Source organism: Amia ocellicauda, chromosome 9 (genome assembly GCF_036373705.1).
Source record: "Amia ocellicauda isolate fAmiCal2 chromosome 9, fAmiCal2.hap1, whole genome shotgun sequence".
Classification (NCBI taxonomy): domain Eukaryota; kingdom Metazoa; phylum Chordata; class Actinopteri; order Amiiformes; family Amiidae; genus Amia; species Amia ocellicauda.
Window position 1 is genome coordinate 19,270,410 of NC_089858.1, and position 112,822 is coordinate 19,383,231.

Genomic DNA, 112,822 nt, shown 5'->3' on the forward strand with positions numbered 1-112,822 from the left:
TGCCCCGCTTTACTGAATATGAAAAGCTTATTGGGGCTGCAGATAATAACATAAAATAAAGTAAAATAAATAAATAATACAAACCTGCCAGGCAAGACATTTTGGTCAATGGATGAGTCCATTCAGATAAAACAAGAATAAACTAAAAAAATTACAAAGAGGAAGGGACTGGGGGGTGGGGGACCATTTCTGTGCCGAAACTTTTTTGTTTCTCAGGTCAGTTGTATTTATCTGCTGCTAAGCTGAGATGTATTAAGACCACCCAAACTTTTTTTTTTTGTCAGGCTGTAATATCTCTCAAGCTTTCATGTTTCGTACCTTTGAAGATTTCAGAGCTACCTTCCATTGTACAAAGTATCTCTCCCTCAAATCTGCAGTTTTCTTCTTCCAACTTTCCCTAATACTTTTTATGCACTGCCTTTTTAGTTTTTAGTTTGTTTGTTCTGTTTGTTTGTTTAGGGAATACAAAAAATACATACTTTTTTTCTGTTAATGGTGAGCTTGAAATCATTTTATCCTTTCCCCTCCCAGCATTGGAAACTCAAAAAGAGAGTTGATTACTTTAGTCTGCAGGAGGAAGGGGAAGACTTAACAACCACTGGACATCCTTTGTACCCCCCCCCCCCCCCCGAACCCTCTTGACTTTTCCCTGTCTTTTCACAGAGCCTAATAAGTGAAAGTAGTCCAGTATTAGACTAAGGCAGACCAAGCTAAGCTTGACTGGTTTGACTTGCTATGCTGACCACTTGGTATGGGGGATTTGCAGTGGTCTGGAGAGATAAATCTGCTCCTACTGTTTTGTTCTTTTTCTTTTCACTTTCTAGCTCATGAGGAGACAATAGTGAGTACCACAGTCAACACAGAAGTCTGGCCATATTGAGAATCCTCATGTGAACAAGATTGAAATCAACCCTCCCCCCAAAACTTTCCACACATGCAGGGTGCCTTTAAATCACTCCCTGCTTCAAAAATCAATGCTTAATCCGTTATATATTTAACAATAAACTGGGTCAATTAATTCATCCAGAGCCCAAGAAGAATACAATTTGAAAAATAATCTACAGCTATCCAGGACCAGGGTTACCTGCCACTTGACTCACAACATATCTAAAAAAGGTTAGACTCAAATTCTTGAACACTTTCTGCTCGCTATCGTTTTCTTTCACTGAGTTTTTTTTCTTTAATTTTCACTTAATCAGTTACATAATACAATATTTCTCTGTGGCTCTAATCTAAATCACTGCCTAGATATTCAAATATAATTTACAGTATGAGTAAATATTGGAAGAGATAATACAGGAGTACGTTTTCTCAGCATTGAAAGTGGAACCTTGCGAGACCCTGAATGTCTAATTTTTATGTGAACTTAATTGGCACTGCAAATTTAAATTGTCTTTATTTTCCTAATTTTTTCCCAAGATGCAAAGAACAGCATGGTGTTTATTCATTCATTGTCTTCCGACCCTTCGAGGTAGCAGCGATGTAGATCTGTTAGAAGTTGTGCATTACTTCCAACAGCCAGGGATAAAGTATCTATAAGACAGGCTCATTAATAAGCATTATGATGCCATGGTTCTGAGCTTCCAGAACAGGCATTTCAGCCAGATGCTTCTAATTATGTTCTGCAACTTGTGTTTTCGAGAGTAATAAGCCAAGATTTCTGCATATGCAAATATGACAGATTTGATTATGAGGTTTTGTATTTCAAAATACATAATTAACATTTTCTTAGCATTTTTGCCTGATTCTGGAGAAGAATTCACTAAACATTCTCACATTGGATTATTATCTCTGTTAGTGCTTATTAACTCCTATATATCACGCTAATATCTTATTCTAAGGTATGCCATTGTAATGTGCTTATTCAAAACAGTCGCCTATCTGTTCTTCATCTGCCTTCTACTATTTCTACTTTTATTCATAATATTTCAGTCTTGGAAACTATAGTCACTGTCTATACATGCCTGGGTATTATGTACTTGTTACAGATGCATCTATTTCAACTAGACTAAGACAAAAGAGTGAGTTTAGGGAAGTGGTATTTTCTCTATGGTCTTGTGCAATCACATGCGAAGAAATAGATTATCATTTCACAACTTTGAAAAAGAAACTGTGAACAAGATTATTTCCATCAATTGTGTCTTCTCTATTTTAGCACTCCAGGTGCTAATCTCAAATCTATCAACACTTTTTTTTATTACCCTTTATTGTTTTTCCATGACTGATACAAAGTTGAAATGTGAGCTTATTATTATTATTATTATTATTATTATTATTATTATTATTATTATTATTATTATTATTATTATAGTTCTTGTTTGTATATGTCTATAGTTTATGTTTCCATTTTTTATTTAGAAGCAAAGCATATCTATTGACCCTTGTTTTCTATATGTAAATTAGAACACTCAGCTCTGATTTACTTCAATTACAGTCTTGGCTGTAAATGTCTTCCCTGGGGCGCCTAGTAATAATTTATTTTTGTTGCATGGCACTGGACAGTCTTACTTAAAAATACCACTCATTAACATGTGTGGAAGTGAGACCATTATTATGTCATTAATACATACTATGTTTCAGCACATATCTTCCTTGGACATATTGGTAACACACACTGCCTGAAAATCATGTAACACACAATAAGGAACAGACAATTATTTGCAACATGAAATATCACTCCTAATTCTACACAGTATGTTTCTGTAAATCATGTGAAATTAGGAGTGATATTGTGTATGCCCAATTAACCATGATCTCTGAAGTATTTGTTTCAATGTCAGTGAATGCTAAGAAACTTGTCAGAAGCTATTTGCCAAACATGTTTTCATCTGTTCCACAGAATGTTTTAAATTAGTTTTTAAGTATCTTTACAATTGTTGATATATATATATATATATATATATATATATATATATATATATATATATATATATATATATATAATTCAAAATGGAGTAAAAGGAATTTAACCTAAATTAAATATTTTTGAACACTGTTCAAGAGAAATGTTTTGGGCTTTTCACTTTTTTGTTGTTGCAGCAAATATGTATGTATCAAGAAAAGCCATCTTATTAAGACTTTTCTATATTGAAAACTGAAATATGTATAATATATGTTTCAATATCTATATTACATTATTTCAATATATCTAGTGTACATATATGAAGTTTCCATATGAGTCATCACAATTAGAACCTTTAACAAATGAAGCACGTGGAGAAGATAGGTTACAACACTGATCAGCATAGTTGAAGACTGGTTTGCCCTCTAACCTGAGGAGCTGACGTTTGCATGGTCAACCTTCTCAGTGAATAGGACAAATGAACTCTTCTCAATGGAAAAACTTTTTAGATGCATGAAAAATGGAACAGAAAGACATACAAAATGTCTACAAAATAACTATTTTCATCTGGATTGTATCCAGTGTTCTACTGAAGCATAAAAATCTGTATATTGAGAATGAAAAGTTGAAGATTTGGTGGTCATTCTGCCAAGACCTCTTGAACAACATTAAATCTAGGCATCTGACTCTTGTGGTGTTCAGTGCATGCTCCACTTAGCAAAATAATAAAAACCATTTGGATTGCCTCCAAACCACATTCTCACAAATGTTATACATTATGTTTATTTCACCCCCTTGGGAAGCTAAAAATCAAGATTGTGTTCTTAATTTATTTCTTTTTTTTGTTTGTTGCTAAGAATGATCAGTTTTAAATAGCCATCATCCATTTAATACACATTGATTGCTTAATGGAAGTATTTCAGGGCTGTCATTATTAGTCATGTGATGTCTAGCGGCATACCTCTGCGGCTGTTAAAAGCTTGAATCTTAGTTTCCTATAATACACTATATAGGGAAACAAACGGATACTTGGATATGTTCTATTTAAGATCAGTTTCTTCTTGTAAGCCTAATGCATACTGGTCCAATAAGTATTTGTCGATTTGGTTTAAGAGGTAGTATTGGAACACCTGCTTAAAATGTTTCATATGCTCTATATATATCATAGGGTCCCAGGATAATAATTTCCATATGTGCGTTGTAATGTTTTACGTTATTTGGATTTTATATTGTATTGGAGTCATTTACAACTGATTTAAGTATTTATTGATCAAATTCAGCTTTTCTTAGATTTCAAATCTGGACAAACCCTGAATCTGAAAAACCCTGAATATATAAAAATGGTAGGAAAATTATAAATTTGAGTCACTTGCACAGTGGACAGGCAAGCTTGCAACCACACGGTGGCAGTCACGTGGGGCGGGGTTCCCCCGGGGATTCCCTCTCCTGCATGTAGGCCACGCCCCCTCGAGTGTGGCGCTGTCCAGCACTGCGCGGTGCTGTTAGAAATACCAACACACTGAGCGCAGCGCACTCGGGCTGCAAGGCAAAGAGACTGAACTCCGTTAGACTGCAGGGTAGACATCGTGGCGTACAGGACCTATGCCAACTAAAACAACCAACTTTCTGAGGAACTCTCTGCACTCGGACACCGCTGTAAATGCCTCCACGGCCCACACGAACTTTACAGCGATTGTTTTGATGCACTACTGTCACAGCAGAAGCCCTTAACGCCACTCGCGGTGGGAAACTCTTACCCGAGCCATGATCTGGACTATGTTAATGTCGTACTTTGTCTGCTCCGTCTGGGGGAATAAAACGGACCTGAGGAGACCGTTCTTTCACGGGCACGTGTTTGAGAACTCGCCACCCGGGTCCAGACTGAACGGGCTGAGCATCCCCCTGAAGAGACTGGACCCTCAGCGGTGGTGCATGAAGCCAGCTCTGCACCTCACCCTGCTGGGGCACGGGAGCAACGATTTCTACGTCTTTTACCACCATAAACACGGACACGTCTTGATGAAAACCTCCAAGGTCCTGGACAGGGAAGTGAAGTCTGAATATCTCCTGCGCCTGGGATTGTGTTGCCGAGGCTGCACTTCGGCGGACCCAGCGTTTGCAGAAGTTGCGTCTGTGAAAGTGGACGTGCTGGACACCAACGACCACGAACCCACCTTTACCGATGCGGGTGTCCAAATCACGCTGGACGACGCCACGGCGCTCAGGTCCGTGGTTTACAAAGTGACAGCTCAGGACACGGACAGTGGGAAGAATGCAGATGTGATTTACTTTGGGCTGCCTAAAAATGCTAGTTTGTACGTGGTCCCCAAAACTGGAGAAGTGCTGCTGGTGGATTCAATTCTAGGCAAGGAGGCACCTATTAAGTTCAGCGTGTTCGCCAGGGATCACGGCTGGCCGGCCCTTACGAGTCAAACTATGGAAATAGAGCTCCATCCCCGCCAGTGTCCACCGGTCTCCACAGACGAGCTTGGCGGCCCTGTGTCCGGGGTCCTGAGAAAGCGCAGGTCGCTGCTGCAGTCGCAGAGCCCGGTTCTTCTCACCGTGTCCGAGGACGCCAGGATCGGCTCGGTGGTGAAGAGTCTGAACCCTGTCCGGTTCCAGTCGGCCAGTTTCGAGTTGGTGTATCCGACACCAGATAGCACCCCCATCACCGTGAGCAGAGACAGCGGGGATATTGTCATCGCCAAGCGCCTGGACAGGGAGACGGAGCCTGTAGTGGAAATTACTGTTAAAATACAGGACAAGAGAGGTAAATACCGCTTTTTCGAAACTTGTGTGTGTATATTTCTGTGCCTATACGGGGAGTTGTAATGTCTACTTTTTTTGTATTGTATGTATGTATGCATGTAAGATTTATTTAACGAAGTGGAAAACAGAATCGCATACTTCAAAAACTTTGTGTGAAAAAAATATCTTATAGTAACATTTCTGAAGGTTTTCCGCATAGCTGATATTAGTGAAGTAGTACTATGCACACACACACACATATGTACACAATGAAGAAAATACTGTTGAAAACAAGTGTTATTCAAACAGGGGCAACACAAATATGCTACTGGCTAACAAGAATATAATCTGTTTCCCTAACATTATTTTCATAACAACGACTAACAACATACATAGTTGCGTTATTTGTTGATTTGACCATATCATTGCTTTCATAATTGTTGGGTGTATTTGTGTGTTTAATGGTGTGTGTGTGTACACACGTGCATATATTAAGTATAGACATCTGTGCAGCTTTCTGTTGATAGTTATTGCTTTCAACAGTTAAAGTGATAATAGACTTTTTGGATTTGGCATCAAGAGTATTGCGTGTTTGGTTTGCCTTGTTTGTTTGATAAATTCAATAATTGTGAGTAATTTGTGTTAAATACACTTTACAGATCGCGTTAAATATACGTGAGCTTTCTGTTGTTAAAGCGTTGATTGCGCTGGTTTGGATTATGGAGACGCCAACCTTTAGATTTGTAATCAAAGACAGAAAAATCAGTTTGCTTATAAACAATTACGCACGAAATTGTTAAACATTTAAATGCACTTATCAACCAGTTGTAATTCTGACAAGAGCATTGATATTTACATTCACTATTCCAGGTGGTATATCACAGGCTACAGTTTAGTGTGATCTTTGTATTTTTAACAACTGATGTCTTTATTACAGATGTTCATTGTTCATATATTAGATCGGCGACTAAGCGCACCTAGGCTAATATTAGGATAATTACCCCCAGCGGGAAAATATTGCCCAACATCTGGTTCTCACTGAGGGTAATCAGTAAGTGAAAAGTGTGATAATGCTTAATGTGATACTACTGCGAAAAGACTGAATCATTACAAACCTCCCCAACAGTACCTATTGCAGTTTTTATAATTGACTAGATACATTATAATTATCTGTGTATGTATGTGTGTGTGTGTGTGTATGTGTATATATATATATATATATATATATATATATATATATATATATATATATATATATATATATATACACACACACAAACACACACACGTAATTATTTCTTCACATATGAACCGATAGGGTGGATAAACCTCTCCATCCTTAATTTCTCTCGATACTCATGCTGACCTAAAAACAAAAGCATTGGAAAGCCAAAATAATAGGTTACAACTTTCAAAATACATTACAAAAAATCTCAAACTTGGGTCCTCATTCTCAGAAATACGAAGCACAGCCTCTCGTTCATATTGTCATCAAAACTAATCATATTGTAACAGCCTGTCGACGTTTTATGTAATGAATTATTTATGTGATCGCTTAAAATCTTGGCTGAAAGCATCTTTTTATGGACAAGCAATTTCACAAAAGGTTTCACGATAAGTGAAACGTTTTTCTGCCTATTTGTACTTTGTTACTTGCTTTGAACTAGCATGTTATGAAAGGTGTCTTCTCAAGCAGGTGTTGGGGGAAATAACAACAAATACTTCAAAACACTGGATTGCATAGCTGTCATTTACCAGACACTGGGATGGGAAGAGCTGTATTTGTGCGTCAAAGACACTTGCTGTGCCATACATTTCCTAGTTCTGGACCAATTTTGTGCTGAGATTCCCTTATATAAGGACACTATTGGTTTATGTTTTTGATTATAGGCCATTGTTATTTATTATGAACCCTGTATTAGGAAACTAAGTTCACCCTGAAATCAAACTATATTAGGTTAGTGTCATGTGATGCAAGTGTATATGACAGAGTTATTTATTTTTTAATAACTCCAATAATATGATAACTGCAGTATCCCTGATAACGACATGCTAACGTCAGATACCGATGGCTATAGGCTCATATTGATTTTTATGCTTCAAAATCCTAGATGACTGTAAATCCATTCCAGAGACTTAAAGTTTAATTTCAGTCTTGGTTTTCTGCCATGCCTATATGGGAGGCATGCTCTAAAGATCTGGTCTGTTTAATCCCTTTTGAGTCAAGATCCTCTGCGACCTCTCTTCCTCTCAAAGCATTAGCCATGTAATCCTCCCTCATTCACTTTCTCGTTTTGGGGATTTGGAATGGCAGTGTGGTATTCAGAGAAATTCTGACATTTTTAGAGGGAAAAATAAGTTGTTAAATTCAATAGTTATTGGGGTCATATTTCTCTGGGATCTACAAAGGTGGCTTATTTACTTTTGTGGCAGCATGGTCTGATTTCTAGTCTCCATTAATGATTTAATTTGCATTGCCTCCGGTGTTTAATTAAGGAGTGGTGATTGTCTTTTAACCCCATTTCCTTGGTTATAAACACATCCTAAATCTGCACATCTGCATTGGTATCAAAGAACAGCTGTTTTTTTTCTTTTAATCAAGTAGGGAAAATGCTTCTTTTGACCTTTTAACACTCTGGCCGTCTTTCCGTCAACTTCATCTCCTACAGAAAACAAGAGCTCATCATTTTTTTTTCCTTTCAACGTTTTCTTGCTGGTGAATTTTTCCTACCCTATGGCCATGTTAAAGTGTGCATACCTTTGAACATTGAGTGTGTTGGCACAGACCACCACCCCACAAGGTTCTCTATCAAGGAATGCAGAACTCTGCTGATCCCAAGAGGTCCAAGCACAACTCTGATGCCCAGTCTTACAGATGAAAACTGGCTGCAGGACCTGACTTTGAGTGGGGCTTGTAATTTGGAGTAGCAGCTTTTGCCAGGGGCTAAACTGCAACAACTGTCTCTCTGGTAACCTGACCTGGATCTGTACGGAGTCTTCCCAGAGGTAAAAAAAACTAAAAAACAGTTAAGAAACCTAGTTCTTTCCTGTCTCTGTCTTGGCTGCTGAGCTCCTTGTGCTCAAACTGCTTTTACATCTTAATTACATGGTGTAAAATTGAAAAATGGAAATAAAGAGTTACTTTTATCCTTTTTTCTTATAGATTGTTGGCTGTCTTTTGATGCACACGGTTCTGTGTTATTGCTGCATCGGGATCAATTAATTTGTGAGCAGAGAAGGGGAGAGCTGACATAAAGATCAAAAACTGTCCAGGGCGGGGTATAGTGTGTGTGTGTGTGTGTGTGTGTGTGTGTGTGTGGCGGGGGGGGGGTGTCTGTACTCTGAGTCTGTAGGTACTAACTGCTGTAGGTACTAACTTTCCCAGTGTGCATTCATTAACCCTTTACCTTGTTCTTGTCTCTCTGTAGCCACTTACTTTGCACTCTTCATGTCAAGTAGCCTATTCAGTGCTGTCTTACCTTTCACTACCAGTAGCGGAAGAGAGAGAGAGAGAGAGAGAGAGAGAGAGAGAGTAAGATCAAGAGCAAGCAAGCACTGGGGATGTATGTAACTCAGTTCAGCACAACATGCTTTTCATTCCATTGCGCTTGTCTGGTGGAGGGTGGAAGCTATGTTTCTATGATTTCTGGCAATGTTATTACCCCTGAGTATCCATCAATAGGGTTTAATTTGAACAGAAGTTACAGTTCACAGAACTTGTTTTCAGACTCTCAGACAAAATCTGTTAATCTGATTGAAAGAGAGAGGAAATTACACAACATATGGGCTGCATCTTTATTTGAACGAATCAGGACGTTTTTCTTTTTTTTTTTGCTGGTAGAATTCTTGATGCAGGGCTCTTGCTATTACAGGGTCAGATGGATTCACTGAGTAAATGTAAATATAGTTTAGCAGTCTCGCAATCTGATGGCAGGGAATCAGATTAGCTCCCAGGTGTGTCAGTAAACCTGTCTGAAAGATGGTTCCCCTTTTGGCCAGGTTTATCAACTGTGATTGCCATGCATGGCAGAAGTCTTTTAAATAATTTAAAAATGTTTTTCATTCATTTAATATTATGTTACACTTATTGCTCAACATCATTGGACTTTTTCTTTTGATGATGATGGTGCTGCAGAGATACTGTCTTCACTTGTCTCAGGAAGTCACAACAATCACTGTTCAATGTATGCCACATTTAAAAGTTTCAAAGGTCACTTGGGCAACACGAGCACCAGCTTTGCCTTTCCCTATAAGAATATAAGATTTGTATTTAGTACATCCACCTCTAATAATTCAGAAAATGTAGAAGAACCACCCAGATTACACCCCTGTCCTGCCAGGCTTGAAACTTATTGAATGCCTTTGGGAAAGTTAAAGGCAAAGAGGGTTGAACTGTGCATTATTAAAAATATTTTAAATGTGCAGCAGTAGTTGTTGGAAATGATAACCCGTGGGTAGAGAATTGTTTGACAGTAATCCCCCAGTGGATTAATTATCAAAAGGACCACAGTCATGTTCAAAAAGAAATGTGTAAGAGCACAGGGGACTCGCAGTATGTTGTGCTCTAAGCTCCTGTGCGTTGTGCTGCCAAATAGTATTGGCTGCTTCACGATCAGCCATTGTACAGTTTTCTTCTTCACGGCCACAAAAACATGCTCTGCTTCGCTGTCTCCCGTGTCAGTGTTCATAGCCGAACAATTGAAATCACTTATCCAGTTGTTATGCAATCAATTAGAACATCAGTGCATTTCATGTAAAACTTTAATGTATTCCTGTATGTTTGGCAAGAGCTTGTAGTGTTCTCCCGTAATACAATCGGTGCATTTATTTAATTGTTTCAAAATAGTTTACTGTCCCACAAATCCTACACAGGTGGTCATCTTTTTGAAAGATGAAGTTCAGTATGTGAAACAGTTGGATGATGTGTCTGCACAATTTATCTAAAAGATGTGGTATAATGTAGGGTTCAGACCAAGAGAAACAGGTTAAGGTGACATTTTTCTTACTTATTTTAGATTTTCTACAAATACTACATTTATTTTTCATCTTCTACATGTCTGAAAGCTTTACTTAATACAACCATTACTAATTTATTTGTTAGGCAACATAAATTAAAGAGGATAAAAAACAGAAGAATCCAATGCATTAGTGCATTACCTTTCATATCAGTAACATCGACTAATGATTATCATTCATCTTAAAAATAAATAAATAAAGAAAACAGAAAAATATTAACAACTGTGTCCAGAAGAAGGACCAGAAAGCGTTTAATTAAACCATCTGTTTCAGACGCAGACTCTCATTAGCACTGGTCTTGGACTACCCAATGTCATTTTAGGTTGGATAGTCCAAGACTAGTGCTAATCAAGGTCTGTGAAACTAGCTGACAGTGAGTAATAAGATGTTTTTCATAAGCATGTACATAAATTATTCGTATTTGTAGGTTGGGCCGGGAAAATATTTTTGAAAAATAAATGTGCTTATAGCTTGGGCCCTTTTTAAAAATTGATCAGAAACAGAATCTCCCAAACATGTAACACATATCATTTATTAAACCATAACACGGTGGCAGGGGCTGCTGATGTTCAGATAAGCAGGCAGGCATTCTGGCTTCTTTAGTGAGTACACTTTTTCAAGATGAAAGGATTTCAGAGTGCTGTTGTTTCTGTTATTTCCAGCGATTAACAAAACCGCATGGTTGTCATGATCCTGCATGATGTTTCAGGAATGTAACTTATTATTGTGCAATCTATTATATATTCTTACATAATCCCTGGCAGAGCTAGCCCATTTACTGAATGTATGATACTAAGTGCAGCCTGAACTTTTATTAATAATACAAAAAAAAATGCACTGCTTTAAATTGCCATAACAAAGGCATTCCTATTTTTTTGTTAAGGTACAATTTCTTAACAGAAGACACCTTTGTCGCACAAGCACAGCACTTCCTATCAGCACTCTGTACTTTCACACAGCCTAGGGTGGTTTCCACACATTCAAAGCACATTTCTACATAACCTCATCCATAAAACCTTTTTAGTATGATGTTTCTTTAGGCAGAGTTTAAATGTAATGTAGCTAAAAGAGACAAAAAACTAAACTGAGCAATTAAACTGTAACTAAAGAGAGGCTCAGCAGGTGGTAGATATTTCTTAGCAACAACTTCCAGTTAGTTAATTCAACTCTCCCATTTACCACTCAGAGATTGTATTTTTATATTTCTAGATTTCTTCTCTGAGTGATCATGAGGGAGTAAAGATTCCTAATATAGCCAAGAGTGGGGGAAAGGAAGGTCCTAGATTGGAATTGATGTTTACAGCAATTGATGATATTGGCGGTATGAAATGATAACAGAGGAACATAACAGGTTTTTTTTTTTAATAATGTATTTTTTTAATTTAGAACAATGAAAATGATTCATTAACTTCCTTAGCTTTGATTGTTTCCAGAGCAAATGCATTTCTATTAGACGCTTGTAATATGTACGAAGCAGGAGTTAGTATGGTCCCTCTGAGAAAGGTAGTTGCATTATCTCTGCTGTTTCAGACTGTTTGTGCGCAGTGGTGGTATCCATGGTTTGAGCACCACAGGGTCCTATCTTGCACTGTTTGGGAAGGGGACCAGATTATAGGGGACTTGATTATAAGCCCTTTATATCCTTTGTCTTAATTTGCAGGGTTCTGCCGTGATTGATTGCATAGAGACCTGTGCGTATTCAGTTATTTTAGAAATCCTGTCACCGTCGATAAGTAAGCCAGACAAATAGTCTTCTTTCCAAGGTAGTCAACATGACTGGGCGGTGGGGGGTGGGAAGCAAATGAGAGAAGCCTGTTATTCATTTGGGTGTTCCATCAGGTTGCCCTTTGTGAGCCTTGCTCCTTTTTAATAAAGTTTTTGATAAGGTCATCTGTATTATTTCATGTCATATTGATTTGTCATATTGTGTGTAAGAAAGAACTTAAGCAGCTAAAGCAAAGCTGGCACCATAAGGTATTAAGCCCCCGTGTGTTGTGATTGGAGTTACCAGACACAGTTGGAATCAGTTGATATGATGGCAGAGCATGAAATGAAATCTCAATGCTAGTCTTTTACCAGGGATGAGGTAAAATACCTGGGGATGAGGTATATTAATTGGTGCGCACTGTGTGCAAATACACTATCTCTATTGAAGAGTATTGTAATCCTGCTCCTCATTTTGCTCTCACTTTTCTTCAGTGTATACCTGATTGCCTTGTTGTGTGCTAGATTTAAAAACATCTGTGTAGCCTTTATAATGTTTTACAGTTTGTTATGCTGTTAATACTTTTTTAATGGATAAAAGCAGCAACCAGATTAAATAAATAATAGCATACAATGCCTTAGTTCACAGCCTCACATTTACAGGACTAGTGTGAATATTTATAGGTGTCCTGCTATCATAATATAGCATTGGTGTTAAATAATGGAAATAGAGCACGCTTCTCAATGTCTTTTTAACTGCTGTTGTATCCGTGGGTTGTTACTCAAAGCTCATCAGGGCCCAGTGAAAGTATATTTTTAAAGTTGGGCTTTTCTAGGACTGGGATGTATGAAGTTAGTGAAAATAGTGTAGCTATTGAATAATTTACATGTTTCCCTGGCATCACTGTTTGAGTTTCACTTGCGTAAATTAAAGGGGAAGAGTTCATCCTTCGAATACTGCAGGGAATAAAAAGGATGTGAGTTTTCACCCTTAGGAGGAAACAATCACTCCAGAGCCTCTCTGCCTGTGGATATCAACCCCATCGGTCTTCCTTATAAATTAAGTTTTCTCCTCATCTGTCATTAATTCTGGTCAAAATTACAACAGAATTAAATGGTCACTCTCTAGGTGTCTGTGGAGTAACTGCCATATATATATATACCGTAAAACTTCGAGTACTCGCCAGGTTTCAAATAGCAGCCGGTCTCCAAATAGTCGCCAGGTTGATTTGCATAATCATGTAAGCAAAAGCCGGTCTAATAAACGCTGGGTTACAAAACAGACTTGACAATGTTTTATAAATAAAGAAAAGGGAAATCAATACAGTTTCTAAAGACATTAACACATTTGAAAGAACGTTACACAACATATTTACATTAACTTTTATTTTAAGTTTTTTTCAATACATATGTAAAACGTATATTAATTTAAAAAAACACCATCACGTGTTTTTATTATTTCTCACTTTAAGTATATATATATATATATATATATATATTGCTGTATATTTGTATTGCTGTTAATTATAGTGAATGAACTAACTGTCAACTGCGACATAAACAATGCATTAATTAAGTATAATGTTGATGGTTTGGTTTAAAGCGTATTTCCACAGTTTTGTTGGAGTGCTTTTTGTTTATTTAGCGATAGTTCAATGTACAGTACTGTGCAAAAGTTTTAGGCAGGTGTGAAGAAATGATGTAAAGTAAGAATGCTTTAAAAATAGACATGTTAATAGATTATATTTATCAATTAACAAAATGCAAAGTGAGAGAACAGAAGAAAAATCTACATCAAATCCATATTTGGTGTGGCCACCCTTTGCCTTCAAAACAGCATCAATTCTTCTAGGTCCACTTGCACACAGTCAGGGATTTTGTAGGCATATAGTCAGGTGTATGATTAAACAATTATACCAAACTGGTGCTAATGATCATCAATTCAATATGTCAGTTGAAACACAATCATTAACTGAAACAGAAACAGCTGTGTAGGAGGAATAAAACTGGGTGAGAAACAGCCAAACACAGCTAACAAGGTGAGGTTGCTGAAGACAGTTTACTATCAAAAGTCATACACCATGGCAAGACTGAGCACAGCAACAAGACACAAGGTAGTTATACTGCATCAGCAAGGTCTCTGCCAGGCAGACATTTCAAGGCAGACAGGGGTTTCCAAGGCTGTCCAAGCTCTTTTGAAGAAGCAAAAAGAAACAGGCAACGTTGAGGACCGTAGATGCAGTGGTCGGCAAAGGAAACTTACTGGAGCAGATGAAAGACACATCATGCTTACTTCCCTTCACAATCGGAAGATGTCCAGCTGTGCCATCAGCTCAGAATTGGCAGAAAACAGTGGGACCCTGGTACACCCATCTACTGTCCAGAGAAGTCTGGTCAGAAGTGGCCTTCACGGAAGACTTGCGGCCAAAAAGCCATACCTCTGACGTGGAAACAAGGCCAAGCCACTCAACTATGCAAGAAAACACAGGAACTGGGGTGCAGAAAAATGGCAGCAGGTGCTCTGGACTGATGAGTCAAAATTTGAAATATCTGGCTGTAGCAGAAGGCAGTTTGTTCGCCGAAGGGCTGGAGAGCGGTACACGAATGAATGTCTGCAGGCAACAGTGAAGCGTGGTGGAGGTTCCTTGCAAGTTTGGGGCTGCATTTCTGCAAATGGAGGTGGGGATTTGGTCAGAATTAATGGTCTCCTCAATGCTGAGAAGTACAGGCAGATACTTATCCATCATGCAATACCATCAGGGAGGCATCTGATTGGCCCCAAATGTATTCTGCAGCATGACAATGACCCCAAACATACAGTGACAGTCATTAAGAACTATCTTCAGCGTAAAGAAGAACAAGCAGTCCTGGAAGTGATGGTATGGCCCCCACAGAGCCCTGATCTCATATCATCGAGTCTGTCTGGGATTACATGGAGAGAGAGAAGCAACTGAGGCTGCCTAATTCCACAGAAGAGCTGTGGTTAGTTCTCCAAGATGTTTGGGCCAACCTACCTGCCAAGTTCCTTCAAAAACTGTGTGCAAGTGTACCTAGAAGAATTGATGCTGTTTTGAAGGCAAAGGGTGGTCACACAAATATTGATTTGATGTAGATTTTTCTTCTGTTCACTCACTTTGCATTTTGTTAATTGAGAAATATCATCTATTAACATGTCTATTTTTGAAAGCATTCTTACTTTACAGCATTTTTTCACACCTGCCTAAAACTTTTGCATAGTACTGTATATCGAATCTTATGCTGGGGTCACACTACATGATTTCTACAATCCGACCGATTTTATGAACAGTGCGCAGCTCACACTTAACGATTATTTTGCACCGAATTCATGTCTTTTGCGTCGTGAAGGAGCGCACACAACCGAGCGCGTATAGGGGAACACACATTTCTCGACTGATCTGAAGTCCTTGTCGTGGCGATCTGCGTAACAGCCTCCAGACTCCCCACATTTCGCAGAAACACGCGTGATCTGCACAGCGAAAAGGTCACGTTCGTGAAGTGACGATGTCCGCAGTAATGCGCAGATCTGTGCTGCTGCACCAGTGGGATCAGTGGATTTCTGCAGATCTGTGCAAAACTGTGGAAATTTGCGCAACAAACAAACTGCTGTTGCTGTTCGTGTTCGCGTGTCGGACAAACACAAAAAGCGGAGAGAAAAGAGGATGTGTGTGAAGACATGGCCGTGAGAGCTTCACTGTGAGAGCTGCACAACAGGCTCTATCCATCATCGTATGATCATCGCATTGGGGTCGATATTTAGCGCAGACCTGGGTCAATTACAGATACTAATTGGTACTTGAAAATATTATTTCCCCTGTATTAGAGTGTTTTTTAAATAACCTGCACCGAAACAATCATTGGTATTTGAAGTATTTTAATAAATACGTATGAAAATCTTATTCTCCTGTCATGTTTATTCTTCCTGTTTCTTCTCTCTTCTTCAGTCAGCTCGGCTCTCATTGGCTGCTGATGACGTCACTCTCCACGATCGGCGCTGATCGAGTCGTAAATATGAAACGTTTAATAAACTCGTAGCGGCTCCGACTCGCTTACGACACTTCAGCCCGTCTCTCTACACGAGCAGCGGCGGCGGGACGCGCCAAATCGGGCTCAAATCGGGCTTAACGTCCCCAGCATTAGACTGCTAACAGAATTACCATTATCTTGTTTTCAATCCAGTGTATAGTTCACCATACATTGAAAGTGATTTGTTTACATCTCTGGAAAAAAATAATAATTAAAAGAATAAATAAATAAAAGCATGGCCTATTAGCCTACTTAAATTGATGCCGGGGCTTCTTGCAGTTATTTGGAATAAACGCCGGGGGTGCTTGATTGAAGTTTTATGGTATATATATATATTAGAGCCCAACCGATAAAGTTTTTTTGCGTCCGATAAGGATACCGATAATTCAGAAGTTCAATTTCCCGATTACTGATATATCTGGCGATATATATATATATATAGTTAGCATGCAAAACAGACAAGTTCTAGCATGGATCCCTCAAATCAGAGAGAGTCAGAGAGAAATTGTCAAATATGCACTGAAGGCAGGATTTTTATATTTTGCATAATAAACTTAACATTAATTTTCATCATAAATAATATCTACAAATCAAACATTGTAAAAATATATTTAATAAATTAGAATAAGGGAGAATAAAGGAAATATATAAATATTTGCATGTTCTATACAGAACAAAGACCAAGGTATTTGAGCAATTTCACACACAAATAGAACTTTGTGCATGTTCTATACATTAGAGCAAATAATAAGATAGTGGTAAGTGTTGGTCTAGCTTATATTAGCATTTTACACACGTGAGGTTTACAATTCCTCCTCAGTGCTCAATACTGCTGATCACACAGGGGCAGGTAATAGTGCAGACAGCACAACACAGCACAGCTGCATTTGTTTTTTAAAAATGTATTTAAAAATGCTGTAGAAAGTGTAACTTATTTAATACGTTCTATATGTTAAACATATTGCAATTTGAATCATAGCCATAACACTATGTAGGATTTGTATGTAAGATTTGAAATAGTTTTATAAATATAATGTTTCAGTGTGGTGTCAGAAGCTTCCACCGCAAACTGAAGTAACTATGTTAAAAAACAGTGGTGAATAATTATAATAATGACTGTAAAACTAAATAAACAGGTAATTATTTATTGCCTAAAGTCTGATGAAGGATTTTTGGACAATCGGTGGAATATGTGCTGATACAGATATTTCTGTAAAAGGCCAATATCGGTCGATAATATCAGTGCTCCGAAATTTCTGTTGGGCCCTAATATATATATATATATATATACACACACACAGACGGGCAACAAATTAAAGGAAAAACCTGAATAAATGAGTGGAGGAACATGACAAATGCAGATGCCTCCAAACAGGTGTACTGCATGATACAAATAAGCAGTTAACATCCTGTCATGCCCAGGCCCAGCTGACCTCGATTTTGAATGGCCTGGTTTGGGTCCACTTGTCCCCTTAGAGGGAAGGGTCACTGCAAATTATTACAAAGTTATTCTGAGTGATCACCTTTATCCTATGGTGAAACATGTCTATCCTGATGGGAGTGGTCTCTTCCAGGATGACAATGCCCCCATCCACAGGGCACGAGGGGTCACTAAATGGTTTGATGAGTATGAAAATTATGTGAATCGTATGCTATGGCCTTTGCAGTCACCAGATCTCAACCCAGTTGAACACCTATGTGAGATTTTGGACCGATGTGTTAGACAGCGCTCTCCACCACCATCAACAAAACAGCAAATGAGGGAATACAATGAGGGATAAAAGTATTTGATCCCCTGCTGATTTTGTACGTTTGCCCACTGACAAAGAAATGATCAGTCTATAATTTTAATGGTAGGTGTATTTTAACAGTGAGAGACAGAATAACAACAGCTCGTTACCTGTATAAAAGACACCTGTCCACAGAAGCAATCAATCAATCAGATTCCAAACTCTCCACCATGGCCAAGACCAAAGAGCTGTCCAAGGATGTCAGGGACAAGATTGTAGACCTACACAAGGCTGGAATGGGCTACAAGACCATCGCCAAGCGGCTTGGTGAGAAGGTGACAACAGTTGGTGCGATTATTCGCAAATGGAAGAAAAACAAAATAACTGTCAGTCTCCCTCGGTCTGGGGCTCCATGCAAGATCTCACCTTGTGGAGTTTCAATGATCATGAGAACGGTGAGGAATCAGCCCAGAACTACACGGGAGGATCTTGTTAATGATCTCAAGGCAGCTGGGACCATCGTCACCAAGAAAACAATTGGTAACACACTACGCCGTGAAGGACTGAAATCCAGCAGCGCCCGCAAGGTCCCCCTGCTCAAGAAAGCACATGTACAGGCCCATCTGAAGTTTGCCAGTGAACATCTGAATGATTCAGAGGAGAACTGGGTGAAAGTGTTGTGGTCAGATGAGACCAAAATCGAGCTCTTTGGCATTAACTCAACTCGCCGTGTTTGGAGGAGGAGGAATGACCCCAAGAACACCATCCCCACTGTCAAACATGGAGGTGGAAACATTATGCTTTGGGGGTGTTTTTCTGCTAAGGGGACAGGACAACTGCACCGCATCAAAGGGACGATGGACGGGGCCATGTACCATCAAATCTTGAGTGAGAACCTCCTTTCCTCAGCCAGGGCATTGAAAATGGGTCGTGGATGGGTATTCCAGCATGACAATGACCCAAAACACACAGCCAAGGCAACAAAGGAGTGCACATTAAGGTCCTGGAGTGGCCTAGCCAGTCTCCAGACCTTAATCCCATAGAAAATCTGTGGAGGGAGCTGAAGGTTCGAGTTGCCAAACGTCAGCCTCGAAACCTTAATGACTTGGAGAGGATCTGCAAAGAGGAGTGGGACAAAATCCCTCCTGAGATGTGTGCAAACCTGGTGGCCAACTACAAGAAACGTCTGACCTCTGTGATTGCCAACAAGGGTTTTGCCACCAAGTACTAAGTCGAAGGGGTCAAATACTTATTTCCCTCGTTAACATGCAAATCAATTTATAACTTTTTTGAAATGCGTTTTTCTGGATTTTTTTTTTGTTATTCTGTCTCTCACTGTTAAAATACACCTACCATTAAAATTATAGACTGATCATTTCTTTGTGAGTGGGCAAACGTACAAAATTTGAGCTACAGTAGCTCGTCTGTTGGATCGGACCACACGGGCCAGCCTTCACTCCCCACGTACATCAATGAGCCTTGGCCGCCCATGACCCTGTCGCCGGTTCACCGCTTTTCCTTCCTTGGACCACTTTTGATAGGTACTGACCACTGCAGACCTGGAACACCTCACAAGAGCTGCAGTTTTGGAGGTGCTTTGACCCAGTCGTCTAGCCATCACAATTTGGCCCTTGTCAAAGTCGCTCAGATCCTTACGCTTGCCAATTTTTCCTGCTTCTAACACTTCAACTTTGAGGACAAAATGTTCACTTGCTGCCTAATATATCCCACCCACTGACAGGTGCCATGATAATGAGATTATCAGTGTTATTCACTTCACCTGTCAGTGGTCATAATGTTATGGCTGATTGTTTTTTATATAGTGACACTGTGTGGGGTATGGCATCTAGGTTTAGGAAACACAAAGGCAGCTTACTATGAATTAAGTGCAGGTTTATTAACAGTGCTCAAACCAAAATAAACAGACATACAAAAACTACATTTACATGGGTCCCTCTCTGAACACAGAACTAATCATAAACACAAACACGACAAACACTGGCAATCAGTCAAGTCCATATTCCAAAAGCAAGTTCATTATCCATAAACAAAGTCTGTTACTGCGATCAAAATCCTCTTCTCTCCATGTGAGCGTGTGTCTGGCCCTCTCAACTCACTCTCTCTCTCTCACACTCACTCACTCTCTGGCTCTCCTGCCTGCCTCTCCTCAGCGGGAAGTCTGTTGCTTCCTGTTTCATCGAGGAGGGGAGCCAGTCACGGAGGGAACAGCTGATCAGGTGCTCCCTCAGGTAATTCACCGCCCCCAGGATCCAGGGAATAATTCAGCGGGAGGTGCAAAGCAGTTCAGGGTGGTCTTTTTCATTCATTATATACATATACACTCACCTAAATGATTATTAGGAACACCTGTTCAATTTCTCATTAATGCAATTATCTAACCAACCAATCACATGGCAGTTGCTTCAATGCATTTAGGGGTGTGGTCCTGGTCAAGACAATCTCCTGAACTCCAAACTGAATGTCTGAATGGGAAAGAAAGGTGATTTAAGCAATTTTGAGCGTGGCATGGTTGTTGGTGCCAGACGGGCCGGTCTGAGTATTTCACAATCTGCTCAGTTACTGGGATTTTCACGCACAACCATTTCTAGGGTTTACAAAGAATGGTGTGAAAAGGGAAAAACATCCAGTATGCGGCAGTCCTGTGGGCGAAAATGCTAGATAGAATGATAGAAGAGCAACTTTGACTGAAATAACCACTTGTTACAACCGAGGTATGCAGCAAAGCATTTGTGAAGCCACAACACGTACAACCTTGAGGCGGATGGGCTACAACAGCAGAAGACCCCACCGGGTACCACTCATCTCCACTACAAATAGGAAAAAGAGGCTACAATTTGCACAAGCTCACCAAAATTGGACAGTTGAAGACTGGAAAAATGTTGCCTGGTCTGATGAGTCTCAATTTCTGTTGAGACATTCAGATGGTAGAGTCAGAATTTGGCGTAAACAGAATGAGAACATGGATCCATCATGCCTTGTTACCACTGTGCAGGCTGGTGGTGGTGGTGTAATAGTGTGGGGGATGTTTTCTTGGCACACTTTAGGCCCCTTAGTGCCAATTGGGCATCGTTTAAATGCCACAGCCTACCTGAGCATTGTTTCTGACCATGTCCATCCCTTTATGACCACCATGTACCCATCCTCTGATGGCTACTTCCAGCAGGATAATGCACCATGTCACAAAGGTCGAATCATTTCAAATTGGTTTCTTGAACATGACAATGAGTTCACTGTACTAAACTGGCCCCCACAGTCACCAGATCTCAACCCAATAGAGCATCTTTGGGATGTGGTGGAACGGGAGCTTCGTGCCCTGGATGTGCATCCCACGAATCTCCATCAACTGCAAGATGCTATCCTATCAATATGGGCCAACATTTCTAAAGAATGCTTTCAGCACCTTGTTGAATCAATGCCACGTAGAATTAAGGCAGTTCTGAAGGCGAAAGGGGGTCAAACACAGTATTAGTATGGTGTTCCTAATAATCCTTTAGGTGAGTGTATATTGAACAAGTTAAATGCTTTTGCTATTGTAGTTATTATTTTAGTTTTTCCCACTGAAAACAGTGATCAATTCCTACAAACCTGTCAACATAGTAAAACAGGGTTACAGCTGCAGTTGGACCTCTGTCTCATCTTTTGCCCCTTGCACTTCCTGCTTATTTCTCCCAGTTTGGCTAATAAGATTGTGAAATGTGCCCACCAAGATGCACAAGGTGATTTATGCTCTGGTTTACGTTATAGCCTAGCAGGTCAAAGCAAACGTCTGTTATCCTCCAGAGATAGGGGGAAGAAAGTTATTCCAGAAGATGATCACAACAGATGAAGAAAGGATAAATTGAGAGAATTTTTTCTTGTGAAGATTGACCCGAGTTTTCTTCACTTTTCCCCATGTCTTATCATTGCAATTTGTTGTTCATGGGAATTAGTAATGTTAATAAAGTATCATTTATATTTTATACAGGTCATATAGCACCACAGATTTTCTCTCCAGTTTGCGTTTGATTAAGTTAGTGTTCATATATATATATATATATATATATATATATATATATATATATATATATAGTGACAAACCAAGGGGCAGGGTCATACATGGCAGATATGTCAGGCCAGGTCTGCTGTAAGGTCTGTACTCTAGGGTAGAATACCGACCCTAGACAACTAAACTTCCCAGAAACCCTCAGGCAGCCATTCTACCACCTAATGTGGTCACCTGGTGCTACTTCCTCGATTATTCACCAGGTATATAAGGCGGGCCTGAGCGAGAGAGAAGAGAGAGACAATAGGGTGAGTGATCTGGAAAACAGAGGTAGCTCGTAAGGAGAAAGCCAAGACATATTTATTCCAGACTTTGTTTAAAATAGAAAGATTATGTAAGATTAGTTACAACTCCAGTGTGAGTTAGGTTTTGTTTTCTGATTTGTTTTGTTTGAAGTAAACATACAGGCACAGCCCTGTTTTTGCAACCTCCTCCCTGGGTCATGACTTGTTTTTACTAAGAAGATCACAGAGACGACCCGCACACGTGTACAGCCAAGGCGGTTTGTCACAATATATATATATAAAGATACACAAAGGAATCTACCAAATGGATCCAAAGCCACATAAAATATGGGAATATGAAATAATACATTTTGCAGATGTAATGTTAGGGGAAGATCGATGCAGGTGGAAGCAGGGAGGCCTATTGAAAGTCTACCAGCCCCAGAACTTTTTTCACATTGTGTTTTGTCGGTGCCTCACAGTTTCATGCATTTAAATTAGGATTTCTTCCACTTATCTGCACATCATACTCCAGACAGAGAAGCCGAATAGTTTTATTGTGAAAATAATGATATATAAAAAATACAGAACTGAAATATCATAATTGAATACGTTTCCACCTCCCTGAGTTAATACTTGGTGGAAGTACCTTTGGCAGCGGTTACTGCTGTGAGTCTGTTGGGATAGGTCTCTGCCAACTTTGCACACCTAGATTTTGCAATATTTGACCATTCTGCTTTACAACACTGATCAAGCTCTGTCCGGTTTCTTGGGGAGCGTTGTCAGGTATCGGAGCTGGCTAGCGGGACGTGGTCCACTGCTGTATGCGCTCTTCCTATTTGCATCGCTGTCCAAACTCCTGGATGAGGGTCTGCACAGGTGTGCACCACGGCATGCACCTGGGCACCAGGTTTGCACAGGAGGGCAGTGCTGTTCTTTCGTGTGGAGCAGCATACCACTCAGCTGCACCAGTCTGCAATATTAGCCGTAGCCACGGGCTATTGCAAAAGTCACACCGCTAGAGCAGCTCATTTAGGCTGATGGATCTGGGCGGCAGACCGGGGATGCTGCCGGGCCTAATGGATTTAGTGCCACTGCTCTCTGCTATAAGCAAGCTGTGAAAGAAATCCTGCAAAGGAAAACAGTCATGGAAAGCTCAAGTATATTATATATATATAGCAATATATACAATTAGGGTCATAAATATTTGGACAGTGACAGAATTGTCATCATTTTGGCTGTGTACGCCACCACAATTAATTTGAAAGGAAACAATACCCCAAGAACAAGCAGGAACTGAAGACAGCTGCAGTAAAGGCCTGGCAGAGCATCACCAGGGAAGAAACCCAGCATCTGGTGATGTCTATGGGTTCCAGACTTCAGGCAGTCATTGACTGAAAAGGATTTGCAACCAAGTATTGAAACTCACAATTTAATTAATGATTATGTTAGTTTGTCCAATTGCTTTTGAGCCCCTAAAATTGGGGGGACCACATATAAAAATGGGTGTAATTCCTACACTGGTCAACCAATTTTGATGTAACTACCCTCAAATTAAAGATGAAAGTCTACACTTAAAGCACATCGTTTTCTTTCAAATCCATTGTGGTGGTGCAATAAGAGCTATATACCACATGGATCCCCTTGGGTATAATATTATGTTATCACCTGTTTCAGGAAATCAACTGTGCAGTTATTAACTGTATTGATATGAATATTAAACAGTTTTGGAATGGCTTCTGTGCTCACAGGCCTGAAGAGAGGATTTCCCAGGAAGAATAACAAATAGAGGATGGTTCACTGTGTGTCATAGTCTTTATACAAGCAGGGGAGGGATGCTTGAGTGGCAGCGCACAGTGGCCAATAGGCCACTTTGTTATACAAAAATACTTCACTGAGGTCCCATGTTAATGGCATTGGCCCCTCCCCCTTTGGGTAGTATCCTTGACTTGAAAGATAACTGATAATCTTCATATCTACTTGATAACAACATTTCTACTGTTCATTCAGATTTATTGAACGTGTAAATTGTTATTTTTTCACAAGAATCATTGTCATTGCCTTTTGAAGTGGATGTATATTAATCTTACCATGACATATGATAAAAAGATTAATCACGCTATGTTTAGACAGCATACAATACAATTTTAATACAGCAACAGATTCTGCTAGATTTTTTTTAATTGTCCATCTCGTCTAAACTGAAATGTGAGAGTATAAAGGGAGAATGATTGTATGTAATTCTCAATACATTCTAACAGGTTCAATTAAAACCAGACTAGCACTACAATTATAAAATCCAATAGACCACTAATGGATTTTTTTTTTTTTATAAAATACTCTCTGCCGTATATAAAGGCTGCTAGTACAATATAAACAGACTTGTATCCTGCTACTGAAAGAGAAACAGAGCAGAGAATGACTCATTTTCTTCAGTTTTCTTTAGTAAATGTGTTAATTAACCTCACATGACCCCCAGGCATTTGAATCAATACATTTTTTTATTTATTTTCTTAAAACACTTTTATTTTTTATTTTTGTGCATTGTTTTAGTTTATATAACAGAGGGCAGCGAACCTCTCTTGTTCTGGCTTTATTTCATTCCATGTGCGATTCTTTCCATGAACCTGGGAAAAAGGAGAGTTCACTCTTCACTCTTAGTGGTGCGATGGGTTTGTAAAATATACTATCTTTGATATAGTGCTGGTGGGTGGCACACTTCAGTTAAACTGTTGGTGAGGTTTCATTGGCTTCAGAGGACATTAAAGCTTATGGTAGCCCTCTAATGTCTAAGGGGTCTCACTGTGGTTTTAATTAAACAGAGATTAGGAAATGCTGATTGCATTTCTTATCCTTTTACTATGTTTTAAATTTTGTATTCCTGTTTTTATAGTAGAATGACTTCAACAATAAAGTCCACCCCTGGTATTCTCCATATTTATGTAGGCCCTAGTTCATAGGATACAACTGGTGATATTGTCATTATCATACAGCTAGATTTGGCATAATGCTCACATCATACGTGATGTCAGAGCTGTGTTTAGACAGTCCCCTTGCAGCCTTCCCTGATATTCTTGTTGTATAGTGTGCCCTGTCAATTGTAGACCCTCGGGTTGATTACAGAGATCCAGTGCTGTCCTTCAGCAACATTAAGTGACTTTCTGAATCGGCAGATGTCCATCTACTCAGTTGTTCTGTTTGGGTACCAAACATTTTGCTTTTTGAAACCAAAAACAGTGGATATGTGAAACCCAGACATAAAACAAACTAATAATAATAATCTGTATTGGATTTCAAAAGTTTAGAAAATATGGTTTTCAAATGCAATTCACTGGACTAGACCATATTCATCTGTCACTTCAGGCAATCGGGATTACGATTAACATCATTCTGTTGTTGTCAGTAATGGTCACATTACTACTACATAGCTTGGCAAAGGTGGCAAAATTAGAAATATTAATTTATGTCCTAACCTTCCTTGTACTGGATGAAGCACTTATTGAAAATGTAGGGGTGGATATTATAATAATGTAATATATTTTTACTATAGTAATAGTATAGTAATGGCTGTATGAGGTGTTTTAATGTCTGCTTGTACTATGGCTTTCAGTTATTACATTAAAAAAGAAGAACATAAAAATTGACAGTTTCTATATTTTTTTGTGGTTTGGTTTGGTGCTGTTGTCTGGAATCCTGACTGTTCACGAGCCTTCAATTTATTCCACCTCCTTGATTTCAGAGAATGCGCAGCAATTAAAATTTGTGTAACCATCACATGAGCCATTGTACTGGTCCAATGCAGTGGTTAAAGACTTGAGCTAATTAGGAGAGCACGGGCTTATGGAGCAGGCTGTTGCCTTTAAGCTGCCCGTCTCAAGGTGTAGCAGAGGCAGGGGGCTCTTCTGCAGTGCCAGTTGGGAATTATAAGGGATCACTGAAGCCCAGCATGTAGCCTTTATGTTCCCCACAGATACTTAGACTCTGCTTGTGAAAGACATTCCAGTGTGCATATGAAGAAAGATAGCATGCTCAATGAAGGTTAAAGTAATGTTTAGATAGTGCTGACAAAAAGGAATCCTTTGATTATATTGTTGCATCAAAGGGCCACTTCATGTGATTTCATTATTTCTACTTTTGTCCGTGCATTACCAATCTTTTGTTGCCCCATTAAGTATTTAAAGCTGAAGGAAGAAAGTGACTATTTTCTGTGACTTGAATGTTTCTGGACATTGAATGAAATTTGTTCTCTTAAAACCAGTGAGAATAGAGGATGACTGTGGTCATTTTGGTTTGATGGCAAGGCTTTCCAATTTAAGTTGCTTTCCTTGCACAATTCAGTTAACCAGGGTCCTGAAAATGAAATAAAAAGAGATAGGAAAACACTAAGAATGGAAATATTAGTTCACAAATGCGCTGCCATAAGAAAAATCTAAAAGTCAATGCAACAAAACCTATGATCTGACTGTAATCTGCACATAATGCAGGACTCTGATATGAAACACCCCAAAGAGAGGAGAAAGAGTATATAATTGGAGAGCACTGTCTTGATGCGGAGACAGCACAGTTCAAGGGTCACAAGTGTTATTCCAAAGTGAAAGCTTGTACTCTGCATCCTCCGAGTTTTCATTATTCAGACAATAAAGACAAAAAATCAATCGACCTCAGGAAAACCTTTTTCTTATGGACTTCTGTGTTATTGCACACTTTTCTCTTGGTGAAACACACTTGTCTGATTAGATAATGCTTTTGGAGGTGAAAAACATTTTTAATTGACATACTAAAAAGCAGGGACAAATATAAATTCTCGCAAGCTTCACAAGACAACTGTGGTAATCCTAGTTGACAATTGTTTGTAGGTGGCAAAACAGAGCGATGGATCATAGACTCAACAGGTGTTGCCTGATTAGCTTTGAGGAAGTTCTGGGAGATGGTGAGAGGTTTTTGCAGTCTTGATCGTCCTGTCAGGTTGGTCAAATGAGGAGTATGGGTAGGCATGGAGCATGTGAATTTGAGAGGAAGGCACAATCAATCAGACAACAGATGAGCATGAAGGATGAGGATTTTCCACTTACGCAATGTGTATATTAGTGAATTGACTCCTCGATAAGGTATAATGAATGTTCCTGTCTTTGCTTTAGTTTTTTTCACTGACAAAACTAAAGTGGTGGCTTGCTTTCTGTGTACTTGTAAGGAATCTTGCAGGTGATAGTTACATCAAAGACCCTTTTGCCTCCTGGTTGGACTGCTTTATTTTTTATATGAGAACAGCATTGCTAACCTAAGGACATAGTGCTCAAGCAGCACATCAGGGAGAGCAAACTGTGTAAGAGCCAGTTGATATTCACACAGCATAAAAAAAGCTTTGGTGCCGAAACACTGCTCAGTTCTTTGTTCCATAAAGGAATGAAGACGTGTTCTTTGAATTTTTTATAAGCAAGCTTGCATGGTTTAGTCTTCTCTTCCATTTGTCTTGTTAACTCTGTAACACAAATATTTTTTGGTTGTCGATATACACAGACAGGGCAGAAAGAGCTTTTCTCACAAGATTACAAGATAGCATAATGAACCAACAGTACTATAATGGACTCAGAGGCCACGGTTGATCTTTGTTAGTGTCAGCAGTCTGCGTATATTTATGCATGGCTGCACAGCTGTTGTAGTTTTGTTTGATTTGATTGATTTCCGCAGAATTAATAAAATGCAAATGTTGTGATGTGCTTTGTTTTAAAAAGTAACAGGAGAAGACATATGTCATTCTTTGGCTTTGTAAATTTTCCCTAATCGAGAACAAGCAGCAAATAAGTGTTAAGGACAGGTCACCCATTTGCCACAGAAATTAATAATGCCAGTGACAGAAATGGGACACTGTTGATGTGATCCTGGTCCTTTGACACATAACAAATGCAGATTTCTTTTAAACTAAGTCCTGCAAATTGGGTGTAAAGCAGAGGAAAACAATGAAATGACCACTTAATGCTAATCCCATCATCCATTTCTATAACTAGCAACAGTATTGTTTTACAGACAAATGCTACACATTGATGACTAGCTTGAAGGGTTTATAGATGCACATTTGCCCAATTACAGCTCCTCCTGTAGTCATTATCATCTTCTGTATATATTTCTATTTATGTCAGTGCTGTGACCTGCCTGAAAATCTTATGTTTTGTGCACACTTCAGTAAATACCTTTGTTCTAGTTCAGTGATGACCCATACTAGAGTTTCCATTTGTGGCAAGTTCACTTGCTATCAGGTAGTTTGAGTGAGTGGAAGAAGAAAAAACTAACAGTAGCTCAAAACAGGTGAATCGAAATTGCATTAATTTCAAGTGTGAAAAACAATAAAGAAAAAAGAAAGGTTGTGTTAGCTTTAGTGAGATTAATTATATCATCCATTAGGAGAGCACTTGGCCAGTTGATCTATGAATTGGTTTACTGTGTGGTTGTTTCCAAGGTATTTCCTGGCTATGAGGTTTGATTGAAGAAAATAAGTAAGAGCAAAGCATTGAAGTTTTGTATCGATTAGAATTTAAAGGACGTATGATCTTTGAGAACTGTTAGACTGGGCAAGGTTTATCAGTGTTGAACTCAGCTGAAGTTCTAAAATATAAAGACATAATATTACTGGACAATTTATAGACAGTCTTCTGCACTTATATGTAGTCAGCTATAGAAAGTATTATAATATCCCCTATTTTTAAGTGTCAGGTGATTTAATCATTGTTCTAGTAATCCTGGGACTGAAATGAAACTCCATGCTAGTATAAATCACATGCATCTAATAGGTAGATCAAGGAGGATTTGCAGATTAACGGAAGCGTATTGGCGCTAGGTTATCTTCTATCAAGACTAAATAGCATGAAATCTGCCTGCTTATTGCCATTTTCCTGTAGATCTCTCAGTTTAGTGACAGCAGGCGAGATTCATCTTAACACCCTGTTCACTTTCAAGGCCAGTGAATTTGCTTCACAGCTAGATTGATTTTTCAATTGACTAAATCCACAATGTTTGTCCATCTAAGATGGGGGGGGGTGGTGGAGGGGCTTGGTAAACACAATCTGTTTCAGTTGCTTACTTAGATTAAGTTGCTGATTTATGCCTTTATTTTACATATCATGTACACAAGTAAAAAAAATAAAAAAATCCTTTATAATAATAATAATAATAATAATAATAATAATAATAATAATAATAATAATAATAATTCCTGGCAACTCAGCTTCCCATTTAACTAATACTAGATGCACCTTAATCAGTTTCCAATGTCTGTACTGTGTTTACACCATTAAAGTTTGTTTAATGGTGTATTTTAACTACCTATGTTGTGTAGGCCTATATTATAAAAAAGCATCAAAACAGAATTTAAGTTAAAGAGAATGATAGAAAGAAAAATATAGAAAGGAGAATGAAATAGGAAGGAAAAAAACACATGAAAGTGTAATCCATGACCATTTTCCTTTCATGCTTTTCCCATGTTGAAGGGCGAAGGTATATTGGTATGGTGCAGTATGTACTTGCGCAGAATAACTCTCACATTAAAACCCCTGAGGTGGTTTATCAAGTCTTTGATTTTTGGTTTGACTTGGTTATATATTGTGAAGTATTTTGTGCTGCTTAACAGCAATGAAAAGCACTTTTCATGGATCGTGTTTCAAAGAAAAACACGATGTTTGGGAGAAATACCCTAAAGATATATATATTTATTTCTCTCTCTCTCTCTCTCTCTCTCTCTCTCTCTCTCTCTCTCTCTCTCTCTGTTGGCTTAATATCTGTATAACTTCCCCTTATAATTTAATTAAAATAAAAAATTTCCACTATGAAATGTATGTTATTACTTCATTAAATAATCACAATTACTTGCACCAGTCTGTACCTTTACAAAAACTCAATGCCATATCTGTGTACAGTACAGGCCTACAGTATTTTATTTAGCAAAATAAACATCCCTGTTGAAAGATAGGCCTACTCTAAAAACAAGTTATGAAAATACCAACAATCAACTTTTTTTATTATTATTAATATTGAAAAACTATAAGGAAGAATTTATTTTCATTCCAGGGGATTCAATCTGGGGATTTTTTTTTTTTTTTTTTTTTAAGAAACAAATATTTTATATTCAGTTTGTTTGTTGCAATATTATACTGGAACAATGTGCATTCAATAAAACAAAATATATGATCATGCAGATATTGTCATCTTCTAATTATAATCTAACTCTAATGTTCATCATTATACACCGTCAGCTGGCACCCAGGAGACAGAACCAGAATTAAAATACTTTTATTTAAATAAATACCAAACGAAAACACCAGAACATGGGCCTGAAACAACAAAACTCAAAATAAACTGAAATGTCTCTGCATTCTCTACAATCTCTCTGTTGGGTGCAGGGGCTCCTTAAAGGGTGTGGTGCCGGCACAAGGGGATAATTGACTGATTGGTCAATTATATATATATATATATATAATACTACATTCTCATTCTGGACAATCAATCAATTAAGCCTCCCAGACCAGACCACCTAAAGAGTCTGTCACACTATGTATACAGTTTGTATACATTTTCTGCTGTATTTACAATTGAAATTATAACATACTCTGCTGCTGTATGTTATGCAGGTAAAATTGGCTTGTAACACTTCATAAAATGGTGCAGCTCTTGTCTGTGTTTATTGTGGGTTGTTTACATTGTGTGAGGAGGGTATTAGAACACTCCTTAACTGCCTGATGCAATCAGGCATAATATGCACAATGCTCTCATTATCCATGGCTGTTGCATTTGTAAGCAAGGAAGGCTTAAAGTTAAGATGGCAAAAGGGTTACCATATGGCTTGAGGTTTGTAAATAAGGGTCAGTGCAATTTCGATTTTTTCTTATTTAATACATATACAGTGGGGGAAAAAAGTATTTGATCCCCTGCTGATTTTGTACGTTTGCCCACTGACAAAGAAATTATCAGTCTATAATTTTAATGGTAGGTGTATTTTAACAGTGAGAGACAGAATAACAACAAAAAATCCAGAAAAACACATTTCAAAAAAGTTATAAATTGATTTGCATGTTAATGAGGGAAATAAGTATTTGATCCCCTATCAATCTGCAAGATTTCTGTCTCCCAGGTGTCTTTTATACAGGTAACGAGCTGAGATTAGGAGCACTCTTAAAGGGAGTGCTATTAATCTCAGCTCGTTACCTGTATAAAAGACACCTGTCCACAGAAGCAATCAATCAATCAGATTCCAAACTCTCCACCATGGCCAAGACCAAAGAGCTGTCCAAGGATGTCAGGGACAAGATTGTAGACCTACACAAGGCTGGAATGGGCTACAAGACCATCGCCAAGCAGCTTGGTGAGAAGGTGACAACAGTTGGTGTGATTATTCGCAAATGGAAAAAACGCAAAAGAACTGTCAGTCTCCCTCGGTCTGGGGCTCCATGCAAGATCTCACCTCGTGGAGTTTCAATGATCATGAGAACGGTGAGGAATCAGCCCAGAACTACACGGGAGGATCTTGTTAATGATCTCAAGGCAGCTGGGACCATAGTCACCAAGAAAACAATTGGTAACACACTACGCCGTGAAGGACTGAAATCCTGCAGCGCCCGCAAGGTCCCCCTGCTCAAGAAAGCACATGTACAGGCCCGTCTGAAGTTTGCCAATGAACATCTGAATGATTCAGAGGAGAACTGGGTGAAAGTGTTGTGGTCAGATGAGACCAAAATCGAGCTCTTTGGCATCAACTCAACTCGCCGTGTTTGGAGGAGGAGGAATGACCCCAAGAACACCATCCCCACCATCAAACATGGAGGTGGAAACATTATGCTTTGGGGGTGTTTTTCTGCTAAGGGGACAGGACAACTGCACCGCATCAAAGGGACGATGGACGGGGCCATGTACCGTCAAATCTTGGGTGAGAACCTCTTTCCCTCAGCCAGGACATTGAAAATGGGTCGTGGATGGGTATTCCAGCATGACAATGACCCAAAACACACAGCCAAGGCAACAAAGGAGTGGCTCAAGAAGAAGCACATTAAGGTCCTGGAGTGGCCTAGCCAGTCTCCAGACCTTAATCCCATAGAAAATCTGTGGAGGGAGCTGAAGGTTCGAGTTGCCAAACGTCAGCCGCGAAACCTTAATGACTTGGAGAGGATCTGCAAAGAGGAGTGGGACAAAATCCCTCCTGAGATGTGTGCAAACCTGGTGGCCAACTACAAGAAACGTCTGACCTCTGTGATTGCCAACAAGGGTTTTGCCACCAAGTACTAAGTCGAAGGGGTCAAATACTTATTTCCCTCATTAACATGCAAATCAATTTATAACTTTTTTGAAATGCGTTTTTCTGGATTTTCTTGTTGTTATTCTGTCTCTCACTGTTAAAATACACCTACCATTAAAATTATAGACTGATCATTTCTTTGTCAGTGGGCAAACGTACAAAATCAGCAGGGGATCAATTACTTTTTTCCCTCACTGTATCAAGAGTGTTTTCTATAAAGAATGTAAGGCGGATAAGTTATTATTCAAATAAAACTGGAAGGGAGCAGAGATTCATTTCACATTCAAAGCACTGTTTCCCATCCTATCAGATCATTTCAGAACACAATTTGTTTCTTTGAGGAAAATCTTGTCAGTTTCCCCCCCAAAAAAAAAGTTGTATAAGTGATGTAGGATAATGTCTCAGCTCCTTTTCCTAGAATTGCCAATCCACATCTGGCTCCAGGTTGCTTAGCCCAATTACAAGTCTAAGCTATCAACCCTCTCTTAGTAAATAAGCCTCACTCTTGAATCCTCCAAGGATCTAGTCCAAGGTGTGGTGGTTTCTGGCTGTCTGATTGAGCCTAGACTCCCTGATACAATTATCTGTAATTTCTTCATCTGTCCACACTGCTCTACAAAGAGTTGAATCCACCCTTTTGCTTAGAGGGCTCTGATTCCAAAGACAATTAGGACCACATGGCCTAATGTGGTGTTCTATGTCTCAAAGGCTATGTATGTTTATTTTCTGCTATGACCTAAACAATAGTTATAATAATAATAATAATAATAATAATAATAATAATAATAATTTTATAAAGCACCTTTCATAAATAAATATCACAAATTGTAAGCAAATAACAACAAATCAACCATGCCTTATACAAAGAAAACATAACAATATTCTAACACAATTAGAATGTAGCCTAGTCACCACAAAATAAGTTTTCAGGTGAGATTTAAGTCACTTCCACAGCCTAGATGCCTAGGAGGAATAAGCCCTGTCACCCTTGTGAATGTAGCCTTTAGCGACATTACTAAAGAAATGTGACTGTGATTGCAAGAGTGGATGTGTACCCTCCTCACCTCACAATAATAACCCAGTCCAAAGTAGCCTCTTCAAAGCAAAACAAAACAAAAACATATCTGTCTATCTACATATACCAGCGAGTAATGAAGCATGTTCTTCAGATCTTCCTGTCAGTCCTCTAAGCTGGTGGTGGCTGTCATGCCACACATCAATGATTAATTGTGTAGAACGACTCTTCAATGCACATGCGTACTGGGTGCCGGAGAGGGGAGCTGTGTAAATCCAGCAGGAGTCGCTCTGTGGTATTTTTACAGGTGCGCTTAATCTGCACTGGCTTCCCTTAATTCGTGTGCCTTCAGAGTGTGCCTGTGTGTACATCAGGCAGGAAATTGGCCAAGCTACTGATTTCAAACAAAAAGAGGAGAAGGCTAATTCATGCATACTGAAACACCATTCATTGTGTAGGAAATAATTGCTGACAGATTTCAAATGAAAATATTCAGTTGATCTTTGGCAAAAAAAGAAAGTTAAGCAAAATCATTTTTCAATCACTTAATTTCACTCAATGATATACGTCAAAGTAGAGATGAGTTAACTACCCCAAAGTCACACATCTATGGTATTTAGCTCATAGAACTGGACACATGTTTTAGGTTATTCTATCGAACCAGAGAACAGTAACAGTAATGTGGTCATAATTAGAAACAGGATATAGTATGATGTCAACATTTGAAATATAGTTCAATCCAATTTAATTTTATTGCGAGGTAAAACGTAGTAAGCAGAACAAAACAATATAAAATCCACACTTATCAAACTAAAGGTAATCTCCACTAACCACTAATACATTGCAGCTGTTGCCAAAACAAATAATGAGTGTAATCAGTCATATTGCAAGGCTTTGCTTCAAGATCAACATTGCTAACTTATGTAATAACTTTTGTATTTATTTATCATCCAACTACAGTCCTTTTTATAGCTCTCCCAAGAAGCCCTTAATTAAATAAAGCAGTAAACACAAGAAGGTTCAAAGCTACTGACACATAAGCACAAACCCATTGTTCCCTAGAGTACCTTGTTCCCACACACTTGATCTCTGCTGCCTGGACATTATGCACAGCACACTGCACAAGAGATACTGAGATCCATTGAAATTCTCCAGGCACATGGTTACACGAGGCGAGCTCTCATGTGTCCTTAAGGGTGGTTTACTTTATTAAAACCAACTGCATATTTATTTAATCTAGAGGATTTTTGAAGATTGTTTCTTTTTCCTTCTTCTAATGCCCGAGAACTGCAGACAGCTTCCATAATGCCGCCTCATAATGCGATTTTTCGATCTCTCACCAAAAGAAAAACAATATAATGGATTGGACAGATTTTATGCACTGATTGTTTCTACCTATTAGTTACCAGGTTATGGAAATTACCTGATGAAGTGAGAATCCTTGTTTTAATTAAAAAGCATTTTGTGGTTAATTAGCCCCAGCAAATACATCCCTGGAAGCATGTGAAGTGTGTTAGAGGAATTCTTGTTCTGTCTCACCAGGTGAAGCCATTTCTTCAGATTTAAATGGTAATCACCTCAAGTTAGTTGAGTCTCACCCAATCTCAGACAAAACTATAATCTCTTATAAGCGTGTAAGAGTTTCATGCAGTTCTGTTCTGCAGGTTTAAATAAATAATGCCCAGTGACTCTTTATCTCATTCCTGTACACTTCTTATACTTTTGGCTGTGACTAATTTACTTGTATAATCTTTTTCTGAATGCATTAGTTGTGTCTGTGGAGGTTTTCAGTATACAAGCATCTACAGGAACACAGGAGTTGTGTATGGATCCCGGCGAAACATGTTTCACATGATTTCAGGGTTTTCCATTAAGCCAGGCTAACAAAAAAACTATTACTGATAATCGTTGTCAGGGTTTCCATAGTAAATACACAGTCTTTTCTTTCTGGGTGGCCTTCTTGATGTGTGGAGTTCTGTCAGACTTTTAAACCACAAGCCCTGTATTAGCCTGATTTGAATGTTTGCATTAATTGATGATAATTGAGCATTAGCCTACCTTTTGACAATTTATTTGCTGTAAGTGTTACTTATTGGAAATGACCCACATCATATTTCAAGAAAGAGAAGCCATTATTATCAGTTTTCAACAATTTATCCCTGTATAAAACACACAGGTATGACCGACCAGACATTTGTTCACCACCTTAACATTGCAGGCAATGCTGTAGTAGGGTAATGTATTTAGCTAAAACAGTAGAAGTGTTATTCAATTATATTTTCTGCAGATTTGAGAAAGCTCATGCTGCAGAGTAAAGGAGAAATGTACTGGTCACATACAGAGGCAAAAGTAACCTGAAAGCATGGAAGCACTGGCTTCATTGAGTTGGTGCTCTAAGGTTAGATATTTCATCAGCAGACCTGAAGTTACCTTGTTATACAGGGTCATTGCTCTGAGGCTGGCTGCGGTCACACACAAAACATTTGATCAGTAGTGGTGAATTGGCAGCTGGAACTCATAGCTGGTGCATCGGCTATTTGTTTATAAACTGGCAAAGTGCAATACAGGCTGTACTCCTATTTCGAGTACAAGTTGAATGGATAGTAAAGCTGTATAATTCTCCTGCAAAATTATATAAATTTTTAAGCTGGATTTACTTAGTATTTAAAGAAACACCACCCAAATGTTGTGAAGATAATCTGTGCTTTTAGTGCACGCAGGGAGCTGTTCTATCCGGATCTTCTGATCTGGAAGACTTTAGAAATAATCTTCAGATGTCTGTTTGTTTTGTGTTTCCGGGGCTGGTGGGGGGGATTATGTTTTCATCAGTTTGTTGATTTCTTGATTTTTCACTTTACTCTAGTGGAATTAATTGGTGATTATTAAACCTACCTTTCCACAGACTAAAGATAGAATGACCCGCGAAGTTAACCCAAGTTTCTCCTGTAATGGAGCTAAACCTTAAAAGGCTTTGCTATTGATTGGCACACATTTTTATTGATATATCGTAGCATATGAAAATGTATAAATGCTATTTTAATGTACAGTTCACTCCAAATAAGCTTTAAGGAAGATGTTTTATACATCCAGAATTAACGCAGGGTATTTGTTTTCATCTTTCTTGATTTTTATGTTTTTTTGTTTTTTTTTACTCTTTCATGGATGTCACGTACCTTCTATTGAATTCAATAGGACTACACAGCCGATGCCATATTGATAAGTTCTATCGCACTCCTCCTCTATCACATATAGCCTTAAAACCTGGATGTTATGGGGTCAGACCCTGCTACGATTCTCAGGTGCAGCTTTGAGAGCCAGATCTACACAGCCCCAAAGGAGTGACACACTTTCTAGGCAAAAATACCAAAATCCTTTCACACAGGTGGACTCCACCAAATTTAGGGGAGTGATGTCATCTACACAATGGGCCCTGTAACCCACACAAAGATCAAATTGTACTCTGCAGGTTCTGCCTGGTTCAGATCTGAATTCCAGCTAAGCTTCAATGTGCATTAAAAACATCTTGCCAACACAGCTTAAATGATTAAGTATTTGTTGTTGTGAATTTATTATCTAGTATACACACTCATCACTGACATATGGAAGCATGCTGTGGCATGGGAGCAGGGGAAGAGAAAAAATACAGAATGTCGACACCTTCAATTATTCATTGCAAATTCATCTTCCAGCTCCCTGCTCGCAGACTACCTTTTGGCTTTGCTCCTGCTCTTCCTTCACAAGTGCATCTATCACTGATCACAACCCTCTCCTTTATGAGCCTCCCACGTGTGTTCCAGTATCAGAAAATAAAATAGAATAAAGTCACCACCTATCGGCTGTTGTAACACTCAACCATAATGTGGTAATACAGCTTAAGCACATTGTGTTTTCAGTTGCCTTAAATATGCCACATTTGAAGATTTGCCCTTTGTCTCTCTCTCTGTTATTGACGAAAATAAAATGCACTGATTTCTTAAAGAGATCACTATAACATAGTGTCAGTTGTACTGCAGCTATTGTGCCCCTGAGTTAAATCCAGAGCCTGCTTCTGGAGAGGAGGGTTCTAGATCTGAGAACTAGTTGCTGGGATGATGCTTGGGGGTGCTGAAGGGTTCCCCTCATGTTGGATATTACAGAAACATAGTTAACATTATAAAAAGTGTTATTGCTTATTCCTTTAAAGATCAATAGCTCAATCTGAACTAAACTATGTTGCACTTGTGTGATTCTGATGACAAACTATTTGAAATCAAGATGTAAAATGAGCTACTAGTTTGAGTTTATGCTATTTTATTCAGGACAGAAAGGTCCACAGATGAGCATCAGACTACTGCATTGATGCACAATGTATGGCCACAGCTGTAAAGTGTTCACTATGTGTTTTACTGCATGTCTGGCTTTGTGTGCCTTGATGCTGTCCTAATGGAATTGCAGAAAAAGAAAAGAAAAGAATGCTTTTGTGACACCATTTTGCGTTTTCTTTGTGAGTGGAGATTGCCCTCCACTTGCTTTGCTGCCATGTTTGTATGGTGTTTATGGAAGGCGCTTTGTCCTCTGGTGCCTCTCAATGTATTAGTGACGCGTAATGGGAGGCTGTAATCACTGTACGCTTGAGAGGGGGGTGGATAAAATACCAGCAAAAGCCACTTACCTGCTTTTTATAGCCTCTCTAAAAAAAGATTAGTGGTGGGAAAGAGCCGAGCTTCCTGCTGTGGGGCAGAGATGGCAGAGAAGGCTATCTGTGAGAGGAGAGGAGAGGAGAAGGTGCGGCATGTAGCTACACTGATCTCTGCCAAAGCGTGAGAGAACACAGTTAGGCATTTTATTCATTTATTTATTTTTAATGCAAGCTCTGCCTTTCTCCCCACCCCTTTTGAATGTGATCCTTACTCTGTGCAATTATCCAGAAGAGGCATTGCCCAGTGGTACACTGAGGACTCTTTAAAGAGAGAAGACCAGGCCACGTTCTGCTCAAAGTGTTTTATGCTTGATGCATGATTAAAGTCTTAATGAAATTTCCCTTTATTACACAGGCAATAGCAAGGAGGACCCTGTAATAAGGTGTGGAAATTAACCTAACTGATCCACAAGTTAATTAATATTCAAGTAACTGATGTTGTGTTCTCTTCTGTGCAGAGCTTTGATTAGGCTTCCTTTAGCTAGCTAATTAGTTTTATTCTTTTTTCTTTTTTTTCTTCTTTTAATTTTATATTTTTATATTTTTTGATATTAACTTATTAAAAAGTTACCACTTTATTGTCCTGGTAAATCCCTTTTTGCATAATGTTGCAGGGGTTGTAAAATCTTTAATCATTCACACAACAGACTTGTTTCAAAAGCAATTTTGCAGGTAGCATGCCATGCACAAAATTACTTATCTAAATGACAGGAAATAAAATGGACTAATTGACTAAGTTATATAGTTACGTTATTATTGATGTCTATATCCACCAGAATAGCAAACCTTTGTATATGAGAACTTATTTAATAGAAAAATCCAGTAGTTGATTCGTACATTTACATAGAATTAGACCGTTATTTGTTTGTTGTATTGTGGGTAACGGTAATGTTTGATTTTGATAGATTCAATTATTGATTCTTTTCATGAGGATATTTTCATCTTAAGGAGCAATCAGCTATTTCAGTACCTTTTTAATTAATTTTTAAGCAGCAACTGCAATCCCCAAATACTCTGTCCTTATGCTTAATTAATCTTTTAAATAATCCTTTTATAAGCTTTTGTCAATTCTGTTTATTCGTTCTGCATTTCCAATTTTTTAAGAGAACTCTGAATTACTAAATATGTATTAATGATCTGGACACTGACACTCTATACATCTGTTGTTTTTACAAATGTTCTCAGAGTTTTGCTTAAAGCAAAAATTCCAACAGAGAACTGCATTAAAAACAGGAACATGATATTACTCCTGAAGTGTGGCTAATATCATAGCTTCAGAGAAGGCACATTTTGTATTTCTTTATTTGTTAAGTATCTAGTAAAGCTCATTCTTTCACTCTGGAGTCACATAAATGACTGTCAAATCAATGCTGTATGTTTAGCTAAAGCATGACTGAAGAAAAACTGATTGTGACAGCTGAGGTTTCTGATTTGTATTATACTAACTAATGTTTTCAATCAAATTAGGATTACATGCCAGCCTTTGAAAATGTGTGTGAACGATGGACTTAAACAGTCTTAATAGTGTTGTCCTGTTTCAGCATTACTTGAGATAGAAGGCTTTCTCTTTCTATCCATCTCTCACTGTATATATCTATCTGTCTATCTCTCTGCCTATCTGTCTATATGGTCTTTTTTAAATGTCTTTCTATTTCTCTCCCTGCCTGTCTGTCTGTCTGTCCGTCTGTCTATACCTTGTATGAAGTCCGTTGTCCAAGGTCTTTCTTGGTTTATAGCTGTTGTTATGGATAGATAGCAAGTGCCAATAGATCTTTGCTGGCTGATGATAGTGCTCTAAAAATTATACCCATAATGTTGATGTTCCACATAACAAGATTAGCTATTATAATCTATTGGGATAAGTCAGGCTCACTTTATATAATATTCTCTGTCGATATGGGACAGAAAGCCGATGTGATGAACTGTGCGGATTTTGGTTCACTGATCCTGTGAGGGATAACTATCCCAAAGTGTTGAATTGTTGAAATAAATCCACAGTACCATCAGGCAGGAGAATGCTGGATTATTGTGAACCTCTTCTTTAATACAGCCCAGAGATTGGGAAATTTGCGTGGTTTGGTCTTTTTACATGCTCTGCTTAATTTTAAGGACTGTAAGCTGTGCATTATTCAAGTGTCTAGGATTCTTTTTGCTGCGCTTAAAATGTATGCTTATAGAATGAATCTTCTGTCTTTACCCCCAGGCCACTCTTATCTAATTTCACATTCCAGCAAGTCGTTGGAAGCAGGCATGTAACGGATTGTATGCAACAACACATGTATGTGTTCAGGAGCTAGTGAGTACAGCATATCAAATCACTTGGTATCTGAAAACATTCTCAGTAGTGAGTTTGTATCTCTAATTTGGCCTCTTCTAATCATATTTGTCTGTTCAAAACAAATTGGATTTTGTTCTCTCTCTCATATTCTCTTTTTTATATAAAAATTCTTGAGGGACTCTGACCTTCAAAATCTCTTCACCCCATTATCAGAGGAGACCAACAGAGATGAAAGATAAACAGTCACACAGATTCTGAAATGAAATGAAAGCTTGGAAATAAAGTAAAAAAAAATAAACGAACATGGCTGTAGATTGGAGTGACTTAGATTCTTTTCGTAATGGTTCAAAAACAAAAGTCTATTTTAAAAGTGCAGCAGGGAAATCAGAAGATAAGTTTCATACTTTCAAGAATATGATTATTTGTATTTATTTGCTTAATTTAAACATCTCATATGTGTGTATATATAATTTCCAATGTAATGCTTCATTCTAACATACAATTGATCTTTAACCTGTTCCAGAGCAGCGTACTGGCTTATAATAAAATACAGGTACTAGTAGTGAGCATTGTCATTAATGGTCGCTACAAGACAGCAGTGGTGAGAATTCTGGGACAGGGCTGTAGGGGTGGAGTTTGTTGCCTAGTGTGACCTCATGTTGACATGTCTGGACCTGATCTGATAGAAAACTGTGAAGATAAGGAACTCTTTCATATAAAGCAGTAGGGTAGAGGGGTGGATGCAGGTGATAGATTAGCTTGAGAGGAATCATAGGAGGGGATGTGGAGTGATTACGGAACAGGCCACGGACAGTTAAGAGTCTTTAAAAGGCATTATGGAAATCCTCTTCACTCACTCTATATGCCCGGAACAAGGAACGTGCATTGCTTGCATTCACGTGACCGTTTTGGCGGATACAGTGAGGTTATCTCCACCCCAGCCTGCTAATAAAGAAATTTTATATTTGATGGATATTCTGTCAATGTTTATGTAATATTAGTGAGAGGAAAGGTGGTCGGAAGTCAGAATATCAACTCTCAGGGGCACGGCAGAGGAAACGGTTCATTGTTTCAATTATGAATTGAACTAAATTCATGCAGTGTTTTGTAGAACAACGTGCGTCATCTCTGAACCCACACACAATTGGCATTTAGTTATTAATGTCTGAAAGTAATTGCTGCCCCCCGTTGTATTGCATTTGCAAAATTAACAATTCTGAATCCTTGTCATTTGGTTGTCAAGATGTTTTTGTTTTTTTTAATTTGCTAAATAGGTTCCTGTGGTGCCCCTAGCTTATCAGTATTCATGTCAGGTATGAACACATACCATATTTTATTGTCGCTTCATTTACTAAACAGTATAATGTTTTTCATTGTTCCTTCTGTTTCTCTTTAAGACATCATACCTTGTTAATTAATCTATTAATTTAACTGCCACACAAGAATAACATCAGGTGATACAAGTTTAGGATTGCATTAATTCCTAATGGCATATACTGTTGCCGTATGTTTGTAGGGTAGTTGGTGGAAGCAATGTGCTGCTTGGGGGCTATTCAATTACATCTGCTGCATTATTTATTATTGGCATTGTCATCGAAATCAATCATATTCAGGTTTTTCTAATGCTTTTTTATTTTATTTTTTCAAATCGACTATATGGATGCCCCTGGTCAGTCCCTATAATGTCAGTCCGCACTGCACTTAAATGATGAAATTGATTGGAGTGGAAAGCTGTGAGTGTGTTGCCTAGGCCCTGCATAGAGGTTTATGTGGGGAAATAAATAAACAGTTGGAGAGTGTGCCAGTGCACCTGGGGGGCAGCTGGGGGGGAGCGTCTGCAGGGCCAGCACGCTGGGGCTAGCTCGCTGTCCAGACCAGCAGAAAGTCGAGCCTTTTGCTTAATGAACCCTCCATTAGTCCTCTGAAACGCCAAATGTAATCCTAAGCACGCAAGGTCTTAGAGGTATGATAAAGATGATGATGAAAAGTCAGCTTCTTATTATAATTGTTGTGTATGTAGGAATTGTCGTTGTTTCATGTGGGTTTTATAATTGTACAGTATTTGTTTTATTGGCATATTATTTTCACTAATGGAACATTCCGGTTTGTTCTTCAGTTTCTTTCTACAGATTGCTAAGCAACTTTAACTCTTTTGTTTTCCATGACAGAACATTCCAGAACTCATTACATGTTTAGTATGTGGCTTTTGTGATTGACTATTGAATGTTATCAGTTTTCATGAGAGTGAGGCAGAACTCCATTATGTTGACGTATGGGCGAAACTGAACTGAAGGCCTATTCCAGGGGCAGGCTCAGGTGTTATAACTAGGGTGAAACAGGCTCTTGTGAGTAGTTGTAGTACAGGACAGTGCAGCTTAATTTAGCTTTATATGCATTTCATTTTAGGCTTAATAAACCAGATTTGATTTATTTTCTAATATTCAATTAAAGTCCCTCATATTATTTCTTGTTCTCTCTGTATTTCACTCAAGAGTTCCTTTGATTCTTTTGTCGGTTCCTCTCACTTTGAGCCCTAAAAATGTGCCCTTTTTGTTTTGTTGATAAGTTGTTTTCAAGTTTTGTCATTGTTCTTCTGTTTCCAAGAAGGTTCTAAAAAACAAATACAAACTGTTTTTAGTTGAATGTGACACATCGTTTGTTTAATGATCTATAACAAACTGAAGTTTAAATTCAGAGCTTCGGCCGCACTTATGCTTTGATTCCTAAAACGACAATCAATGAACTGGAAAAAGCAGTTGGTGATTTTTGGAATAGGCAGTTTGCTGATGCAGGCAATACTTTTGTATGGCACAGTAAGAGTTAGTGCTTAAGTCCTGTTTCTGAGGGCAATAAAGAATAAGCCCAATATCTTAATAATGAGGTGCAGACAGACACAGTCCAGATTAGAATGGCAGAAGTTTTAGTTTTTCTGGGTTCTCCTTGAAGAAGATGTTCCACAGAGTCTATGTTGATGGGCACGGACACTGGCATACTCCCCTGCTGAATATGCTTCACCTTGGGCAGCCTTCAGGCAAGGGAACAGGCTTTGTGAAAAAGCTCAATTTTCCACTGCTCTCTCTCTCGCTGGTCTGGGCATAATTATCTAAGGCATTGGTCCCCAGTGCTTCCAGTCTTTCATCTTTGCTGAATACCAATGTATCAAATACGCCTGTGCAAACAATACTGAGCCCCTATCACAACTCCAGTGACTCATTTAATTTGGTAGTGTTTCTATACGTGCACATAACTGAGACAGCTGATTCTATTGCTCTTAAAACAGCCTGAAGACATTAAGCAATGATTAAATGTTCTAGCAGACACCCATCGTAGAGGCAGTTTGGTTCATGCAGTGGCCTTCTCAGGCTGATTCATTTTTTTGAAAAAACAAACAAAACAAACTAATTCTAATATTACTGTCATGTTCAACAGAGCTTGAGATTGTTTAAATGCATTGTGCACAGCATACATATCTCACTTTCTGGGTCACATTTGAATCTTACATCGATGTTGTTCTAGCTGCAGTTTTTACTTAGACCTTGTTTGACTGATATTTGACTGCTCTGTCTTTTACCGTCTATATCCTAATTGCTGGGAAGACATTCTTCCTTTAATCTTTTTGTGGAATTTATTAAACATCTGAAACATTAAGAACGTGACTTGCATTTCCTACTGGGATTCTGCGCTTAACCTAGAGTCCAATTAAATTAAACAACCTATTTGTTTAGGATAAATTAGTACCTTAAGGAGGAAATCATGCTTTGGAATGAACATCTCTCTATGCCTTTTGTCCTGCATTGAGGGTTTTGAATATACAAGTGTCTTCCAGAGAGTGACTAAATTATATCACTTAGTAAGCAATCTGATTCCTGGTACACAAAAACATGCAAATGGGTTCATCAAATATGCTTAAGACATTTGTATCTTCTATGCTTGATAATTATTTTGAATATTTCGTTCCCTTAACAGGTCTGGATTGGTACCTGACTCGAGTGGAGCTCATTGTGACTGATGTCAATGACAATGCTCCAGAATGGGCCATGGTGCCTGTCCCTTACTTGGCGGTTGTGTCTCTGGAGGCCCTTCCTGCTACAGTTGTCTATAAGCTCCTTGCTCGCGATGGCGATGAGGGCCTGAATGGAGAGGTGGAATACTTCCTGTCAGATGGTAAGACTCTCAGATGTGGAGAGAACGTGTTTGATCTAACCACAACAAGAAACATGCTGTGTTGAGCTGCCTTTTGCCTGTATGTAAAGATCAAACAATACATTGATAGATTTTACACCCCCCTTATGAGGGGATTGTGTTTTATGAGGCCCAGTGGTTTGCCCCAAATTTGAGCATGTGAATTATCAAAACTTGGAGCAGATACGTTTTCATTATTTTTGTATCAGGCTGCATTTCTTCCATATTTCCAATCACCCTTTTTAATAATGCAGCAGTAGTTTGATAAGCCTGCAGGGTTAGAAGTTCAGGCTGGGGAATTTGACCTGACTGTGTTAGAAGCAATTCCCAAGGACAGGAGGGAGATAGCTTGCTCAGTGAATGCTATGTCTTAATATGAAGGGTGAACTATTTACAGCTTCTTGGTTTCAGGCGGTGATGGGCGTTTTGATGTGGATAGGAAGAGCGGCCTGATTAAAACAACGGGGCTGCCCCTACAGAAGGACAAGGAGTATCTTCTGAATGTGTTTGCAGCTGACAAGCTGGGAAGCAGGAGTCTGCCGGCCGTGGTGTCCATTGTAGCAGGACCCAGGGCCCCGCAGTTTACCAGTGCCTCTTACTCCATCTCCATCCCAGAGAATACTCCTGAGGGACAGACGTGAGTATACCCCAACACACACACACACACACACACACACACAAGCGTACTCGCTTTATTTGATTCAGTGTACAAGTGACGGAGGCTGAGGCATGGCTTTGTGCTTCTCGAGGCAAAGCAGTGCTCGTTTGGCTGAGTGAAGCGGGATGTCACAATATCTAAAAGTTTGCCTTGTTCGTCCACTGCTTTTCAAACATGCTTTCAGGCATGGCTGAATGTCCTTCAGTGCAGCTTTTTGAGCCTCTAATGCCCTTACACTGCGAACTATAAGAGAAGTTAATTAGGTCCTATTCAAAGGCAGTGGTGTTTGCTATGTGGGCATCGAGTTCTTTCCTTGGTTTTACATGTAGCCTTTCAACACGTGTTTCATGTTTTATTTATTTTAGATTTGATGGGTTCAGGAAATAGATCAATCGGCTTACAGTGGTTTAATCCAAGATTTCCCAAAATATCTGTGCATATCCTTTCATGCTGTGCTCTCCATTGCTGGGAACTTGAATTTAAATGAATTCCAGATATTAATGTGTGGGTGATATCATTATAATAATAATAATATCATTATTATTAACAACATCATCCTCATCATTTTTTATTCTCCAAGTTCCAGTTTTAGATTGCAACATTGCAATAAAAGAGACCATACATTATACCACATAAACAGCAGGAAGGAGTTTTGAGTTGATTCTGAAAGACGTGTTGCTACTCAATTTCATCTAAGTTGCTTCTACAGTTGCCCCCCCCCACAGGCGATGGGCAGTCAGAGGTCTGGAGAGCAGCCAGTTGGTGGAGGGCTGCGCGTAGAGGACAGACTCATGATCTTGACAGACGCCTGGGTGCCTGTAGATTACTAGCCCCTGCTTGTTTTGCCTCTGATCACTTCTGTGCGTTCTGTTTGTGAACCTAATTGATTTAACAGGTCTCAACGAATGTCATTGACAGGCCTTTCAGAGTTCTGGCTCCAATTAAAATCAAGCAGCAGCACAAACAACAAAAGAAAGTGGGAATGGTAATCTATTTTAGGAACTGGCAGCCGTGGAGTGGCTTGAAGAAGATATTGCTATTGTTTCAAATGTAAATGAACAGTACATAAGTTCCCTGTGTTCCCAAGCAAAAACTGCAAGTTTCTTTGAGGTTGTGGCAATGAGGTTATATAACCCCTTTTCCTGTCACAGTTAAGCTTTAATAGATGTTTTGCTGTGTTGGTAAACTTCACCGTGCTCCCTTCCACTGAAAGGCTGTGATGTTGTGATCATTACAACAATGACATAAATTGGAAATGCTCAATTCAAATGTACCAAGAATTAATTAACCATTTTTGGCCTCTTTTGTACGTCATTAGAAACGTGTTCAACAGTATCCTTGAGATTATGAGGATTGTTATTATTACTATTGGACAGTAACTGCCAGCCTGAGTCTTTGTGTTGTGCATCCTGTGCAGATTCCTGGCTGCCACGGCCGTGTCCTTCCAGAAACAAGTCCTCAGCTACAGCCTCCTCATCAACCCCAGCAGCCTGTTCAGCATCCAGCAGGACACAGGGGAGATCAGCTTGACTCGCACCATCGACTTTGAGAGTGACCAGCACCGGTACCTCCTGCTCGTGAGAGCCAGCGAGAACCAGGACTCTCTCAGCAGTGCTGCCGAGGTGAGATGACAATGAGCCGGGTTTTCCCTGAAGGTAGGGCTAACTGTATCATCCTGAAACAAATAGTGTCAACGTTCCCAACTGCTTTTATTTAATAGAACCTGTCTTTACAGTAAGCTGCCTCAATATAAAGATACTTAATAGGATACTTAAACATAAGAAACGACACCCAAATACAAGCCAGTCTTTTGTGTGGAGCAGAGCCTACTGAAAACACACTCCTGCTAAAAGTATAAAAAGGAGAACAGTTTTCATTTTTTAATATGGAAGAGCGCAGAGATTAGCAGGGCTCTCCACTGAACTGGGTCCAATTTCACAACTTCCTCAGGCTTGTATATAAGGAGAAGGTTCATATCCGGTGTGTTCAGTGTTGCAGTTCTTCATTGGTCTTTAAACATGTTCAGAGTTTTCTGCTTGCTGTTGCAACATATCATGTCTGCCCTGGCTTTTAAGGAATCCCACTTTCTCAACTGGATTGTATTCAGTGTCAGGGTTCTGTTTATTAACAGTTTCAGGACTTTCCACAGGCGCTTTTAGAATGAAGTTAGATATTGACTGCTCTCAGAGCTAGAGGGAGATGGAAAAGGAATAGAAAAATACAAAAATGCTACAATGAACCTTGTTCAAAACATTGTTTGCTTAAAAGCAAACTGGCAGCTGTCCCCAAAATCTGTCTCATCCTATAAGCAAAACTCCATACAGACCTCAAATATGGTCAGGGCCTCAAGGTCCTTTTTCAGAAGACAAGGCTTCAGGACAAAGACTTGGCAGACTAGTTTGTGTGTGCATCACTTCTAGAATAACCAGCCAGAATTGAATCTCCTTTCTTTTTAGAAGGAAGGATATGAGATATGAATATATGAAAATCTGTTGTATCGCTGCAGCTGTGCTCTGTCCACGGCTGAACCCAAAACTCTGTCTGCCTGAGCATGTTCACAAAATGCATTGCAGAGAACGGTGAAGGTAGTTCTTGTGGGAGGATTTGTTTTATGATAAACGGCAGGATCCAGTCTGAGTTCTTGATCAATGACAAGTTGTACTTTTTTTTTTTTCACTGTAGAATATAGAATACTATTGCATTGTTTGGAAAACACCCCTAAAGCATCTTCACAAAACTAATTACATTGCTACAGCCCACACTACACCAACTCTTCGCGCTAATGGAGGACTAAGAGCATTGCCATTATTCGAACACTTTTCAGCCCACTTACATCTCCCAAATGATGAGCCGAAATAATGATAAAAAAAGCAAAAGACAAAAGCCAGAAATGAGCTTTTTGTTTTGACACCTTGCAAGATAGCTACGAGCTCTGATTGACTAGATTTGCCAGATGAGCAATTTGTGAAGAACTGTATTATAACGATTTGTTTTTACATTGTGTGGTTTCTGTGAAAAATGGATGCCCCTTTTCGAGATGTGAGATTCCTGTTGCTTGGCTTCTTGACAGGAAATAATGAGAGTGTGTGGGAAAGGGCATCAAAGTGTAGAAGAAGTATGACCAAGAATGTCAGTTAATTAATTAATAAAAACATAAATTAAACAATCAATTAATCATTCAATTTATTAATTAACTTTCCACCCTTTTTCTTTTTTTTTCACCCAAAACCAGCAGCAGCAGCAGATGCCATGGAACTGGCAATGTTAGTAATGAAAGGGCAATCGAGCAAAAGCAGCTTTTCTTGTGCTAAATCCTCAGATAAAATGCCAGAGATGATTTTTGCTTGAAAAGCCCCACTTCCATTTCTGGTCTCTCCCTGGAATACGACAATTATAAACATTAATACTCCTGACACTCTCCTTTTTCCCCAACCAGGTTCTCGTTGTAATTACCGATGAGAATGACTGCGTACCAGAATTCCTGCAGTCTATCTACAGCAAAGACAGTGTCCCTGAGACTGTAACCACAGCAACATCCCTGTTACAAGGTGAATTGCCAATGCCTTGGAATTGTACTTATAACTTAAAATGTTTTAGATGAAGTTAGATAACTGGAAAACCCGTTATATTTTTTCAATTTGAATTCAGCTGAGTTTTGCATTGCAGACACAATATAGATCTGACGTCAACATCCAGTGAGGTGATATTGGGAAATCTATAAACTTTTTATTTTTTATTTGTTTGGTTTGTTTGTTATCTTCATGAGTTCTCAAGGAGATATGTCATCTGTATGGGTTGGGAGAGAAAAACAAATCTGCTCTCTCTTTTTCTTCCGTGCAAGCCTGGCAAATCAATGGAGTTCAAAGGAAAGAGAGCCTTCCTAAACAGCAAAGGCAACTGAGGGCCTCCTCACCGCTGAGATTTCATTATGAACGATTTATTTCGCAGTCAGTTGGGAGGGGTGCATGATCAAACCGCTCTATTAGTTTGTCTCTGCCAGGGCCAATATACACTTTTCCTATAACCAGGTTTTATTCTGTATTTCTTGCTGAAAATAAGGTGTGTTTTATTCATTCATGACTGGCTGCAGCAGCTTTGATGTGGTCGCAGCCATTCCAAATAGTGCAAAGTGCCGATCCCTCAGCACTAAATTATTCAACGGCAGCAATAGCTGAGGAAACCGAACTATGCTTCATTCAGATTTGTGCTTCAGTGTGCGGCTTCAGATTTTGGAGAGGAGCCGTTGAGAGCTGCTGAACAGACTCTCGAGTCAAACCAGGCAGTCCCTCAATGCGCGGCATGAACATGTGCATGGAACACCTTGAGTGAAAAATACAACCCATGTAGACCACTTTTTCCTCAATGTGGGTCCTGAATCGCAATACTCACACTCAAAAAACTTTTAAAACGAAAACTACTAAATAGTAAAACTAATCAGAAAGAACTCACGCAACTGACTTTCTGAGAGGTTAACTTTTCCTACTACTTGCCATTATAGTTTCCGCTAATGACTGTGACTCCGAGCTGAACGCGGAGCTCTCCTATTACACGCTGAGCCCGGACTTCACCATCTCTGCTCACGGCACCATCTTCCCAGCGAGACAGCTGGACTATGAGAGGCCTAACCACCTGTACGAATTTGTAGTCATGGCAGTAGACAAGGGAAAGGTCCCCAGAACAGGCACTGCCACAGTCAGGATACGCATGTCCAACGTCAACGATGAACCCCCGGAGTTTTCACAGAATGTGTGAGTACAAGAAACACCATTAATGCTCCCCTAGAATTATTAATAGTAGTAGTGCACATATTCAAGTATAAAATGCAAGTAATATTGTGGTTATGGTCAGTAGCACCTGTCTATAGATGTTAAAACCTTATGTATCAAAGTTCATACAAAGCTGTTAAAGTGGGGGGGGGATCATGTAAAGATTTCAGACTCTAGTGCACATTTGATTAAAGGGGTAGCTAAATACTGGAACTCACTATCCATTGCAGAGTTTGAAACACACAGCTTTTTAATTGCTTGACTAATTGATCCTTAATTAATTTTCACGGACAATGGTGCTAAACTAGATTAACTTCCCCAGTATACATTTGTTTCTTTCATATGCATGGTGCAGCATGTGAGGTTTCCTGAACACCCGCGGCACAATTACCTGTGGTTTCCTCTTTGCCTCTCCATGCAGTTCATCAGCCTGATAGCCATTCTGACCACTGGTCTCCTGTCTGTGGTTTACTCTCCCCACTGGCTTCACGACTCTCGTGTGCAGTTTAGAAGGCATTTGCATCTGTTGCTTTAAGGATTTCTGAAATCCCTAAAAATGTCAACTGCAAACTAAAGGTCACAGATATTCAGTACGCCTGACATATCATCAGCTCTGTGTTTTCTATTACCAACCTTCACCCCCAGCAATGAGTTAGCCCTTGGCTTCTTTAAATTGGCCCATTTTCTGACAGCTAGCCTGCAAATTGGTGAGGCATGTTCAATCAGCCATACTTTTAGTTTACTTGGAGAAAACAAAGAAGAATTTACAGAGCTGTGAGAGACGCCTTGAGTCAGAGATTCAGAAGAAGCCAGTAAGGGTTAAACTGTGCAGCAAGCTCTTCCTGGCATCACCAATATATCTCAACAACTGGTTCACTCGTAGATGAATAAGTGTATAAAGAGTCTTTGGATTTAGATATTGCAAACATATTTTTTGTGGACAACATGTATGCAAAGTGTCTAACTTAGGATAGTCCATAATAAGAATAATATAAGCATACATTATTGTCTGTTTTCCTTATTTGAATGGCTTAACGGGCAAGAGTTTTCTCTTCATAAACAAGGTAATGCAGAAAATTATGATTACCATTCATCTTTTTTGTAGCAGTACAATAAGTATTTTCTTATAGCATATGAAAGGAATACAGAGTTCAGTTTATCGAATTATGCATATCTGAATTTAAACTAATTATATCACTGGTCAGAGGACCAATCTGTTATGGATACTGAAAACCACAACTAACTATGCTTGTTCTTACCGGTTTTGACATTAATTAATATAAATAATTAGTATCTATGTCTGTATGTTATAAGCAGAATGTCATGAGCCTTTTCTGACAGAGTTATTATAGATTTCTACATGTTATGTTATTTTTTTGGCAATAGAATTGGAAAAGGCTGCGGAAAAAGTAATTACAGGGAAATTTTGATTGCGCTGGAGAAGAAAACAATAAAATAAATAATTACAAGGAATGGAGTCGCAGTGTGCAGGATGATGACAGATTGCTTCATGCAGCATATTTAGTCGAACCTTGTAAAATTGCTTCAAAGTTTGCGCTGTTAGTCAGTTGTCTTTATTTATCATTGTAGCGGCTAGCGTCCTGATTGATCACTTGATAGATAAGGGTAATAGATTGGAATGTCAAGGACTGACAAGGGTTTAATTCTAGGATGGTCTATGGAGGTGATCCATAATAAAACTATGTCATATGAAAAGGGTTTATTTTGAGTGGGCTAGATGCTGTTATACCTTGAAAAATAAAAGCGCTTTGAAGATCATGACAAATCACAGACCAATAATGTCACGAGAACAGCAAGTGTCAGAGTTACATGACAAGCAGGGGAGGCAGGCACGTCGTCTCAGAGTGAGGTTACTAATCATTCATATGAATAACTTGTCATGTGGCTTCTGTTACCCATCAATCACAACAAGCAGGGTGGCTTTGCTACAGCAATGGCTCTTTCTTCGTTGTTAAACTGGAAAAAGTCACAGATCTCACACACCTGAGACTGGCTGATGAAACGGACAAGACACATTCACATTGGACAGAGCCTTTGTCTCTGCAAGTGTAAATAGAGGTGCAGTAATATGCTGTGGCAAGTGATCTCATATATTACATAAGGGGGGAAATAATACATATTGCCATAGAACTGGCTGACTGATGCACTTTTCAATCCAGTGAAGGGCATGTCTGCTACATTTAGGATTAAAGTATGAAGAACAACAGGGAGCTGGCATGGTGGTGTTTCTTGAATTGAGATCAAATTGAGCAAGAGTATCACAAGGGATTACCAATTGGACTTACAATTATTGACCAGTTTGAAGATGGAGCCATTTCCGTGGAGAATTACTAGAGTATGTGAGTGCCCTAGTTTCTGAAGTTCTATGGCAGTAATGGTCCTTGACTCTCTGCTGGGTTCAGATGCTGTAAACAGTGTCAGATGACAGCTCTGTCATTGTGGAAAGATAGTCTTAGAAGGGTTGTATCACCACAGGGTCCTAGTTTGAGACCTCTATCTTAATAACAATTTTTTATATATATATATATATATATATATATACATATACCAATCAGCCATAACATTATGACCACTGACAGGTGAAGTGCATAACACTGATAATCTCGTTATCATGGCACCTGTCAGTGGGTAGGATATATTAGGTAGCAAGTGAACATTTTGTCCTCAAAGTTGATGTGTTAGAAGTGTAGTCTAGTGTAGTCCATGCCTCGACGGGTCAGGGCTGTTTTGGCGGCAAAAGTGGGACCTACACAATATTAGGCAGGTGGTCATAATGTTATGGCTGATCGGTGTGTAAATACTGTATAGGCTATAGTTTAACATTGCAATAGCAGCAACAAGGGTGATGCAGATTGCATAGTAAATATATAAACTATTTATCAGTCAACCAGACATGAAAGGTGATGAGATTAACACGAGCATTAGGTAAACACCCATGTTGCAAGCCCTGTATAATTTAACAGGCCTGGTCTGTGTCAATGGACCTTGGTATGGTGTGGTGATTTTATTAGTGTTTTCACAGCATTTCAAATAAGTGTCAAGGCAATATGCAATACTAAGAGACTGCCCTGCAGTGTGAGTCTATGCATTGATATTTTGTGTGTGTTCTGTTTTTGGTTCGTGTTACTTGGGTGTGAAAAATCCTTGCACTGCTCTCAAGGTGTTCTTTGTTTAATTTGCACTTGCTGTCAACTATATGAAATTCTGCTTCGCATTGAAATGTGAAGTAGAGCTCCTTGACAGGTGTTACTTCTTTCTACTGTCAAATAAAAAGTATTTTGCTGCATAAACTATGCAAAGTGAGGCATACGCAGCGCTCTGAAAGGTCAAATTACACGCTTATAAACTAAAAATATTAAATGTGAAAGAAAGATCAATTGTTGAATTTTAAAGCTTTAGTGGAAGTGAATTTTACTCTTGCTATTCTGAAAGTATCTCAAAGTATAAGACAGCACAACATAATAACATGCTTATAATAATTCTCAGACTTTGTATTTAGATTGTGCTGGTTAATTGAGTAAAGCACAGGAGTAAAACTATTTGAAAGTCCTACAGCTGGTTTCACAGACATCGATTAGCTCTTGTCTTGGACTACTCTACCTAAAATTACATTGAGGCGGCTAATCTGGGTCTGTGAAACTAGCCCCAGATGTCTTGATAGCCTTTTTAATGACAGTGTAAAATAGGAAAATGAAATGAAAATGAAAATGAAAAAGAAAGTCTCAGGTACAGTTAAAGCCCACAGAAAAATGCTAAATATTCAGTTATGCACTGCTTCATTTCTTCTTGGTTTGGACAGTTTATACAATTTCAGATCATTTCCCCAATTTTCGTCTTTACTTTGCATGGCAGCTATCGGACATTTGTCTCTGAGGATGCAGGGCCCAACACTTTGGTTGCCACAGTACTCGCCAAGGACCCTGATGGAGATGGAATCACCTACAGGATCACGACAGGAAACGAGGAGGGCAATTTTGTCATTGACAGCCAGAAAGGTTAAAGCCTCTTCTCTTCATTTCTCTGTGAATAAACCCTTTAAAGCAAAACATACACGGCTGATTTAAAAAAGTTTTCAGCCTCCTTGCATCATGTGCACCTGATGAATAATTTATTTACTAGGAACCAATGAGTCCTGAAACATGCCTTATTTTTATTCATGTAGCTTACTAAACTTTCCAGCATCAGCTATTCTTCGTTTTCTCAGGTTCAGTTACTGATTTGATTAATCTGCAGGAAAATGTATTTAAAATGTTCTATGCTAATACAGGCCTAGTTTGGTGAATGCAGAAGGGTCTTTGAAGACACAAATGTTTTAATGGCATTTTAAATGTATTGTTTTAATATGTTGGTTCCCATAATATATAAGTAAAGAATAATTGTAAAGTTGTCTTATTACGCACCTTTATGAATGCTGGCACTGAATATTTTAACTATCATTTAGACTTAAAAGCCAGTACTGGAGTTGTTTTTTTGTTTGTTTTTTTGCTTTCCGGGCTTGAATCCTTTGTTTACTCTTGCATTCAATTAAAGTTCAGTTTCCCTGACAGGTATTATTATGAACTAACTGCTTAGAGCCCACAGCAATCAACTCATTCCTCATTTGAGATGCTCACAATTAAACAAACAAATTAAACAAACAAAAAACTCCTCAGAAATTATATTTTTTGTTCCAATCAATTTGCAACCGATGAACTCCAATCTTCTGATTAGCTTCACAATGTAGTAAATGTAAGTGCAGAGATGGGCATTCACCATAGAGCACACCATGGTGATTTCAGAATCTGTTTCTTTATTCTACATCATTGTAGAAATCCACTTTTATGATGGTGAGAGATTACTTGCACCAGCACTGGGTCTTTGTAGTTACTGGAAGCTCTTTCAGGGCTGATCCTACATGTGGGATCGATGTTATTAAAGGTGGCAGTGAAAAGAGCCCAGTGGTGTTGTTCCCCATCATCCGAAGTGACGTGAACTCCCTGGCCCTAAAGCCACATGTCCTCCATCTATAATGTGCTCTGAAATCTGTTGGCTGCAGTGTGGCACTCCACAAAGATGACCATTGGCACAAGCTTCCACACTGAGCTTTGGAGATGCCCCGTCAGAAAAATAATGTATCATCTTCCCTCCTCTCCTCTTTGTTTAGAAGCCCTATTTAGAACCTAACATGGACTCCAGAGTGTTAGGTGTTATCATAAATCGGCAGGAAGCCCAGCATTAATGAATGGAATAATTGACCTATTTCTCTGCAAGATGGTCATGTAATTTATTTTTAATTGTTTGTGTAAAGTGAAAATAATATTCAATTTTCACATGCAAAGCTTCCAGTCCATCACACCCTGTTAATTATGTTTGTAACCTTTTTATGGAAGAGAGTTTGATAGTGACATGTTATGATTTTCAGAAGACTATTTCTATCTGTGAAAAAATCTTGTATTGCTTTTTGCCTTTTCCATCAAGAGTACCTCCTGACCCATAAACTTAAATCCAGCAACATGGCATTAACACAATTTCATGAAATTGCAACAGGCCTTCTGAGTCCACTTCCCACACATAGATTTTGTCCAAAGAAATAGCATGAGTCACCTAAAGGACAACTAGAGTTTGCTCTCTGTGAAAGGAAGGACAGAAGGATGCATTTGCTTAAGTTTTCATTAAATTAACTAGTCTTATCCCTGTCATCTTTGAATCAGGCTTTGATCCAAAACCAGTAACTTAATTAGCCCTTCCATTCACATTAGAGAGATTTATTCTATTTTAGTATTACCTCCACACCCCCATATTTACTCTTGCAACGGTGCTGTTAATTAAAAGCCACTGAGCTGTAAACAATGCACTTCTTTTACTGTTCATAGCTGTCTGCCATTGGGTTCTTCAGTACCTGACAATGAAATAATGTTATTCAGTTAATTAAAAATCAGATAAACTTTCATGACTGGTGTTGCAGGATTAATACGACTCCGTTCGAGCCCCCCGCCCAAGCTACAGGGAGTGGAGTACATTCTTAATGTCACGGCAACAGACGACAATGCTTCAGGTGGGCCACACCCTCTCTCAAGCATGGCTCAGGTGATTGTGGGAATCGATGATGTGAACAACAACAAGCCCGTGTTTGAGAAGGTATGTGTCTCTCTGATCTTTTGATTTTGCATATTTCATTCATGCTTTTAATTTGGCCAACGGAGAACCATCTCTCAATCTCCCTCTCTTGAGAAATGATTAGCTTGCAGCCCTATTTCGGTATCATCTAAGACATTTTAATTGAATGTTTTAAATTATTGCTGAGTCATCATGATTTACCTGCTTTTGCAGATATATTTAAGATTCCACAATTTCCGCCTTGAATCCTTTTGAAGACATTAACCCCTTAGGTGCAGCTTGAGAGTACTGTATAAGATAAAATTATAGATTCTTATTCTTTGTTTGGCAGAGAGCTCATTTTAGGAGAGACAATTCCCAAGTCAGAAACATGTTTTCATGATTTCATGTATTTGAACAAGAGTGAATGAGAAATGTGCTGGGTGTCTAACAAGGCTAGTTGGTATCAAATATAGATTCTGGTATGATGGGGTGAACTAGACTAGGGTTGGCTGTGCCATGGCTCCAGAGTCCGGAGCCAGCTCCAGGACACGGAGCCGGAGCGGAGCTGGACAGTATTTCCAAATTATTTTAATCCAAATGTTGGTTGCCAAGGAGTTAAGGTCACATGCAGGAGCACCTTGTTTGACACTTTTGAGATACAAAAATACTGGACCCCTGGTGGGGGGGGTTTGCGAAATGTCAACCTAGAGGGGGTGCTGGCAATTAGACGACGATGGGAGGGGAGGGGTTTGGTTGAAGGCAAATTGTACAGTGATAACATTTTAACGACATATTCAATAGATTACAGTACTTAAAATAACCAGACATCTTCCAAAAATACTGGACAGGGGGGCAAAGTACATATACTCCATGGCTAAAAGTATGTGGACACCTGCTCGTCAAACATCTCATTCCTAAATCATGGGAATTAATAGGGGGGAGTTGGTCCCCCCTTTGAAGCTATAACAGCCTCCACTCGTCTGGGAAGGCTTTCCACTAGATGTTGGAACATTGTTGAGGGGATTTCAGCCACAAGAGCATTAGTGAGGTTGGGCACTGATGTTGGGCAATCAGCCCTGGCTCACAGTCGGCTTTTCCATTTATCCCAAAGGTGGGATGGGGTTGAGGTCAGGGCTCTGTGCAGGCCAGTCAAGTTCTTCCACACCAATCTCGACAAACTATTTCTGTATGGAGCTCACTTTGTGCACAGGTTGTCATGCTGAAACAGGAAAGGGCCTTCCCCAAACTGTGGCCACAAATTTTGAAGCGCAAAATCACCTAGAATGTCACTGTAGGCTATAGCATTAAGATCTCCCTTCAGTGGGACTAAGGGGCCGAGCCCCGAGACCATTATTCCTTCTCCAAACTTTACAGTTGGTCTATGCGTTCGTGCAGATAGCGTTCTCCTGGCATCCGCCAAACCCAGATTCCTCCGTCGGACTGCCAGATGGTGAAGCGTGATTCATCACTCCAGAGATCGCATTTCCTCTGCTCCCAGGTCAAATGGTTGCTAGCTTAACATCACTCCAGCCAATGCTTGGCACTGCGCATGAAGATCTTAGGCTTGTGTGGCCGCTCGGCCATGGAAACCAATTTCATGAAGCTCCAGACAAATAGTTCTTCTGCTGACGTTGCTTCCAGAGGCAGTATTGCACTCGAAAGTGATGGTTGCAACCAACAAAGACTATTTTTATGCGCAACGTACTTCAGCACTAAACAGTGCCGTTCTGTGAGGTTGTGTAGCCGACCACAGCTATTGTTGCTCCTAGATGTTTCCTCTTAACAATAACAGCACTTACAGCTCACCAGGGCAGCTCTAGCTGGGCAGAAATTTGACAAACTGACTTGTTGGAAAGGTGGCATCCTATGACGGTGCCACGTTGAAAGTCATTGAGCTCTCAGTAAAGTTCATTCTACTGCCAAGACTTGTCTTGCTGTGTGGCTTGATTTTACAGTGGCTCTCAAAAGCATTCACCCCTCTTGGACTTGTCCACATGTCATTGTGTTACAACATGAAATCAGAATGGATTTAATCAGGAGTTGAGCCACTGATCAAAACCGAATGTCAAAGTGAAAAGTATGATCTGCACTTTTTTCTAAATTAATTAGAAATACAAAAAGAAAATAATTGAATGCATAAGTAATCACCCCTTCAGTCAATATTTGGTATAGGCACCTTTGGCATTAATTACAGCCATGAGTCCACGTGTATAAGTCTCTACCAGCTTTGCACATCTGGACACAACAATCTTTGCCCATTCGTCTTTGCAACATTGCTCAAGCTTCATTAATTGGTGAACAGCAATGTTCAACTCTTTCCACATATTCTCAATTGGATTGAGGTCTGGGCTTTGAATGGGCCACTCCAAGACATTGGCCTTTTTATTTTTAAGCCACTTCAGTGTGGCTTTGACTGTATGTTTGGGGTCATTGCCCTGCTAGAAGATGAATCTTCTCCCAAGTCCCAGGTCTCTTGCATACTTCAGCAGGTTCTCTTACGAGATTTCCCTATACTTTGCTGCATCCATTTTGCGTAATGCTGCCATCACCATGCTTCACGGTAGGGATAGTGTTCTCAGGATGATGTGCGGTGTTAGGCTTGCACCAAATGTAGTGCTTAGCGTTGAGGCCGAAAAGCTCTATTTTGATCTCATCAGACCATAGAATCTTCTTCTACTTGGTCTCAGAGTCTCCCACATGCCAAATATACTAATTAGAAGGGGTGTCCACATACTGTTGGCCATGTAGTGTACAAATACCGGACAGTCTGCTAAAATTCTAATTGCAACCCTAATTGCCATAGACATCTTAAAATGTTCTACTTTTTCATGTTTGAATGGTTAAACAGATGCTTGTTATTACAATTTTGTTTTTGTTAAACAGTTATTTACATAAAAGAAGTAAAAAAGGAAACGTTATAAATAACGATCGCATCCTAGTTTGCACTGTTTTTTGTGGCTCCGGAGCTGAAGCTGGTTAAAAGCAGCCGGAGCTGGAGCAGCAGTGTGGAGCTACACCGGAGCCACTCCGGAGCTGGAGCTAGGGCTGCTGGAGCTAGCCTGGAGCTGGAGCAGGGGGCCTCCATCATCTCCGGAGCCAGCCTGGAGCCACTCCTGAGCCGGAGCCAGCAAACCCAGAGCACTACCAACCCTAAACTAGACTTTACATCTCTTTATTCTTTATAATCCTCTTTTGCTTGGTACAGATTCGGCTTGTTCCTTCAGATCTGTGAGTGACAATGACTCACGTATTCCTGAAACAAAAGTCCCTCTTGGGCTTAATGAGTCTGGCTCGTGTGCCAGGCATTGCCTTGGTTTTGTCCCAGTGCTACTTGGCATGTGGTGTCTTTGTCAAGGAGGAGCCACAGTGTGTGTGAGATGGCTTTCTGCTGCAGTCCTTCATCATCAAGACATCCTCCTGGGACGTCCTGACCTTTCCCAATCTACAGTGTTTGGCTGTGAAACCTCTGACAATTAAAGGGGAAGAGCAGACGAATCCACAAAAATGTAGTCTCCTGCTATTAATTAGATGTCAAAAGTAAAGATCAAAGAATGGAATTGACTGTGACTTCCTTAATAGCACCCTTGCCTGCAGAGTCCCTACACCACTACTGAACACATCTTTATTGTCAAGTCTCCCCAAACCCTCCCCACACCCCGCACAATCACCCTTACATTGCAATTGTTTGGGGAATGTAATGTGCATTAGTTTGACTTTCTAATGTTATTTTTGAAGACAAAAATAAAACGAGATAGAATGCTTCATAACAGTGACCAGTTATAATAAAATAAATAAATTTCCTCTATGTTTGTTCATTTCAGTGTCAGCTTTACCGGGAGCATGCATCTGTGTTGGAGAACCAGCCGGCAGGAACCTTTGTCCTGCAGGTGCACGCAGTCGATGCTGATGAAGGAGCCAATGGGAAGGTGACTTATGGATTCATGCACAAAGATGGGACTATACCAGCTTTCACTATCCACCCAGAGACAGGTAGGTGGATGGCCTACTATAATGCCTGCTGGCAACTCGCAAAACTGGGTCACAACAGATTGGGTCATTTTATCAGTGTTCATGAGGATGAATTGTCCTCTTAATTTCTTAGTTTTTGCTCATGTTTGTCCTTCGTTTGACCGAGATTAGGCACGAATGAGCTCTAATGGCACTGATCGATACTTTCAGGGGTGATCGTCACAGCCAGGAGGTTTGACCGCGAGCAGCAGAGGGAGTACGCCATCACCGTCACGGCAACAGACCAGGCTGCAGAGCCTCTCATTGGGATCTGCCAGCTCAACATTTTCATTCTGGATGAAAATGACAATGACCCGAAGTTTGAAAACTTGCATTATGAGTGTGAGACACCTTACTAATTAACATTTTGTTTTCATTATTGTTTATAATTATATTTTTTTAATGAAAAACCATGTCACTAGGTATCTCTATGGGCTAAAAACAGCATTCCCTTTTTACAATTTGCTGCATGGAAATCTCTGGATGCAAACCAGGAAAAAAAAAAAAGAAGGGATTTGCCTTTAAGTAAAGTAAATATATGGGTGATCAACCTTATCAGCTGTTTTTGAGCAGCCTATACTATGCAGTGCGTTGTAAATGGTATTGCACGCTTTAAGTGATTGAGACCCTATAAGGAATCTTTGAGTGCTAGAATGCTGGCTGCTAATGGATTCCAGAGCCCCATTCCATATTTACACCCCTGCTGGTTTTGTGCAGATTTCCTGAGAGAGGACACTCTGATAGGCACGAGTTTTTTGCGTGTTGCTGCACATGATGATGACTACAGCACCAACGCAGCCATCATGTACTCCATGTCAACAGAGCAGCCCGAGTACCTCCGTGTCAACCCCCTCACCGGCTGGGTCTACGTCAACGAGCCCATATCCCAGGTATCTAGGCTTGTGCCCAGGGTCGTTATATAATTTTCCTTTCTGAAGCCGGGTGGTGGGGTGATAGGGTCTGTAGCCTTTCCCAGCTGTCTGCTTTGTGTCCAAACGTCACAACATCACCCAAAGACTGAATCTTAATTGTGTTGCTGACTAGCCATCTATGGGTATGATGGAATAATGAGGCCATTCAACTAGACAGTTGTTCTAAACTCTGATCACACCTCTCACAGTGCAATATTTCTTGTAGTAAATGCCATATTAGAAAAATCAGTGTCGTCAGTGTTTGGTGCAAGAGGAGCTATTTCAGTGTGTGGTCCTATGGGTGTCTCCAGAGGTCCTACATCTCTCGGCGGATAATAGCCACGGACGGTGGGAACAGGAGCAGCTCCGTGGAGTTGGCTGTTACCATCACCAATGTTAAGAACCAGCCACCACAGTGGGAGAGGGACAGCTATGAGGTGGTCATCCCCGAGAACACCATGAGAGACACGCCCATCGTGGTAGGTTGACAAACTGTATCATACTTTAAAGTGTTACTATAACCTTGGCAGGGGAACTTGATGATTTAACCCATTTGTTTATAGTGGTGGAGTCCTGGGCCAAGTTGCCTTCAGGAATGTGCTTCATAAATTGAGTTACTAACAGGATGAATTTCAAACTATTTCTTCACTGTAAAATGTGCTCCATCATAATTCTTAATCCTGCTAATTGTCCATAACATTCTTTTAAGGGGGGACACATGTCATCTCTTGCCTAATTCACACTTTTAAACTTTCACGATTACTTTCAGAAAAAGGGGCACTTTGAAAATGTAGCTTTGAAGTTTTAAAATTCACTCTGCTGGTGTCCTCCATCTCGGTTATGCCTATTTTTTAATTATTCAAATGGAGATATTTCCACTTCTGATTACAGACGGAATCTGTGAATGTCTAGATTTAGATTATTTATAATTTTATATTTTATGAATGCATTGAAAGATTCATGTGCAGGGTTTTTGTCACTTTTTTAAAATAACGTATTAATGACATTGAAATCAAAATGAAGAACAAATATTTAAACTAAGACTAAAAAGTAAACTAAAAGTAAACTACATGCAGATAAAAAATGTAGCCACATTGACATGATGATAGGAAATTAATATATTTGTTGAAAAGGTGAACGGATTTCCGAATTTCAGGTGCACAAAAAGAGAAAAGCCTAAATTATTATGGAGAGTATATCTTATTTTTGATCCTAGACCATCAAAGCCATTTCCCCACTGGGTGACCCACGAGTCACTTACAACCTGGAGGATGGGCTTGTTCCAGAGACCAACATGCCTGTGCGCTTCTATCTGACACCCAACCGAGAGGACAGCTCAGCCTCCATACTGGTGGCAGAGCCGCTGGACTACGAGACCACAAAGAACTTCATATTGAGGGTGCGAGTGCAAAATGTAGCAGCTGTGCCCCTGGCTGCCTTCACTACTGTCTACATCAACATCACAGGTATACTGCCACTAATTCTCTCAGTCAGAGAATAAATGGCATTATTTCAATAGTTGTTCTTAAAGTATTTATGTATTTACTTGCTGACTTGTTCATGCATTCATTGGTTTACTGACTGGTTTATTTGTCTGTTTGTTTTTGAAAAATACTCTTATGTTCTTATCAAGGCGTAAAATAGAAAATACTTTCAATGCAGACCTTTATTCCCAGGAATTTAGATTTTGTATCATGTGCAGTGTGAAGAAACACAGTGGTCATCCACGGGGGAAGCTGCAGCATTTTGTTTGTTTCAGACAACCAAGAGAAGCCGTTTCCTGCAGTCTTACTGCATATTACATCAAAGCAGTCACATAGGATTATACTGCCAATATATAAAATCCTAGCTTGAAATCTAATATGATGTTGCTTGAAAACCGATATGATGGTGCAGCACCATAGTCCCACACTGTTATGGGTTTCAAGGCTCATTATATTCATGAAAGCAAAATTGACATCTCTAAAAAATACAAACTTCGGAATGTGTGATAAGAGTAAGAATCAAAAATATTTGAATTCAGATTTATTTGATAGGACACGGTCTGACAGATGTCAAAAGGATGGCCGCGTTTTACTGCATACTTATGGAGGAACCCAGATATTAAGGCCTGGTGTATTCCAGATGGAAATTAAAGAGGAAAATTGAAAAGACACATAGGGGTAGTCACATGGATGGGTCAAGTGAAAAGACCACGTTTGAAGGAGAAAGTGATGGAGATTACTGCTCCCATCTTAAATTGACTAGGGCCAGAAGCAGCCTATTAAATGGATTGCTGTAATTCCTCATAGTTCTAAGACGGCTTTCAGGAAAATTATGACCACATTCTGCAGCTTTGAAGTTCCACACATGGGGATATTGCTACTTGGATATCAGCCAGCATTAGAAGAAATGCCACTCTCCAGATGATGAGATACTTAAGTTAGCTTTGAATGTATGAATTAGGATTGTTGATATGTATTCAGTACTCTAATGCAATTAACAAGTAATTGAATTTTCAAATGCTTTTATAGAACATGTGGGTCAGACAATGTACCTTATCCTTTCAGATGTGAACGACAATGTTCCTTTTTTCACCTCATCCATTTATGAGGCCACAGTAACTGAAGGAGCTGAAATAGGGACCTTTGTGCTCCAAGTGTCAGCCACTGACCTGGACCTTGGTCTGAATGGAAAAGTAAGTTTTGATTTAAATTTTCTTCATATTCTTTTTTAGAGAATATAATTCCTTGCTCTGTGGCCCTGATCTACAAAACACATGAGTGATATGCAATTTAAGAAATGTCTTTGATTATAAACCCAACTGAGAAAACAACAGCAAGTAAATACAATCCAAGTGTCATTTCATGTTTTTTTGGATGCCTGTAACAAAGGTTACACTTGAAATGCTGAAATGGGGGTTACATTACGTGGTGCCACACAATCCTTTTGCTGCTGTTTTAGTTATTTGTCATTGATTTATTTGAGGAGGACAGAGAAGCTTATGTCCTTTGCTATTTCAACATAAATGGGTGGTCACGTTTTTCTTAAAAAAAAAGAATAAGACGGACAAGATTATTTACTTTTATAAAATAAAATGTTTTCAAAGAAATATATGGTGCGTATGTGTATTCAGGGCTTTATTTGTAATTCCTTGTTCACTTGGCAAGGAATATATCTTAGCCAATCATGTGGGCCCTGTTCCTCATATCTCTGTCCCTGTCTTTTAGATTTCTTATTCCTTGCTGAATGACCGCAGTGGAGATTATATGGTTTTCCGTGTCGACCCTGAAAATGGGGCGATTTACACAGAAGCAGTGTTTGACAGGGAAATGAAGGGCTCCTATCTTCTGGAGGTGAAATCTATGGATGGCTGGGAGTCTGCCAGACCAGGCAAGCATGGGCAGCCCAATTCAGGTAAGCACTTCATTCACTCCTCACCTTTCTTCAAGACCTACAGAGAGGTTTTAACATTTACAAGAAATGAACATCTTTCCCACAAAAAAAAAAATATATATATTGTGGTATTTTGTTTTTATTAAAATCTATTTTTCTTAAGTGGGTGTTGAGTTTCTAATTAAGTCATTATGATACTATCTTGGTACCACTTCAGTAGAAAAATATTAAAGAATAATTACACTAGTTTCCCTGTAGTGGAAGGTGTTATAAATTTTAAATGAAGGTGCAAATAAAATACACAACTTGTGTGACTGCTAAGTAACTATGCCTTTTTCAAATGTCCGCTTATCATTTGCAGTGAACTTTAAAGCAGTTGTCTCTTAAGTTATGCAACTGGAGGTGACTCCTAACATAATGAGACATACTTGGCACCCTTTGCTTTCCTTTTGATGGAAAGCAAGCATGTGAGGGAGTCTAAAAATAAGAAGCTGAAATAAAGATAATAGAAAATTCCATAATAAAACAATACCATGGAGAGAAGTTCTAAATGTGACCGTATCACTGGAAGGAAACTCAAACGAAAGCCAAGTAAGCTTTGTAGTAAAATCTTGCTCTTTGAATTAAAAATAAAGTAAAACATTCTCATGGATGGTATCCAAGGGAAGGTAAACAGCAGCCAGTTCATAAACTTTTGATTATCCTAGCTGAGAGGGTTCATTTGACAAATTGGATTGTGTGAAAAGTTTAGGTTATTGCTTTTAGCTGCAGGGCAACATTATCTGAGTGTTAAGCTGTAAACTCTCTCTAACCAGCTTAAATAATTTATCTCATGTTGAGAAGTATATTGCAAATTATGTTCTTTTTGATATCCATATCAAACGTAGCATATTTCATCAGGGCTAGCCTCATCCCCCAAGGGCCCCTTTCACATCTGTCGGCATGATGGCAACAGAAACAAAGCGGTTCTGGAGAAACGAAGCTGACAGAATAGGAACATCGGAGTTTTTAATCTCTCACTTATCGCTTTTCCAGACACGGCGTATGTGCGCATTTTTATCAGCGATGTGAATGATAACAAGCCTGTCTTCGCTCAGAATGCCTATGAAGTGAACGTCGATGAGGACGCCGATGTCGGCTTTGCCGTTGTCACTGTCAGTGCTAATGACGAAGATGAAGGTATGTAGCAGAGAAAAAAGGCACAGCCAGGAAGGCTTGTGTTGCTTTTTTTTTCTTTATGTGTGTGTGTGTGTGTGTGTGTGTGTGACATTTATATATATATATATATATATATATATATATATATATATGATGTCAAAGTTGGCTAGGCATCCAAATGTAATTTATTCAAAGTCATTATTTGAGGTTCAAATAGGATACCCGATCCTTTCCAATCCAACTCTGTGCAATCACAAAAAAATCCTTAATGATGTAACAGGTCATTTCTTAGTTAAGTCAAAGTAATTAACACACAGGAAGAGGTGCTGTGGATTGGGCTAGAATGGCTGCCTGTCTGAAACCTGGCTTCTCACTCACTTAATCTGCATATTAGTACTAATTAATACTCATTATTAGTAGTATGACAGGTCCCTTTCAGAAAATGATGCAATGGAGATTTATCAGGCAGGAAGAAGGTACAATATTTTAAGGCATTTATCATGACATAATGACACGACTCTTGCTTGTAGAACGTGGTACCCATGATGAATGAGTTGACAACTCTGTGCTTTATCTCTGCCATCTGAACAAACACATTTGCATAAGAAACATCAATTTTCCCTTTGTTTAAAAATCTATAAAGGATAGAAGCTGGCTTATCCAAGGATCTTATCAAAACTGTCTCCTAGATTGATATGGTAATAGCTCAGATAAGTATGCCCTCATTATTATTCCCTTTAGCAGGATCGAATGGAAGAAACAAATGCATAATTTCCTTTTTATGTGTATTTGTTTATTTCTGAATACACTGAATATGATTTATTTTTTTCAGAATTGCATCTCAATGCATCTTAAATTGATTGTCTTTGTTTTTGTTTAGAAAATACAATGTTAAATAGAATAATAAACGATTGCCATTTGACACAATAAATGGTTTTATCACTAACTAAAGGTTTGGGTCCTTGAGAACATAACATCGTTACTCTTTCCTTCATCATATGGATTTTTTATCTTCATTTTTTTTTTTTTTTTTTTTCATTTTGTATGTGGTTTTAGGTGCCAATGCAAAACTGCGTTACCAGATCACTTCTGGCAATACCGGGGGAGTGTTTGATGTTGAACCTGAGGTTGGTACCATCCTCATTTCACAGCCACTCAACTACGAACAAGTGAAGAAGTACAGACTCTATATCCTGGCCTCTGATGGCAAATGGGAAGACTACACTGTTGTCAATATCAACGTGATCAATAAGAATGACGAAGCTCCGATTTTCTCAATGAATGAGTACTATGGCAGTGTGACAGAGGAGCTTGATGGATCCCCAGTGTTTGTGCTTCAGGTATGCATTTACAAAGAAACATCTGAAGTCAAAATTGGATTATATTTCGATAATTTATTGTTCTCTGTTTTTTTGATGTGGTACTTCGCTTCCTTATTATAAAACTGGAATTGGTGCACAATTCATAAACTTTAACTGCTGTACTATGTTGACACTATTTAACAGATAAGTTTGTTGCCCTCTTTAAACATGCTTAGGTAAATTGTAGTTGTAAATTGTCATTAAAAGCTTTAACCAGCTTTCCCCCTGGGTATTGTGCTTGTTTAATTGAGGACAGCTCGTACTTCAATAATTAAGCACTGTACCACGTGATAAAAAGATCTGGCTATGGCATAACAATTAAAACTTACCGAGGGCTTCTGTTTGATCCTCCAGGTAACGGCCACAGACCCTGACAAAGATGCTGACCAAAGTGCCTTGAGATATTCTTTGCATGGACAAGGAGCTGAAAGTGAATTCATAATTGACGAGGTGACTGGGAAGATCTACGCGCAGAAGACGTTGAATCGGGAGGAGCGTGCAGTCTGGCGTTTTGTTGTCTTGGCTACTGACGAGGGCGGGGAGGGGCTCACTGGCTTCACTGATGTCATCATCAATGTGTGGGACATCAACGACAATGCTCCCATTTTTACCTGCATGCCTGATAACTGTAATGGGAACGTGCTGGAGAATTCCCCTGCGGATACGTCTGTTATGGAAATGACTGCCACAGATCTCGATGACACCACCGTTGGCCAGAACGCTGTGCTCACTTACAGAATAGTGGGCAATGCCAAGAATGGTATCAACATCGATTTGTTCAACATCAACCCCACCACAGGAACAATATTTGTAGCCCTTGGAAACCTGGACCGGGAAAAAGTGGATAAGTACTTTCTTGTTGTTGAAGCAAAAGACGGGGGAGGGATGACAGGAACCGGAACTGCAACCATCTGGGTAACCGATGTTAATGACCATGCTCCAAGGTTTACCAGTAATTTGTGCAATGCCAGAATCTCAGAGAACAGAGAGCTGAACTCTGCTGTCATGGATGTTTTGGCTACAGATGCAGATGTAGGAGAGAATGCCCAGTTGACTTTTAGCATTATTGGAGGTGACCCGGAGCAAAAATTCTACATTGAGAACCACAAGAAGGAACAGCATGGAACCCTCAGATTGAAAAAGAAACTGGACTACGAGAAATCGAATGAGCAGCACTTTAATCTGACCATCAAAGTGGAGGATCTTGATTTCTCCAGCATGATCCACTGTATTATTGAGGTTGATGACTACAATGATCATGCTCCTGTCTTCATTCCCCATTTTATAGTGCTCCCCCCCTTGCTAGAAAACATCCCAGTTGGCACTAGCATTACCAAGGTTACAGCCAGCGATTCAGACTCTGGTCTGAACGGAGACATTACATATAGCATCCTTCCAGATTCAGACCCATATGGGCAGTTTTCTATTGACCAAGCAGGTCAAGTCATAGTTGCAAGCCCATTGGATCGAGAAACTGTGGCTCAGCTTTATTTAGTCCTGTTGGCTACTGATCAAGGAAGTCCTGCACAGACAGGCAGTGCCACTGTGCAGCTGGCCTTGATTGACATCAATGATAATGGCCCAGAGTTTGAAGCTGCTTACATGCCAGTGGTTTGGGAGAATGTTCCTGGGCCTCAGATTGTAAGGATGAACCAGACTTCCCAGCTTCTCTATGCAGTTGACAGGGATAGCACAGAAAATGGGCCTCCTTTTTCATTCACGTTGCCTCCACAGAATCGAAACAGCACTGACTTTGTCCTCAGAGACAATGGTAACAACACAGCAACTGTGACAGCGCTGAGGACATTCGACCGGGAGAAGCAGAAGGAGTTTTATCTGCCAATCATCCTGAAAGATAGTGGGCACCCTCCAAAGAGTGCGACCAACACTCTCACTATCACCATTGGAGATGAAAACGATCATCCCCACCTCTCTGGAGACAAGGAGATTTACATCAACAGCCATAGAGGTAATGATCTGTCTTTCCCTTCCTACAACTCCTGATGTTCTGTGAGGTAAATGTTGTGACATTTCTTCTCCTCTAACTTCAGCTGTGTGGTCCTCAGTTTGTTTTTTATTTGTCTCATTCTTCTAATTCTCCTTTTCATTTTCCTTCTACTTCATATTAGTACAGTGCCTTGCGAAAGTATTCACCCCCCTTGGTGTTTTTCCTATTTTGTTGCATTATAACCTGTAATTTAAATGGATTTTTATTTGGATTTCATGTAATGGACATACACAAAATAGTCCAAATTGTTGAAGTGAAATTAAGTTGTTTAAAAAAATTATAAAAAAAAAAAATGGAAAAGTGGTGCGTGCATATGTATTCACCCCCTTTGCTATGAAGCCCCTAAATAAGATCTGGTGCAACCAATTACCTTCAGAAGTCACATCATTAGTTAAATAAATTCCCCAGAGGCCCCAGAGGCCCCAGAGTCTGCAACACCACTGAGCAAGTGGCACCACCAAGCAAGCAGCACCATGAAGACCAAGGAGCTCTCCGAACAGGTCAGGGACAAAGTTGTGGAGAAGTACAGATCAGGGTAGGGTTATAAAAAATATCTGAAACTTTGAACATCCCACGGAGCACCATTAAATCCATTATTAAAAAATGGAAAGAATATGGCACCACAACAAACCGCCCACCAAAACTCATGGACCAGGCAAGGAGGATATTAATCAGAGAGGCAACAAAGAGACCAAAGATAACCCTGAAGGAGCTACAAAGCTCCACAGTGGAGATTGGAGTATTTGACCACTTTAAGCTGTACACTCCACAGAGCTGGGCTTTACGGAAGAGTGGCCAGAAAAAAGCCATTGCTTAAAGAAAAAAATAAGCAAACACGTATGCTGTTCGCCAAAGCCATGTTGGAGACTCCCCAAACATATGAAAGAAGGTACTCAGGTGAGATGAGAATAAAACTGAGCTTTCTGGCCATCAAGGTAAACACTATGTCTGGCGCAAACCCAACATCTCTCATCACCCCGAGAACACCATCCATGTTTTTCAATTCCAGGGACTGGGAAACTGGTCAGAATTGAAGGAATGATGGATGGCACTATATACAGGGAAATTCTTGAGGGAAACCTGTTTCTGTCTTCCAGAGATTTGAGACTGGGACGAAGGTTCACCTTCCAGCAGGACAATGACCCTAAGCATACTGCTAAAGCAACATTTGAGTGGTTTAAGGGGAAACATTTAAATATCTTGGAATGGCCTAGTCAAAGCCCGGACCTCAATCCAATTGAGAATCTGTGGTATGACTTAAAGATTGCTGTACACCAGCAGAACCCATCCAACTTGAAGGAGCTGGAGCAGTTTTGCCTTGAAGAATGGGCAAAAATTCCAGTGGCTAGATGTGCCAGCTTATAGAGACGTACCCCAAGAGACTTGCAGCTGTAATGACTCTACAAAGAATTGACTTTGGGGGGGTGAATAGTTATGCACGCTCACGTTTTCAGTTTTTTTGTCTTATTTCTTGTTTGTTTCACAATAAATGTGCATGTTGTGCAAATCAAATGATACAAACCCCCCAAAAAATCATTTTAAATCCAGGTTGTAAGGCAACAAAATAGGAAAAATGCCATGGGGGTGAATACTTCCGCAAGGCACTGTATGGTGATGGAAATAGCTTGAATCCATCAATGTGATTAAGCCTCTTTTGTTGATATATTTTTGGTGGGCGATGATACTGTTTTTTGTTTGTTTTTGGTTTTTATTTGTTGTATTGCCTTTTGAATTAAAATCCAAGTGGTCCTCACAAGTTTAGGTGTGTAATACAGCTGTTCCAAGGTCAGAAGGCAAGCACACTGTCTGATGGACTTACTGTTGTGACCTCAAAATATATATATATATATAACAGAGGCTGAAAGAAAAGATCAAACTGAATTAACATCATTCTTCTCCCCTAACAGGCAGAATGCCGACGACTGTTCTGGGGAAAGTGTACGCTCCAGATCCCGATGACTGGGACAACAAAACATATGCTTTTGAAGGATATGTTCCCAAGTAAGACATTTATTTTGATCCAGTAAACAGATTGAGGAGCACAAAAGTTTCAGCAGACCTAAGGAAGTCTGTTTCTTAAAGCAACAGACAGAATCAGAATTGTAAAATGTAGAGAGAGTGAGCAGCACCCAGTCACTTCCACAACATGAAGCACACTGATGTAGGTTAGTGGGGGGGGGTGAGGTGCATCCCTCCTGACAAAAATATAACAAGTGCAGCAAGAGACCTTACAAATATTCCACTTAAGGTAATAGAAGGCAATGCCTGAAATACTTGGACAGGGCTAATAGCATCTACAGTATAGCTAGCGATTCCTGACAGTTTATCTATAATCCTCACAGAATTGTATTATGCTGCTGTATCTGTGATGGGTTTCTGATGCGTGACCAACTTGTTTCTCCTCCTCTAATTGTCATGTGACTGCACAGTGTCACATGACCTCCACACATGGTCATTGATTGGTCAATGACAGGTGCACTGTTTGTTTTGGCAAGCATCAATCTTCAGGGAGTGGGAGGCCACATTTCTACAAAATTGAAAACCTGGGTAATGATCCGGTTTTGTGATTAGTTTTGCTGGTGCATTCTTCAGGTTTGAGCCTCCATGAATAACTAACCAGACCAAAATCCTCAGAGAACCGTTTCATTTAATATTATTTATTTATAGCACCTTTTTGGAATGTGTTCATGTGAATTAATTTGTATTGCTGTTACACAAATAATACATGTTTCTGTAATGGAATATGGGAAGAAAAATAAGCCCTTTGAAGTTAATTTGAGAATGAAAAAGTATAGGATCAGGGGTCATAGTAACCTTGTTGATGTACTTCATTTAAATGAATGTGAAATAGTTTAACAGCTTGCTAGGAGGTATAAGAAAATGCTGTCAGTGATATAGAATTATATAAAGCCTCTTGCAGTATTAATTAATGTATTAATTGATTGATAGATTTTTTCAATTTTTCCCAATTTTAGGTATTTCATTCTAAACAAAAGGACTGGCTTCCTCATAATAAAGGAGAATGCCCCTCAGGGTACTTTTGAGTTGAAGGTGCGCGTGTCCGATGGCATCTGGCCTGATGCCGTGTCGAGTGTGAAGGTGCACGTGAAAGAGCTCAGGGACGAAGCCATCTACAACTCAGGCTCTATGCGAGTAGCAGGTCAGTTCCTGTGCCTGAACTTTATGGATTTCTTTGTGGTTTTGATAACGATTGCCTTGCATTCCCCAAAGCTTTTAAGCTGAAACATAGTGTTCCAATTAATGTGTGTGTATGTATATATATCTATATATCTATATATCTATATATATATATATATATATATATATATATATATATATATATATATATATATATATATGTGTCAAAGATGCTTTTCTGGTCTCGTAGGTATTTTCTTTTCTCTGTAGTTATTCTGGTACACTTACTGTAAAATCTCTGAAGGAGATGATTATGTAATATAGTACCTGAGTGCTCCTTCAGCCCTGTCCCTTAAAATAAACTAGATGTACTATAGGGCTATAATCCTCCAGCAGTCAACGTAACATTTTGTAAGTTGACTTTGGAAGGATTGTCCAAAAAGCTTGCAATTTTTTATCTTCATTAACTTAAAGCAGTCTGCTAAATTATATTTTAAATATAATGCATTTTTTTGTACTTTAATCCTGGATACATTCCATACAGTGAGGGAAAAAAGTATTTGATCCCCTGCTGATTTTGTACGTTTGCCCACTGACAAAGAAATGATCAGTCTATAATTTTAATGGTAGGTGTATTTTAACAGTGAGAGACAGAATAACAGCAATAACAATCAGAAAAACACATTTCAAAAAAGTTATAATTTGATTTGCATGTTAATGAGGGAAATAAATATTTGATCCCCTATCAATCAGGAAGATTTATGACTCCCAGGTGTCTTTTATACAGGTAATGAGCTGAGATTAAGAGCACTCTCTTAAAGGGAGTGCTCCTAATCTCAGCTCATTACCTGTATAAAAGACACCTGTCCACAGAAGCAATCCATCAATCAGATTCCAAACTCTCCACCATGGCCAAGACCAAAAAGCTGTTCAAGGATGTCAGGGACAAGATTGTAGACCTACACAAGGCTGGAATGGGCTACAAGACCATCGCCAAGCAGCTTGGTGAGAAGGTGACAACAGTTGGTGCGATTATTCGCAAATGGAAGAAACACAAAATAACTGTCAGTCTCCCTCAGTCTGGGGCTCCATGCAAGATCTCACCTCGTGGAGTTTCAATGATCATGAGAACGGTGAGGAATCAGCCCAGAACTACACGGGAGGATCTTGTTAATGATCTCAAGGCAGCTGGGACCATCGTCACCAAGAAAACAATTGGTAACGCACTACGCCGTGAAGGACTGAAATCCAGCAGTGCCTGCAAGGTCCCCCTGCTCAAGAAAGCACATGTACAGGCCCGTCTGAAGTTTGCCAGTGAACATCTGAATGATTCAGAGGAGAACTGGGTGAAAGTGTTGTGGTCAGATGAGACCAAAATCGAGCTCTTTGGCATCAACTCAACTCGCCGTGTTTGGAGGAGGAGGAATGACCCCAAGAACACCATCCCCATCGTCAAACATGGAGGTGGAAACATTATGCTTTGGGGGTGTCTTTCTGCTAAGGGGACAGGACAACTGCACCGCATCAAAGGGACGATGGACGGGGCCATGTACCGTCAAATCTTGGGTGAGAACCTCCTTCCCTCAGCCAGGGCATTGAAAATGGGTCGTGGATGGGTATTCCAGCATGACAATGACCCAAAACACACAGCCAAGGCAACAAAGGAGTGGCTCAAGAAGAAGCACATTAAGGTCCTGGAGTGGCCTAGCCAGTCTCCACACCTTAATCCCATAGAAAATCTGTGGAGGGAGCTGAAGGTTCAAGTTGCCAAACGTCAGCCGCGAAACCTTAATGACTTGGAGAGGATCTGCAAAGAGGAGTGGGACAAAATCCCTCCTGAGATGTGTGCAAACCTGGTGGCCAACTACAAGAAACGTCTGACCTCTGTGATTGCCAACAAGGGTTTTACCACCAAGTGTTAAGTCGAAGGGGTCAAATACTTATTTCCCTCATTAACATGCAAATCAATTTATAACTTTTTTGAAATGCGTTTTTGTTGTTATTCTGTCTCTTACTGTTAAAATACACCTACCATTAAAATTATAGACTGATCATTTCTTTGTCAGTGGGCAAACATACAAAATCAGCAGGGGATCAAATACTTTTTTCCCCCACTGTATGTGGTACAATTTTACTTTAAAAAAATATATATATGTTTTTTTTTAAAGGTTTATTTTAATGAAAAAAATATATATATGATGCAAGCGTTCCAAATAGAAGTAAACTAGGCATTACAAGATTTAGAGCAAAAGTACCTAAATCCTCAAATGGTATTTAAAAAAATATATTAATTGTGGTGCTTCAAAAGCCAAAAATATCAGCTTGAATATGGGGGTGGTATTTTTAAAGCTATTGCAGATGGTTTTATACAAAGAGAAACAAATAACATACCTGTACTTATATATGGATTTATTTATGTATGTATGGATGTATCTATCCATCTGTCTATGTGTGTCTGTGTTTATATTTGTAGTGAGTTTCTTATTTCTATATGTATATTTCCTCCTTTAATTGAAATAACTCTCTGCTGATATGAGACGTAGATTTTTCTGGACATACAGTTCTCAGGCTTAATTAAAAAACATGACAGTGCACTGGCCTTTCATCTCCCAAAGGCTAACATCTGAAATCCAGCTTAAGTTACATTTAAGATAAATGTGGGGCTTAATGTTGTCCCCTGTGGAGACAGATCAGATGACACACACTGCAATTTAGGAAACTAAACACCTAGGAGTGGATGTTATGGCGAGGTTTATTGGGGGCCACAGTCACAGTCCGACTGCAGACTGTCATTTTCCCTGGTGTTCAAATTACTAATTTTCAGAACAAATGCACAGTCACAAAAGCAACATAAGGTTTTTTTTTATTAATGCTGTTTAGTCTCATTAGATGAGATTAAAGTAGGATTCCCCCCCCCTTCAAACTAATTGAGTGAAAGGTCAAATGCAATTTAACATTAAATCCTTTCAGTGCCTGCCTGAAACACAAAATATAGAATCCCCACCCTGTGTTACTACCTCTGTGGCGCGTGGGAGGTGAGCAAGAATTACAGAAGGGGTTTGAGGCTAGAATACAATGCTAAATGTTAACAGGATTTTGACCAAACCTAAGCTCTTCACTGGCTTAGACATGATTATTTTTTGCAAAGTTTAAAGCCGTGAAAGCCAAGGTAAAATAGCAGTGTCATATTCTGTTCTCTAAACATTAGGTTTTGGATCAATGGAGGAATTTTACAGAATGATTCCTCCTCAAGGTTTTGGTTAATGAAAAGTGATCGCCCTCAACCCTGTCTCAAGGTTCCTCCAACTGAGGCAGTATCTTTTCTTCCCCTGAGTTTCTTTTTTTCTTCTTTTACACTCTTTAATACTGCCTTGCTTTTGAACACTATAATTGGTGTGCAGTCAGAATTCTCTTAATAAGAGAGCTGAATATTAGTTTTTCTGAAGATTTAATTCCCTCCACTGACATGAGTTTTAAGTTCTGATTAGCATTTGGAATACCTCAGTAGTCAGAATCCATAATTTCATCATTAAACAAATGTAAATGAATATTCTGATAAGACACACCACAGATATGACTGTCAAGATATGTCATGAGTCTTATTTTCATGTACATTTCAGATAGGATGGACGAGATTTTCTTATCTTTTGATCCTGTACAAAGCTCATATCACTTTTTTCCCCCTTAGTGACATTAAAATGATTTATGATTGAAAACCCAAACGAATCTTATAAAGGGGATAATATTAATAATTTAAAAAAAGATGAAATCTCAAAACCTTTTCTTCGGGTTACACATATTGAACAGTACAGGATCCTTAAGTGTTTTGACACTTTTTCAGCTGCACTAGCCTACACAGTTCAGTGAAGCCTGCTCTGCTGAGTTCTAGTAATGCTGCCATGTTCTCAGCTTTGTTGGACTAGGTATCATATTTATCATCATTATTTTCACGTCCAGATTGTTTGACAAGCCTTACTCTGCAACTGTCCTTCCCCATTCTTTTCCATATATGTTTAAGTTTACTGTAAAAAATGTAAAAGCTGTAAATACAGGCAGTTATATGCACACAAAACTCTTTGAAATTCCAATGTCAAATATCTCTCAAATATCATTGCCATTTTAAGTAAATATTGGATAGTTGTTGTACTAGTATGATCCAATAAGAATAAACAATTGCAGATGAATGTATCTTCTGCAAGTCAACAACCAGCTTCTTTTGCTGTATTAGGAAACACTGCATTCCTTAGAATTTCAATTACAGTAGCTAAGCTTTCTCCAAAAGAGCTTATGTTTCAGTCTTTATGTATGCATTATTCTTCTTCTGCTTTGAGATTTAAATTTTTTTGAAAATGGGGAATTAATGATACTTGCTGAAGATCTCTCTGCCTTGCTGTGCAGATATGACGGCCAAGGAGTTTATTCGTAAAGGAGCAGATGGGAAGAGTCGTTATGCGATGTTCAAGCAGTTCCTGGCGGAGATATTGCCAGCTAACCCTGACAATATCAACGTGTTCAGCCTGATGAACGTGAAGGAGCGAATGCTGGACGTGAGGTTCTCAGTGCACAGCTCTCCCTACCTGAGGCCGGAGAAACTGTATGGATACATTGCTGCCTACAAACAGAAGGTAGTCTTAATTTCTAATCAATCAATCTGCTCTGTCGCTTGGTCTCGATCAGTCTATGCAAATTAAAATAAATACATACATTTACATAGAAAAAAAAAATCTATATTAAGCCTGATTAATAAAATGCCAATTTCCAGGTCTGAAATAATTATGCACATACAAATTAGCCATATAAAAGGGGTGGAAGTGAGGTCAAACCTGCCACTTTAATCATCCTTTATGGATAATTCATGCCTTTTCACCATTTTTTTCTGAACTTTTCTGTAAAACTGTTAACTAGAATTGATTGCATGACGTGGTTGGAATCTCTAAAGGCGTGAAAATTAGTGAAGGTTCCTGAACTAAAGTTTGAGAAGGCGTTGGACTAAAATCAATGGAAATTTAACACCACATGCTCTTTACTTCTTTCAAGCAGGGCCCACGCCATTTTTTGGTTTTGATCAGTTAAAGAGACTGCCTTCCCCTAATAAATATAGATAAATATCTGTCTATCTATATATTATTCCCATCATCTGAAAAAGTGTGTAATCCCCTCTCTGCTTGGCTGCCAACAACACTCTGAAGAAGTGTTTTTTTTTTAGCGGTGCTATTCAGTTTTGCTTTGCGCATCACAAACCTTGATTTGTACAGATACCCTGTCGGGAATGTGAAGTAGGGCGTATGATCCTGGTTCAGAGAATGAATCGGCCCTGATGCTCCCAACTTTGAGCAGCACCCTTCTGTGAATAATGGCTCATTCAGTGCACTGAACCCTGGTGTTCCTCAAATCCCTCTGCTCCACATTCACACACTGTCTTTGAACAGACTGAGAGCTCTGCGGCTCAGCGGGGAGATGGGGATGCAGCTTTCGCAGATGACATGAAATCTCAGCGGACACCTTGCTTGCTCTCTGTAAAATGTAAAAGGCAAAAAAAAGAAAAATTCCCCCCAAATAAGTGCACTAAAAATATCCAGGTAGCAATTTAAACCTAAGGAAAGTTTGCTGGGATATAGCATAGCTGTGTCAATTAAAACACTGAGAAGAAATGGAGGGAAGCTGTGTTATAACACCAGTGAGGTTTGTGCAGTGCAAACACAACACTTTTTTTTTTTTTAAGGTAAAATAAAAATTAAAAATACCTCTTCCCCACTGCCTTGAGATGTCAGTTTTTTATTTTGCCGGTACATTAATAAAGTGTTAACAGCTGTCAAAAGTTTGCAGGTTTTCCCCGCATCCTCCAAATACTTCTATTTACATTCTTTCTGATCTGAGCAATAAAGCTTTTAAATTTCAGCACAGCTCTCACTGTCTTCAGCATGAAAGCAACACGTGATTACAAATACGATTCTAGCAAGTGATACAGGCCTGTTTATTATTTTGATTTGATGTCTATATTGTCAGAGAAACCTTCATTATAACTGACCCATTTATATAAAAGCAGCAATGAAACAATGTGATTTAGAGAAGGCAATGTTTGTGAAATATAAAACATAATGGCTTAATTCGTTCATGTATTAATTTCATCCCAGAAGACTCTGAAATATATTTATGCTCTTCTTGTTTAGGGAATGGCTGTATTTACAAATGACAATCTTAACTGCAGGAAATGTGAAGAAATTGGGAGATCATGTAATAATTATAATGCCTGCCATTCATATTTGAGTTAAGCCAATTATACATCATCCCCAGCTGTCTTTTGGTTGCATAATGGAAATTGCTGACCACACAGCTACAGCACTTCCAGATAGCAGACGCTGTACCTGTTTTTAAAGGAGTACCCACTGTATCATGTGTAGCCAGACCTCACTTTTACAAACTGAGTGCTCTGCCTCTCTAATCCCCACTGCAACCTCAGTGATTGAATGGTGTCCATGACGGTGAGCCGCGTCGTGCCACTCATTGTAGAGCATGCAGTCAGACACAGTAACAGGCTCATTTTCCACAATCAGATTATTGCAAAACCTATTAACTAACATAAGAAACATAAGAAAGTTTACAAATGAGAGGAGGCCATTCAACCCATCATGCCCATTTGGTGTGCATTAATAACTTAGTGATCCAAGGATCATGTCCAGTCTATTTTTGAATGCTCCCAAATTGTCGGCTTCAACCACATCGCTGGGGAGTTTGTTCCAGATTGTGACGACTCTCTGTGTGAAGAAGTGTCTCCTGTTTTCCGTCTTGAATACCTTAAAGCCCAATTTCCATTTGTGTCCCTGGGTCCGTGTATCCCTGCTGATCTGGAAAAGCTCCTCTGGTTTGATGTGGTCAATGCCTTTCATGATTTTGAAAACTAACATTACCATAATTCTTCACATAATGTGCTATGTCCCATTTTTCAAGTCTCTCTTATGACTTGAATTTGTTTTGGGCTTGGGTATGGGTTGGCTTTCTGAATGTAGAATGGACACTATTGTCAATGCAGTGAAATAATACTTTTTTTACTTTTTTCATTGCATTTTCCTTACTGTAAGACTTAAAACAAAATATCACCAAGGGGTTGAGAAATTCCTACCTGACTTGTTTGTGTCTGGAATTAACTCCCAGGCTTTCCAGTAGTTCAAATCTATTTATTCAACCCAATGTGGTTAATGAAATGTAAAAATGTGGAAACAGGAAAGACGTAGATAGCCGATTTAGCCAAAAGTCCTTCATTGAGGATTTTTACAAACGTTAAAAACACAAATATTCCCGCTGTCTGATTTCCAGTTCCCTACATGGCTCTGGGGAATACAGTATATTGATGCTATTTTACAAGCCTGTCTACATAGCATTGGGTATATAGTCTAAGCCTTTGGGTGTTTTAGGACTGTTTATATAAAACTTAAAAGACGTGCACGAATGTATTATCATCACATCTGGTGTGCCTTAGTAAAACAGCAAGGAAAGAAGTTCATGAAAATGTTGATAGGTGTTTCTGCAGTTCTCGAGAAATACGAATGCAGTCTGTGGGATGACTGCAACGAAGGGTGGGAGCTCTTTTGTCAGCAGCAGCAATGACTGCCAGGGAGTGTAATAGTGTGGTGTTTTACCGCCAAGAAAAGAAAAAGAAAAGAAAAAGAATCCAAATTACCTTTTCAGAAAATGTACACATTAATGTGGCTTACGGAATAAGGCTGGACGACTTGTCAGTGCCCTTTACATATGTTTGTCTAAATGCAAGCGCTGGGAGGGATTTCTCCGTCTGGTAGTGGGCGCCGAGCTCCCATTGACCCCCCAGGCAAGCATGGCCTGGGCTTAGCCCCCTCCTCGCTATCTTTGTCAGGATCTTTCAGCTTCACCACGCAGCAACGGGCCAGGCAGACCCACGCTATCGGCCATCCACTGCAGTTCGCATATCCTTCAGTCATAGAGCCACTGGTATCAGCAAATGTTTTTAGATGCTTTCAGGCGCCCTTGGGTTGTGAGATGGAGGAGTAGAACTAAGAAAGCAGCAGCCTACAGCAGTGTTACACGCACCACCACACGCAAAGATACACACATACATGCGCTTACATTAAATCACGTGCAAGTCCAACCCACCCGCAGATCACAAACCAAGAACTTGATGGTGGCTTTTTAGTTGTCAGAGGCTTTTTGATTCTACTGAATGGAAACTAACCATCAACCAGACACTGGGCTTGACATTTGTGATTAGTATATGGGTCATTTTTTTTATTTCCTGGAACCCAAACCTTAATTTTACATTAAGTGTTTTTTTTTTTACTTTCAATTAAGTGCAATATATTCATGGAGGTGAGGGAAACCTGTCCTGAAGGCTCTGTTCATAGCTAAGTAGATCAGTTCAATTTTATTCTGCTTAGCTTTTCCAGCTTAACTGTTTTTGCACGTTAACTGTTTGTGTCAATTGAAGGTTGTGCTCAGAAAGCTTGAAACTGATGGGTTTTGTGTCCTTGTTCTCCTGTGCTGCGGGTTACACTGCTCCTTTACATATCAAGGTAACAGCAACAAGCTTCTTTCTGCAATGCGGCCTGCCAGGACTGTGTTATGCTAATGCTCCGGAAAGGAGATATTTTCATTTGCAGCAGCTCTCAGATGTTCTTTCTGCTCATTTCGTCGCTGCAGGCTTAGTTTTAAATCCTGTTTGTAATAAAGGCTGTTGCTGCATCTTGGCTTTATTTGTAATTCGACACGCTCCCTGATAATTCTGTCTCCGCTTTCCCTCCACCTCAGCTGCAGTTGACTCTCCAGGTGAACATCAGTCAGGTCCACGTCGATGAGTGTGCTGAGACAGACTGCATGGGCAGTGCCGGCTGCACCAACCACCTGACCATCAGTGACACGCCCACCGTGGTGGATTCTGGGAGCATGTCCCTGGTGTCTGTGACAGTGGGGGTCACCGCAGTGTGCACCTGCAGTGGCCGGGAGCACTCACACCAGCCATGCGCTTCGTACCCCCGTAACCCCTGCCACAACGGGGGCGTCTGTATAGACAGCCAGAACGGATACAGGTAAGGTTTCCCAAATGTGAGTTCAAGTTGTCCTATGTTTGTACACAGTGATTTAAAGTGCTTTACCTGATCACACTGCTGTATACCTTGGTTTTTGCCTTTCTCTTTAACCCCCACACAAACATTAATCCTGCTTTTTGAATGTAATTTATTATTATAATTCTGACTTAAACTCAATTGGTGAAATAACTGGATTATTTTTCTATAACCGTTGCAAACTTATATGCACATTTGTTTGTTTTTTGGTTGGTTGGTTGGTTGATTTTGTGGGGTTTTTATTTTTTTTTTTATTTTGTTTTAGGAAAAGGTTTAATCCTCTCATGTTATAAATTCATAGATTGTTTTTGTGTGTGTTTCTCTTTTTTATAATGTAAAGATAATCCAAGTTTTTCATTTCCCTGGCAATATTTTCAGATGCCTGAAACCACAAAAGCAAAACATTTTTCTTATATCTACAAGAGTAGGCTTTTTCGAGTCTGGCTTTTTAAATCAGTGTCTTTTTTTTAGGATGGAGAGTACTAGATTAAATAAATTCCTTACAGTTGGTGCATGTCCTCTCATATTTAATATTTGCATTATAAAAGATTTGATAAATTGGGAGGTAAAAGTTTGATGTTTCCCTAAGAGGACATTAAAAATAAATAAAAAAATACACTTTCAGAGCTGTTTCTTTATCTTAAACTACGAGGTAACAACCAATTTCATACTTAATAGGACACCATAAAAGCCTTCACTAAGACATGCAGCATTTGTGCAAACAGGAGGGTGTGCATCGTATTTCAAAGGGTTTTTGCAGGCAAGACAGGGAAATGGGGAACATTGTCAATGTTCATTTATGGTTTGTTTTATTATTCCAGTTCATCTTTGTAACTACGCAAATTTTAAAGAAAACAAATTCACTTACCTTACCTCTCATGTCATGCCTTTGATGTAAAACAGGCCCCCTATATGGTAAATTGATTCCCAGTCTTTGCTTTCGCTTAAGACTACATACCCCCACCCACCCCCCTACTGCACCCCAGTCTTTTATCTCCCCGCTGATTAAACACAATACAGAGTTTCAGAACAGGGCTCAGGTTAAGACCTGTTTTATTTTTGTCTTGACATTATTTGGTTGTTTCTTTCAATTGGCTGAGCAGATCTTTAAAACTATGTTTAAACAATGATGTCACAGGTCACCTTAACTCAATATTTGTGTTGGGTAATTAAACATTAAAAAAATGTTTGCATTGTAGATCTTGATTCTAAATATATTTATGTAGCTGTAAATATCATGTTTTTTTTTTTATCGGTACTTATTACGAGTGGATTGTATGCATTGTACAGAAAGTGAAAAATGATTTTGATTAATCTTGTGTTGAGACTTGAAAACTGAAAGGACTTTCTGGAGCTTTGTCTCAGTTCACCTGTAAATCAAGACATCGGCCTCAATTTTGTGAACAGTTGGAAAGAGGGAATAAAAGAGGGATTTTTGAAATAAGCATTCAAATTAGTTTTGAAAAGATCATGCTTTCCCATGAACACCAACAAAGTGCTGTGCTCTAAAACATGTATTATTTACAGCTGTAAAGGATCAGTTCGAGACTTTATCTTAATGCTCTGCATATTTATAAATAGAAGATGAGAAAACTGAAGAGCCTCAAGAAATCCTTTGAACTGCTGAATGTTTTTCATTTAATTTACAGTATTCTTTAGTCTGTCTCCCTGTTGCTCTTCCGCAACTCCTACAAAAAAAAAACGGAACTGGATTCTATCAGTATGGGTTTACCTTCTGTTTTGACTTAAGTGACTGAGATAAAACCGTTTACTGGTGTTATTTTATTGTCCTGAATTTTGCCAGAGTTTGACTGTGGGCTTGTCTCCTGTGTGATAATGTTTAAAGAGCATGCTGAAGATTGCAGACATTTCTCCTTTTGCTGTCGCCTGAAAAAAGTCTACATAATATGCACTTTGGGACGGTGATTTAGGGGTTTCATAGATGTTTCTCTTACGGTAAACAAAGACAAGAAACTGTGTCAGACTCCAGTGATATTCATATTCTTGCAGTGGCCTCTCACCATAATTATCCTTACTTTGTCAGTCCTGTTTTCATAGCCATGCTCGTAAATCAGCCGAGACTGCAACCAATTCCATTCTTCCTCTCATTTCCACATAGGACCGTGACAGGCTTCACTGTTACCCACTCGGTGTGGGAATATGTCTAATAAATGCCTCCCACTGTCGAAATGCAGCCTGAAAGGCAAGGGGAAAGGGAAGGTAATATCTGCGCTGAATGAGGGATGATTCAAAAACAATATTTACAGTGAGAGACACTCACGGTCATGTGACCTCAGAGATCTGATCTGACTTAGAATGTAATGAAAGAAATGAAATGGCTGCAGTCCCCTGCATAGCAGTGACTCACCCCCCCCCCCCCCAGAAACGCAAAGTCAAATGTGACTCTTTCTGAAGAGGTACACTATACATCATAAAAGCCATCTATAATGAGTAATCCCATAGTTGTGAATTCTAGGAAGAACAACTAATATAATAATCCCAACAAAAAGAACCTTTCCTGTTTCCATTTTTTTATTTTGTAGCCATTTTTGACTCGTCTGTTATCCTTCATTGCATACAAAATATTCACCATAAAACATATCATCGTTTCATCCTTAGAGATAAAACAGACTCACAGACTCGCACTACTGCAGTACCACACTATGTTCTCTATGTTCTCTGTTCTCAAAGGTCTGTGCCTTCGTGAAGGGCAAGTTCTCACTCATTATTGTTTGCAATTATTAGAAAAAAAATATATATATTTATATATGTATATATATATATATCCCATATATACACACACATAATCTATTTTCCTTACTGATGTCTTTGCCAGAGCAGTCTCTATTAATTTCCACGTCTTTGAATTGTAAAGCTTAGAGACTGAAAAATCTAAAGATGATTAAAGTAACAAATTAAGTATTAAACAACTCAAGCATACAAAGTGTGTCAAGTAATATTGGCATATATATATAGGCATTTCAGATACATATTGTTATATATATATATATAAAAATACGTATCTGAAAATCTGAAATGCCTATAAATATGGCAGTTCTCTGATGTGGGTTTGAAGAGATTTCTCACAAATAACCTATACATTTTATGAAGTGAATTTTAGAATGCCTACTGCTGGGGAGATGATGGGATATCTTTTATTTCTATTTTTTTATACTGATGGGTTGATCAAAATTACTAGAAAGAGCCTTCCCAACAGCCTCTATCAGAAACTCAAAGCTGGTGGGCTGGTGTTTATCACTCACTTTGGGCAGTAACTGGGCTGGTCATGGTTGTGAATAGAAAGTAAAATGAGTATATTCGTATAACTATTTTCTCTACTCTTAAGATAGAGGAAAAGTTATATGCCACCTCAACAAAACATTACAGAAAATGTTTCATCTGTACCTCCCAAAAAAGGAAGCTTTACATTTTAGACCATCCCCTCATCTTACCCAACCTAATACAATATGTATGCAGGTCAGTTTGATCCTTGTTTGCCTTTTGCCCCTTTCTGATATATCTAATCTTCCTCTGAGTACATTTTTGTGCTGCTTTTTTTTCCCTAAGCATTTTGTAAGAACTGTGTATGATCATTTTCCTTTTCTCATAGATGTCAATGCCCTCCACAATTTGAAGGGCCTGAGTGCCAACAGACCAAGCACAGTTTCCATGGTGATGGCTATGCCTGGTTTCCTCCCATAAGGCCCTGTTTTGAGAGCCATCTCTCCCTGGAGTTCATCACGGAGGTTGCAGATGGGCTGCTCCTGTACAGTGGCCCTGTGGCTGAGCTCCAGCCCTGGGACCCTGAAGACTTCATGGCAATAGGTATTTCGAAAAATGCAAAAAGACATCTGTTACAGCTCAAAACCATTTTCAGGAGAAATAGCCTCCTAATGCATCATATTGATTGTCACGGGGTATCTTTTGAAGTGAAAAAGCACTTTATTGTGGTTAATTAAGTAAGGAAATTGCATTGGAATGTGTTCCTCACACAGGAGAATGTTTTTTAGATACTACTGTATTCCATTTAACTTTTTTTTTTTTTTTTTTTTTACTTTGTGGAAAATACATAGAGCTTCAAAATATGTGGGCATGTGATCCATCCAATTCAAATATTTATGTTTTTGTATAGTACTTATATAAACTTAATTAAAAAGTAATTAAAAAGAAAACTAATATTGACCTTTCTGCAAAAAGCTTAAAAACGCTGTAGTAAGATGTTTTCACTTTTTTATTTTTTATTATTTTATACAACTCCAGCATGAATTTATGGGATTTTATGCTGCTTATAATCGATCTTCAGCCATGTCCTCTTGCTGTGTTATTGAATCACCGGTGCACAGCTGATGGAGTTGGCTGCCTCTTTGTAAAACAGTTTTGCCACAGCTCAGGTTGAGTGAACACAGTGTGAGTGGAAAACAGCGATAATCTGAAGGCAGAGGTGAAGTCAATAGAGAACACAGCTTCACATAAACATGGCCATAATTCCGTAAACGGATTTCAGTAACACCAGTCACACGGCAGCTCCACAGAAGGCAAAAATAAATATGCAAGAATGCCCTGCTCTGTTGTTTGTAAGATGTCAGAACTGAAGCATTTTCATTTATTTATTTTATATTCCCATTCGATAAGAAATCATGGTGCACGTATTCACAACAGAAAGCAATTTTGTTGTTGATGATTTGTTTTAATTATTTAACTCCTATGAATAGGATTAGTGTTGATTGTGACATGAAAAATGTTCAGTTTCCCCACGTGTACTGTTATATTCTGTGAAAGTTCAGAGCAAATACAGCACAAGAGCCTCTTACACAACTTTTTAAATTACCACACCACGTATTTAATCACAATGCACGCTACACACAGTGATGAAGACTTATCCTAACATGTACAGTTCAGAAATGGGAAGGCTGCACTGCTAATGGAATGTAGCCAGCATGTGAAATTTTGAATAATAGATATTTTAAGTGCTTATTCTTATTGAGTGCGAAAGAGCCATGTTCAGCTAAAACGCCACATGTATAGAAAAATGGTTTCCTTGCTTCAAATCAGCATGCATCCACTTTACATGCAGAGTTGTACTGTTGCGTTCTGTGCAAGTGCACTTTTAGAGGAGTTATGCTCATGACGTTTTTTGTTTTTGTGTTTGTTTGTTTTTCTTTCTTCCCCTTCTTGTTTAATGATCTTCTCCTTTGTTGATTCAGTACATACCTTTTAGAAGAGACATGTTTCTAGATAGTACCATAGCCTTGGTGTACTTGGTGTAGTTTTTCTTGTTGAGTTTAATGTAATTTGTGAGTCCTCCGCTGCTTCACTCAGCACATGGTTGAGAGTCACAGCCGGCACTAGACAGCCTCAGGTGGCAGTGACAGTTAGCTTAACCTCTGACCCTGTGATACGAATGAAAGATCAGACAAATATAGTTACACTACCTGTAAGTGTGATTGACATCAAAATCTGATTGTAAAATATATATATATATATATATTTGTTTCACAGGATTATTTTGATTACGGGCTGCTTTAAAATGTACATTAAAATAAATACAATTGTCCCTCTTTAGACTGTTAGGTATATTCTGAATAACCTACACAATATTATGTATCGTTATCAACAGCCTGTTAAAGCCAAGTTTTTTCAGACTTTATTACGATTTATTAGCAATATATGTTTTCTGTGATAAGCTAGAATTCAGATTTGATTTTATTCACAGAGATAGAAGTTAGGGAAAAAACTTAAAGGGACAAGTAATTCCTCCCTTACCGTAACTTGAAACTCAACCAATTAATCTTCACTAATGTAAAAAAAAAATATATATATATATATATATATATATATATATATATATACACAGTGAGGGAAAAAAGTATTTGATCCCCTGCTGATTTTGTACGTTTGCCCACTGACAAAGAAATGATCAGTCTATAATTTTAATGGTAGGTGTATTTTAACAGTGAGAGACAGAATAACAGCAAAAAAATCCAGAAAAACGCATTTCAAAAAAGTTTATAAATTGATTTGAATGTTAATGAGGGAAATAAGTATTTGATCCCCTATCAATCAGCAAGCTTTCTGGCTCCCAGGTGTCTTTTATACAGGTAACGAGCTGAGATTAGGAGCACTCTCTTAAAGGGAGTGCTCCTAATCTCAGCTCGTTACCTGTATAAAAGACACCTGTACACAGAAGCAATCAATCAATCAGATTCCAAACTCTCCACCATGGCCAAGACCAAAGAGCTGTCCAAGGATGTCAGAGACAAGATTGTAGACCTACACAAGGCTGGAAAGGGCTACAAGACCATCGCCTTGCAGCTTGGTGAGAAGGTGACAACAGTTGGTGCGATTATTCGCAAATGGAAAAAACACAAAATAACTGTCAGTCTCCCTCGGTCTGGGGCTCCATGCAAGATCTCACCTCGTGGAGTTTCAATGATCATGAGAACGGTGAGCAATCAGCCCAGAACTACACGGGAGGATCTTGTTAATGATCTCAAGGCAGCTGGGACCATCGTCACCAAGAAAACAATTGGTAACACACTACGTCATGAAGGACTGAAATCCTGCAGTGCCCGCAAGGTCCCCCTGCTCAAGAAAAGCACATGTACAGGCCCGTCTGAGGTTTGCCAACATCTGAATGATTCAGAGGAGAACTGGGTGAAAGTGTTGTGGTCAGATGAGACCAAAATCAAGCTCTTTGGCATCAACTCAACTCGCCATGTTTGGAGGAGGAGGAATGACCCCAAGAACACCATCCCCACCGTCAAACATGGAGGTGAAAACATTATGCTTTGGGGGTGTTTTTCTGCTAAGGGGACAGGACAACTGCACCGCATCAAAGGGACGATGGACAGGGCCATGTACCGTCAAATCTTGGGTGAGAACCTCCTTCCCTCAGCCAGGGCATTGAAAATGGGTCGTGGATGGGTATTCCAGCATGATAATGACCCAAAACACACAGCCAAGGCAACAAAGGAGTGGCTCAAGAAGAAGCACATTAAGGTCCTGGAGTGGCCTAGCCAGTCTCCAGACCTTAATCCCATAGCAAATCTGTGGAGGGAGCTGAAGGTTCGAGTTGCCAAACGTCAGCCTCGAAACCTTAATGACTTGGAGAGGATCTGCAAAGAGGAGTGGGACAAAATCCCTCCTGAGATGTGTGCAAACCTGGTGGCCAACTACAAGAAACATCTGACCTCTGTGATTGCCAACAAGGGTTTTGCCACCAAGTACTAAGTCGAAGGGGTCAAATACTTATTTCTCTCATTAACATGCAAATCAATTTATAACTTTTTTGAAATGCGTTTTTCTGGATTTTTTTGCTGTTATTCTGTCTCTCACTGTTAAAATACACCTACCATTAAAATTATAGACTGATCATTTCTTTGTCAGTGGGCAAACATACAAAATCAGCAGGGGATCAAATACTTTTTTCCCCCACTGTATATACGGATCTATGCCGGATGAACAAGGGAAAACTGGTGCGCCTGCAAAAACAGACTAAAAGCAGACCCGTGCAGAAATCTTAGTACATATCAGATTAGCTCTTGTCAAAATGCATTAAAATACTAATACATAAAGCCCAGTCCTGCTGAAGTAATTCACAGTCAGTCTGTGATGACTTTCAGCTGCTGCCTCCGTGCATTTTATGACACATCATATCATGATTAATCTCAATTAGAGAGAGCCCAGCTAACTGTTTCCTTGCTTCGTCAACAGCCACCCTGCTTTCAGGCATTAGCTTTCATGCTTTATTCTTTTTCTGAAATGTCACATCTAGAAGTAAGTGCGTGTACCAAAACCAAAAACTCAGCCTCCCCTCTCTGTAGCACTTTCACCTTCCATCCGACTTTTATATTTGATTTTCCCTGCAAAAGTGTTGTGTACCTTGAATGCTTATTGGAACAATCCTTAATTTATAACAAGCAGATTGATTAAGTAACATATTAGGTGCCAATTATTGTACTTGTTGTGCAAGTCTTTGAGGAGGTATTGTGCTGTATGCATTTTAATGCGTTTTTACAAAGTATGACCCTGATGTTCTTTGAGATGTTTATTTATTTATTTATTTATTTATTTATTTTTACTTCAGAGCTAATAAATGGCATGCCAGCCTTAAAAATAAACCATGGCTCAGGCACTTTGGTTCTGCAGTTGCCAAGCAACGTCAATGTAGCAGACAGACGGTGGCATCGTTTGGATGTAAGAAGCAACAGCAAGGTAGGTGCCCTACTGACGGTACCTTTGGTTTAGATCAACTGACTTGTAACGCAGCTGAATAACAATAGTGATGAAAAAAGTCTGAGGGACAATGATCTTCTGTAAGTTCAAAGACTGTCTGAAAACCTCCTCTCATAAGTCTTTAAAGCTTTAGTCCTGACCAGCACTAGGTTATTATATCTTTCTTGCAAAGTCTTTAAAAATACTATAACATTGGGTGATGTCCAGTGAACAAGATTAACAAGATTTAAACTGCCAAGAGCTTAAGTGCCACTTGTTTTTCAGAATGTTCTTTTAATTGAAATGATGAAGCTGCTTGATTCATTAAGGCCATTAAGGTCAATGGCACTGATTGGATGATACAGCCTAGGGTACAACCAGCACTCCAGTACTTTGATTGATAATTAATTCAGATACATAATTGTAAGGGTTGTTGTTCCAAGACCTCCAGAGGACTGGCTTAGAAGTTCTTGTATTTGACTACACCTGTTTTAGTGCTATAGACAGCTGATTCTATCCCTCCAGTTACCTTGTCTAGACATGTTTTAGATCAGGCAAACTCTGTCCCTTGGGGGCCACAGTGTTGTCTGGATGTTGTGCCAACCTAGCTCTCAATTCTTTAATTGCTCTAGTTACATAATTAATTTGATGATCACGATGGTTATTATGTTATGTTATTTAACAGATATTCTAAAATATATGATGAGAGTAATATAACTTTAACTTTAACAATATTATTTCAAGACATAAGAACTGATTAGCCATGTAGCTGCAGCAGTTTGTTTGGTGTCTTCTCTTCACCTGACCCCTTGTTGCCTGTCGTGCTGTGCTGCAGGAAGTGCACTTTACACTAGACAGATGCAGTGGCTCTGCAGTCATGGAGGTTGAGGGACTGGGCAACTGGCTCTCCTCCGAGGACCACTCTTCCTGCGAGGTCACAGGGGTCACGCCAAACCTGGACAGGTATTCAACCACGCCACCCCTCATCAGTGAGTCACGCAGCTCTTGAGTTAGAAGAGGCTGTGTAAAAAGCCGAATCTCTCACTGATGCTGTCTTCCATAGGCACCTGAATGTGACTCAGGTCTTGCAGCTGGGAGGCGTTAATGAGAAGCTGCCCTACAACTACCCCCAATTACAGCAGAGACACTTCACTGGCTGCATCCGAAACCTAATAATGGATAGCAAGGTATGGACTTTAGATTGTACTGAATTTTGCAAAGAATAGCTGCAATGCAAGGGCATGCAATATTCATAGACTCCATTGTAGAGCAGACATTAGCGAGGATGCTGTAAATGTTAGTGTTCCCTCATGCTTAAATACCGGCCCTCTGCACACTGCAAAATGGAATATATATATATGTGTGTGTGTGTGTGTGTGTGTGTGTGTGTGTGTGTGTGTGTGTGTGTGTGTGTGTGTGTGTGTGTGTTTTTAAGCCACATCTTCCCACTCATCTGACAAAATCGACTTCAATATTTCAAACATCTTCTACCAGAGATGAGAGAGCACCTATTTAATCCAACCTTACAATGCAGATTGCCTATGCTTGAGCATAAGTGCCCGCACATGAAGAATTAAAGCCCAAAATCTGCTCACAAAGTGTATTCACCTCCCCTTCTCTTGCCATTTGTCCTGGTTTTGCCCTCACTTCACCCGTGGTCATGTTCATTTAAAATCTTTCATTGAATAATGGCATTGCACCTATTAGGACCATTACACAGACAATGGACACTTCCCAGTTTAAACTGAAGCAGGGAAAGGATGTGCAGAGTACAAAATAATAACCATAAAGATGTAGAGAAATGCCAGTAAAATGAGTCGGGTGATTCTTGCTCACATTGTATCTCTTATTCCTCTCATTAAACTGGACTATACAGGGTATAGGGGATGTAAACAAGGGGACAGAGAAAACAGTTATTATTTAAGTTTATGCCCCATGGTGCTCTCTGTTCTTCCTAGTTCTATGATCTAGGCTCCCCCGCCGAATCCTTCAACAGCTCCCCCGGCTGCTTGATGACTGATGGGAACTGTGTGAACATGGGCTACCCCTCCTGTGGCCCCCGCGGCAGATGCCATGGGGAATGGGGCTCCTTCAGCTGCCAGTGTCTACCAGGGTTCACAGGGCACCAGTGTGAAAGGGGTAGGTAACCTAAACCAGCTGATATTAACAACATAAGAAAGTTAAACTAAAGGAAGCCATTCAGCCACATTGTCTTGTATTATTGATATTTGCCGATTACATTAGTGTATACAGACATACTTTACCCTACAATCCAGAACAAATAGACGTGCAGATGTGCATCAGACATTTTAAAGGGATTTATCCTTTTTGTTTTTAGGGGGATAGCTGCTGGTTCACTTGACTTGGCAATCTGGGAATGGAATTTATCATATATGGGGCAGTGGACAGAGATTTTGTTTTTCTGCAAAAGTGTCACACATAGAAGGCTTCATTTGAGTTGATTCTTGCTGGATCGGGTCTTGCACCTCAAGATGAAGATGAGAAAGGGGCAGCATTGCAATGGGCCACTATAGGCAGAGGTCATGTGCCCATCCAAAGCCAGCCCCTGACCCTGAAAAAGGTACTTTACTGTCCTTCTAACCAGAGGACATTTTGTGTTTGTCTGCCAGAGGTGCCAGAGTTCTCATTCGATGGCAGGAGTTTTATCCACTACCAGCTGGCTGCTCCACTTCCCGCCAGGAAGACGCAGGTGCAGGTACTGATCAGAACCCGGAAACATGGCAGCTCCATCATCAGCTTCACCTCCAAAGAGCAGAAGGAATATCTCCGAGTAGAGGTGGGGAGCTCTTCATTCTCATCACTCTCAAGTTGTGGAAATGTGTCACACTTTTCTAAATGTTTTGTTCTCCTTTTGTTTAGTTTGTTTTTAATTATGACTGCAGAAGTGCTTTATAATTTTTACTTAAAAACTTGATTTTGCTTGCCCTGAGAAGACAGGCATTTAGCATTTTATCTCACTGCTTGCCACAATCTTTTAAGCTAATGTTATGAGGTTTCTTTAAATGAGGAAGAAAAAAAAAACCTTTACATACTCATCAGTGTCTAAATGTTTTACAATGCATCTAAAGTAATGCTCAGTGATAGCACTCCCACTTTAACCTCATTTGCAGTCATTTCAGAGAGTACATTACTTACCAGAAGTCCCTGACAAGACACTGTTTAAATAGCTACAGGACTCAGTGTGCAATTATTTCATAACCTAGTGCAGGTCATTCCATTTCATTCAATCCACTTTTACTCTCCCCTGTGAACAAAACAGTCTGTCTTGATTAAGAACAAAGCTTTCGAATATCCATTGTGAGGCTTCTAATAGTTGTCATCAGCTTTCAGCTCTTCTAATATTTTTTGTCTCATTTTCTCTGTCAAGTAGTTTCATGTTATATTCCATATGCAAAATCCTTTACTTGTTATGGTTGAATAATCTGTAAACAGATGTTCTGTCATTTCCCGATGATAAACAGTCTTACGGGAAGCAATGTATCCTGTTAACATATATTTACAGATAAAACAATATTTAGTTCATGGATTAAAGGAAAAAGAACCAGTTTTTTCCTGTTACGCTCCAGTATAGTATGCCTTTAATGCATTCCTGAAAAAGTATGTAAAATAGGATCTGGGCAATTATAAGAAACCAAATAAGTGGATTTAGTGGCCTGCCATCTATGTTCAACCTATTATTGTAAAAATACATTTAAAAAGTATTGCTGTTAACTGTAGAAAATCACAGGAATGTTATTTAGCTGTAGTGGCACATTGGGAGGTATAATGCTATATTTTTCAGAAACATTTAACCTTACCATTTAAAAAATCAACTTCTTTACCACCGAGTTGCCTTGCTGTCTTAGCTATTTCATCACAATGCCAGCTTCACAGGCACGGACCGACCAAGCCTTCTTAATGAGAGAGCTGAGGCTTTAGCTGCCAGGTCAGTTTGGGATTGCTTAGCACGAGGTTAAAGAGTACTCAGGAAGTAACAGAGAGAAGGGAAAAGCTTTGTGTTTCTCACCTATTATATAACACTCAATCTCTGCAATGTCAAAATAGGATATCCAGATGTTTTTGCATCCAGCCTTCCTTTATGTCTGGGCAGCAATGTTAGAGACTGTGTTTTCAAGCAGCTTGGTTCTGCTATGGGAAAGCTATAAATGTTTTCGCCAGTGCTGACAGAAATTCACATCCAATTTAATAAATTTTTAATTGGGAAAACTGTGTATTTGAAACCCACTTTGTAGCAATGTAAAAGGTCAATGATGAGATAATAATTAATAGGTTATAATGGCACCTTGAATCAAAACCACTTAGAACAAGCTCATTACATAAACAACCTTCAAGGCATCTTACGATATTTGTGAACATGTATATTCTCATGTATTTTAAGTAGTTCATTGGGGGGGGGTTATTATCTAGGAATAATAAAGGTTTCCAAGCCTAACACAGTTTTAATGTGAGAAATATCTAAGTTAATCTTTCTTTTATTTATTTATTTTTGTTTGTTTTTACTTGTAAATAAATAAATAAAACCTGGCTTTACAAATTATGCTCAGTGGGACCTTCTTAGTTTTTGAAATTGAAATGAAGCCTTCTTGAATTTCCAGCCAATGCAATACAGTTATTCCTAAAACATTTTTCCTGACATTGCTAAATAACTGCTGCCCCATTACGTTATTAATGCTACAGTTCTTTTGTTCAGGGGGGAAACAACAAGATTATTGATTATTATTAGTTTTGTTGTCATTATTTTTTATGTAAATTTTATCTCCAGAGTTAAGGTAAGGGGGTAGAAAACTGTATGGCCTTTCTGTTGATTTCTATAATCATTTTTCTGTTTCATATGAATGGTGTCAATACTATACATACATATATATGTGTATGTGTGTGTGTTAGTGATGTTTTACATTTTCTATTAATATGTGACCTGTCTCTGTAAATTTCCCTCATTTCTTCAACCATAAACTTATTTCCTGCTACTCCCTTGAGATCCTCTATTGATATTGAAGTTCTCATTGTTGTCTAATTAAACCCCTTCTGCAAAGCTGCGGGAGTGAAGCAGTGGCTGGATCAATACAGCTCAATATGCTTTTGTTTACTTTCTCCTTGTGTACAGAATAGACAGCCATGTACCAATAGATGCTAGATACTGAAATGGCATGTTTTGACAGGAAGATTAGCAATATTTTACAAATGTGTAGGATTTTCAACAGACAATCACTCATGAAATATCTTATGCTGAAGTGTTTTCTATGGCTTCTAGAAGAGCCCATCGAGGCCCCACCTGCACACTAAGGTATTCGTTTGGTGTTTTCCATGGCCAGGTATTCCAAGGTTTGCTTGCAGTGTTTTATAATCTGGGTGATGGGGACCACAGCTTCACACTGCCTTCCTACCGCATCGACAATGGGGAGTGGCACGAAATACACCTGGAGCGCCATGACAAAGAGTTCACCCTGCAACTGGATGGAGGAGGGGGCAAGAGGGAGGCCACATCGTCCCAGGGGAGGAACCGGGAGATTGTCATCGACCCCAGTGTGGTGATGCTTGGAAACTTTTTCCCTACCAGTCACAACCGAAGCTTTCAAGGTACTGAAGGCTTCTTCAGTAGAGCTTACAAGGGTGTATGCTAGCAGAGCACAATGAAGGAGGTGAAAATCCTGGAGGTGGTGTGAAATACAAGGGCCTGTTGTATAAAAAGTAACAAACATTAAAGCAGTCAAAATAATTATCATATTTATCATGTCCTCAGTGCATCTTTTAAAGTGTACTCAAGTCTATAGGATTCAAAATATCTTTGGATGTATTTTGTAGATAGTAAGAAACTTTATAGTGCAGCACACATGACATAATATGATCTGAAAGTTGCTTTCTAAAAGATCTCATGTGAAAGATGAAAAGTGAATGGAAATGTGAAAGACCACTCACTTTGCCTGAGGCAAATGCAGACTTTGCTTGTATTTATTGAACACTGTTTTATGTGAAAGATGAAGAGTTTTAAAAATACATGAAAAATAACACATACTTGAAAGGCTTCATTTGACAAAAAGTTGGGGTGGTTGTTTTTCAGGCTGTATGAGGGACCTCCGGCTGAATAACCGATATGTGCCGCTGGACCAGAGTAAAGAGGGGGTGTCTATTGTGAACTCTCAGGGCGTGACGGCAGGCTGCTTCTCAGACGCCTGCAGGAAGAACAAGTGCACCCCACCCTTCACCTGCGTTGACCTCTGGAGGATGCATGAGTGCAGGTAACCCACTATATCAGTCCCTACCGTCACACACTGAGCCATCAGAGCTACAGAGGAGGCTCTTTTTTAATTCCATTTCTCAATTAGAGTGGTAGATATTCTGTCCTATTAGGTGGATTTCCTTAAGAACCTGAAACAACTAAACATATATGCTACTATTTACATTTTGTTTCGAAACAGTTTGAGTATTGCCTCCCTTGTTTCAGGTGCCCACCTGGTCACATGGTGATGGAGAACTCCACTGGCAAATTCTGTGTCTACACGCTGTGTGCCAACCGTCCATGCCACCATGGCACCTGTGTCGCCCAGTCGCCCTCCAAATTCACCTGCCACTGCCCTGAGGGCTACACGGGCCGGCACTGTGACATCACCCTGGCTATATACCGAGATGACGTGGGGCTCAGTTTCAGCTCCATGTTTGCAATCTGCATTTGCTTCTTGGCACTCCTAGGTAGCTATGGCAACTACATCTTGTACTACCTGTGGTGATTTTGTTCAATTTCTTTCTCTCTTTGTCATCTCCACTGTCCCTCTTGTGGATTCCCTTTATGTCTTCATGTGGGAAACCCGTTTCTTTTTACTAACTGGACTTTGCCTTCCCTCTGCCCTTTTGCCTTATTTGTTTCTTGTCTGAACTATTATTATTATTAATGATAATTTAGGACTATTTCTGTAAAACTACAGGTCATTTTCTAAACTCTGTTCAACCTTCATTGCTAAAGCAATGACTTGAACCAGGTGAATATTGCATTACATTACAAATAACAGTCTACTCTCAGGAGGTACTGAGGAAATCCCAAAATCTTCTTCAGGATTTACTTCTGTATCTGCATACATATACAGTATAAAGTGACACGTTGTTACAATACTGGGCCAACAATAATATTGAAACTCTAAACAAATATACAATTACAGAGACTTATTGTTTAGTGTGAAATTAATGAATACAGAGGGAGACTTTGTTTCAGAAAACATACTAACACATTCACCAGCAGTTACTATTTTTTCCATGTGTCAATTACTAAATCTGTAAGCATACAAAGTGCTGTTTACTGAAGCCTGCTACAAATTAAATAAATGCACTTGGATTTTAGCCTGAATATCAAGCAGTAAGTGTTACAGTTCAGAAACTAAAGCATCTAGTTTTTTTTTTTTTCCAGTTGGCTTTCAAACACAGATAAACAAACAAACCAAATAATACAATAAAAACGTTAGGGTTTTTATTTTCTACTATTATTTCCAAACTAAAGAGGTTTTGCTACCGAGTATCTTTTCTTCAGCCTAATAAGGTTTATCAAACAAACCCTGTACATCCTCACAGATGCCTCCTACCTAATACGTTTGCTGCCCACAGAATATGTTTATACTGTTAAATATCCCATTTATCACCACTGCCACACATTGCAAGAGACAGGCCTTACCCCAAGTGTATTGTAAAAGTCTGGCCCATGACGTTGTTAAAGAACCAAATGGAGGTAAACCAAGGCAGAGGAGAGCTTCGGACCACCTTCTAACCCCTCCAAAACAATTCTCCTTCGTCAAGATAATCATTGTTTTAAAATATATTCACGGATGAAAGGATATTTTTAAAAGTGCATTTCTCGAACAGAAAGAGAAATGTATTTGGAAATATTCAGATACTTGGGGCTGAGAATGAATTGGTGCTTCTTCAGTGTTAAACAAGTTTATGGTCTTGGAACAATTCAGTTGTGCATTTGGAGACATTTTTGCACTTTAGGGATCTTTTAGGACCGTGCAGACACACCTATACCTAATGTTGAGAAGCATTAGGTTTGCTTTGAGAGATGATGATGCTATCTAAATACTACATGTTGTCACAATGTAAGATAATTCAATAGACAGGGTGCACTTTCTAGAACCAATTGTTTGACCCCGATAGTGTTACTAAGCACCTCAGCATCATTGACCTAAACGAGCTGTCCTAATGTGGAATTTCAACTAGATGTTTTAAAAGGCAAATTTGTGTTTTAAACTTTTTTTCTGTAATCTTTATGTATACAGAAGAAAAGTAGATATTGTGCTTTACAAAACTGATGATTGCTTTTATTTTTTGAATTAGTGCAATATACCATTACACATAACTATTAAATGTATTCTTACTAATGAGGACATTATTATTATTATAAAATATAGTAACTGTTTGTAAAATACCAATGAAATCTTTATATTTCCATTTTGCAGTGTTTCCAATCCTCAACAGTTTTTGATGCTTTACTCTAAAAGCTTTAAACAATTGGATTTGTCCTACAGCTCAAAGCACCATAGCAAGGACTATAAGCCAAAACAAGTGGATGACTCAATATCTGAGCAACTGAGAAGCATCACTAATTGAAAATAGAAATCAAAGGTGACATAATGGGTAATAACAGAAAAGGTTAAAATATAATTTGGGAGGGAAAAACAGTTTGCCTGAAGGAATGTGATTCTCTCAATACGAAATCTAATTCAGTGTTAATCCCAGGGTAGGATGCCTGCACCATCTTTAACAGATAAGGAAAGTATACGAGTAGCTTGTCAGATTTTAGTGAACAAATTAAATGTGATCTTAAATAGAACTAGTGCTTCTCAGACTGACTAATCTAAAATGACCATCTAATGTCATGCTTTCGTATGCATTTTTACAATAGGTATGTAAATGTTGTAAATAAAGATTTCTATTTTTAAGAAGGTCTAATTAAATCATAAAGTCGTGTGATACATCTCTGTGGGAATGAGGAAACAAACACCACTCCATTATGTAATGCCTTATGCCACTTCTTAAGGAAGTTTACACGAATGTGCCTGGATTATTTTTTTTTAATAAAAAAGAAAAGTATGTCTCAAACCCTTTCTGTCTCTCTCATTTATTTCCTGCTCTTCATTACCTTTGCCTTTTTATTGTTCCATCTCCGTTTGTTTTTCGTTACTAGTCTACCCATCACTTATTCTGTTCTCAGTCTGTTTCAATATCCTTTCTGTGATTGACTAACATAATGTGTATTAATATTCATAGTATGTATTTGATATATGTTTTTTAATTCATGATAATGCTGCTAGTAAACTGATTATAGTACTAACAGTTTTAACATATGTAAGTACTACTGCAGTAAATGAAGTCTGCAATTAGAGATGGACTTTCAAATATATATGGACATGTCTATATGTATGTCTTTCTGTCAAAGCTAACAAAAGAAGGATGTATAGCTGAATTATTCTTTTCTCACCTAACTGTACCCAAAACATATAATTTCTGATAGCCCAGTGTTTGTTGACAACAGGAAGTAAAGAGCATTAAAAAAAGGACTTAGTCATTGACGACTGTAGACCAGACAGCACTTTGAAGCTTGTCTCCTTCATTTTTTCTAATGGAGATGGCTGAAGCCTGGTATTGAGGTCACCTTAAGAGTTTTCAAGCCTCCAATTTCAAACCGTGCAGATTCAATGGGTTTATGTTTCAAAGGAAGCAGAGCAATTTTGTCTCCTTCTGCTCCATTTCTAGTGTGTGTCTGCAAAAAGCTGCTTTCTGTGAGCAGTGCGTCCCGTCTCTCCTGTACATGAAAGCTGGCAGAAGTTTAATATTTTGTTATTTCAATTTACCTACTTAACTGATTAGGTTAGTTACGGATATAGTTGAATTACGAATGCCTGTCTTTTAAATTCTGAATGATGGGCTTTTACAGCACAAAGGACTGCTGTGAGCTGGAGAAAAAAAAAGATGCTGGAATTGTAAATTCGGCCTTCACATCAGTGAATTTTTGTATTCACTACTATTATTTTTTTTTAAAGTACAAGGTCTTTGTTTCATGAACAGACCGTTATTGCGAATATGCTAGTTCTCATAGCAAATGTCATGCCCATAAAATTCTTTTGATCAAAACTCTTTCAATTAAGTCTGCTATTTAATTGCATGAGAAATGTAGCATTGTTAAGAGTCTTCTTTTTTGTATTTAGCTTTAGTGCTGTGGTTTATATAAAAGACAAAGTTAGTCAGAGATGTGAATAAATCCGTAGGTTAGGTAGTTGTTTCTGTATGTTATGTGTATTTGCTCAATTCTTCCTTTTTTGTAATTTTTTTCCAAAATTATGCATCACAAAGTATTCAGAACTATATGTGGAAGCTTAGTAATAACATTCTTTATTAATACAATTGAGTTTCCCTACTTACTTCTGGTGCTGGGTTCTTTCCCTGAGAAGCAATTTGACCTGTATGTGTTCTGCAATCTCTTTCTGGCAGAGTAAGTGAATTAAAATAAAGGATTAGCTTTTTATTGTTTTGGAAATATAATAGAAATCAGACATAGGTTTGAAAGACTGCACTGTGACTAGACACAAGAATGTTTAATATTACTCATAATGACGTAAAAGGAAAAATATACCCTTGATTCGTTATTTTGATCCTTATAACAATGGTAAAGCTCAGTGGACTTTAATATGGTCCTATCCTTACCCCTGATCATGTGCTACAAAAGTTGATTGAACAAAAAACAAGAAGATTAAAATAAAATGTAAACATCTAATTACGAATGGCTTTCTATGTTATATAACATCTGACAAGATCAAACTTGGTAGCAAATAGATTTTCAATAATATCTCAAAGCAAACATCAAAGTGTACAACCTAATGGTTAGGTTAGCATAAAATCAATGTTTTTGATTGGCCAACACAGTCTCCAGACCTCTGTCCAACGGAAGATTGAACTGAAGAAATCAGTTCATGTAGCGTGTTCTGGTTGGAGCCCCCATTCAGGATTCGAGCAGCGCACCACTGACACTCCTCCCACTGCGCTGTTCCACACAGCTCCCCCACAGTGGAGTGATAAACAAGCTGCACCTAAACACCAGGAGGTTTATCACTGTACTGATTTCACAGAGGGCTCTCGTCACCTGTAACGAGCTCATGAACACGATGAACACATTCACAAGTGAGGCAGAGCCGGGGAGGTTCTGCACAGAGAAGCTCTGCTGCCAGCACTATGGGGTATAAGGTGTGAAAGGAGAGGATGGCTTCAGTGCACATCACAAACAAGTGCATGTATGTTGTCTCCATCCTTCCTATGTTAGAATAGTTAAATAGCAGTAGAATGAATTGATAAAAAAATACTGATAATTCCAAAAATGTGTAATTCACAATTAACAAACGGGCAAAGCACCTTCTATTGTTAATATGCTATTAAGTTTTGTTTGACTCTCACCCTGTTTTGTGTTCTCAGTGCTTCTGCTTGGCATTTTCCTGTGGACCCGCTGGAAGAGCTATAAGGGCCTGAAGGAGGGGGTGTATCACGTGTCGGCTCACCATGATGGCTGGGAGGACATCCGCGAGAACGTGCTCAACTACGACGAGGAGGGCGGCGGAGAGCAGGACCAGGTGAGCTCCCGGCATCTAAAGGGTTAACAGTTTCTTGGGAAAGCCTTGCTCTGGGCAGATCACACAATCATGGCTGCCTTCTCACATGAATTTGTGAGTTTGTATTCCCAGTGTTTCATTAAATGCAAGCTCTTTCTGCCTTCGTGGTTCAAGTATTAACTGTAGAATGCCATTCATCTACATATTACTGTTGTTATTATTGGACTTCATCATCCTCCTGCTTTAAAGTTTATAGTTTTCTTTCAATGTAAGATGAGAGTCTTCTACACTGGTAAATATATCCTGTAAGAAAACAAAATACAATGTACTTTAGATAGATGGATAGGAGTCTTTCATTTCTATATACTTTTTGTCTCTTTTGAAACAAGGACTTGCTTTACAAGGAGCTTGGTTACAATATCACCCAGGCCTGGAGTAAAAACCTTCATTACACTTCATTTGCTCAATTCGAATTCATTGATAGTGCCCTTTAGCGAATATACCATTATGACTTACTGAATTTAGTGGCATTCAAATGTAACCTTCACTATGTGTTTTATATTATATATATTTAAATATATATTTGTTTTACCTTCACTATATCTATTGGATGAAATATAATTTGATTTATATATTAAAAATAAAACTAATAAGTAGTGATCTTTGGAAAATGTCGAGGTCAAGGCCTATGAACTTCAGAGCCCACCATGGCCAGAACAGTCAGAGCCTCTCTTCTGTCCATCATTCTGTAGTAAATCATGGGTTATTTCTTAGCAGAGTGATTAGAAACCAGATAACCAGAAATAAATAAATAAGAGAACTATAATAGATGAGGGTCTTCGTGCTGCAGCTGAGAGAACTGACCAGTGTCCTGTCCTGCCCCCAGAATGCCTATGACATGGCAGAGCTGCAGAAATCCCTGCAGCCCAGCCCGGCCCAGTCCATCTACACAAGGCCCAGAACTGGACACCTCCATCAGGACAAAGCAACGCTTCGGAGGGATGTCCCACCAGCCCGGACCCAGGTTCAGGGGCCTGTCAATGCCTCCCGGAAAAGCCTGTCCTTCTCGAGCCAGGACCTGGCGCGCTACCTCTGTGAAATCATCAGGGATGCCGACCAGCACCAGGAGAATCCGCCCTTTGACTCCCTGCAGGTGTTCTCCACCGAAGGCGGGGGCTCGCTGGCCGGGAGCCTCAGTTCCTTCAGCTCGGCCGGCCTCGATGAGGATAAGAGCTACGATTACCTGAAAGAGTGGGGTCCCAGGTTCGAGAAGCTCAAAGCACTTTATGAGAGAGCAGAGGCCACTGACATCTGAGGGCACGCTGCCAAAGGACCAGGAAGGATGCCATTGTTAGCACCTCGTGTGAGTGCAAGGTAAACCCTCTGAACACTTGTTGTTGATCCTTGGTGGATTTTTAATTTCTTTGGTCTGGAAAGGCTGGGAATCTTCCTGGTGATTGGAAAAGGAGAGCAGACTTTAATTTCGCATTAAAAGGTACAAGGTAAACTTGGGAATCTTGTGTACAGTGCATAAGGGCCAGTCTTTCTTTCAGCAGCTGTTATTACTGTGTGAAATGCAGATGGCAATGGCATGGAGGCATCAGTTCCATTTGTAAATCTAAATGTGGGGTTTGCCATGAACTATACATGCATATACATGTATTCAATGCGTGATAATGCATAGACTTGATGATACTTTATAATGGCCTCCACTTCAATAAAGCTTGTTTCTGTTCAACGACCAATATTGCAGTGAAGTCAACATCGTGTTAATGAATAACTCTGCATCATGTATCTACATTGCACCGGCGCAAAAACACTAAACCGTTTGCTATCTTTTCCGGGTGCAAAATGTATCCAATGAAGGACAAAGGGATTTTTAAGGATATGCACCTGGCTGCACGTCATATTTCCTGTGTTGTATTTCTAAATGTTTTATGCATTGGGATTACAAAACACATTGATTTAACAAGTCCCAAGCAAATGTACTGCAGCTGAAGAAATAAAAGCTTCTTAAATAATGACAAAAAATAAAAATTGTATACCCACCAACCGATTGTGAAGGCTGTTGCTGAGCTTGCAGCAGTAGGCTAAACTCTAGCTGCAGGTTTGCGTATGATCAATCTGAATTAGCTTCAATCAGGAGAAGAATTTAAGTGCTTATCTGAACTGATCTTCATATCAAGCCTAAAAAAACCTGCAGCTGCAAATCTGAAGGAACAGGTATGATCTGCTGGAAGGATTTAGCAGCAGTTAAAACCCCACAGAGGTGTGCGTTGAGTTCAATTAGTTTACCCAATGTTTTCATATACATAATTATGCCTTTATTTATATATATCATTATTTTTGTTATCTTAACACACCCTCTAGGACTTCCATTGTGTGTACAGTCACATTGTATTCACCAGTTTCTAGGCATATTCACTAAATAAAAAAACAACATAAATAAATAAATAAATTTGGTTAAAAAATCATGTGGTGCACTTTCAAACAGAATCCCTCGTCTTTCGTTGACGTCTGATGATTTTTAATGTTTGTGAATGTGGAGAACAGCACCAGAAACCAAGAACAGAACAATTGTCAATAGTCCCCAATTCAGATCTCATTGGGGGATGTAGTAAAATAAACACACGTGTAGCTTTACTGCCACTTGAATATTTTATGATCTCTTGTAAAATGCCAAACTGCCTACATATTGTATGATAGATATTTTAGTGGTAGCATTAACAAACTACATTTTTTATACCAATGTATGTACTGTGTGACAGCTCTCTCTAAAGGGTACAAGTCTAGAAAAACCATCAGAGGAATAATCCAAACATGAGTTGATAGCTTGCTGTCATACTGCGAACCAAAGCAGCTAGGAAATTTAAGGCTGTGCAAAGTCAGCTGTTTAAATCCAGATCTCAAATGTGCCAATTTTAATATAACAATATGAGATAAAATCATAAACTGATCTGCAAATACTAAATGCCGTGATGTAACTTGAAATATATCCTTCATCTAGAATTGTGGATCAGCTGGGAAGCCATTGTTCCAAATAAAAGGGTAGATCAAATTGAAAGCGATTTATAATTAAATTGTAAAGTGCTTTCCTTGTAATTTTCTACATCTCATTTTTTTTGTATATTAGCACAATCCACCGAGGGGATATATGTCAAGTACCTTCAGTGGCTAATACTTGATTTCCAATACATTAATTAGAGGAATGGTGGGTTTTATTTGTGCAACTAATGTATGAATAGGGAAACCACACCATATTTTGACCTTGTTTGTACATAGCAATCCAAGTCTGTGGATCATCACATAATACAAAGCAAAAAAGAACAGAGAACAGGAATGTTTGTAAGCTTTTTGGTCCACGGCAAAAAATGCTCTACACTTTTGTTAAACACTGTTCTATTTGAATATGTAAAACATGGAACAAATGTTGCACTAGACAGGAAAAAGAGCATTTGAACGTTGTTCTCCAAGCTTGGAAATATACCTTAAATAAGATAACCTCTCTGTAAAATAACTTCTGCTTCTTTGAAGGTCAGCTTATTGTTTTTTTTTTATTATTATTATAATTATTTCATATATTTCCTTGAGTATTTATCTTGTTTGGTAATATGTCAATTGTTTCAGACCATATTTTGTAAATGAATAAATATCTTTGTTTATGCTATTTGTTTGATTGAGACAACTGTTTGCCTAGGTCTGAGTTTTCCTCTGCCCTGCATGCAGTTATGAATGTTCTGCCAACCAGTGGAACACATGGAACCTGTGGAACATTAGAACCTCCTACCCTTGTGGCCAGATTTGGTTGAGAGCACCAAGCAAAGACTGCAATTGCTGTAAAACATTAGACAATCCCAACAATGGTACTGTAACCCCTTCTTGTCCCTGTTTTTTGGTAGATTTTGCCGTTCTACCCTGGGACCAACTAGTTCTAAGAATTCACAATGGTGGCTTTTCAGAATTGTAGATTGTGTGTTGTCAAACCACACTATCTCTTTGATTCCTTGCCATTTCCAAGCTCATACAGGCATATTACTTCATTATTGGCACAATGATGCATTAATTGATATAAAAATAGAATCACTGGGGCACATTGCCATCTAGATTGGAAGGAGGGCTTCCAGCATTTCTTGATTATGTGCATATACATAAGTGTAATCTATTTACATCTCATTAATGTTCAGTACCACCAAACCATTAAACATAATCACCTTTTCTTTTCATGCAAGTGATTCTAAGAGATTAGTTATCTAACATCTTATCTAACATCGTACACACATCTTTCCTTATGGACATAAAGCCCTCAGATAACAATGCTTTCGTTTCTGCCATTGCAGACCATGGTCCCTCAAGGGCTGTAATAACAAGCACTTGTGTGGACTGCTAGACATGTAAGAAGAGATGTATTTGAAGAAAAGAGGAAGAAAAAAAATTCAAGATTTGCAGCTCAGAGTTTGAAATCACTGATGATTCACTGAAGTTGAACATGACTGAACTGTAATTTGCAGGCAAAGTCAAGGGATTAATGGTTCATAACAAATACTTGAAATAAAAAGCCTTTGTCAAAAATATTACATCTAGAGATCAGAGAACAATCCTGTAATAAATCGTTATCAAAGATATATGGTATTCCCTACATTTACCTCAGACAAATAACGTAATGCTATCTATACATATTTGACTTGGCTTAATCCCTTTTTTTCCTATTTTAATTCCTGATGACCTGGTCTGTTTTTTATCTAACATTGTTTAGTTTGTAAAACAATATATATCCAGACTCTGCGGTCTGTTAACTATAATGTGAACAGTTGAGGACAATCTGTTTTGCAGCGAGGACCTCACAGGATATTTCATTCTGAGCGTGTTCTTTAAAGCTCAGGTTGCACAAAGCAGACTGGACTATCTAATGCAGACCCATTTCCATACATATGTCTTGATTTTGGTGGACAGGCGATAAGGTTACACACTTTTTGATCTATGATATCTAGATTCAATTACAGTTGGCCGTTACATTTTAATCAGTTACACATGGTCTCAAGTCCTGTCCCCCCCCCACACACATATCCACACACAGAGCACACATGCAGACTGATTTACAGTAGATACCCTGATAACAATTCTGAGAAAAGCATATGTATGGAGATATTGTATGTTTCTATTCATGTACAGTTACAGATGAGTGTGTTCATTTCTTCTGCCTTCATAAAACTGAAAGAATCTAGTTGCCATGTGTAATCTTAAGATCCAATTGAATTGGTTTTCAGATCAGGGCCCAGATTAGAAAGATTAAAAAGTAATGTCTTGGGTGGTTTCGGACATTATAGAATATGCTTTAAAGACCCGTAATTAAAAGGAAATCCTTGGGCATTTTACGTGAGGTCTGTAGATGTGATAGGTCTAATGTAACCAAAAGCTTCTAATAACTATGTGTATTCTCAAATGAAAACCTACATGATTTAATTTACATTTTAACTGAAATGCCAGCTCAGTGAGGATAAGGAAGCCATGGCTATAAAATGTATGAAAACTTTAAGCTGAAAATCCAGACTACTGATGCATTAGTTGAAGCTGTCAAGTAGAGCAACATGTGGCGATTGTTTAATTCTGACAGACCTGGAAAGACAAACATAATGCCTACGTCTTATAATGGTTTCCCTGCTCTTGAGTTTTTAAAAAGCTAAATGGGAGAAAAACTATAAGTTGCAATAATGAAACGCATTCTGTAAAATCTTAAATAAAATAGTGCCAAATTTACAGTAATGCTGGCAACAATTAACTTAGAACCTAGAGTTATTTACTGGCAATATTTGGACAGTGACACAATTGTCGTTATTTTGGCTCTGTAAGCCACCACAATGGATTTGAAAGGAAACAATCATGATGTGCATTAAGTGTAGACTTTCATCTTTAATTTGAGGGTCGTTACATCCAAATTGGGTGAACAGTATAGGAATTACACCCATTTTTATATGTATTTTAGGGGCTCAAAATTAATTGGACAAACTAACATAACAAAACTTGGTTGCATATCCTTTGCAGTCAATGACTGCCTGAAGTCTGGAACCCATAGACATCACCAGATGCTGGGTTTCTTCCCTGGTGATGCTCTGCCAGGCCTTTACTGCAGCTGTCTTCAGTTCCTGCTTGTTCTTGGGAGGTTTTGCCTTCAGTTTTGCCTTAGAAATCAAAACAAACCAATCAGAGAGATAGCAAAAACATTAGGTGTAGCCAAATCAACTGTTTGGTACATTCTTAAAAAGAAAGAACGCACTGGTGAGTTCAGGAATACCAAAGGGCCCGGAAGACCACAGAAAACAACTGTGGTGGATGATTTGAAACCAAGTATTTAAACTCACAATTTAATTCATGATTATGTTAGTCTGTCCAAATACTTTACAGCCCTTAAAATTGGGGGGACCACATATAAAAATGGCTGTAATTCCTACACTGTTCACCCAATTTGGATGTAACTACCCATTGTTTCAAATCCATTGTGGTGGCATACAGAGCAAAAATGATGAAAATTGTGTCACTGTCCAAATATTTATGGACCTAACTGTATGTTATGTGGTGAGTCAATGCTGTAGAGAGTAACCTGAATTAAAAGAATCACCTTTGCAATAATTTAACTTTTGAATACAGGAGAATAATCTGAACAGACACATGTACCTTCTGACTGAAACTGCCTTCAGATCAGGTCCATCAGAAAGGCTCTTGACCCATTGTATTCGAAATGCCAGTGGAACAGTTCCACCAAAATGTACAAATCAAACCGAATATCTCGCTCTAGGATTTTTAAAGCATCAGCTGTAGAAGAGCTTTCTTCTGAGTAAGTGAAAAGAGCAAAAACACAAGAGACAAAATTAATATGACTTATTTATTCTATCAGAGAACCCAGAAACATCGTTTCAGACATAATGGAGTAAACACAATCCTCTTAGATTTCCTGCTGCATATATAGAATCTATATAAAAATGGCATTTGTTAGGTTGGAGGGTGGACTCATAATCTCTTGGTTTTTCATTTTCAAATCCAGCTATTAATCCTTAAACCATGATTATCTACATGTTATTTCTTAAATCTCAACTGCAATATCTGAGTTAGAGCTTTTTGATTTGTGTGTGTTGGTGTGTGTTTAAATATATGTTAGCATGTGTGCGTCTATAAGTATTCACACCCCTTATCAGAGCAAATAATTTAATTTTGTTACTTAAACTACACTTATTTATCAAACATATTACAGAGTTTGGTGAACATTAAACACTCAGCCTAGCCTTCATAGGAGACTCTGATATTCTGTGATACATAACCAGTCTTATATTTGTGATTGAAGTGCAAATTCCTGACAGCACAGAATATGCTGTTAACGGTCACAGGGAATAGGACAGAAAGAAAGAAAAGCAAACCTCTTTGGTTTAAATCCTTCACTTGAGAATGTAGGTGTTAGGGACAGATGGGTTAGCGCTGGGGTCCCAGGTGATGCTGACAGTATTAAGACTAATTGATGCCAAGTTAAGAAAGAACTCCAGTAGTAGTTGAATTTTAAAAATCAGTTTATCGTGCAGTTAATATGCATGTATAATGTTCATCTTGTTACATAAGGCTCTGGCTGATGACGTCTTAAAAGCTTACAAATGGGCAGTATAAAAAGAAAAATCAATATGTGGTGTATGTCAAGTGTACAACTTGACCTACCTGGCTCCTGCAATGCTACAAAGTAGAATACGTGTATTGCTGTGACTGACGTATCCAGAAGTACACAGTGTCTTGAACATTACTGTGCAAAATCATTACATGGAAAGAGCAGCAGATCCCCTTGGTACATGTAAAATGAAAGCACTATATCTAAAACATCCAGGACAATTGTCAAAATAGGTAAATGGGCAGAGTCCTCGTTTCATTTTAATTGACTATTTATTTACTAGTCATGGAATGTTGTAAATTGGTCAGAGATCTGTCCCCAGATGGTAAGTACATTTCATTTGTATTTCTTGTAGAGGTTTAGTGTTGATTGTTTTAAGCATACAACTCAAATGGTAACTCAGCAGAAGCTCTGAAGAAACATATAGGTTTGTTTAGCGTGACATTACTTTCATGTGAAATGTGTTCGAATAAAGATAAGCGGAAGAAAAGTGAGACAAATAATTGACCAATCTTGAGGTGTCGTATTGTAAGAGCACACTGAGGAGACGGTTCCACAGGCTGTATGCCGTGCAGAATGATTTTGGCCCAGTTTGAAAGTGAGAAGTATGTTTGTCTTAATCAATTTCATGTCTCATCTGTGTTTTGTTTTTCAGCAAAATTGGGGAATAGTCATGCTTTTATGCAAAGAGGCCAAAGCAATAAGGGTATTCAATTTTGTATTGAAGTGGTGATTTTACATAGGTGTGATGCATAATGGGGGACAGCTTTTATATGGTCTTTGTGTTGGTCCATATACACTCAGTGGCCACTTTATTAGGTACACCTATCTAGTATCGGGTAGGACCCTCTTTTGTCTCCAGAACAGCCTGAATTATTCGCAGCATGGATTCAACAAGGTGCTGGAAACATTCCTTAGGGATTTTGTTGGCTTGATAGCATCACGCAGCTTCTGCAGATTTTTCAGCTACACATTCATGCTGCAAACCTCCCGTTCCACCTCATCCCAAAGGTGCTGTATTGAACTGAGACCTGGGGACTGTGCCGGCCATTGCAGTACACCGAAGTCAGTGTCATGTTTGTGGAACCAGCTTTACAATATGGTGCATTATCCTGCTCGATAATTTATGTGGCCATAAAGGGATGCACATGGACAGCAACAATGCTTAGGTACCCTGTGGCATTTCAATGATGCTCAATTGGTATTAAGGGGCCTAATGTGTGCCAAGAAAACATTCCCCAAACCATTACACCACCACCAGCCTGACACAAGGCAGGATGAATCCATGGATCCTACCATCTGCATGTTGTAGCAGAAATCGAGATTCGTCGCACCAGCTGACATTTTTCAACAATTATAATTATATTAACTGTCAATGTTTTTATGATTCACATAAGCATTTGCATTCATGTTCTGGGATTGAAAGTACTTTTTGGTTCACATCAAATCTGCAAATTCACTTCCTGTATGTTAAGGATTTAGTTTCCAATTATTCCTGCCAGTAATAAAATTATTTGAAGAGATTTTAAAAAACAATAACAATTTAACAGTAATGTAACTGATGTTATTAATTTAAAAACATACAATAGAATTATTTTACAGAAATGCCTTTCTGAGTATGCCATAATAATTGTCTACAGTGTTTCCTACTATTGCCTCTTAAGATACATAACTTGAGACTATGTTGTACTCCAAAATTATAAGGGACAACTGGTGACTAAATATTATTCACAGAAATCTGATTAGGCCAATGGCGCTTTAAAAATCCTGGCTGCTTGTAAATCTGTATAATTCTGCCTGACCTCTGAGATTAGTTGAGCTGCTTCCTACACAACACAAACATGCTGGAAAAAACTTGGATGCAACCCTGGAAGTTATTTCAAGTTGTGCTTTTAGATTTTTTTAAGCAACTCTCTCTTTTCTTCATAAGAAACTAGGCTTTAGAAACTCAAAGAACTTACAGTATCGATTGTCTATTTTAAGCTTTCAGCACTCGGCTTTTCAATGTTATGTAGATTAGAGAGAGATTCAATTCCACTGAATCTGATCAGTTCATCATATCTCACAATTGCTTTTTATTTGCTGTGGAAGCAATGGATAATTTAAGAGGAATCATTCAAATACATCGTTGTTAAAGACAAATGGCACAAGAAATTGATTTTGAATATAAAGGAAAAAGTAGTAAAAAAATAATCAATTTTTTAAAAATACTTGCTGAGCTTGTCAGCCTAAGTTACCCTTTATTCTACATTTTGTTTCAAAATTATTTAGATTTTTAACGTAAAGTTTAAAATACACCAAGGATTTCCTGTGTGTAAAGTTACATTTTATGCTGATTGTATTCAAATTCCTTGACTGATTCTGTTCAAAATGTTCTATTTTTATAGCTCTGCTTTGACTGAATTTTCTATGAAAGTATTATTCCTTTGAAACAATCACCTCAAGAAAGCGTAAGGAGTAATGCCTGTCTGAACTCAAACACCTCAGTAATTACTTTACAGATCCTGCAAAACATTGAAGTTGTGTATTTTGGCAGTGTTTCACAGACATACAAAGTTGTCTTGTTTATTTTGACATATTGAAATAAAATACAAATCTATGGCACGACACACATTTAATTTATGATTAAAAAAAAAAAAAGTCTTACAAAGGATCTATTGTTTCCCTAGCACAGATATCAGTTTTGTTATTTCAGTTTGAAGGACAGACTAAATACTTCTGCAGCATGATATGAATCAGTTGCAGATTTCAAAAGCCTGCAAAGCAGTTTATCATCGCCATTGCTATTGTGAGGTTTCCATAGTGATTAATGAACGTTAAACTTTGCAGTTTTCATTAGGTCTTGAAATACAGAACAACAAATAAATGAATGCATACCTCTGAATTGGAAGCCCATATGTTATGGTCATGACACAAAACAGTAGCAGGTGTGTGACTGTATATATTACATATATAAATAAAACCATGACAACAAAAGTATATTCGCTCCTACTTCTACAGCAACACAATCTACCTTCTGGACCTGGAAATTCAATCTTTGAAGCAGCATTAGTGTAATTCTTGATGATGCCTTTTCTCATTTTAACAGATGGCCGGTACAAACCTACACACCATGCTCTACCTCAGTTATTGTTGGGTTTAATAGATTTCATTGTCAGTTTCCTAATCTACAAGAATAAACCGTCTGACACCGTAAGCACCGCCGAGACAAATACTCATGACAGCAAATGCTAGTGAAGGAGGAACAAGTGCTCTTGAAGGTGACGACGGAAGTTGCACGGGCATCACAGTGGAGTTTAAAGAACGACCACACCGCCTAAAGCTAATTTCAGATTCACAGTTCTGTGTTTGCTACTCCAGAGCAGAAAACAATGTCAATCTTTTGCTTGAGAGAAAGCAGCACTGAATATATAATGTAAAGCGGATTACTATACCACATCCATCCCATTATCAACATTACCGGGACTAAAATGTAACTCTGTACTCACAAGCAAGTTTACTCTTAGCGCTGTCCAGTTGTGTCTCACGTGTGACTGTCTGATTACTGTTAGAAAGTGGTCCAATCACATGGGAAGCAGGGCTCGTTCTTCTGCCAATAGCACTCGATGTCTGTTTAACTGTGGTTACTCCTATAGACATACCATGTGGTCTCCAATCACAGTACAAAAGCCAAATGCAATCTGTTTTCAACTTTGTGAAATATGTGATTGAATACACCATCTTTACATTCAGTTAACCTGTGTCCATTAGTATCTATGCAACACAATGTGGAAAAAGGTACCATTGAGAAAATGGACAAAGCTGTCAAGGTTTTCTATATATATATATATAAAATAAAATAAATCAATTAACGGTTATCTATTATTTGGAGCTCAAACAAGCAGAGGGTACTGTGTACAGACAATTTTCGACACTGAAAAGCAGTGCAGATTAATAGCCTTCATGCTCATACAATAGAAGCCTAGATTACATTAAAAATGAAGAATAAGAAA

General features: G+C 38.9%; 1 protein-coding gene across 1 annotated transcript; it reads left to right on the top strand.

The window, feature by feature from the left end:
* The first annotated feature begins 4,361 nt into the window (after positions 1–4,361).
* Positions 4,362–104,849, top strand: LOC136758910 (neural-cadherin). The gene is made up of 33 exons (XM_066713668.1): positions 4,362–5,612; positions 44,585–44,782; positions 45,212–45,437; positions 46,876–47,080; positions 48,895–49,006; positions 49,957–50,206; positions 54,098–54,240; positions 56,190–56,362; positions 60,145–60,313; positions 60,503–60,673; positions 61,049–61,221; positions 61,554–61,721; positions 62,459–62,708; positions 63,792–63,919; positions 64,452–64,638; positions 65,653–65,796; positions 66,832–67,115; positions 67,491–69,105; positions 71,052–71,145; positions 72,120–72,304; positions 76,681–76,907; positions 81,061–81,338; positions 84,985–85,199; positions 89,461–89,588; positions 90,424–90,551; positions 90,652–90,775; positions 91,547–91,727; positions 92,219–92,385; positions 94,922–95,186; positions 95,668–95,845; positions 96,052–96,296; positions 101,055–101,209; positions 102,075–104,849. Exons 1-33 carry the CDS (start codon positions 4,607–4,609, stop codon positions 102,501–102,503), a joined length of 8,601 nt encoding a protein of 2,866 aa, XP_066569765.1. The 5' UTR covers positions 4,362–4,606; the 3' UTR covers positions 102,504–104,849.
* The last annotated feature ends 7,973 nt before the right edge of the window (positions 104,850–112,822 follow it).

Excerpts from the sequence above, each read along its gene's own strand:
- LOC136758910 (XM_066713668.1), top strand. The coding sequence starts at position 4,607 with ATGATCTGGACTATGTTAATGTCGTACTTTGTCTGCTCCGTCTGGGGG. Across the intron at positions 45,438-46,875 it reads AATACTCCTGAGGGACAGAC|ATTCCTGGCTGCCACGGCCG; the intron begins GTGAGTATACCC and ends CATCCTGTGCAG. Across the intron at positions 65,797-66,831 it reads TGCTAATGACGAAGATGAAG|GTGCCAATGCAAAACTGCGT; the intron begins GTATGTAGCAGA and ends ATGTGGTTTTAG.